At 46.0% G+C, this 143,227-nt stretch overlaps 3 protein-coding genes across 3 annotated transcripts in view; 1 reads left to right on the plus strand and 2 right to left on the minus strand.

Moving 5' to 3' along the window:
- Nucleotides 1-8,110: 8,110 nt before the first annotated feature.
- On the minus strand, nucleotides 8,111-82,408 carry POLRMT (RNA polymerase mitochondrial). The gene is made up of 21 exons (XM_081320773.1): nucleotides 82,313-82,408; nucleotides 79,677-79,769; nucleotides 77,577-78,274; nucleotides 75,553-75,683; nucleotides 69,428-69,611; nucleotides 62,784-62,933; nucleotides 60,736-60,897; nucleotides 59,136-59,306; nucleotides 58,653-58,892; nucleotides 56,677-57,462; nucleotides 54,636-54,758; nucleotides 42,658-42,780; nucleotides 38,930-39,109; nucleotides 37,217-37,303; nucleotides 35,577-35,690; nucleotides 30,377-30,429; nucleotides 28,621-28,719; nucleotides 24,414-24,486; nucleotides 22,511-22,602; nucleotides 18,032-18,126; nucleotides 8,111-8,666 (listed from the first exon to the last, which is right to left on the minus strand). The coding sequence occupies exons 1-21, from the start codon at nucleotides 82,347-82,349 to the stop codon at nucleotides 8,617-8,619; spliced, it is 3,741 nt and encodes a 1,246-aa protein (XP_081176899.1). The 5' UTR covers nucleotides 82,350-82,408; the 3' UTR covers nucleotides 8,111-8,616.
- Nucleotides 82,409-86,669: 4,261 nt separating this feature from the next.
- On the plus strand, nucleotides 86,670-104,160 carry GPX4 (glutathione peroxidase 4). Its single transcript, XM_081319102.1, has 7 exons — nucleotides 86,670-86,800; nucleotides 96,668-96,762; nucleotides 98,489-98,633; nucleotides 99,420-99,571; nucleotides 100,445-100,469; nucleotides 102,058-102,117; nucleotides 103,909-104,160. Exons 1-7 carry the CDS (start codon nucleotides 86,726-86,728, stop codon nucleotides 103,939-103,941), a joined length of 585 nt encoding a protein of 194 aa, XP_081175228.1. The 5' UTR covers nucleotides 86,670-86,725; the 3' UTR covers nucleotides 103,942-104,160.
- A 5,137-nt stretch (nucleotides 104,161-109,297) lies between these two features.
- SBNO2 (strawberry notch homolog 2) overlaps nucleotides 109,298-143,227 on the minus strand; it is a 145,165-nt gene continuing 111,235 nt past the window's right edge. Inside the window, exons 21-32 of the mRNA XM_081320762.1 lie at nucleotides 142,487-142,622; nucleotides 140,181-140,293; nucleotides 138,130-138,201; nucleotides 133,308-133,416; nucleotides 130,717-130,791; nucleotides 128,783-128,926; nucleotides 125,425-125,519; nucleotides 123,369-123,461; nucleotides 121,173-121,304; nucleotides 120,997-121,073; nucleotides 119,203-119,393; nucleotides 109,298-115,143 (exon numbers count right to left, since the gene is read on the minus strand). Of these exons, the coding sequence (XP_081176888.1) occupies nucleotides 114,524-115,143; nucleotides 119,203-119,393; nucleotides 120,997-121,073; nucleotides 121,173-121,304; nucleotides 123,369-123,461; nucleotides 125,425-125,519; nucleotides 128,783-128,926; nucleotides 130,717-130,791; nucleotides 133,308-133,416; nucleotides 138,130-138,201; nucleotides 140,181-140,293; nucleotides 142,487-142,622 (1,857 nt within the window). The 3' untranslated portion in view covers nucleotides 109,298-114,523. The remainder of the gene's footprint in view (nucleotides 115,144-119,202; nucleotides 119,394-120,996; nucleotides 121,074-121,172; nucleotides 121,305-123,368; nucleotides 123,462-125,424; nucleotides 125,520-128,782; nucleotides 128,927-130,716; nucleotides 130,792-133,307; nucleotides 133,417-138,129; nucleotides 138,202-140,180; nucleotides 140,294-142,486; nucleotides 142,623-143,227) is intronic.

Consider the following 143,227-nt stretch of genomic DNA (forward strand, 5'->3'; position numbering starts at 1 on the left):
AGGGAGAGGTTTCCAAGCTGAGCCATGCTGGCTCAGGAATTCTGGGAGTTGAAGTCCACGAGTCATCAAAGAGCCAAGGTTGCCTACCCCTGTCCTATACCATTTCACACAGATGGCTGTCCAATCTCTTCGTAGAAACCTCCAGTTATGGAGCACTCATAACTTCTGAAGGGAAGATATTCCAATAGCTTAAGGCCAACTAACCATGATTACTCATTGAGAGTAAAGGGAGCTCATTTCTTCAGGTAATTGGTTCAATTAACCCAGGGGTCTTCAAACTTGGCCCTTTTATGATTTGTGGACTTCAACTCCCAGAATTCCTCAGCCAGGCACGCTAGCTGAGGAACTCTAAGAGTTGAAGTCCTCAAGTTATAAAAGGGCCAAGTTTGAAGACCCCTGAATTAAGCATTACTCAGGTTTGGACCGGCACATCTATCAGCCACAGCCAACCTAGGGAGAAATTGCCTCTTTCCTCCTTGTTCCAAAATGAAGCTTAAATGGGCAGTCAGTGCCAAAAATAGCAAGTCGGTAAATTGGATTAAGTTCAGAGAGAGCAAATGAACATCAGATCAGATTTAGTGAATATACCATTCTCGTACTCAAAAACCATGGTGGACTTTTTAGGGCTTGGCTAATATCTCCCCAGAAGGAAAAAAATGGTTCTCTTCTCATTTAGACAGCCCCAGGGATGACAAACGAGAATTGTGTTAATGTCATAACCCATAATACTCTGAAAACCCAGCTAAATTTAAAATGCAAATGGGAAGTCATTTTCTGATTTTACAGTAAAAAGAACGAGAGAAAAGCCAGCCTTAAGTCATTAATATATTTTGGGAAAGTGTTATTCCTTATTCTTGTTTCTATTCTTGTTTACATATTTCCCAAAACGTTACCATGTTTACCACACAGAAATTTCCTTTTATCTCCTCTTTAATTTTTGTCGATCAGAAGGTCAGCAGTTTGGCGGGTCGAATCCCGAGGGACGTGTAGCAGGGTGAGCGCCTGTTACTCATCCCAGCTTCTGCCAACCTAGCAGTTCGAAAGCACGTAAGAAAAATGCAAGTAGAAAAATAGGGACCACTGCGGTGGGAAGGTAACAGCGTTCCATGCGCCTTTGGCGTCTAGTCATGCCGGCCACATGACCACGGAGACGTCCTCGGACAAGCGCTGGCTCTTCGGCTTTGAAACGGAGATGAGCACCGGCCCCTAGAGTCGGAAACGACTAGCACGCATGCGCGGGGGAACCTTTACCTTTACCTTTACAGTTGAGGTTATTTCCCAAGATTTGTTATAGGTTTTATATTTACAAAAATGGGAGGCAAAGTTGATCAGTTTTTGGCTTGTTGTATGGTGCAAAGCCAGGGCCTGTGATTTAATTCCCTAAATCATGGTTATGACTGTGAAGGTTTAGCAGGTCGATTGAATCCAGCTGTTGTGGTTTGTAAATGGCTTATATACCTTAGCTGAGATGCAGGAAGGTAACAATTGCAGTTCTTCCACTAACTTGCCTTGCGGTTCTTTCTGGATTTCCAGGGTTGCAACAACAGAAGATGCAAAATGCCACAAGTATACAGGCAGACCTTGATTTACAGCTGCAATTGAGCCCAACGTTTCTGTTGCTAAGCAAGACACTTGCTAAGGAGTCTTGCCCCGTTTTATGACATTTCTTGCCACAGTTGTTAAGTGAATCACTGCAATTGTTAAGTTAGTAACACGGCTGTTAAGCGGATCTGTTTTCCCCATTGACTTTGCTTGTCAAAAGGTAACAAGTTGTCCCACTTTCTGTTTTTTAAGTGAATCACTGCAGTTGTTAAGTGAAACATTCAGTTGTTAAGCCAATCCGGCTTCCCCCATTCACTTCGGAATCTAGCGGGGAATGTTCTAAATGATGATCACATGACCCAGAGACACTGCAACAATCATAAATTGTTGCCAAGCAGTTGAATTTTGATCACATGAGCGTAAGGATGCTGCAACGGTGTGTGAAAAATGAGCAGAAGTGACTTTATTGCCATTGTAACTTTGAATGGTCACTAAACAAATGGTTGTAAGTCAAGGACTGCTTGTATCAGGGGTCTGAGGAATTCTGAGAGTTGAAGTCCACAAGTCATAAAAGGGCCAAGTTTGAAGACCCCTGTCCTATATTATACTTCATTTTTAGCTCCCAGGAAAAATATCTTTAGGTGTTAATAGTCAAATTTAGCTGTTCGGCAAATGTATTTATGACAGTTTCACTGTCTTGGGGTCATGTGCAACTCACTGAACACTGGTCTTGTTTAGCAACAGAAATTTTGGGCCCAGTTGTCGTAAGTTGAAGACTACCTGTATAAGGAGTAAACTTGCAGATCATAGGCTATGCTGGGGCTTTTATTGAGCTGATTGTACATGGAAATAAAAGTTCCCATTCTGGACAGAATCCTATTATGCTCAAAGTGGACAATCTCTTAAGTGGACGATCACTTAAGCATGAGCCAGCAGTGTGCAGCAGCAGCCAAAAATGCTAATACAATCCCGGGTTGCATAAACAGAGGCATAGAATCAAGATCACAGGAAGTATTAGTACTGCTTTATAAAGCCCCAATAAGGTCACACCTGGAATACTGCAGCCAATTTTGGTCACCATATCACAAAAAAGATGTTGAGAGTTTGGAAAAAATTCAACTAAGATGATCCAAGGCCTGGAGACTAAAACATACGAAGAACGGCTGCAGGGCTTGGGTTTGGCCAGTCTAAAGAAAAGAAGAAATAGGGGAGACATGATAGCCATATTCCAATATCTGAGGGGCTGCCACAAAGAAGAAGGGGTCACGTTATTCTCCAGAGCACCAGAGGGAATGTCGAGAAACAATGGTTGGAAACTGAACATGGAGAGAAGGAACCTGGAATTAAGGAAAAACTTCCTAATAGAGAGGACAATTAACCAGTGAAGCAAATCCTGGGTGCTCCATCACTGGAGTTTTTTTTAAAAAAGAGGCTAGACAGTCACTTGTCTGAGATGGTGTTGGTTCTCCTGCTTAAGGCGGGGCTGGACTAGAAGACCTCCAAGGTCCCTTCTAGCTCTATTCCTAAATTCAGGCCTCATCGGATCGGATAGGATAGGACAGGTAGGCAATCTTGGCTCTTTTATGACTCATGGACTTCAGCTCCCAGAATTCCTGAGTCAGCTGTCTCAGGAATTCTGGGAGCTGAAGTCCATGAGTCGTAAAAGAGCCAAGGTTGCCTACCCCTGTAGCATATAAGATTATCTCCCTTCTGATCCTGCATTTTCTGACAGTGAATTCTACCAGTCTATGCTAACAGTTTGATTTCCCCCTGGCTTAATTTCACTTCCAAACAGCCATTGCCAAGCAAGCTCTGATTCCCACAACCTTCTTCTGTGTGAGAAAAGACACATTCAATTGCGAACAGCATATGCAGTGCAGTGGATCTGTTTGGCTTTGCTCGGCACGTCCACTGTCTGCCTTTCCTTGGGCACTGTCTCTCCTGGTGCATGTTTTAGCCAGGCTTCTAGTGGCTAATGAGGCGAATGACAAGGGGAGTAGTGTGGCTGAGGCTGTAACGGTTGTGGCTGTGTGATTGTGAGAAATGGAGAGATTGCTTCTGTCGATGATGCAGAGAAGGGCCAGGATCTGAGGGAGGTGGGAGAGGAGATCGCTGAGGTAAATCTGCAGGCGTTTCATTTAGAAAGCACAAGTGTCAGGGGGGCAGTTAAAAAGGATTGATGGTTTTGGAGTCCCAGGAAGGAAATATAGAGGTCATCTAGTCCAACCCCCCCCCCAGACAGAGCATGATCTTCTTGACCATCTCGGATAGTCCTGCACTTCTCTGTGAATTGTCAGTTGTGATCTTGGACTTATAAAAGGAAATCCTAACCCAGTGTTTCTCAAACTTGACAACTTTTAAGATAGGTGGACCTGAACTCCCAGAATTCCCCAGCCAACCACGCAGGCTAGGGAATTCTGGGAGTTGAAGTCCACATCTCTTAAAACTGCTAAAGTTGAGAAACACTGCTCTGTCCCCTCCTCAGCAAGATAATTTGAGGAACTGTGATGTGATGAGAGATTACTCTTTATAAAGGATGAGATCAGTTCAGGAAAGAATTCAGTACTCAACTATCACTAGCTCTGAAATAAATTCCCCCCCCCCTTTTTAATCCCAGTTCTGTTTCCCCTCCTCTATTTCATTTATGCACCAACAGAACTCTCTTCTGCTTAGACTTATGGATGGTAAGATACTTGAGACAAGTGCCTTTAAAGCAATATATGATTATTCATTAATACTATACAGTGCAAATAAATCTTACACAGCCGCATCAACAGCATGCATTTTTAATCATTCCATTTCCACCTGGTCATTGCTGCTAGAAACTCCTCACGGCATGTAGACAGGATTTGCTATCCTTCCCACACCTATCGTAACAATTCTGTGAGATAGATCAATAGGAGAGATTGATTGCCTGGAATACAGAATAACAGAGTTGGAAGGGACCTTGGAAGTCATCTAGTCCAACCCCCTGCTCAAGCAGGAGACCCTTATCCCATTCCAGACAAGTGGCTGTCCAGTCTCTTCTTAAACTCTTCCAGTGTTAGAGCATTCACAAGTTCTGGAGGCAAGCTGTTCCACTGATTTAATTGTCCTAACTGTCAGGAAATTTCTCCTTATTTCTAGGTTGGTTCTGTCCTTGATAAGTTTCCATCCATTGTTTCTTGTTCTGCCTTCAGGTGCTTTGGAGAATAGCTTGATCCCTTCTCCATCCAATTTATTCTTATAGTAGTTCTTACATTTGCTGATTGCCTTTCAGATTCTCCTTGGGGAGTTAAAAACTCCATCATTTTTTTTAAAAAATTCATAAATGAACTGCAAATACCTGCTCAATTCCCTGTTCCCACCCTATTTTTGGTCATGCTGTAGGAATCTGAGCAACTGGCAGAGATAAAGAGTATAACGGTATTAGGAAGCACAGCTCTATAAGTAATTAAATTGCTTTTAAGCCGTGGGCCCTTGCAGAGAAAGCCAATGTAGAAGCTGCCACTTCTGTAGCAGCAGCTGGTTATATATATATATATATATATATATATATATATATATATATATATATATATATATATATATATATATATATATATATATATATATATATATATATATATATATATATATATATATATATATATATATATATATATATATATATATATATTTAAATTGCATGCAAAAATCTAATTATGGTATGAAAGATACGTTCATTCAGATCATTTCATTTTCCCAAACAAATGGGTGTTTCCTTTAAGCAGATGCATTCTAAATCGAGACCCTACTACCGAATCAAAACATGCAGAGGTAGAGAGAATTTGGGGGCATGGAACAAGAGTAAAATTCCTATCAGCATACATCAAAATGGAACCCAAATGGGTCTTTTCCAAAACCGCTTAATTTTGAAGTCTCTTGAGAGCATGCAGATGCTGCCTCCACATCTATGCACATCCACCCGGAGAGTTTTTGCTTTCTGCCTTAAAAGTATTACAGATAGTTCTCAACCTATAATCATTCAGCGATCTTTCAAAATTACAACGGCACTGAAAAAACTGACTTATAACTGACTTTCACACTTATGACTGTTGGAGCATCCCCAGGATCACATGATCAAAATTCAGATGCTTGGCAACTGGTTGGTACTTATGACGGTTGCGGTGTCACATCATCCTCTTTTGCGACCTTCAATGGGGGAAGCCAGATTCACTGATCTTTGCTTATCTTCTGATGCCAGGTGGAAAACCCTTGGAAAGGAGCCCTCTTGGCTCTCACTTAACAATGGCAGTGATTCACTTAACAACTTGTGTCACGAAAGGTCGCAAAAACGGGGCAAAACTCACAACAACTGTCTTGTTTAGCAGTGAAAATTCCAGACCCAATTGTGGTTGTAGGCTGAGGATTACTTGTACTCTGGTTTGGATTTTGGGATGGTGGAGTCAACATCTGGAGGCCCACAAACCGTTTGTCTGAAATGGTATAGGGTTTTCCTACCTGAGAAGGGGGTTGGACTAGAAGACATCCAAGGTCCCTACAACTCCCTTATTCTGTTATTCTATTATTTAATACAAGGGTCCTCAACCTTGGCAACTTTAAGACTTGTGGACTTCAACTCCCAGAATTCCTCAGCCAGCTTTCTGGGAGTTGAAGTCCACAAGTCTCAAAGTTGCCAAGGTTGAGGACCCCCCCCACCCCCGATCTAATAGATAGGTCAAGTTTTCCAAGCATCCATTTGGTGAGGCACACTTTGTCTCTGTGTGTTGCAAAGAGAAGGTCTCTTTCAGTCTTTCCTTCAAGAAAAAGTTACCACTTGAGTGTGAAAAGCATAAAATATCCCCATTTCTCCCTGCAGGAAAACTGTCCTGTTCTTTGTAGATATTTAAGAGGTGGGCTATTATGAGGATGTTGCATTGCTGTAGCAGCCTCTTTAGAACATAATAATCGTAGGGCTGGAAGGGACCTCAAGAGGTCTTCTAGTCCAACCCCCTTTTCAAGGCAGGAGATTATAACGTTTTGGTTAAATGGTTGCCAGGTCTATTTTTTGAAAACCTCCAGTGACGGAGAACCCATTGCTTTGGGAGGAAGGCTGTTTCTTGATTAATTGATTAATTAACAAATGATTTAATTGTTCTGTCAGGAAATTTTTCCTTAGTTCTAGGTTGCTTCTCTCTTTAATGATCTTCCATCTGTTACTTCCTGCTCTGTTCTCAGGTGCTTTGAAAAATAAGTTAACCTCCTTTTCTCTAGGACAGGGGTAGGCAACCTTGGCTCTTTGATGACTCGTGGACTTCAACTCCCAGAATTCCTGAGCCATCCACGCTGAGGGGAAAGGGAGAGGTTTCCAAGCTGAGCCACGCTGGCTCAGGAATTCTGGGAGTTGAAGTCCACGAGTCATCGAAGAGCCAAGGTTGCCTACCCCTGGTCTAGGTTTAGGCCGCTTTATGACTGGTGGACTTCAACTCCCAGAATTCCTGAGCCAGCCGTGCTGAGGGGAAAGGGAGAGGTTTCCAAGCTGAGCCATGCTGGCTCAGGAATTCTGGGAGTTGAAGTCCACAAGCCATGAAAGGGCCATAGTTCCCCCATGCTGGCTCAGGAATTCTGGGAGTTGAAGTCCACGAGTCACAAAAGAGCCAAGGTTGCCTACCCCTGCTCTAGGACAACCCTTCAATTACTGCAAGACTGCTGTCCTGTCACCCACAGACCTCCAGCTGAGTATGAGTTGGTATTCTGCTGCAGATATAAAAAAAATGTAGACCATCCCCTTGGTCTCATGTTGCTTTTTTAAAAATTTAAATTGGTTTTGTATTTATCTTTTGTAAGCCACCCAGAGTCGCCTTGTGGGTGGCATATATATTTAATAAATAAATACTACAGAATAACAAGAGTTGGAAGGGACCATGGAGGTCTTCTAGCCCAACCCCCTTCTCAAGAAGGAAACCCTATATCGCAAGGGTCTTCAAACCTGGCCCTTTTATGACTTGTGGACTTCGACTCCCAGAATTCCTCAGCCAGGCACACTGGCTGAGGAATTCTGGGAGTTGAAGTCCACAAGTCATAAAAGGGCCACGTTTGAAGACCCGTGCGCTATACCATTCCAGACAAGTGACTGTCTAGTCTCTTCTTAAAAATCTCCAGTGATGGAGCACCCACAACTTCTGGAGAAAAGCCGTTCCACTGATTAAACTGTTCTCGCTGACATGAACTTTTCCCTCAGTTCTAGGTTGCTTCTCTCTTTACTTCTTGTCCTGTTCTTAGCTGCTTTGGAGAACAGATTGACCCCCCTCTTCTTTGTGACCACCCCTCAAGTACTGGAAGACAGTTGCCATGTCAACCCTAATTCTCCTCTTTGATAGGCAGATATACTTATCTCCCTCCACCGATCATGATATGATTTAGCCTCCAGAGCCGTTATATCATCTTCGTTGCTCTTCTCTGAACATTTACTAGAGCCTCCGCGTCTTTTTTTTTTTTGGGTATGGTGGTGACCAACACTTTGCAGCCAAAGACTTTTTCCTAAGTTTACCTCCCCTCGTCGCGAAACCTAGAAGGACGAGTCAAAAAGCTCGGCTTATATTTCAAATACTTACTTTATTTGCAATTGCCAGAGGAAATAGCCGGGATGGAGGGATGTCCCCTCAACAGGAAGAAAGTGCATAAAAATTGAAAAGGGGAGAGGAACGCAATCTTGGATTCGGTAGCCGAGGACCCCCCAAGAGTGAAAACCAATATCAACAATTATTTTCTTCCAGAAGAGACAGGCGGGGCCAAAATGAGTCCTTTCTCCAGACGATCTACGGAGAAACATCCTGTTGGCACACTCATGTGTCCCTGATAAACCTAAAAACCCGGTTTTTGGGGTGACGCGTTTCCAACTCCTCTGTGGGGAAGGAATTCCTTGTCAGGCTGATTCCCTCCAGAAGCACTGAGAGAGGGACCAAATTTAAGGAACCGGGTACATTTTCAATCCCATTCAGAGAGACTGGAAAGAAAAACGGGAAGTTGCTCCTTCTCAATATCCCCCCGGACACCCCGGCCAGGTCTAAGTTCGAATGTAGAGAGGATCAGGAGAAAGATGACCTTGCAGAATCAGTTGAAAAAGTAGACTGATCTCTTCACCTTTTCTAGATTGAAGTCACCTGATGAGGAGAAAAAAGAGAGATTGAGGAAAAAGTGAAGAAGGAATACCGGTTGGGAAAAATGTAAGCCAACAAGAGTCCAATCAATGGGTGTGGGATGGAGCCCTGGTGATGCAGCGGCTAGAATGCAGTACAGGCGGTCCTCGACTTAAGGCAGTTGAGCCCAACATTCCTGTGGTTAATTGAGACATCTGTACGGTGGATTTTTGGCCCCTTTTAATGACCTTTCTTGCCTCAGTTGTTAAGTGAATCACTGCAGTTGATAAATTAGTAACCTGGTTGTTAAGTGAATCCGGCTTCCCCCATGGACTTTGCTTGTCAGCAGGCTGCAAAATGATCTTGGGACACAGCAACGGTCATAAATATGAACCGGCTGCCAAACTTTTGAATTTTGATCACATGATCATGGAAAGGTCGTAACTCTGAAAAACGGTCGTAAGTCACTTTTTTTCCAGTGCCGTTGTAACTTTGAACGGTCACTAAAGAAACTGTTACACGTCGAGGACTACCTGTATTGCAGGCTAACTCTGCCCACTGCCAGGAGTTCGATCCTGACCGGCTCAAGGTTGACTCAGCCTTCCATCCTTCCGAGGTCGGTTAAACGAGGACCCAGATTGTTGAGGGGCAACATGCTGACTCTGTAAACCACTTAGAGAGGGCTCTAAAGTATTGCGAAGCGGTATATAAGTCTAAGTGCTATTGCTATTGGATATATATGAATGAATGAATGAATGAATGAATGAATGAATGAATGAATGAATGAACAAGGGAAGGGAGCTATGGTTATTTACCACCTGGTTTCAAAGTTTTATTTATTTATTTATATTGCCTTTTATTGTTTTTACAAATAACTCAACCTGGCTAACATACTCAATACTCCTTCCTCCTCCTATTTTCTCCACAGCAACCCTGTGAAGTTGAGTTGGGCTGAGAGGGAACGACCAGTCCAAGGTCATCCAGCTGGCATTCATACGTAAGCCGGGACTAGAACTCAGTGTCCTGTTGATTGGCCCAAGGTTTCCCAGTCTGCTTTCGTGGCTAAGCTAGGGCTAAAGAACTCACCTTCCTGGTTTCTAACCTGGTGCTTTAATCACTAGACCGGGGTCCTCAACCTTGGCAACTTTAAGACTTGTGGACTTCAACTCCCAGAATTCCTCAGCCAGCGGGGACAAAAAAAATATATATCAAAGTGACAGATTCTGGCAGTGAGCCACGGATTCTCTCTGCAGGTGGGTACACGTCTGCCAACGGAAATACCACTGGGACCCCACAGGATATGCTTAGGAGTACACAAACGTTGTCTTTCAAACAACAAGGCCCCCATGGCTTGCTTTAATGCCACAGACTGGACTGGGTGAGATGGTATTCGGAACACCCTGAGAAGCAATTTCCCTGCCAAAAGCAGGTTTGCAGAGAATGCAAGCAAGTGATGAGAGCAGCATGGCGTGGCCGGTTGGTCAAACTGGTAAATCATATGGCATCAGGCCCAAACTGAAGGAGTTTGGTGCCCGAGGCTTTGCTGAGATCAACTGCAACACAAGCCAAGGGTTGGATAACGTTTTGGGACACCGTTGCTCCTTCCAAAGGAGAAATATTGGGACAAGAGTTTTATTCTGATTCCGGAGATTCTTACAATAAATATGAAAATGGAGCCAGAATTATTTTTCTTAGATTTGATGGGCAAAGAGCTTGAAATAAAGTTTGGAACTGTTACTATAAATGAGAGCCAGTTGGGCCTACTGGTTAAGGTGATGGCCTAGAAACCAGGAGATCGTGAGTTCTAGTTCCGCCTTAGGCATGAAAACCGGGTGGGTCACTTTGGGCCAATCGCCAGGAGATGGTGAGTTCTAGTCTCACCTTAGGCATGAAAGTTGGCTGGGTGACTTTGGGCCAATCGCCAGGAGATGGTGAGTTCTAGTCCCACCCTTAGCCATGAAAGTTGGCTGGGTGACTTTGGGCTCAAAGGGTTGTTGTAGAGAAATGAGGAAGAGGCAGGTAGAAGGAATATTAGGTATGTTTGGGGCCTTAAGTTATTTGTAAAAATAAGGGTGATATATCTATGTACATACACATATAATAAGAAATGAAATGAAATGTGGGAGGGTGAGCTATGTGGACAAGTATGCTGCTGAGAAAATTTGCAGGCTCCTGTGCTGCTTTCCTCCTCCTTCCTCATTTAAGCCTTTTTCCGCGTCAGCACCGCAGAGTTGCCAATAAAGCTGCAACCTTGACACAGGTGTGGGAGCGGCAGACTGCAGGAGCCACATGTGGTTGGGAAGCGCTGCAGCCACCAGCAAACAGGAGAAAGTCGCCGAGTAAAACAAAGCGGTTTTTCCTTCAGTGGGAGTGAATGGTCGGGGGGGGGGGAATGTACAGAGACGCAAGAAGGAAAAAGAGAGGTATAAAAGCAGGAGGTGGAAGGTTACAAATACTCTGCAGGCCAGCCGGGAACAGAGAAGAGAAAAGCAGAGGAAATGCCAGAGAGAGGAATTAAGGCAGAACAGTGTTGGTCTGAAAGAAAGCATTGTTATGCACTAGCATGACTGCAGAGTGTAGTATTGTGGTAGTAACTGAATTGTAACGGCGTATACTAAGTGTAATTGTTCCACTAATAGCAATTGCAGGTAGCCCTTGGCTTATGACCACAATTGAGCCCAAATTTTCCGTTGTTAAGTGAGACATTGGTTAAGTGAATTTTGCCCCATTTTACAACCTTTCTTGTCCCGGTTGTTAAAGCGAGTCGCTGCAGTTGATAAGTTTGTAACCCGGTAGTTCAAGGAATCCGGCTTCCCCCATGGACTTTGCTCGTCAGACGGCCGCCAAAGGGGATCACATGACCTTGGGACACGGCAGCGGTCATAAATATGAGCCAGGTGCCAAGCATCTGAATTTTGATCCCATGGCCACGGGGGATGCTGGAAAGGTGGTAACTGTGAAAAATGGCCATAAGTCACTTTTTTCAGTGCCGTTGTAACTTTGAACAGTCAGTAAACGAACTGGAATTCTGGGAGTTGAAGTCCACCAGTCATGAAAGGGCCAAGTTTGAAGACCCCTGCCTCAGGGCTATAGAAATAATAGCAATAGGATAAAATGTACTCCTCGACTTACGACCACAACTGAGCCCAAAATTTATGTTGCTAAGCGAGACAGTTGTTAAGTGAGTTTCGCCCCTTTTTATGATTAAACAGTGCCATCTATTGGGACCTCAGAAGCAGCCCTTGTCCTCTGAAGGGGATCCACTCTGTTGCTGTTCGGAAGGGCAAGAAGCCCTGGCTACGATCACCGAGGCCTTGGGTAAGGACAACCGACACCTCCTTTTAACTCGGCTTATTTTGTTTTACCTCTACCCAGTTTTGTCCTGCCCTCTCTATCCATTTTTGCTTCTCCTTTTTTGTTCTCATGTTTTAAACAAGCTGGGCAGCATATCAATGCAAATAATAATCAAATCGCTGCAAACCACCTCTGTCTATTCCAGGTCGATAGGTAGATAAACAGGCCGAAACCAGTCTGAACATCTGGTTGTGCAATCAACCATAATCTGCGCTCCATAACCCTACTTTTCTGTTGCTTAAATCAGGGGTCTCCCGCCTGGGCTACTTTTAAGACTTGTGGACTTCAACTCCCAGAATTCCTCAGCCAGCCACGCTAGAACTGCTAGAACAGGGGTCTTCAAACTTGGCCACTTTTAAGACTTGTGGACTTCAACTCCCAGAATTCCTCAGCCAGCCACGCTAGAACTGCTAGAACAGGGGTCTTCAAACTTGGCCACTTTTAAGACTTGTGGACTTCAACTCCCAGAATTCCTCAGCCAGCCACGCTAGAACTGCTAGAACAGGGGTCTTCCAACTTGGCCACTTTCAGACTTGTGGACTTCAACTCCCAGAATTCCTTAGCCAGCCCAGCCTGGCTGAGGAATTCTGGGAGTTGAAGTCCACAAGTCTGAAAGTGGCCAGGTTGGAAGACCCCTGTGCTAGAACAATGCAATTAATTCAGTCTTAACGCAGTCTTAATGGGCTTGGACCAAGGAATTTAGCAACAGGAGATAAGCCAATGACTCATTGCTCAGTCACCAAGCTCAATCTTGCTGTTGTACAGCGGACAGGAGCATCATTCGAGTCACGCTTAACATTGGGGGGGGGGTTGTAAAAGGGGGGGGTAAGGCATCATGCTTGTGAGCACAGCTGGTTGTGGTGTCTATTTTAGGCTCCAGATACAATTCTTACGCATTTCCCACTGAAAAACAATAACAATATAGCGCCATCAATTTTCACCAATCTGGGCCGCGACAGGACTTCAATCACCTGCTTTTGACACCCCGGCGACAGTCGAAAGGGACTGAGATACTCGCCTGCGCACTGTGCATCTCCTACAACTCCGTCAACTCCCCAAATGAACGTTTGCAAAAGGAAGTAACCAAGGCTCGTCACATTTGCACGAATGGATGTCACCCCTGACATTCCTCAACTTACGACCACAACGGAGCCCAAAAATTCTTTAAGCGGCACATTTGTGAAGTGAATTTGGCCCTTCTCCTTTTACGGCCTTTCTTGCCGTAATTGAATCACTGCAATTGTTAAGTTAGTGTGATGGTTGTTAAGTGAATCTGGGACTGACTTTGCATGTCGGAAGGGCACCAAAGGGGATAGCGTGACCTCTGGGACGCGGCAACTGTCGTAAATATGAGTCAGTTAGCCCCACCCACTTCTGGAAACTAGGGAGGGTTCCTTCTGAGGTGATTCTCACCCTCATTTTCCTTCTGAGGGCTCAACTGCCTCTTATCTCTAGTCCTGTGATCAAAATTTGGGCACTTGGCAACTGGCCCGTCTACTTCCGACCGTTGCATTGTCCCCGCCGGGGCCATGCGATCCCCTTTTCCTACTTTTCCCAGCTGGCCTCTGACCAGAAAGTCAAGGGGGGGGGAAGAGCTAGATTCACTTAGTGACTGCACGATTTCGCTTAACAGCTGCGGCGACAAGAAAGTTTGCAATACGGGGCAAAACTCAATTGCCTTGCTTAGCAAGGGAAATTTTGGGCTCTGTTGTGATGGCAAGTTGAGTACCTGTACAAAAGGGACTAGAACCAGGCTTTGATTAATGGTCTTAATTAGTCTTGATGAATGGAGAGTGTCTACTTTGCAGTCAGTTCTCCAAACAATGAGGCATAGAAGGAGCTCTCGCTCTCAAGGGGAAAAGGCACAGGTAGCGTTTTCTACATTTCCCCCTTTCTCTTCCTTCTCTATTTATTCCTTTCCTTTCCTTTCCTCTTTTCCTTTCCTTTCCTCTCCCTTCCTCTTCTCCATCACTGGAGATTTTCAAGAACAGACTGGACATTCACCTGTCTAAGACAGTATAGGTTCTCCTGCTTGAGCAGGGGGCTGGACTAGAAGACCTCCGAGGTCCCTTCCATCTCTGTTATTCTACCGTTCTTCTATTCTACTCTACTCTACTCTACTCTACTCTACTCTACTCTACTCTACTCTACTCTACTCTATTCCATTCCATTCCTTATTCTATTCTATTCTATTCTATTCTATTCTATTCTATTCTATTCTATTCTATTCTATTCTATTCTATTCTATTCTATTCTATTCTATTCCATTCCCTTTCCCCTCCTTTCCCTCCCCTTTCTCTTCCCTTCCCTTCTTCACCCATTGATAATCATAATCATAAAAGTAAAGTTGGAAGGGACCTTGGAGGTCATCTAGTCCAACCCCCTGCTCAGGCAGGAAACCCTACACCAGTGATGGCGAACCTTTTACAGACCGAGTGCCCAAACTGCAACCCAAAACCCACTTATGTATCATTGGGTGCCGGGTGGGCGTGGCCCATTGGGTGGGCGTGGCTGCAGTGGTAACGGCAGACTGGGTGGGACTAAAAAGTTCAATCCATCAATTCCAACTTTGCGAGATCTTTCCCCCCCCCCGCGAGAAGTTGAAGTTGATTGATTGATTGAACCTTTTTTTGTTTTTTGCACATGACGGCAGAGGCCTAAAGCGAAAAGGTTTTATAAAACCCAGCTGAAGGCCTAGGACTGGGGCAACACCACGCGTGCCCACAGAGAGGGCTCTGCGTGCCACCTGTGCCATAGGTTCGCCACCACGGCCCTATACCATTTCAGAAAAATAGCTGCCCAGTCTCTTCTTAAAAACTTCCAGTGTTGGAGCATTCGTCGCTTCTGGAGGCAGGTTGTTCCACTGATTAATTGTTCTGTCAGGAAGTTTCTCCTTAGTTCTAGGTTGCTTCTCTCCTTGATTAGTTTCCATCCGTTGCTTCTTGTCCTGCTTTCAGGTGCTTTGGAGAATAGCTTGGCTCCCTCTTCTTTGTGGCAGCCCCTGAGATATTGGAAGACTGCTATCCTGTCACCCCTCACCCTTCTCTTCGTTAAACTACACATACCCAATTCCAGCAGCCGTTCCTTATCTGTTTTAGCCTCCAGTCCCCTGATCATCTTTGTTGCTCTTCTCTGCACTCTTTCCAGAGTCTCAACATCTTTTTTACATCGTGGTGACCAAAACTGGATGCAGTATTCCAAGTGTGGCCTTACCAAGGCATTGTAAAGTGGTATTAACACTTCACGTGATCTTGATTCTATTCCTCTGTTAATGCAGCCTAGCACTGTGTTGGCTTTTTTGGCAGCTGCAGCACACGGCTGGCTCCTATTTAAGTGATTGTCCATTAGGACTCCGAGATCCCCCTCCCAGTTGCTACTATTGAGCAAGGTACCCACTACTATACCTGTACATTTGTTTTTTCTTGCCTTACTTTTTTCACCATTGAATTTCATTTTGTTAGATAGCGCCCAGTATTCAAGTCTGTCCAGATCCTCCTGTATCTTAAGCCTGTCTTCTGGAGTGTTGGCTATTCCTGCCAGCTTGGTGTCGTCTGCAAATTTGATGAGTTCCCCATCTATCCTCTCATCCAAATCATTGATGAAGATGTTGAAGAGCACTGGGCCCAGAACAGAGCCCTGGGGCACCCCACTACACACTTCCATCCATGTAGATGCGGTTCCATTGAGGACCACATGCTGAGTACGGCCTGTCAGCCAGGTACGAATCCCTCTGGTGGGATTCTTTTCCAGTCCTCTGGTAGTTCCCCAGTGCTCCAGGATCTTGGACCAATCATTTCCTTTACTTTTTGTTTTTTACATGTTGAAAGAAGCTTTTTTTTGTTATTTTTGACTTTGGTCACAAGCCTTAGTTCATTTTGAGGCTTAGCGCTCCTCACTTCGTCTTTGCTCCTCACTTCGTCTTTGCAGGCACGGGCTATTTGCTGACATTCTGACTTAGTTATGTGCCCTTCTTTCCACTTTTTATACTTGTCCTTTTTATCTTTCAATTTATCAGAGTTCTTTATGCAGCCGTGCTGGTTTCTTAATCATAATCATAATAGTAAAGTTGGAAGGGACCTTGTAGGTCATCTAGTCCAACCCCCTGCTCAGGCAGGAAACCCTATACCATTCCAGACAAATGGCTGTCCAGTCTCTTCTTAAAAACTTCCAGTGTTTTTTTGAGAGCTGTTATTTTTCCTCTTTGTTGGTATTGTGCTAGACTGGGCTTTTATTATCTCACTTTTCAAAATTTCCCAAGCTTCTTGAGTTGTTTTCCTCTTGAGGATTCTCATCCATGGAATCCTTCCCAAGCTCTAAGTTTATTGAAATTAGCTCTCTTAAAGTCCAGTCTAGTTTGACTGTATTCTATTGCTTGTGCTTCCATAATGTTGAATTCCAATATTGCATGATCACTTCCTCCCAAGGTTCCTGTGGCTTCAACACCTTTACTTTCTTTCCTTTTCTCTTTTTATTAGTTTGTGTTAGGTTTTGTGTCCTTTATAAAACTTATTCTTTGCAAAAATTATTGGAGATTAGACGGGTGAACTGAAGTCTGGGGCAGCATGAAATAATTGAGTGTTGCTGGGATCTGACTAATCACACAGCCAGAGGTGAGTCTCTGTTACCAATCAACAGAGCAGAACCACAGAGCGTCAGTGGTAGAAGAGGCAAGCAGATAAGATTAAAAAGTACTGGAGATGGTCAGAAGTGGCGATGCCCCGTCAGCCTGCAGGAGGATTTTTCTCCTAAAAACACCAGTACTTACAATGTGGAATGCCACCGTTCTAAAACTGATTCCAAGGTGGATTCTGATTTGGTTATGCCAGGAGAAGCATCTCTGGATTAACATGGTGGCTGTCCCAGGAACTGACCCTGGATTCCTGCCAACCTTGGTGTGTTGCTGCATGCGATCAGTAGCTTAATTCCTCCAAGTGACCCAGTCAAGAAATTCAAAATTTGAGTGCTTGGCAACCAACGTCTATTTGTGATGGCTGCAGTGTCCCAGGGTCATGTGATTACTAGTTGTGACCTTCCGGGCCAGCTTCCAACAATCAAAGTCAATGGGAAAAGCCAGATCCGCTTAACGACTGCATGACTCATTTAACAACTTTTCAATTGCATGGTTTTAGTGCTTTAATCATTTACCTATTTGTCTTTTTATAATCTGCAGGCCACCCGGAATCGCCTTATAGGGCAGATGGGTGGCACAGAAAGTGAGTAAGGGGATCACTGCCCTAATTTAACTACCGTGGCAAAAAAGGTTGTAAAATTGAGCGCGACTCACTTAACAACAGCAAAGTCAATGGGGGAGGTCAGATTTGCTTAATGGCCACATGTTTCACTTAACAACTGCCTCGCTTCGCAATGGAAATTCTGGTCCCAGTTGTGAGCGTAAGTTGAGGACTACCTGGATCCAATTTGCCATGAATGTTGATCACTGCTGAATAAAGTTTCAAGGTTGGACTGTGGGGTCCTTCCTCTGAGCTTGGTAACATCATTACTCTTAGCACTGATGATGTTACCTGGTTGGGTAACGCAAGGTCTGCAAGGAAACAACCAAGCTCAGGGAGCACCAAGGCCCCACAGTCCTCCTCCTCCTCCAATCCACAAAACCCACTTCCTTCTAGTACTGATGATGTTACCTAGTTGGGTAATGAAACGTCTGAAAGAAAACAAGCTCAGACAGCACTGAGGACCCCTTATTTCGACCCTGAGCTACAAATATTGTTTTCAACTGGTAAAGGTTTTCATCTTTAAAACAATTAAGCAGGGATATCCATCAAGGTTTTGCACGGCCTTCCTTCAGAATCCCCTAGGCCAGGGGTAGGCAACCTTGGCTCCTTCATGACTCGTGGACTTCAACTCCCAGAATTCCTGAGCCAGCATGGCTCAGCTTGGAAACCTCTCCCTTTCCCCTCAGCATGGCTGGCTCAGGAATTCTGGGAGTTGAAGTCCACGAGTCATAAAAGAGCCAAGGTTGCTTACCCCTGGCCTAAATACTCGGTCTCACCAATCAAGGGGCTTTTTATTCTTACCTTTCTTGGGGATATTAGGCAGTAAAGCTTTCAGCTCCTGGATCCTGGCCTGGACAGCTTTCTGGCCCTTGGTCTTTTTATCGCTTTCACACGAACTTTGGGAAGAGAAAGAAATACGTCAACCACAGAGGGTCTCAATGCCAATTTCCCCCAACCTCATGGATGCAATCGGTTCTCACCGAAGCTGAAAACCTGCCGTTTTAGCCCAAGAGGTAAAACTTCATCAAACGAGGCCATTTGACCGCAGGGCAGTGCAACACCCGTTATGGAAGTGGGGTTGCCAAGAACCTGGAGTGCATTCATGTGACCGCAAGGGTGAGGTGAGGGGCCCAGTTGAACTACATAACCATCAGAACTCCGTAACTCCGTTATTACAGGTAAGTTGCAACTTCGAACAGTCATTAAGTGATCGGTCATAAGTCGAAGATGATCTCTAAATGTTTATAAAAACTGCAGAGGACAAGCATCATCTTAAAAAAAAAGTTCCTCTTCTTTTACAGGGAAAAAGACACTTCTATGTCTCCTGCTCTAAAAAAAAGTCCTCAACTTACAGCAGTTCATTTAGTGACTGTTCGAAGTTACAACAGCATTGAAAAAAGTGGCTTATGACCATTTTCACCCTGATAATTTTTTGTAGCATCCCTAGGGTCACATGATCAAAATTCAGATGCTTGGGAACTGATTCATATTTATGACGGTTGCACCGTCCTGGGGTCAAATGACCCCGTTCTGTGACCTTCTGAGAAACAAAGCCAAAGGGGGAAGCCAGATTCACTTAGCAACCCTGTTACCAACTTAATAACTTCAGCGATTCACTTAACAACCGTGGGAAGAAAAGTTGTAAAATGGGGCAAAACTCCCTTAACAAATGTTTCGCTTAACAACAGAAATGTTGGGCTCAAGTCTGGCTGTAAGTTGAGGATTACCTCTACCAAAAACAGTAAGTACCAAACAATTTTTTCCCACAAGGAATAATGTAGTGAGTCACAAGGTAGCAGACATCGACAAGTCCTGGCTTGTGTGTCGAGAACCAAACAAACGGTGAGTAACGGGACAAAATTTTTGCCTCACAATGCATTGAGTACCCGGTTCGATGAGTTTCAAAGCAGTGGCGTGCCAAGGTGCCACTCTATAAGGACTAGTCCAGGCAGTCGCCAGAAGTTGTACATTTTGTACACACTCAGAGATCAAGCCACTACATTTCATTTTTAATGTGTGCCATTGTGCTCACAGTGAAAAAAAATGACAGTAAAGGTTATATCTATCTATCTAAGTTGAAGGCACAAACACACAAAAAAAACCTTATTGCCTCATTGTTTTTATTAAGAAACATAAAATAAATGAGGCATCCACAGAGGGAACTCCTGCTTGGAGAACCCTCTATTGCAGAGGGGGAGAAATAGGACCTCTTTATGACTTGTGAACTTCAACTCCCAGAATTCAGGGAGTTGAATTCTGGGAGTTGAAGTCCACAAGTCATAAAAAGGCCACAGTTCCCCACCTCTGCTGCGTTGGCAGAGGTGATGACGGAATGTAGTAATCTGGATTCCCAGGAAGAAGGGGGTGAATTCTGAGGGGCAACTCAGACTGGATGTTTGCTGCCTGTGGGAGAAAGAGGGTGAAGACAGTGCCTCCGTGATAGATTAGATTAGACAACCTTTATTGTCATTTTTTCTCCTGTGGGCACAAAGGCACACATTAAAAATGAAATTTACTTGCGTCTCTCAAAGCGTACCCATACGTAACACACATTTAAACATACTATATACAACATACGTATAGACCTACCCCCTTAAACATATAAGTAACATATAAATGTTAATCGCTGTCCATCTTGAATATATAATGGAAGGAGGAAGCCTGAGAGTTCACAAGGTTAATGCTGTATGGAATGAAACTATGGCTGAATCTGCGTGTTCTGCTTCGGATACCACGGAGCCCCCTCCTCCCAGAAGGTAACAAGGAAAACAGGTTGTGAAGAGGATGTGTAGCATGTCAGACAATCTTGCGGACCCTGCTTAAGCAGCGCTTACGTGCCACGTCCTGGATGGAAGGGAGGGAACTGCCAATAATCTTTTCTGCCGTCCTCACCACTCTCTGCACCGCCTTCCTGTCTGAAGCAGTGATGCTTCCAAAGCAGACTGTGATGCCGTATGATAGTTATAGATATAATAGTTCTCAGAGTACAGGCAGTTCTCGACTTGTGACCACAACTGGGACCAGAATTTCCCTTGCTAAGCAAGATAAGTGAGTTTTGCCCCTTCTTTCAACCTTTCTTGCCACACTTCTTCAATGAATCTCCGCAGCTGTTAAGTTAGCAACACGGTTGTTAAGTCTGCCCCACTGACTCTGCTTGTCAGAAGGTCGCCAAAGGGGATCGCATGACCCCGGGACGCTGCGACCATTGTAAATATGAGTCGGTTGGCGAGCGTCTGAATTTTTGTTATGTGACCCTGGGGATGCTGTGATGGTCGTAAGTGTGAAAGACGGTCATAAGTCATTTTTTTCAGGGCTGTTGTAACTTTGAATCGTCACTAATGAAGGGCTGTAAGTCAAGAACTACTTGATGTACAGTATATATACTGTATAGTAGAGTTCTCAGTGTCGCAAAATTCTGTCTATAGCTATGGGAATCTAAACAATTCTGCTTGGAAGAATCACCACGTGTCTTTCTTGGGTTTTGTGCCCGACATCAATCTAGCCAAACTGAAGTGCTCAATTTGTTTAGTGACTGCCAAAAGCTATAACGGCACTGAAAAAAGTGACTTAAAACTGGTTCTCGCGCTTAAGACTATCACAGCATCCCCATGGTCAAGTGATCAAATTTTGCGGCTTTGGCAATTGTTCACATATTCAAGACTTTACAGCAGGGGTCTTCAAACTTGGCCCTTTTATGGCTTGTGGACTTCAACTCCCAGAATTCCTCAGCCAGGCACACTGGCTGAGGAATTCTGGGAGTTGAAGTCCACATATCTTAAAAGTTCCTCCAGGTTGAGAAACATTGCTCTACAGTCTACCAGGTCACATGATTGCCACTTGAAACCTTCCCAGCTGGTTTCTGACAAGCAAAGTCAATGGGGGAGGTCAGAGTCACTGAACAGCCACGTGATTCGCTTAACAACAGAAGTGATTCTTTTAACAACAGTGGCAAAAAAGAGGTAAAATTAACACAATTCACTTAACTGCCTTGCTTAGCAATGGAAATTCTGGCCACGATTGCCGTCGTAAGCCAAGGTCTGCCCGTATTCTGAGACCTATTAGGGAGGGGCTGTCTTCACCCTCTTTCTCTCCCACAACATATCATGTCCTCTGAAATGCACCCATCCCTCCTGGGAATTTGGACCCTTACATTCCATCACATCAGTGTAGGAAAAAATAGCAATAGGAATAGCACCTAGTCCTAGACTTATATTCCGCTTCACAGTGCTTTACAGCCCTCTCTAAGCGGTTTACAGAGTCAGCATATTGCCGCCGCCCCCCCCCGCCCCAATAATCTGGGTCCTCATTTTATCGACCTCACAAGGAGGGAAGGCTGAGTCAACCTTGAGCTGGTGAGACTAGAACTGCGGAACTGCTGGCAGTCAGCAAAAGTAGCTTGCAGTACTGATTCTAACCACTGCGCCACCGCTGTCTCATAAAGTCCTTTTTGGGGGGGGGGGTGTTTTCTGAATAGGGAAAAGTCAGAATCCTAGTCAACGTTTCACACGGCCATCTTTTTATTATAAAACTTTTATTCATAAAACATGAAACTCAGTCAACTGAACACTCAAATTGACTGGCACTAATGGTTGACACGTGTTGTTGCCAGCATCCTAGGTATCAACCAGGTATTTTTTATTATTACTATTACTATTACTATTACTACTACTACTACTACTATTATTATTATTATTATTATTATTATTATTATTATTATTATTATTTATTATTATTATTATTATGCCCTAATAAGCAGGCATATACATAGAATGAAGGCTATTGCTAAGCACATTTTTATTTATTTATTTTTTTATTTTTAATTCCATTTATATCCCGCCCTTCTCCGAAAACTCAGGGTGGCTTACAAGCTTACAAGCTTAGCATTGATTTGTGCTTAGAGTGTAAGCCGCCCTGAGTCTTCGGAGAAGGGCGGGATATAAATGGGATTAAAATAAAATAAATAAAAATTATTATTATTATTATTATTATTATTATTATTATTATTATTATTATTATTATTATTATTAGTTGGAAGGGACCTTGGAGGTCATCTAGTCCAACCCCCTGCTCAGGCAGGAAACCCTGTACCATTTCAGACAAATGCCTGTCTAGTCTCTTCTTAACGACTTCCAGTGTTGGAGCATTCACCGCTTCTGGAGGGAGGTTGTTCCACTGGTTAATTGTTCCGTTGATTAATTTTGCTTCAGAGGCTACCTGGAAAGATGCCTTTGATCTCACCTAAAGAGAAAATAAACATCCCAAAGGTCCGGACAAACTTACGTGGTATCAGAACAGTATTTCTGCAACATGAACTTTGAAAGGTCCTCCAAAATGGGTTGGCTGTGTAGGGCTACAAACTGTTCACGGCATATCTAGGATTGAGAAAATAAAACACTTAAGACATTCTGGTCCTTCCTGAAACATGTAGGAAAACCCCACAGAGTACACAGCAGACCTCGATTTACAATCATTTGTTTAGTGACCGTTCGAAGTTACAACAGCACTAAAAAAAAAGTGACTTATGACCGATTTTCACACTTTTGACCGCTGCAGCATCCCCATGGTCATGTGATCAACATTTTACGATGGGCGCAGCGTCCCGGTGGGGTCGCATGATCTCCATCTGCAACCTTCCCAGCCAACTTCCCAGGGAGCCAAGCTATTCTCCAAAGCGCCTGAAGGCAGGAAAAAGAAGCAATGGATGGAAACTAGTCAAGGAGAGAAGCAACCTGGAACTAAGGAGAAACTTCCTGACAGGTAGAACAATTAACCAGTGGAACAACCTGCCTCCAGAAGTGGTGAATGCTCCAACACTGGAAGTTTTCAAGAAGAGACTGGACAGCCATTTGTCTGAAACGGTATAGGAGGGTTTTCTGCCTGAGCTGGGGGTTGGACTAGATGACCTCCAAAGTCCCCTCCAGCTGTTGTTGTTATTGTTTTTGTTGTTTTTATTATTATTAATTTCAACAAGAATGTCTAAGTGGGAAGGCTGATTCACTTAACGACAGTATGAGTCACTTAACTGCAGTGATTCACTTAAAACCATGGCAAAAGTGGTCGTAAACTTGGGCACAACTCACTTAACAACCACCCTGCTTAGCAACCACAATTGTGGTCTCAATTCTGGTTAAGTCAAAGACTGCCTGCAGAAGTGCAAGCCAGCTGCTCCACAGATTGTACACCCCGAATCTTGGCCAAGCTTGAGGAGGCTGATGGGACTCGGGAGTCTCCGATCGGAACAAGAATGGAACATTCTCAAAGGACAGTGAGGATTCCCAAAGCAGACATGGGAATAAAATTGTAACCAATTTTTTTCCCATAAGGAATAATGTAGTGAGTCACAAGGCAGGAGACACCGACTAGTTCTAGCTTGTGCATCGTGAATCAAGCAAACTATGAGTACTGGGAGAAAAAATTTGCATCAAAATGCGTTGAGTACCAAATTCGATGAGTTTCAAAGCAAGGTACAACTGTATAAGGCAGGGGTCTTCAAACATGGCCCTTTTATGACTTGTGGACTTCAACTCCCAGAATTCCTCAGCCAGGCTGGCTGAGGAATTCTGGGAGTTGAAGTCCACAAGTCATAAAAGGGCGAAGTTTGAAGACCCCTGGTATAACGACTAGTCCAGGCAGTCGCCAGAAGCTGAAGGCACACACACACACACACACACACACAAAAAACTATTTGCCTCATTGGTATAAGGTCTCCTGAATTTTGATCACATGACAACAGGTAGGCTGCGATGGTCATAAGTGTGAGGACTGGTCATAAGTCACTTTTTTCAGTGCCACTGTAACTTTGAAGTCACTAAATGAGGGCTGTTAGTCAAGGACTACTTGCAAATGTAATTAACATAAAAAGAATCTGAGGATGAGAGCTACAGTCACGTAGGCCTGTGTTTCCCCACCTTGGCAACTTTAAGACGTGTGGACTTCAAATCCCTGAATTCCCTGGCCTAGCATCTCAAAGTTGCCGAGGTTGAGAAACACTGGCCTAGACCAGGGGGTCTTCAAACTTGGCCCTTTTATGACTTGTGGACTCCCAGAATTCCTCAGCCAGTGTGCCTGGCCGAGGAATTCTGGGAGTTGAAGTCCACAAGTCATAAAAGGGCCAAGTTTGAAGAGCCCTGTCTTACATCAAGGCAGGATACAGGCAGAGGTGTTTGGATGCCATTATTCTGACCTTATTCATTAAGTCAACCGTTGCTGCGTGTGTCCAGAAACAGTCATGCACAGAGACAAATGTTATCCCGGCCCTGAAAAAGAAGAGAAACAGATGAGTTTCACCCTATAAGGCAAAATTATATATTTAGAGAACATTTTTTAAAGGGAGAAATATTTGATGTAAAGTCAGTACTGTATTCAGAAGCAAGGTCAGTGTTTATAAATAATTTGATGTAGTTACCAGTCCGGTACAATGGGATGAGATTTAGAACAATATTGTTTTGACTAATTTCTTTTGGTATGTTTACGTCTTTTCTTGTCCTTTTTCTTTCTTTACATAGGATCAGTGGGATTTATTTTATGTAATGATAAACAGGGGTGACATCAATAGGTCCCTGTTTATGGCGTTGTAGAGATTTACAATTGTTTCTCAAGGTGATGGGATGACTTTAGTTTGATACAGTCTATTAACTAATCAATGAAATAATGGATTCTAAATTGTAGGAGACCTATAAAATGCTTGTTATTTTATTTTCCAGCTAATACAGCAACTATGCTGACTTATAATCATTTAGTGACATTTTGGAGCCTTGGTGGAGCAGTGGGCTAATGCCTCCTTAAGTAACACCAGCTGCCTGCAATTAATGCAGGTTCGCATCCCACCAGGCTCAAGGTTGACTCAGCCTTCCATCCTTCCCAGGTAGGTAAAATGAGGACCCAGATTGTTGGGGGCAATAAGATGACTTTGTAATAATGCCGCTTGGGGGATGTGTGAAAGCCCTAATAAGCAGGCATATACACAGAATGAAGGCTACTGCTAAGCTTGTAAGCCGCCCTGAGTCTTCGGAGAAGGGCGGGATATAAATGGAATAAAAATAAAAATAAAATAAATAAAATTTGAATTTACAACGGCACCGAAAATAGTGACTCACAAGTGGGCCGCACAGTTATGACCGACGCAGCATGCTCAGAGTCACAGGATCAAAGTCTGGGTGCTTGGCAACAGGACTCTATTTATGACGGTCGCACTGTCCCGGAGTCATGTGATCCCCATCTGCGACCTTCGCAGTTGCCTTCTGACAAGCAAAGTCAGTGGAGGAAGCTGGATTCATTTAACGACCACCTGACTCTCTGAACAACAGCAGAGATTTTATTAACTGCCGCGAGAGTCATTTTACAACCAGCTGGTTGATTCTGACCCCAACGTTGGTCGTTAAGCTGTATGCTTTTTTTTCTCATTTTTTTTTTAAAATATGTTATTTATTCTTTCAATGCTTTCAAATAAGCAGAAAAGACAGAGAATTAAGCAGATGAGTTGGCAACTGAATTTCCCTGAACTAGCTACTGCTAGCTGCAGGCTGAGGGCGCAAAGTGGAAGATGATAAATAAGCGTGGAAATCCATGATTGAAATGAATTGCTACTGAACACCACCCCCCCCCCCTGAGGGGCCTTTATCAGCTTGTCTTGCCAAAGGCTGGTCACGGATCTTGCATTCTTTCCTATGTTGATACACAATGGTTATTAAGGCTGCTGTTTTGCTAGTATTGTATAAACTGTATATACAGTTAACAAGTAGGCTGGCTTGGTCGCTCAACAGCGAGACCCTGGTGAAACGGGCACAGGAGCGCCGGCATTTTCTGCCTCGCATGAGAAAAGCACATCTTCCTTCCCCCGTCCTGACCACTTTCTACAGGGAGACCACTTTCTACAGGAGACATCGCAGTCTGGTTTGGAAGCATCCCTGCTTCGGACAGGACGGTGGTGCAGAGAGTGATGAGGACGGCAGAAAAAATCATTGGCAGTTCCCTCCCTCCCATCCAGGACATAGCACAGAAGTGTTGCTTGAGCAGGGTCCGTAAGATTATCTGGGACCCAACACATCCTCTTCATGACCTGTTTATCTTGTTACCTTCTCGGAGGAGGAGGCTCCGTGGTATCCGAAGCAGAACATCCTGATTCAGTCCCAATTTTGTTCCATACCATATTAACCTTGAGAACTCTCAAGCTTCCTCCTTCCGTTATGTATTCAAGATACCCAATGATTAATGCTTATATACATATGTTCTATATAGTATGTTTTAAATGTGTGTTATCTATGTGTATACTTTGAAAGCAAGCAACTAAATTTCATTTTTAATGTGTACCTTTGTGCCCACAGGAAAAAAATGACAATAAAGGTTGGTTATCTCTCTCTCTCTCTCTCTTTCTCTCTCTTCAAAATCCTGCTCTTAACTCTTCTTTTAGAAGGGGGCGGGAAAAATAGGGACTATAAATGTGAAAGAAAATGACGGCTCCTGTTCCAGAAGTGTCAGAACATACAGAAAGTCCTCGCCTTACGACCACAATTGAGCCCCAAATTTATGTTGCTAAGTAAGAAATTTGTTTTTGTCCCATTTTAAGACTTTTCTTGCCACGTCTGTTCAGTGAATCACTGCAGCTGATAAGTTAGTAACCGGGTTGTTAAGTGAAATCTGGCTTCCCCTTTGACTTTGCATGTCAGAAGGTATCCAAAGCTGATCACATGACCCCGGGACACTGCGAACGTCATAAATAAGAACCACAGCTGTCAAGCATCCAAATATAAATCACAGTCACCATGGGGCTGCTGCAATGGTCGTAAGTGTGAAGAATGGTCCGAAGTCAGTGCTCTCGTGAATTTGAATGGTCACTAAATGAACTGTTGTAAGTTGAGGACTACCTGTAACTGGAAGGAAAATTATTATGGCTAAGCCTCAACTTCCCTTGCTGGCTGGGAGGAGAAAGAAGCAAGTCAAGAAGGGAATTTGAACAGTACTAAGATAACAGAGAAGGAAGTGGGCCCAGTCAGTGAGACAATAATAGAATTTGAGTGTACTCAGAGGTCATCTAGTCCAGAGGTCCCCAACCTTTTGGGCACCAGGGACCGGTTGCATGGAGAGAGGTTTTTCCGCAGACCGGAGGGTGTGTGGTTTTGTGTGCTGCCTGCATCCCGCGGATGGGGCTTTGCTTGTTTGTGTGGCCCGGTTGCTGGCGTGCTGCGGCCCAGTACCGGTCCACGGACCGGGGGTTGGGGTCCCCTGTTCTAGTCCATCCCACAACACTCAGTGCAGAATTTACAGGTAGTCCTCGTCTTACAGCCATTCATTTAGTGGCCATTCAAAGTTACCACGGCACTGAAAGAAGCGATGTGTGACTTTTTTAGTTTCCACACTAAATGACCATTACAGCATCCCCGTGGTCATGTGATCAAAACTCACAGGCTGGATATTGACCATGCCTGGGGGTGGGGGGTGGAGATGGGGGTGTATATTGGAACTTTGAATCTGGGCCATCAGTCTCATTTTTGGAGTCTGTGGGGACTTCAAATGGTTGCTAAGAGACCAGTCGTAAGTCAAGGACTACCTGTATACATAAACACAGGTAGTCCTTGACTGGCAATAGTTCATTTAAGTTACAGCGGGACTGAAAAATGTGACTTACGACCGTTTCTCACACTTACGATGTTTGCAGCATCCCCAGGGTCACGTGTTCAAAATTCACACGATCCCCTTTTGCGACCTTCTGACAAGCAAAGTCAGTGACAGTGAGGACAATCAACCAGTGGAACAGCTTGCCACCAGAAATCGTGGGCACTCCATCACTGGAGGTTTTTTAAGAAGAGACTAGACAGTCACTTGTCTGAGACGCTGTAGGTCAGGGGTAGGCAACCTTGGCTCCCTCATGACTCGTGGACTTCAACTCCCAGAATTCCTGAGCCAGCATGGCTCAGCTTGGAAACCTCTGCCTTTCCCCTCAGCATGGCTGACTCAGGAATTCTGGGAGTTGAAGTCCATGAGTCATAAAAGAGCCAAGGTTGCCCACCCCTGGTATGGGATCTCCTGCTCGAGCAGGGGGCTGGACTAGAAGACCTCCAAGGTCCCTTCCAGCTCTATACTATTCAATGGGGAAGCCAATTCACTTAACAACCGGGTTACTAAAACTTAACAACTGCAGCGATTCACTTAACCACGCTGGTAAGAAAGGTCGTAAACTGAGGGCAAAATTCTCTTTTTACAAAGGTCTCACTGAGCAACAGTAATTTTGGGCTCAATTGTGGTCGTACGTAGAGGACTATCCGTAGTGTGCAGGACAATTTTTTTTAAAAAAATGAATGTACCGATCAAACGGGAACACACACACACACACACACACACACACACACACACCCACACACCGTCCCTCAAATTTCCATTCTTGGCCTTCTTACTTTTGGCAGTGCAGAGCTGTTAACATCATGTGGCTGGAATCCAGAGAATGGATGAAGTTGGGTGGGAACGCATTCTTCTGCTTTCGTACATTTGGCTTCCTGTAGGTAAAACAGAGCAGAAAAAGCATTTGAATTCCAGATCCGTCTGATCCACCCTAATCGAGAGCCATCTGTAGCAGCTACCCACATTTCAATCCAACAGTCCCATCAATGTAGCCCAAGGGTCTCCAAACGTGGCCACTTTTAAGACTTGTGGACTTCAACTCCCAGGATTCCATGCCGGCTGGGGAATTCTGGGAATCGAAGCCCACTTGTCTTCACGTGGCTGAGATTGAGAAACGTGCTTTGTCAGGAAGCACCCGAAGAACTAGATGCATGACTGTTTGCCACGGTCGCTGGTTTGAGAGGGATGGTTAGACAAATCCAATCGACCGATAGATCAATCAGTACCACTAGAGAAAATTGATGCAACTCTTCGGATGCTCCATCTGCTAGCCAAGTAGGGACTACATAAGATGAATTGATTTCACATATAAAGCCAAACCTCTAACAGAGGTGGACCGTTAAGAAACAGGGAAATAAATAAAAGTTTTGGATTTGCAAACAAAGCTAATAAACAAACAAAACTTCTTTTTTACGACCCTGTAATCCTTTTATTTAGGGTGGAGTTGGGGTGACTGACTGGAGCTGAGCATTTACTGGCTGGATGCCCTTCCTGACGCCTACGTGGAGTTTGCAGGAGATATTTTATCTTTGCACCCTGATCAACTTCTGCTCACTGCCTGGGATTGAACTCTCAACCTTCCAAGTGGGAGGCGAGCATTTTCATCCCACTAGGGCTAGGCCAGGGGTAGGCAACCTTGACTCTTTTATGGCTCATGGACTTCAACTCCCAGAATTACTGAGCCAGCCATGCTGGCTCAGGAATTCTGGGAGTTGAAGTCCATGAGTCATAAAAGAGCCGAGGTTGCCTACCTCTGGGCTAGGCCATCACATTGCTCTAAATCTAATAAATAAATAAAATATACAAAATAAATAATGATGATGATGATGTTGGAAGGGACCTTGGAGGTCATCTAGCCCAACCCCCTGCTCAGGCAGGAAACCCTATACTTCCTATATTTCCTAGTTCAAAATAAGGGATTGAATAATTTGAAAAAAATAATAATAACAACCTCATTAATCGTTAAGCATATCCAATCAATGGCATTTTCTTTTTAATTGGAGGATGCAAATAACCGTAGAGGCTCCTCCTAGGTCAGGGGCAGGCAACCTTGGCTCTTTTATGACTCGTGGACTTCAACTCCCAGAATTCCTGAGCCAGCCATGCTGAGGGGAAAGGGAGAGGTTTCCAAGCTGAGCCATGCTGGCTCAGGAATTCTGGGAGTTGAAGTCCACGCGTCATAAAAGAGCCAAGGTTGCCTACCCCTCTCCTAGACTGTGCCAACTGGAATTAAGGAGAACTGGACTTTTAACAGTATAACAGAATTGGAAGGGACCTTAGAGGTCTTCTAGTCCAACCCCCTGCTCAGGCAGGAAACTCTATATCGTTTCAGACAAATGGTTGTCCAATCTCTTCTTAGTAATTCCAGTGTTGGAGAACCCACAACTTCCGGGGGCATGCCTTTCCACTGATTAATTGTTCTGTCAGAAAATGCCTCCTTAGTTCTAGGCTGGGTTTCCATCAGTTGCTTCTTGACCTGTTATTCCCACTCTGGACTTTAGAGGAAAGTCTTTACTTCAGAGAGATACTCACTGGTCCAGCTTGTAGTTCGATTTTAAGTGGAGGTTTTGGAACTCACCCTTTACCTGAACAGAAAGAGAGACAGAGAAAAAAAAAGCAATTTTGATTATAAGCATTCCTAAAAGTCGATACAGAGAAGAACACAAGGATCAAGAGTGATTTTCAGAGTATTTATCTGTACTTATCGTGATCTGAGTACAATTCCTGCCAACAATGGGATGCACCCGCATACAGTTAAAAGACTTTGATTTATTACCATAATTGAGCCTAAATTTTGGTCGTGTGATGGTTATTAAGCAGATCACCATGGGAAAGTGCCCACTTTTATGATCTGTTTTGTGGCAGTTAAGCACCGTTACGGGACTGCCATGGTCATTAAGTGAACACCGCAGTTAAGTGAATCTATTGTTTGCTATGGGGTGTTTTTTTGTTGGAAATTAGAAGTAAATGCTGGTTTCTAGGCTGCATTAACAGAGTGATAGAATCAAGGTCACGTGAAGTGTTAGTACCATTTACAATGCCTTGATAAGACCAGACTTGGAATACGGCATCCAGGTTTGGTCACCACGATATTAAAAAAGAAGCTGAGACTCTGGAAAGATTGAAGAGAAGAGCAACAAAGATGATTAGGGGACTGCAGGCTAAAACGTATGAACAACAATTGCAGGAATTGGGTATGTCTAGTTTAATGAAGAGAAGGACAAGGGGGGACATGATAGCAGTGTTCCAATATCTCAGGGGCAGCCACAAAGAAGAGGGAGTCAAGCTATTCTCCAAAGCACCTGCAGTCAGGACAAGAAACAACGGATGGAAACTCATCAAGAAGAGAAGCAACCTGGAACTAAGGAGAAACTTCTTGACAGTGAAAAAAATTAGTGGAGTAAATTGCCTGCAGAAGTTGTGGGTACTCCAACACTGGAGGTTGACAAAAATTTGTCTGAAATGGTATGGGGTTTCCTGAAATGGTATGGGGGTGGACTAGAACAGAGGTCCCCAAACTTTTGGGCATCCTGGACCAGTTCTGTGGCGAAAGCTTTTTCCACGGACCGGAGAGTGCGTGGTTTTGTGTGCTGCCTGCATCCCACGGATGGGGCTTTTGTTTGTTTGTGCGCACCGGTTGCTGGCATGCTGTGGCCCAGTACCGGTCCATGGACTGGGGGTTAGGGACCCCTGGACTAGAAGACCTCAAAGGTCCCTTCCATCTCTGTTATTCTGTTATAAATAGGAAGGTTATGTTGTGATTCAGTGTCAGCCTGTGGGTTCGGCAGCTGAATCGGACAATTCTGAGGAGGAGGAGGAGGAGGAGGAGGAGGAGGAGGAGGAGGAGGAGGAGGAGGAGGGGATTGGAGAGCCTGCAGAGGACAGTTCTGAGGCATCGCAGAGCTCTCAGCCAGGCCCCTCCCGTCTGGTTCCTCCTCAGACCCAGCTGTGTGAGCCTGACAGCTTGGACGAAGACGACCCACAGCTGGCCTTGTTCAAGGATGCCCGAAGCAGGAGGCAGACAAGCAGGAGTAAACAAAGGAAGGCAATGGGGCACCTCGGGAGGAGGCAAAGAGGAGCCACGCCTTGAAACTGTTTAAAAGGGGAATGTGTGGGAGGTGCTGGTTGCTGAAGGCAACCGTTTGAACAGCTTCTGATTTAGTGGTTCGTATTTTGTTTTAGCTCTGTTTTGGATCTGTTTTTGTGTAAATAAATTTGGCGGGCTTACTTCCAGCCTATTGACTTTTGAAAAGGGGTTGTCCCTGACATTTCTGCAGGGCCGGTAGTAGGCTGGAACAGAACAGGTTATCAGGAGGATATAAATCCTTCCATTCCCCAGCAGTCAGTTAGAACTGAAGAAGCTTCCCGGATGAGAAGCAAAATGTTTTCGAAGAACAAAAAAAAATAATCCAAACCAACAAAGTCCAAGTTACCTTTTGGCAAAAGTGGCTTCGGGATGAGCATGCCAACACATTCCAAAATTGGTCTCAAGCGCAAAATAAGTTTGCTTCAGGTCTGAAACAACTGAAGCAAAGCTTCATCGTTTCCAAAGTGTTTGAAACACTCCCATTTTGAGTTAAAAACAAACAACTTCCCAAATGCTAACAACTGACCCATCTTCTTCTCAAAACAACAGTTTCAAACTGGAGGCAGCTTGGCACAAAACAGAGCACCGGGACCCTCCAAAAGGGTCATGTTTTGAAAGCTTTTTGCCCCCCCCCAAAAAACCCTTTCTCCTATATGTCCTGTGCAATGGTGCCTTGACAAGAGGCAAACATCATTCAGCCTTGCTGCTCTCTGAGATGGATTGCTTTCTTGCAGACGTCTCATTACCCAACTAGGTAACATCATCAGTGCTAGAAGGGAGCGGGGTTTGCACTCTCCCCCTCCTCTTTTACACACATGCGCGCACACGGTATTTAAGGATGGGTCAGTACAAAAGTCAATTCCTTTGCAATCTTAAGGACCTGATGTTAAAAAGGGAATGGGAGGAAGAAGGCTGGGGGGGGGGGAAAGAAAAAGCAAACTCGGGTGTCAATTCCTCAAAGTGTTGTTGTGTGGTTGCCGTTCCCTCTGACCCAGCAGGTGGGGCCGGCTGCCCCCTCCTCCTCTGACAGAGGCCAGAGCACAAAGGCCCTCCATTCTTCAGGGCAACTGATATAAACAGAGTATAAATTCCAGCAGGGGATTCTGGGAGCCGAAGTCCTCATGTCTTAAAGGGGCCAAGGCTGAGAAACAAGTAAATTATTTGGGGTGGGGGGGTGGCGTGGGGGGGTGAAGGGAAGGAGGGGGAGGAAGTAAGAGATAACCACAACACATAAATCAACGGCTCTCCGTTTAACCAGCTCTGATTTCTGAAACAAACCCCCGCCCCCCGCTATTTCTTTTTTTAGGAAGAGGGCGAGCGGGTGTGCAGTGTGGAGGGGGTTCGTGTATTTGAAAGGGTGGAGGAGAAAGCAAAAACACAACTAAATAAATAAATAAATCTGGTGGAATATGCAAAAGATATTTAAGAAAAGGATAAAGTTTTGTCCGCAATTGTTTTTACTGGGCATAATTACAGAGGCTACTGTTGTGGACACTAAGTTGATGTTGAATTTAATTACGGCAGCAAGACTTTTAGTAGGGCAATACTGGAAGAAGGAAGAACTGCCGACTATAGAAGAATGGACTCTAAAAGTTTCCAAACTGGCAGAAATGGCAAAGATCTTGGCGTACTTGAAAGACCAGTCGCAACAGAGATATATTGTGGAGTGGAAAAAAATGGATTGATTATATCCAGAATAAATATGGGACTAAAAAGTTTCATCTTGTATTTGAATAAGTATTGATGTGATATTTATATTGCTTGTAGTCATTTTATAAGAGTTAAAGTGCGATAGATTTAATAGTTTATTGTTGTTTGCATAAGGTAGATTATGATTGTTTGTATTTTTATACCCTGTATTTAGCTCTGGGAAGTCGGGGAGGGGGGAGGGGGAAAGGAGGGAGGTGTTGGGGAGGGTTGGGGAGAAGGGAGGGGGTTGGGAGGGGTTTTGTTTTGTTAAAAAAAAATGTATTGTAAAACTTTTCAATAAGAAAGAAAGAAAGAAAGAAAGAAAGAAAGAAAGAAAGAAAGAAAGAAAGAAAGAAAGAAAGAAAGAAAGAAAGAAAGAAAGAAAGAAAGAAAAGCCATGGGCAAGACACAATTTCACTCTTCCTTCCCGAAGCTTCAGCAGCTGTTTGCTAGGGCAAAATCCCCCCTTGGCCCTCCTGTCTGCTGAGTCATCCTCCCCTCCATGGCTGACTCACAGAGAGCTTCCACCACTGCAAAACGCTGAGTCACGCCACCGCTCTCCCTTCCCTTTTTTGGGGGGGGGCGCTCCAAAGTGGGCAGGGAGGGGGTAAGCCCCTCCACACACTCCAGAAAACCCCACTACCCACATTTCGTCTGGCCTCCGCTTTGTGTTTCCTTCCTCTGTTTGAAAGAGGAGGAGGAGGATGGGAGGGAGGGTGGGAGGGAGAAGCAAAAAGGAGGGGGAGAGAAGGAGGAGGAGGAAGAAGAAAAAGAGATGGAGGGAGGAGGAAGAGGAGGAGGGGAAAAACAGAGAAAGAGGAGGAGGTGAGAAGAGGCAGAGAAGGAGGAGGAGGAGGGTGAGAAAGGAGGAGGAAGGAGGGGGAGAGAAGCAAGGTACAGGAGAAGGAGAAGAAGAGGAGGATGGGTGGGTGGGAGGGAGAAGGAAAAGGGAGGGAGGAGGGGGAGGAAGAGGAAGATAAGTGAGATGGAGGAGGAGGAAGGGGGAGGAAGAGGAGGGGAAGAAGAGTGGGATGGAGGAGGAGGAAGAGAAGAAGGGGAGGAAGGGAGAAGGGGAAAAAAAGAAGCAGAGGAAGCAGAAGAGAAGTTAGAGAGGAAGAGGAGTAGAAAAGGAGGGGAGGGGAGGGAGAAGGAAAAGGAGGAAGAAGAGAAGGAGGAGAGAAGGGTAGAGGAGGAGGAGGAGGAGGAGGAGGAGGAGGATGGGAGGGAGGGAGAAGGAAAAGGAGTTACTCCTCTTTCAAGGCAACTTCATTCCTGTTGGATCATTACAGATTTAGCCAAGATGATTTGCACAAACTATAATAATCAAAAAATATGGAAGACTCTAATCCCCAAGTTCTCTTCTGCAGCCCAACTTGGGTGTGTGTGTGTGTGGGGGGGGAGAACAGGAATTTACTGATTTAAACCAAAAGGTACCTCTTTTTTTTTTGGATTTTGTAGGTGGTCCTCGACTTACGTCCGCAATTGGGGTCAGAATTTCCATTACTAAGCAAAGCAAAGTCATGCCGGATTTTATGAGCTTTTTTTTTTTTTGGCCGCGGTTGTCAAATGAATCACTGCAGCCGTTAAGCGAACCCTGCGGGCACGAGCGGATCCGGCTTTTCCCGTGGACTTCGCCTGTCGGAAGCCGCCTGGAAAAGGGGAATCACATCACCCCAGAATGTAGCAACTACTGTAAATACACAGCAGATGCTAAATGCCTGGATTTTGGTAACGTGGCTGTGGGGATGCTGCAACAGTCTTAAGTGGGAGGAGCGGTCGTTAAGTTGTAACTTTGAACGGTCACTAAGTGAATGGTTGTAAGTCCGAGGACCGCCGGTAGTTCGGAGTAACACCCCCCCCCCACACACACACACACAAAGCACACCTCTGGATTCTGACTTAACTTCTATTCTGACCTCGGAGGGACGTATAGAGACATCCTTGAGAGGGTCTTACCAACATGGATTTCTTGCTATGGTAAGGCTGAATGATGGGCAGGCCCAGCGGGGTCACCCACTCCACCGTCTGGCCGGTCTTGGAAATCAGCCAGGCGCTTTCGGTCAGCCAGTTCTGCAAGAAGGAACAAAAGAGACGGTGAAGCAGAGGGTTTGGGGTGGGGTGGGAGAGGGTGGGGGAGGGGAAACAGCTTAGGAAAGGGACCGTATTCGGAATTTCGGGAGAAAATCCAAGATGCCACCAGCTTTGAATTCCCCCACGGGCATCCTGTCGGTTTTGTGAGTTAAGAAGTCCGAGAACTGTACTCCCAAATGTGTAAGTTAATTATAACATATTACGAGCCAGTTTGGTCCAGTACTTAAGGCGCTAGGCTACAAAGTGGGAGACGGTGAATTACAGTCCTGCCTTAAGCATAAAAGCTGGCTGTGTGGACCAATCACCAGGAGATGGTGAGTTCTAGTCCTGCCTTAGGAATGAGAGCAGGCTGGGTGACTTTGGGCCAATTACCAGGAGATGGTGAGTTCTAGTCCTGCCTTAGGAATGAGAGCCAACTTGACTTTGGACCAATCACCATGAGATGGTGAGTTCTAGTCCTGCCTTAGGAATGAGAGCCAGCTTGACTTTGGGCCAATCACCAGGAGATGGTGAGTTCTAGTCTTGCCTTAGGAATGAGAACAGGCTGGGTGACTTTGGGCCAATCACCAGGAGATGGTGAGTTCAAGTCCTGCCTTAGGAATAAGAGCCAGCTTGACTTTGGGCCAATCACCAGGAGATGGTGAGTTCTAGTCCTGTCTTAGGCATGAAAGCCAGCTGGGTGATTTTGGGCGAGTCATTCTCACCCAGCTTAATCTACCTCACAGGCTTGTTGTGGGGGGAAATAGGAGGAGGAAGTATTAGGTATGTCCTTCACCTTGAATTATTTATAAACAATAATAAAGGCAGAATTATAAATCACATAATAATAATAACAACAGCAATAACAACAACAACCCTACCCAATTGCCTATCCCCCACAAAACATAAACTCTGGCTATTCTTATCATCACCTCAGTGCTGGGGCCCCTCAATAAATGCAATCTCTGATCCCTCAAAGATTGTCCTCCTCCTGCTAGCAGCTTCTGCAAAACCGAAGGCTTTCGATTTATTGAACACAGGCAGTCCTCCGCGTTCAACCACAAACTGAGCTCAAAGTTTCCGCTGCTAAGCCAGACTGGTTTTTAAGTGAATTTTGCCCCATTTCATGATCTTTCTTGCCACAGCTGTTAAGTGAATCGCTGCAGCTGTTATGTCAGCGGCATGGTGGTCACTTCGACTTTGTCAGAAGGTCGCAAAAGGCGATCACGTGACCCCGGGACATCGCAACTGTCATAAATATGAATGAAGCGTCCGAATTTTGATCATGTTGACCATGGGGATGCTGCGACAGTCGTGTGAAAAATGGCCATAATTTACTTTTTTTTTGTCCAGTTCTGTTGTAACTTTGAACAATCCCTAAATGAACGGTTGTAAGTTGAGGACTACCTGTGTTAAACTATTAATCGTTTTAACATGGCGCTTGCACCCAGGCCAGAGCATCAGACTAAAAGAGAGGGGGAAAAAGGAACTGGTAAATTCTTCTCAGTTGCACTCATGAGTTTTACCTGAATTTCCCGAGACCCGGAGAACATTTCGGAAAGACTTTGGAAGACTAGCTGGACAAGGTACTTAGAAGCTTGCCAAATATCCTCCTAGAGGCAGGGAAAAAGATTGCATAAGAACTGTAGACAGGCAATACAAAAGGTGTAGCTCTCAGACTTATAGTGCTTCACAGCCCTCCCTAAGCGGTTTATACTCAGTCTATGGACCCCCAACAATCTGGGTCCTCATTTTACCGACCTCGGAAAGACGGAAGGCTGAGTCAAGCTTCAACCAATCAGGATCGAACTTCTGGCAGTGAATAGTGAGTTAGCCTGCAATACTGTATTCTAACCACTATGCCACCACAGCAGTCTCAAAACCTTGGTCTATATCACAGTGATGGTGAACCTTTTAGAGACTGAGTGCCCAAACTGCAACCCAAAACCCACTTATGTATCGTCGGGTGCCGGGTAGGCGTGGCCCATTGGGTGGGCGTGGCTGCAGTGGCTGCAGTGGTAACAGCAGACTGGGTTCAATCCATCAATTCCAACTTTGCGAGATCTTTTTTTCCCGGCGAGAAGTTGAAACTGATTGATTGATTGAACCTTTTTTTTTTTTTGCACACGGCGGCAGAGGCCTAAAGCGAAAAGGTTTTATAAAACCCAGCTGAAGGACTAGGACTGGGGCAACAGCGCATGTGGCCCACAGAGAGGGTTCTGCGTGCCACCTGTGGCACGCGTGCTATTAGTTTCGTCACCACAGGTCTATGTAATCCAGGAGTAAGGAACTATGGCCCCTTTCTGACTTGTGGACTTCAACTCCCAGAATTCCTGAGCCAAACAACATTTCTACATTTCTAAAGTCTTTTGAGAAGACAACAAAAAGAACCAGTTTCCTCCTGTCTTATTTCCCAGTAGCTGTTGCGCAATGGCCAACTGGAACTTGACTCTAGCAGGGGTGGAGAACCAGGGCCCTTTTGTGACTTGTGGACTTCAACTCCCAGAATTTCTGAGCCAACATAACTCAGCATGGAAACCTCTCCCTGTCTCCTCAGCATGGCTGGCTCAGGAATTCTGGGAGTTGAAGTCCACGAGTCATAAAAGGGCCACGTTTGAAGACCCCTGGCTTATTAGGTTTGAGAGGAGGATTTAATGATCCCTTTTCCCTTCTGACACAGAGACATAATCCTAGAAGACCCTGGAAAAACAAAGCCACTCTAGGCACCCCTTCGTTCTTCCTTTAGTTTTTTAACTTTCTCTATGGTTATTATCCAGAGGGGGAGAGGAACCCAACACACCACAATCTCTTCATGGCGGCTGTAATGTGAGGGATTTCTCTAGAAGTCACTGTTATTCAAAAATCTGGATTCTGATTTTGGTTGTATCATTTAGGGCAGGGGTTCCCCAACCCCCCGGTCCGTGGACCTGCACTGGGCCACGGCATGCCAGCAACCGGTCCGCACAAACAAGCAAAGCCCCATCCACGGGATGCAGGCAGTACACAAAACCACACACACACCCCTCTGGTCCGCGGAAAAAACTCCACAGAACCGGTCCCTGGTGTCCAAAAGGTTGGGGACCTCTGATTTAGGGCTAAACCTTCACTTTGAAAACAAATGAATTCTGGGAGTTGAAGTCCATTCATCTTAAAGTTGCCAAGACTGAGAAAGAAGAGAGCAGCGCCCTGTTAATCTTTGTTTTGGGAAGAGAATAAAAAGGAGACAGAAGAATATTCACCTTTGGGAAGTTTTCAATCTCCTTGAGCTGTTTTTCTATCTGGAGGCGCCCCCCGTATTGGGTGACTCCATACACAACCGTCATTACGGTCTGCTTCACCACTTTCCGGGTAACATAGCCATCCAGGGCCTGAGCAATTTTGACTCCATTTGCTGCGTCTTTCTGCCGGGATATCTCCACCTGCATTGGGGAAAGCAATAAGGATGGAAGGGTAGCCAAGGGGAGAGGCTTCTAAGCAGCCTGTGAAGACCAGGGATTTTAATCTTGCATTGGATGAAGTCACGCCACACATGCACTGCGGCTGGTCCCTTGTTAATAATAATAATAATAATAATAATAATAATAATAATAATAATAATAATAATAATAATAATAATAATATAAAGTTGGAAGGGACCTTGGAGGTCATCTAGTCCAACCCCCTACTCAGGCAGGAAACCCTATACCATTTCAGGCAAATGGCTGTCCAGTCTCTTCTTAAAAACCTCCAGTGTTGGAGCATTCACCACCTCTGGAGGCAGGTTGTTCCACTGGTTAATTGTTCTAACTGTCAGAAAATTTCTCCTTAGTTCTAGGTTGCTTCTCTCCTTGACTAGTTTCCATCCGTTGCTTCTTGTCCTGCTTTCAGGTGCTTTGGAGAATAGCTTGACTCCCTCTTCTTTGGGGCAGCCCCTGAGATATTGGAACACTGCTATCATGTCACCCCTCACCCTTCTCTTCATTAAACTACACATACCCAATTCCAGCAACCGTTCCCTATATGTTTTAGCCTCCAGCCCCCTAATCATCTTGGTTGCTCTTCTCTGTACCCTTTCTAGAGTCTCGACATCTTTTTTACATCGTGGTGACCAAAACTGGATGCAGTATTCCAGGTGTGGCCTTACCAAAGCATTGTAAAGTGGTATTAGTACTTCACTTGATCTTGATTCTATCCCTCTGTTAATGCAGCCTAGCACTGTGTTGGCTTTTTTGGCAGCTGCAGCACACTGCTGGCTCATATTGAAGTGATATTTATTTACGGTATTTATTATTGGGACTTATATGCCGCCCTATCTCCCGAAGGACTCAGGGCGGCTAACAACAATAACGTACAATAAATACAGAAGTTAAAATAAAAATTAAAATTAAAGGCCCCTGTAGAATAAATAAAAATTAAAATTAAAATAAATTAAAAATTAGTTAAAAATTAAAAACATAATTAAAATCCCTGTCAGTCCACGTCAGCAGGTGGAAAAGGAGAGTTTTGAGGCCGCGGCGAAAGGACTGGAGATCTGGGGCCATCTGAAGCTCAGAGGGGAGCTGGTTCCATAGGGCTGGCGCTCCCACAGAGAAGGCTCTCCCCTTGGGGGTCACTAGCCGACATTGTCTAGCCGACAATGATATTTAATATTAATATAAACCTTATATTAATATTTATATGTGTTCTCTCTCTCTCTCTCTCTCTCTCTCTCTCTCTCTCTCTCTCACACACACACACACACACACACACACAGTTGAAACTTAACATTAAGAAAACCAAGGTCATGGCATCCGGCCCTCTCAATTCCTGGGAAATAGATGGGGAAGAAATGGAGGTAGTGACAGATTTTATTTTCCTGGGCTCCAAGATCACCGCAGACGGGGACTGCAGCCAAGAAATTAAAAGACGCTTGCTCCTGGGGAGGAAAGCCATGGCAAATCTAGACAGCACACTAAAAAGCAGAGACATCACCCTGTCAACAAAAGTGCGTATAGTAAAGGCCATGGTCTTCCCAGTTGCAATGTATGGCTGTGAAAGTTGGACCATAAGAAAGGCTGAGCACCAAAGAATGGAGGCCTTTGAACTCTGGTGCTAGAGAAGACTCCTGCGAGTCCCTTGGACTGCAAGGCGATCAAACCGGTCAGTCCTAGAGGAGATCAATCCTGACTGCTCTTTAGAAGGCCAGATCCTGAAGTTGAAACTCAAATCCTTTGGCCACCTAATGAGAAGGAAGGACTCACTGGAGAAGAGCCTAAAGCTGGGAAAGATTGAGGGCAAGAGAAGAAGGGGACGACAGAGAATGAGGTGGCTGGATGGAGTCACTGAAGCAGGAGGCCTGAGCCTAAATGGACTCCCGAAGATGGTAGAGGACAGGAAGGCCTGGAGGAACGGTGTCCATGGGGTCACGATGGGTCGGACACGACTTCGCAACTAACAACAATAAAAATTATAAATACACACATCAGTAACTGTATGTTCACTAAATGAACTGTTGTAAGTTGAGTATTACTTGTACTTGTAATATTAATATGTACGTTATATTAATGTGTGTGTATATATATATATATGGTATATATTATTATATATATATATATATATATACACACACACACACACACACACATATATATATATATATATGTATAATATATATTAATATACATACATAATGCGTATCTGTCTGTCTATCTAATCTCTCCCTCTCCCTCCCCTCTCTCTCTGTGTCTCTCTCTCTGTGTATGTATGTATGTATGTATGTGTGTGTATATATATATATATATATGTGTGTGTGTGTGTGTGTGTATGTATATGTATATATATGTCGATGGCCTTCGGTTAGGCCGAAACAGGAAATGAAGATTTGTCCCATGTTTGGGGCCTAGCAAGGTAATCTAAATAGTTAACAAGCATTTAACACATATCTCCCTTGCTTCTCAGCTAACAAAGTGAGATAGAGCTTGTCGCCTAGAGGTTAAAACAACTGCCTAATGTGCAATCAGCCCAGGTTCGAATCTCAGAAGGGTATGGCTGACTGATGAAAACAAATAAGTTTGAAATGCATATCAGTCTCCCTTTAATTCTTTGTTAGCAATCTAAAAAATTTACACACACACACACACATATATATATAATGTATTAATATTACAAGTACTACCTAACTTATAACAGTTCATTTAGCGAACATTCACTTACAATGTCATTGAAAAAGCAACTTAGGACCATTTTTCACATTTACAACCGTTGCAGGATGGAAGGGACTTGGAGGTCTTCTAGTCCACCCCCCTGCTAAAGCATGTGCCAACAATTGGACAACGGATGCAATGTGTGAACCACCTAAAAAGAGTCCCAGTTCTACCACCGGTTTCAACGGTGTGCTATGGACATTTGATTCCAGAAAGCGTCAAAAAACTCAAAGGCCATCGCTGTTGCTAATACATCACAACAGCCTGGCATTCTGGGGACAAACCATTCCTGATCCTGGAGGTTCCATGCAGTTAGTCTTCCTGCAAGATGCCAGCGGATTTACTCCTCTACAATCCACGTGGTCCTTGACTTACGACCACCACTGAGCCCAAAATTTCTGTTAAGTGAGTTTGGCCCCATTTTACGACTTTTCTTCTCACAGTTGTTAAGCGAATCCCTTCAGTGGTTAAGTTCGTAACCCGGTTAAGTGAATCTGGTTAAGTGAATCTGGCTTCCCCCATTGACTTTGCTTGTCAGAAGTTTGCAAAAGGGGAAATCAGAAGACCCCGGGACACTAGCAACCGTCACAAATAGGAACCAGCTGTGGAAGCATCTGAATTTTGATCACCTGACTGTGGGGATGCTGGAAGGGGTCACGAAAGGAACGGCTGTCAGCCGAGGACTGCCTGAACATACCGCTGCGGTTATGCTCTTGAGGAGGTGAATATGAGTGCAGGATGAACGGAGGCGCTTGCGGACGAAGCTGCTTATGCTGGCAGCCGTTCAGACCCAGCCTCGGCCTCACCTGTTTAGCCACAGAGGTGTAGACGTCCTGAGGAACTGTCGACGGGGCGAGATTGACAGAGAAGGCGCCAAGCACGTCGCGCCCGAGCGCAGCGTAGTGCTGAAGCCCATTGCATGAACCGTCCTGGAAAGAGGAAAAAGGCCACCAAGGATAATTAGGCCAGTGCCGGTAATTTGGAAGACTTTTGATAAAGTGGCCTCTTTTTTTTTTTTTTTTAGAAAATTTTATTAAATGTACATTTAAAAACAAGCTTGTAAGCCGCCCTGAGTCTTCGGAGAAGGGCGGGATATAAATGGAATTAAAATAAAATAAAAATAAAATAAAAAACTTCCCTAGCTACAACACTACTATTAGTATTACCTTATGTTACAGAAAGAAATAACAAAAACTTAAAATACATTCTATGACAGGGCAGAGTATAACAAACTGTACATATAACATCTGTAATTTTTTTTAGTAAACTGTCTTTCAGTCGTCAGCGTTATATTTACGTATCTTTCAGTTGTGTCCTGATATAGGTGCTAATAAGAAATCCTTACATTATCAACTAATCCAACAATAGTCATCTCAGCGATCCTCCTTATCTCTAACCCATCGTACAAATTTTGTCAAATTTCATAATACTCTTTTTTAGTCTTATTTTTGATCTCTAGGGTTAACACACCTGTCCATTTCGGCGCAGGATAAAATTTTATCTATTATTTCTTCTTCAGTGGGTGTTTCCTTTCTTTTCCATTTTTGGGCATACACCAATTTTGCTGCGGTTAAAATATGCACTAATAAGTAGAAAGATGCTTTGCTGAGTTTATCATTAATAATCCCTAATAAGAAGGTTTCTGGTTTTAAATCATTTTTTGTAGTAATATTTCTTCCAACCCATTTTTTTTATCCGCTGCCAAAAGTTTTGTGCTTTTGAACATTCCCACCACATGTGATAGTAATTCCCTGGAAGCCTTCTGCATTTCCAGCAGGTTGGTGAGATTTTTTTATCTATTTTTGCTAACCTTGTAGGGGGAAGATGCCATCTATAAAACATCTTGTACAAGTTCTCTTTATAGGAGGTGGCTAGCGTTAACCTCCTATTTCTATCCCATAGTGATTGCCAACTATCTAGGTCAGACATGTCAAACACAAGGCCCGGGGGGCCGGATCCGGCCCGCGAAGTGGTTTCATGCGGCCCGCGAAACCATCCTGGAAAGAGTGAGGGAACGGCCCCCAGAGACCCTCCTTCTGCCAGAGACCCTCAGATCTGTCCCACTCCTGCCCAGGCCCCCATAGGCACCCTTGATGCGAACGATGTAGAGCTGGCCACGCCCACCCAGTAGGCCATTCGCACTCTAGCCACGCCCACCCAGTAGGCCATGCCCACCATGGCCACACCCACCCGGCCCCCTGAGGGCAACTGCAATGCTGATGCGGCCCTCAATGAAATTGAGTTTGACACCCCTGATCTAGGTCAATACTGTAACCAAAATTTTCACTCCAGGTTAACATTGTTTCTTTGACCTGTTCTTCTAACGAATCCTGTTCTAATAAATATTGATATATCTTTTTTACCATTTGGTCTTCTGTTCCTAGAAGAATTTTATCTAATTGTGTTATGCTTTAATTTTATCCCTGGTTCTTTTTTGTCTTTTCTGTATCGTGACTGTATTTGTAATTATGCCCACCATTCCAACTCTGTACCGTCTTCTAATAGTCTTTTTCTTGTTTTCAGGTCTCCATTTTCGTCTGAGAGATCTTTATATGTAATTGCACTTCCTAAATTTATGAATTTGGGGTGCATGAAAATCTCTAATATGGATAGCCAATTGGGGATTTCTATGTACCGTATATACTTGAGTATAAGCCGAATTTTTCAGCCCACTTTTTGGGCTGAAAAACTCCACTTCGGCTTATACTCCAGTCAACAAAAAAAAGAACTGTCCGTTCGTTCGGAACAGGCTGCTGAGAGAAGCTGCCTCGCCTGCTGCGCCCCCAACAACCGCCGCTGCCGCTTTCCCCCCCCATCGCTCACCCGCTGCCCCCGAAAATGCCGCTGCCGCTTTCCCCCCCCATCGCTCACCCGCTGCCCCCGAAAATGCCGCTGCCGCTTTCCCCCCCATCGCTCACCCGCTGCTCCCGAAAATGCCGCTGCCGCTTTCCCCCCCCATCGCTCACCCGTGCTTTCCCCCCCCATCGCTCACCCGTGCTTTCCCCCCCATCGCTCACCCGTGCTTTCTCTCCCCATCGCTCACCCGTGCTTTCTCTCTCCATCGCTCACCCGTGCTTTCCCCCCCCATCGCTCACCCGTGCTTTCTCTCCCCATCGCTCACCCGTGCTTTCTCTCCCCATCGCTCACCCGTGCTTTCCCCCCCATCGCTCACCCGTGCTTTCTCTCTCCATCGCTCACCCGTGCTTTCTCTCTCCATCGCTCACCCGTGCTTTCCCCCCCCATCGCTCACCCGTGCTTTCTCTCCCCATCGCTCACCCGTGCTTTCTCTCTCCATCGCTCACCCGTGCTTTCCCCCCCCATCGCTCACCCGTGCTTTCTCTCCCCATCGCTCACCCGTGCTTTCTCTCCCCATCGCTCACCCGTGCTTTCCCCCCCATCGCTCACCCGTGCTTTCTCTCTCCATCGCTCACCCGTGCTTTCTCTCTCCATCGCTCACCCGTGCTTTCCCCCCCCATCGCTCACCCGTGCTTTCTCTCCCCATCGCTCACCCGTGCTTTCTCTCTCCATCGCTCACCCGTGCTTTCCCCCCCCATCGCTCACCCGTGCTTTCCCCCCCCATCGCTCACCCGTGCTTTCCCCCCCCATCGCTCACCCGTGCTTTCCCCCCCCATCGCTCACCCGTGCTTTCTCTCCCCATCGCTCACCCGTGCTTTCCCCCCCCATCGCTCACCCGTGCTTTCCCCCCCATCGCTCACCCGTGCTTTCCCCCCCCATCGCTCACCCGTGCTTTCCCCCCCCATCGCTCACCCGTGCTTTCTCTCCCCATCGCTCACCCGTGCTTTCCCCCCCATCGCTCACCCGTGCTTTCTCTCCCCATCGCTCACCCGTGCTTTCCCCCCCATCGCTCACCCGTGCTTTCTCTCCCCATCGCTCACCCGTGCTTTCTCTCCCCATCGCTCACCCGTGCTTTCCCCCCCCATCGCTCACCCGTGCTTTCCCCCCCATCGCTCACCCGTGCTTTCTCTCCCCATCGCTCACCCGTGCTTTCCCCCCCCATCGCTCACCCGTGCTTTCTCTCCCCATCGCTCACCCGTGCTTTCCCCCCCATCGCTCACCCGTGCTTTCCCCCCCATCGTTCACCCGTGCTTTCCCCCCCCATCGCTCACCCGTGCTTTCTCTCCCCATCGCTCACCCGTGCTTTCTCTCCCCATCGCTCACCCGTGCTTTCTCTCCCCATCGCTCACCCGTGCTTTCTCTCCCCATCGCTCACCCGTGCTTTCCCCCCCATCGCTCACCCGTGCTTTCTCTCCCCATCGCTCACCCGTGCTTTCCCCCCCATCGCTCACCCGTGCTTTCCCCCCCATCGTTCACCCGTGCTTTCCCCCCCCATCGCTCACCCGTGCTTTCCCCCCCCATCGTTCACCCGTGCTTTCTCTCCCCATCGCTCACCCGTGCTTTCCCCCCCCATCGCTCACCCGTGCTTTCTCTCCCCATCGCTCACCCGTGCTTTCTCTCCCCATCGCTCACCCGTGCTTTCCCCCCCATCGCTCACCCGTGCTTTCTCTCCCCATCGCTCACCCGTGCTTTCCCCCCCCATCGCTCACCCGTGCTTTCCCCCCCCATCGCTCACCCGTGCTTTCTCTCCCCATCGCTCACCCGTGCTTTCCCCCCCCATCGCTCACCCGTGCTTTCTCTCCCCATCGCTCACCCGTGCTTTCCCCCCCATCGCTCACCCGTGCTTTCCCCCCCATCGTTCACCCGTGCTTTCCCCCCCCATCGCTCACCCGTGCTTTCCCCCCCCATCGTTCACCCGTGCTTTCTCTCCCCATCGCTCACCCGTGCTTTCTCTCTCCATCGCTCACCCGTGCTTTCCCCCCCCATCGCTCACCCGTGCTTTCTCTCCCCATCGCTCACCCGTGCTTTCTCTCCCCATCGCTCACCCGTGCTTTCCCCCCCATCGCTCACCCGTGCTTTCTCTCCCCATCGCTCACCCGTGCTTTCCCCCCCCATCGCTCACCCGTGCTTTCCCCCCCCATCGCTCACCCGTGCTTTCCCCCCCCATCGCTCACCCGTGCTTTCTCTCCCCATCGCTCACCCGTGCTTTCCCCCCCATCGCTCACCCGTGCTTTCTCTCCCCATCGCTCACCCGTGCTTTCTCTCCCCATCGCTCACCCGTGCTTTCCCCCCCCATCGCTCACCCGTGCTTTCCCCCCCCATCGCTCACCCGTGCTTTCTCTCCCCATCGCTCACCCGTGCTTTCCCCCCCCATCGCTCACCCGTGCTTTCTCTCCCCATCGCTCACCCGTGCTTTCCCCCCCATCGCTCACCCGTGCTTTCCCCCCCATCGTTCACCCGTGCTTTCCCCCCCCATCGCTCACCCGTGCTTTCTCTCCCCATCGCTCACCCGTGCTTTCCCCCCCCATCGCTCACCCGTGCTTTCTCTCCCCATCGCTCACCCGTGCCACCCCGAAAATGCCGCTGCCGCTCGCCCGCTTGCTCGCTTCCTCGCCCGGGGACCAGCACCAGCCAGCCAGCCCGCCGGCGAGAAGCCCGGCCCGGAGGTGAGGGGAGGGAGCGGAGTCGCTCACCCGTGCTTTCCCCCCCCATCGCTCACCCGTGCTTTCTCTCCCCATCAAAGATCCTTGGAAGTAATGGTTGGAAAAGTTTGCAAGTCTTTGGGAAAGTTCAAGAAGTGAAAGGAATACCCTCCTCTTGAAAGACCAGATAAGGCAGACAGGGAGATGAAGAGTTCAACCGAGTTTCCTCTTTTGTTCAGGCATCTGCACCCGCTGCTTTTAAACTCGCCGGGCGCTGCAACGGCACCCGTTTTCCCCGGCGAGTTTTCCCTACCTGGCCCCTGCAGAATCGCGGCGGCGCCCCCGGAGAAGCCTACCCCGAGGCTGCGGCCGATTTTTCCTTCTCCTAGACTCTGCCGCCCAGAGCGTTGTTTCTCCCCCTCGTGCGTGCGTGGGATGAGGCGAGAAACCAACAGCCTGCGTCCGTCTCTCTTTATGTATATTTCTGTATATATCTTATCTCGGGATCTAGACCTTTCGAAGGAGAAGGGGCGGCTGGAGTTCGTGAGTTGCTGTGGGACCCAAGGGTTGGGGGAAGAGAGATGGGAGGGAAAAGGGGAGAAACCTGCCGCTGGCTAGTTCTTTGTCTGATCGGGGAGCCTGAACAAAAGAGGAAACTCGGTTGAACTCTTCATCTCCCTGTCTGCCTTATCTGGCTTTTTGAAACGCACCACCGGCTGCTCCGTCCAGAAGCCCAGATTCGGGAGGGCTGCTTGGCTTCCACTTGAGCCCATCTATGTCCGCGGGCCCCCCCCCACTACCCCTAGACCTCCGCCGCCGGCGGAGGCTGGATCCGCGCTCCGCAGCGGCAGGGCGCGGATCCAGCCGGCGGCAGAGGCTTGTGGAGCACGGATCCAGCCTCCGCCGGCATGCAGGCAAATCCTGCTAAAGGGCTTTCTCCCCCCCCACACTGGATCCGCGCTCCGCAAGCCTCTGCCGGCGGCAGGGCGCGGATCCAGCAGAAAGAAGCAGGCAGGCAAGGCACGGAGATCCGGAGACCTGCTGATGATTGGGGAGGTTTGGGCACCGCCGGCGGCGGAGGTCTAGGGGTAGTGGGGGGGGGGCCCGCGGACATAGATGGGCTCAAGTGGAAGCCAAGCAGCCCTCCCGAATCTGGGCTTCTGGACGGAGCAGCCGGTGGTGCGTTTCAAAAAGCCAGATAAGGCAGACAGGGAGATGAAGAGTTCAACCGAGTTTCCTCTTTTGTTCAGGCTCCCCGATCAGACAAAGAACTAGCCAGCGGCAGGTTTCTCCCCTTTTCCCTCCCATCTCTCTTCCCCCAACCCTTGGGTCCCACAGCAACTCACGAACTCCAGCCGCCCCTTCTCCTTCGAAAGGTCTAGATCCCGAGATAAGATATATACAGAAATATACATAAAGAGAGACGGACGCAGGCTGTTGGTTTCTCGCCTCATCCCACGCACGCACGAGGGGGAGAAACAACGCTCTGGGCGGCAGAGTCTAGGAGAAGGAAAAATCGGCCGCAGCCTCGGGGTAGGCTTCTCCGGGGGCGCCGCCGCGATTCTGCAGGGGCCAGGTAGGGAAAACTCGCCGGGGAAAACGGGTGCCGTTGCAGCGCCCGGCGAGTTTAAAAGCAGCGGGTGCAGATGCCTGAACAAAAGAGGAAACTCGGTTGAACTCTTCATCTCCCTGTCTGCCTTATCTGGTCTTTCAAGAGGAGGGTATTCCTTTCACTTCTTGAACTTTCCCAAAGACTTGCAAACTTTTCCAACCATTACTTCCAAGGATCTTTGATGGGGAGAGAAAGCACGGGTGAGCGATGGGGGGGGAAAGCACGGGTGAGCGACTCCGCTCCCTCCCCTCACCTCCGGGCCGGGCTTCTCGCCGGCGGGCTGGCTGGCTGGTGCTGGTCCCCGGGCGAGGAAGCGAGCAAGCGGCAGCGGCATTTTCGGGGCGGCACGGGTGAGCGATGGGGAGAGAAAGCACGGGTGAGCGATGGGGGGGGAAAGCACGGGTGAGCGATGGGGAGAGAAAGCACGGGTGAGCGATGGGGGGGGAAAGCACGGGTGAACGATGGGGGGGGAAAGCACGGGTGAGCGATGGGGGGGGGAAAGCACGGGTGAGCGATGGGGAGAGAAAGCACGGGTGAGCGATGGGGGGGGAAAGCACGGGTGAGCGATGGGGAGAGAAAGCACGGGTGAGCGAAAGAAGCAGGCAGGCAAGGCACGGAGATCCGGAGACCTGCTGACGTTTGGGGAGGTTTGGGGAGGTGCGCGCGCACCTCCCCAAATCTCCCCAAACTTCGGCAGGTCTCCGGACGGCGGCGGCTTGGGAGAGGTGCGCGCGATCCTGGAAGCACCGAAGCCTCGGCCGCGCGCAAGTCCTCGGTAAGCTCCGGGCGGTCACTTGCTTCGCGTCTCCTGAGGGAAGGGGGGGCGACTGGAGCGGGCGTGTTTCCTCGCCTGCTGGGCGCCGCGATTTGCCCGGGGAACGCGCGGGCCCCGAATGGCAGCGTGGAACGAGGAAGCGGACAGCCAGGGCTTCCCCGAGAGCCGCGGCCACACAGGGTATTCCTGTGTATTCAGGCTTGCAAAATGGCGGATCGAGCCTCTGCTGGCGGCGGAGGCTTGCAGAACGGCGGATCGGCTTATACTCGAGTCACGAACTTTTTCCAGTTTTTGGGGGTGAAAATGGGGGTCTCGGCTTATACTCGAGTCGGCTTATACTCAAGTATATACGGTAATTAAATTTTTTAATTTTTATCCACACGTCTAATAGTGCCTGTCTAATATGATGATTCTGGAAGTACCGGTGGGCCTTATATTTTCCGTCCCACATTATAGCATGCCACCCAATTTGCATGACGTGGCCTTCTAATGATAGTAGTCTCCTGTTTCTTAAGTGTATCCAATCCTTTATCCATACCGCTATTGCTGCTTGATAATATTTTTCCCAATTCGGGAAGCCGAGCCCTCCTCTTTCCTTTGCATCCTGTAATAATTTTAACTTGATTCTCGGTTTTCTACCTTGCCAGATAAATTTGGATGTAATTCTGTTTAAATTTTCAAAAAAAATCCTTACCTAATTTAATTGGTACACATTGGAATAAAAAGAGTAATTTGGGAAGTATATTCATCTTGATTGTCGCTATTCTCCCCATAAAGGAGAGCTGCAAGTTTTTCCATCTATCTAGGTCTGCTGTAATTTGGTCCATTAACTTGTCATAATTTTCTCTTTTGAGTGAAGTACATCTTGCCGACAGTTGGATCCCCAAGTACCTTACTCTTTTGGACGTCTGGATATTATTTTTTTCTACTAGCTCAGTTTCTTGTAAATTGGACATATTTTTAACTAACATTTTAGTTTTTTCTTTATTAATTTTCAATCCCTCAACATCTCCATAATTTTCCAGCACCTGTAATAATCTTGTTCCAGATTCTAAGGGGTCTTCCAGAATGAAAACTAAATCATCTGCATAAGCCTGTAATTTAAATGTCTCTTTTCTGATTTCTAATCCTTTAATCAGGTTATCTTTTCAGATTACCGTATTCTTGTGAGTGCTTCTAAAGAATGAATAATAAAGGAGATAGTGGACAGCCTTGTCTTGTACCTTTTTGTATTTGAATGCTATTTGTTAATTCTCCGTTTATGATTACTTTTGCCTCTTGTTTGGAATAGATTGCTTTAAACATATTTATGAATTTCCCCCCAAATTCCATCTGTTTGAGTTGAGTCAACATAAAATTCCATTTGACATTATCAAACGCTTTCTGAGCATCAACAAAAATTAATGCCACTTGTTTTTCGCTGTGTAATTCATAATATTCTAAGATGTCTAGTATGATCCTGACATTATGTCTAATTTGTCTTTTAGGCAAGAAGCCGTTTTGGTCAGTATGGATAAATTCAGCTAAATATTTTTTTTAATCTTTCTGCCATTATAGTCGTGAAAATCTTGTAATCCGTGTTCAGTAAAGAAATGGGCCTATAGTTTTTAATGCAGGTCAAATCAGAGTTTTCTTTAGGAATTAGTGAGATGATTGCTTCTTTTCCATGAGTTTGGAATTTTTGCTGTGTTTAGTACCTCATTAAATAAATCCAATAGGGTTGGAACCAAAAGTTCTTGGAGGTTTTTATATATTTCGGACGGTAGTACATCAGGGCCAGGTGTTTTATTACTTTTTTGTTTTTTAATGGCTTCCATAATTTCCTGGACTGTTATATCTTTATTTAGTATATTTTGAAATTCTTCCGAAACCTTCAGTAAGTCTGCTTTCATAAGATAATGTGATATTCTTTCCTCAGTGATCATTTCATCCTCTTTATAAAGATTCTTATAGAATTCATACGTCACCCATTTTTTTCCTTCCTTTTGATGTACTATCTCTCCTGTTTGATTACATAATTTACTAATCCATCTATCATCTTTTTGTTTTTTCAATCTATAGGCCAGCCATCTCCCAGGTTTATTTGCCTGTTCAAATTTTTTTTGTCTAATGCTTTTTATTTTTTGTGCCATGTCTCCCTTTTCTATAATATTCAATTTATGCTTATTTAAATCTAGCTGTTGTTTTAGATCTCTACATTGTGGGGTTTTTTGTAGTTCTAATTCTAATTTTTTGTGTTCTTCCTCTAAACTTTTTCGATATTGCCTTTTCTTTTTATATTCATTGGCCATGTACGCAATTGCAGTTCCTCTCATAACTGCCTTGGCCGTATTGAGTGCTAGTCTCCTCTTTCTTATTTGACTGGAAGAATGTCCGCATTTGTTCCTCCATCTTATGCTTAAATTCTGTTTTGTTTAGAATTGTCTTTTTTAAGAGTCCACCTCCTTGTTGTTGTCTTCTGTTCTTTCCATTTAATTACAATGGGATTATGGTCTGCCCAAGTATTAATGTCTACTATTATATCATCAATATTTGAATTTAATTGTTTTGTTGCCGCCCTGAATAGTATGTAAATTGCTTTTCATTCAAAATTCTCTCCCTCCAACTATCTTGAATATTTAATTCTTCCACCATTTTAAAAAAAAGTACCGGGTAATATTCTCCTGGTTCGTTTCCTTACTTCCTCACTCTTATAATCTAATTCCCTGTCTATAATTGCATTAAAATCGCCAATTATACAAATGTTCTCATATTCCATATCAGCAATAATCTTATGTAGTTTCTTATAAAATTGTCTTTGTTTTTCATTGGGGGCGTAAATTCCTACCAGGGCGACCTTTTTTTTATTCAAGGAAATTTCAATAATCAGTATTCTACCTTCCTCATCTCGATAGACTTGTCTTGCTGGGATTCGTTCTTAAACATATGATAAAGTGGCCTCTTGACTCCCCACCCAAACCCCACCCAAAAGCATCCTGGCTGGACTTGCAAATTATACTGCATATTAGCTTGAATCACACAAGCCGGCAAGCTCTACTGTGGCCCCTAAGTGTCTGCAAATAATGGTTTACGGTTATTAATAATGAGTATTATGGTAATCATTATAATTAAGTAAAATTACCCATAATAATGTATAATTAGCATTATTTATATATTAAGCTTGTATGCCACCCGTAACTGATGTCATCAATCAGTGTGGCCGCCTTTGACATGGTGCCTTTGATCACCTCCTTTAGTGACAGAGTTCCTGGTCCCAAAGACAGTCAGTAAGCGAGGACATATCTGTATTGCGCCATTCAAACTTGTATTAATTGCAATCTACTGTGTCTCATTGCCCACCAGTCTAGGCAACGTTGGGGGGCGGGGGGACACATCACCCTAGTGCACAAAAGAGGGATTTATATACGCCTGTTTCAAGAGACTGTCACAAAATGTCAAGCACAAAGAAATTTGGGTAATAGGACCAATTTGTGTTATTTTGATCCTTTTTCTGGAATAGGTGCTGTTGACTTGAGTTGTGTGACCTAGATTAGATTAGATAACCTTTATTACTATTTTCCCCCTGTGGGTACAATGGCACACATTAAAAAAATGAAATTTAGTTGCTTCCTCTCACAGTGTACACATACATAATACACATTTGAAACATACTATATACAACATATCTATAGACCTACACCCTTACATATAAGTAACATCTAAATATTAATCACTGTACATCTTGAAAACATAACAGAAGGAGGAATGGATGCTTCCCTGGGATTCCCATCCCTGATTCCCTGATTTAGGAGGCAGAAGCCACATGTTGCCCAAAGGCCATGTAATCTATACAGCTAGTCCTCGACTTACAGCCACAATTGAGCCCAAAGTTTCTGTTGTTAAGCGAGACATTTAAGTGAATTTTGCCCCGTTTTATGACCTTTCTTGCCTCCGTTGTTAAGTGAATCCCTGCAGTTGATAACTTAGTAAGCTGGTTGTTGAGGGAATCTGACTTCCCCATGGACCTTGCTTGTCACTAGGTCGCAAGAGGGGATCCCAGGATCTTGGGACACAGCAATGGTCATAAATACGAAGCAGTTTGCCAAGCGTCTGAATTTTGATCACATGATCGTGGGGATGCTGGAAAGGTGTGAAAAACGGCCGTAAGCCCCTTTTTTCCAGTGCCGCTGTAACTTTGAACAGTCACTAAATGAACAGCTGTAAGTCAAGGACTTCCTGTATTCTGATGCAAGAAAAGCAAAACGGGAGGAGAAAGATGCAAAAGCAAAGTGTTTATAGGTAGTCCTTGACTTACGACCTGTCACTTAGCGACTTTGAAGTTACGACAGGCCTCCCCAAGATTACTTACAACCCAGATTCAAAGTTCTGATAGCCAAGCAACTGCCCCCCCCCCATGGTCGCGTGATTGCATGTTGGCCGCAATTTACATTTTGGGGGGCACAAACCGCTGTTTACTTCTATTTCCCAGCAAAAAACAGCTTTTTGTGGATATCGGATTCACTTAATGACAGTGGTGTTCACTTTTGGACTGCAACGTTTGTTGAACGACCGGCGCACAAAAGGTAATAAACTCAAGCGTGATCACAGGGTGACCCGCTTAACAACCGGCATGACTTCCCGGCCCATCTACTGTCGTACGTCAAGGACTACTTGTACTTTAATGACATCTCCTGTAGCCCAAGCCATCAGGAATCTGGGATTAAATAATTAATATTTTAATAACTAAATAAAGACCGCCCAGGGTCAACCCCTTGCAGGCGAGACGGGTGGCAAACAAACTTAATAAATAAAAAGAGAAATCGGGGTGCTGCCTCAAAGCCTCACGAGGTTCACACATCCTCCCTCTCCCTGCCGATATAAAACAAAGCGGAAAGGACCTCCAAGCACATAAGGCTCTACCTGATGAACAGGAAAATGGGAGACGTATTGAGCAGGATTGGGGGACCGCACAGCCTTTGCGATCTCCATGGAGCACGCCAAAACTTGCCACGGTTCATCGGTGTCCATCCACCACCTCTTGCCCTGTACCGGAGGAAAGAAAACCAGATTTAAAATAGGACTCCAGGGAAGAATCAAGCACGTACTAGCCACTAGCCTGCCTCCAGATGTTGTGGATCCTCCAACACTGGAAGTTTTTAAGAGGAGACTGGACAGCCATTTCTCTTGAGATGGTTTAGGCGCAGGGCTAGGCAACCTTGGCCCTTTTATGACTCGTGGACTTCAACTCCCAGAATTCCTGAGCCAGCATGGCTCAGCTTGGAAACCTCTCCCTTTCCCCTCAGCATGGCTGGCTCAGGAATTCTCGGAGTTGAAGTCCACGAGTCATAAAAGAGCCAAGGTGGCCTACCCCTGGTATAGGGTTTCCTGACTGAGCAGGGGGTTGGACTAGATGACCTCCAAGGTCCCTTCCAACTTTATTATTATTATTATTATTATTATTATTATTATTATTATTATTCATTATTGATCATTATTATTATTTACTATTGATCATCACACAGTCAGCCAGATGTTCAGACTGGATTTGGCATTTTTGTCTACCTATTGAGTCCTTACCAAGGACCTATTATTATTATTGTTATTATTGTTGTTGTTATTGTTATTAAAAAGCTGGAAAATGGCAATGGAAAAGCAACAGGGCATCACGTTATCCCCTCCGCTACCACCATCCATCATCAGCTGATAGATTCCAGAATGGCCGATGGGCAGTTTACACTTTAAAAAGAAAAAAAAAGAAAAGAATAATAAATTCATACGCGTCTGAATGAACTACAGGTAATCCTCGACTTTACCACTACAACCGAGTCCAAAATTTCTGTTGCTAAGCAAAGCAGGTGTTAAGTGAGTTACGCCCCATTTTATGACCTTTCCTTTTTTTGGGCCATAGTTGTTAAGGGAATCACTGCAGGTTAAGTGACTAAAGTGGTCGTTAAGCGAATCTGCCTTCCCCCGTTGACTTTGTTTGTCCGGAAGCCGGCTGAGAGGGTTACAGATGGTGATCACATGAACTCAGGACAGGGCAACCGTCATAAATACAGGGCGGCTGCCAAGTGCCTAAATTTTAATCACGGACCATGAGGAGCCTGCAACGGTCGTTAAGTGTGAAAAATGGTCCTAAGTTACTTTTTCAGTGCCGTCGTAATTTCAAAGCGTCACTAAAAGAATAGTTGCAAGCTGAGGACTACCTGCATCAGGATTTCTCAACCTTGGCAACCGGAAGGTGTGTGGACTTCCAACTCCCAGAATTCCTCAGGCAGTGTGTGAAGGCCACATCTCTTAAATCATGCTCGCTGGGGAATTCTGGGAATCGAAGTCCACACAGCTTCAAGCTGTGAAGTTTGAGAAACATTGCTCTATAACAGGGGTCTTCAAACTTCGCAACTTTAAGACCTGTGGACTTCAACTCCCAGAATTATAGGGTTTCCTGCCTGAGCAGGGGATTGGACTAGATGACCTCCAAGGTCCCTTCTTTTAACTTTTGTATTTTTGTATTTTTTATATATCTGCCCTGTTCACCGCCCTGAGTCCTTCGGGAGAAGGGCGGTATATAAATAAAATAATAATAATAATAATAATTATTATTATTATTGTTGTTGTTGTTATTATTATTATAATTCCTCAGCCAGAAGAGAAGAGAAAAGAAGAGGAGAGGAGAGGAGAAGGAAGGAAGGAAGGAAGGAAGGAAGGAAGGAAGGAAGGAAGGAAGGAAGGATCAAACGAAGGACCCACAAACTACCTCCAAAAACAAACAAAATGTTACAATCCCAGTTGTGCTTACACAGCCTTACCACTGCCATCTTTCCCCCTTCGCTACTGACCTTCCTCTCTACACATGCTCACTAAGGGCCGCCAGCCACCCCCAAGCCGCCCACCCTGTAACCCACAAAGGGCCCAAGAAGGCCGATGCTTTCCCAAAACTTGGCGCCTCCACTGGATGTACCGTGAGCGGATTGTCTGCCGAATCCAGGATGTCCGGCATGATCCGATTGGCGTAGGCCAACCTCTCCCTCAGAGTGTTCTTCTTCTTCAGCCCAGTCAGGTTGACCAGATGGATCTTCAGCCAATCCAGACCGTGTTGTCCAAGGGGCTTCCCCTCTGCAAAGAGGAGAATCCCCCGCGTGAAGTCACCCCCCAGGTGGTTGAAGTGAGGAGGACAAGGGTAGGTCCTCCCACGGAAATCCAGGTTGTGAGGGAACCAGAAAACCTCGTCTTTCAGGTGCTTGGCGATGGAGAGCTTGTAGAGCATGTCCATCCGCAGGCTGTAGGTCTCCCTGGCCTTCTTACGGCACTGGGCCATCTTCCATCTCAGAGCCATCTTGGACATTGGCGCACTCTCGGCCAGCTGCTTGGCGAGTTCTTTGGCCTCCCAAGATGGCGGCGGAGGGATGTCCAGTTTCTCATCGCCTTTGTCGTTGAAGATGGAGATGACCACGTCCAATACGGGCTGATTGACTTTCCAAGGGCAGTTGCCCAGAAAGTTCAGCGCATCCAGGACCAAGCAGAGGTGGTCGTGAGGGCACTCCTCTAAAAGAAGCTCGTGCTGGAGCACCCCGTCTTGGCATCGCATCAGCTTGACCGGAGAGAGAGTGTAGGCCCCAAACTGGGAAGAGACCCAGGGCACGGGGGGACATTGCATGGGGAGGATAAAAGAGTCAAAGGTGAGGGTCGTCTCCACAGCCTCCTGGAGAAGCCGGATCAGGATAGAGTGAGGTTTAATGAAACCGATCTGCAAAAGGAAAAAGAGAGGGGATTTTTAAAATACAAAAAAAAAAACAAAACACCCCAAAACCCAAAACCAGCTATCATCCTTAATACGACAGCTCATCCTTGATTTACAACCATTTGTAGGCCAGTGACCGAATTTGGATCACGTGACCCCACAGAGATGCTGCAACGGTGCTTAAGTGAGAAAACTTTTTTCCCCACTGCCCTTGTCACTGTGAACGGGTCACTGAACAAGTGGTTGTGAGTCAAGGACCACCTGTAAAAAGCACGTGGCCGTTTTGGGCTACCCTAGGCCCCGTTTACAAAGGCAAGACAGGCCACTGTTGGCAAATTCACCAGCTTTACAGAAATCATCCATTACAGCAGAGTTCCCCAAACTTTCTGGGTGGGCGGGCTGGAAAGGGAGGGGCAGGCGCCAAGACACGCACATGCGCGCACGTGAATGGGGCCGCGAGCGTGCATGCCAGCAATGGGGGCCGCGACCGCACATGCTGCAAATGGGGCTGCAAGTGCCTGCGCGACACTCGCGGCGACACTAACGCCAGCGCAGGGGCATGAGTGTGCGTATACATGGGCGCACACTGGCCAGTCAGACACACAGCCACGGCCCACAGGTTGGGGACCCCTGCTTTACTGAGTTGGAGGGGAACTTGGAGGTCTTCTAGTCCAGGAGTCCCCAACCCCCTGTCCGTGGACCAGTACCGGGCCGCGGCATGCCAGCAACCGGGCCGCACAAACAAGCAAAGCCCCATCCGTGACATGCAGGCAGCACACAAAACCACGCACTCTCTGGTCTGCGAAAAAAAAACCCCTTCTCCACGGAATGGGTCCCTGGTGCCCAAAAGGTTGGGGACCTCTGTTCTATACCATTTCAGACAAATGATTCTCCACTCTCTTTTTGAAAGCCTCCAGTGATGGATCACCCGCAACTTCTCAGGGGAAGCCGTTCCACTGGCTAATTTTTCTGTCTGTCAGGAAAATTCCTCCTTAGTTCCAGGTTGCTTTTCTCCTTGATCCGTTTCCACCCGTCGCTTCTTGCCCTGCCTTCAGGCGCTTTGGAGAACAGGCTGACCCCCATCTTCTTTGGGGCAGCCCCCTTAAGGTGTTGGAAGATGGGCTATCGTGTCACGCCCCCAGTCCTTTTTTTTTTCCCCACCCGACTAGACGAGGGTCACTCAGGATTTTGCTCACCTGCTTAGTTCCGCGGAAAGAATAGACGTGATACAGAACAGGAATGACAGTCTCCTCGGGCAACGAAGGCAGCAGGCTGTGGTCCAGCTTGAGAGTTTGGACCATCAGTTCTATCAGCTGAAAACCCAGCTGAACCAACAGGCTTGGGGGCCAGACGACTTGCTTGGATATCAAGGAAGGGCTACAGCCCGCCTCTGCTCTCAGCTTCTCCCAATATTCCCGTGGCAAAAAATTATTCACCTGCGGAGGCAAGGAATGGGGTGAAGTTGACCTTCCCGAGGCCGAAAGCAATGGCCCCTTAAGACCAGGGGTCTTCCAACTTGGCCCTTTTATGACTCGTGGACTTCAACTCCCAGAATCCCTCAGCCAGCCTGCCTGTCTGGAGGGATTCTGGGAGTTGAAGTCCACGAGTCATAAGAGAGACAAGGCTTGCCTGCCCCCTGGTCTAGTTAAAGGTCACCTAAGGTGATTGAAGTTAGATACCTGATTATCTCTGGCCAAAAGCTGGACATAGCGATCGTAGGTCTTCTCAAAATTCTCCTCCGAAATGGTACAGCTTTTTCTAAGAATAGTGTATTTATTGTATATTCTAGTACCCAGATCCTTCGCTAAGATGGTGACGCATTCCCCAAGGGCTGGCAGGCTGAAAACCGTCTGAAAAGAAAACAAAGACCGTTTAACTGAAGAGACTCAAGATACGACCCGTAGCAATTTTAGTTTTTTATTTATTTATTTATTTAAATCCCATTTATATCCCGCCCTTCTCCGAAGACTCAGGGCGGCTTACAATCTAAGAAGCACAAATCAAATGTGCTTTAGCAACAGCCTTCGTTCTATGTATATGCCTGCTTATTAGGGCTTTCGGGGGCCCCCCCAAGCGGCATTATTACAAAGTCAGCTTATTGCCCCCCAACAATCTGGGTCCTCATTTTACCTACCTGGGAAGGATGGAAGGCTGAGTCAACCTTGAGCCTGGTGGGACTCGAACCTGCACTAATTGCAGGCAGCTGGTGTTACTTAAGGAGGCATTAGCCCACTGCTCCACCAAGGCTCTTAAAATAATAATAATAATAATAATAATAATAATAATAATAATAATAATAATAATAATAATAATAATAATAATAATAATAGTTAGAGGCATCATTCTATTTTTGTTTCAGTTTTACTTTATCATTTAGTGTTTTTATTATTTAGCTATGGCAATAGCACTTAAGACTTATATACCGCTTCATAACGCTTTACAGCCCTCTCTAAAGCAGTTTACAGAGTTGGCATATTGTCCCCAGCAATCTGGGTCCTCATTTTACAGACCTCGGAAGGATAGAAAGCTCAGCCACCCTTGAGCCGGTCAGGATCGAACTGCCGGTAGTGGCCAGAGTTAGCCAGCAATACTGCATTCTTACTACTGTGCCACCAGGACTCACTCATTCACTCACTCACTCACTCACTCATTCATTCATTTTCCATAGCCACCCAACTCAACCAAAGCAATTAAAGCATATTTAAAACAAACATTAAAACATTAAAAAAACAATAAATTACTGTATGACTTATTACTCAAATGCAGGCTTACCTTAAATTAACTGAAATTCCTATTTATAGTAAGGATAGAAACCAAAAGGGTCGTTTGTGTGTGTGTGGGGGGGAGTCAGCATTACCTCCAGAGGGAGCTTGGCCCAGTGGTCCAGCATTCCTCCAGAGAAACAGCCTGACCGCCTCTCTTTGCAAATGGGTAGAAGTCACGAAGGGGCAACTAATACAACTTATGCAAGACCGCTCCCCGCAACACTCAGAAGCAGCAAGTCACTGTATAGATAAACAAACAGCAAGCCCCACTCGCTCCTAGCACTGATGATGTTACCTAGTTGGGTCATGAGACGTCTGCAAGGAAACCACCAAGCTCAGAGAGCATCAAGGACATACAGTCCTCCTCCTCCTCCTCCTCCTCTCCACAAACCCCACATTCCCTTCTAGCACTGATGATGTTGCCTAGTTGGGTCATGAAACGTCTGCAAGGAAACCAGAGAGCACCGAGGACCTCACCGTTCAACCCCGAGTTACAAATATTCCCTTCATTTACCTGCATCATAAGATCTACGTATTCCTGTTTGGTCAGCACGCAAAGGAAGGGGTACAGGTCTAGTTTGGAAGTGCGCCAAATGTTCTCTTGCTTCTTGAGCTTCGTCAGGTTCTGAAGCAAAGCTGCTTCCCAGTGAGAACGGATCTTGCTCGAAATTTCCCTCTGTGGAAAGGCACGGAACAGATTGTTAACTGTTCAGGTAGTCTTTGATTTAAGGGCTACAACTGGGACCGAATTTTTGCTTCCTAAGGGATGCGGTCGTTTAAGTGAGTCCTCCTGTGACTGCACTTGATGCTTCCCACGATCATTAAGGGAATCACTGCAGTACAGCTCGTCCTTGATTTGCAACGGTTCCTTTAGCGACCGCTCAAAGCGACGACGGCACCGAAGAAAGTGACTTATCAGCATTTTTCACACTTACGGACTTTGTAGCCTCCCTGTGGTCACGCGATCAAAATTCGGACGGTTGCCAATTGGTTCATACTTATGAGCGTTGCCGTGTCCCGGGGTCACGTGATCCCCTTTTGCAGCCTTTTGACAGGCAAAGTCCATGAAGAAGCCGGTTCCACTTAGCAAACCGGGTTACTTATTTCTGAACTGCAGTAATTCACCTAACAACGGTGGCAAGTTAAGGTCGTAAAATGGGACAAAACTCACTTAATTTTAACAACAGTGGCAAGAAAAAAAAAGATGGGGGGGGGGTAAATCACTTAACAACTGTCTTGCTTAGCAATGGAAATTTTGAGCTCCATTGTGGTCGTAGGTCAAGGACTCCCTGTCTTAAATTTGGGCAAAATAATAATTAAAAAAAAAAGTCTTGTGAGTCACATTGTGCACTACGCCACAACGTGCTTTTGCATGGCTCTGCAAACCCAGCCAGTTTTCATTTCATTTCATTTATTATATTTGTATACCGCCCTTCTCCCGAAGAACTCAGGGCGGCGAACAGGGCACATAAAAAATACAGAATACAAAAATTAAAAAAGAATTAAATAAGAGCCCGAGCTAAAAACAGTAGAATAATATAAAAATCCCCAATAAAAACCCCAGCACATCCCCCATCAGGCCAGGCCGGCTTGCTCAAATAGGTAGGTCTTCAGACCGCGTCGGAAGGAGCGAAGGTCAGGTGCCATCCGGAGCTCAACCGGCAGCTGATTCCATAAAGCCGGGGCCCCCACAGAGAAGGCCCTCCCCCTGGGGGCCACCAGCCGACATTCTCTGACCAGAGGCACCCTGAGGAGGCCCTCTCTGTGGGAACGCACAGGGCGGAGGGAAGTTGACGCCGGCAGCAGGTGATCCCGGAGGTACTCCGGACCCATGCCATGTAGGGCCTTGAAAACCATTACCAAAACCTTGAACCTCACCCGGAAGACAACTGGTAGCCAATGCAGCTCGCGGAGCAAAGGTGTAACATGGGAGTACCGGGAAACTCCCAAGACAACTCTCGCGGCTGCATTCTGTACCAGCTGGAGCCTCCGAGTGGTCTTCAAGGGAAGCCCCATGTAAGTTAAGTTCTAGTTCAGTGATGACCAACCTTTTAGAGACCGAGTGCCCAAATCACAACCCAAAACCCACTTATTGATCGCAAAGTGCCAGGGCTGCATAACCATTGTGGTGCCCTTGGGGGGGGGGTGGCCAACTGGGTGGGCAGGGCTGCGGTTGTCACGGCAGACTGGGTGGGTGTGGCTGGGATGGGCATGGTCACCTCAATGTTGCTCATGGGGGGGGGACGCCTGTGGGGGCCAGGCAGGGTTGGGGGAGATCCAGGGGGTCTCTGGCAGGTGGGGCGATGGGCAGGAGGACCAGCATAGATGGAGAAGAGGCACGCAATGCCCATAGTGAACCACTGATTTGCTTAACGGCTGCCACAAAAGAAGGCTGAAAAATGTTGGGTGGGTCACACGACCGAACCATTTTACAACAGTCAGTAGTTACGACCATGATAGGCAAGTTCCATTCCGGTCGTAACTCGAGGACTTCCTATTTTTCATCCCTTCCTTTCCCATTCCGGCCAGAAACGCAACTCTCTCCTCAAGAGTTAATTTTACCACTTTGACAGTTGTAGCTGTGATAGGTCTGGTGGCTTCCACCGAATCAACCGTGACCCTGTCGGAAGTCTCCAACTTGTATTGTTTTCGGAATCGCTGCTTCAGTTCTTCTACGGTGAAATTGAGCTTGGCGTAAGAAACAGAATTATTCTGAGGGGAAAGAGGGGGGAAAAAAAATCCGTGATGATGTCTCAGGGATACCGGTAGTCCTTGACTTATGACCAATTGCTTAGCAAGTGTTTGAAGTTCCGACAGACCTACCTGGGGGAGACAGATTGTCCTCGACTTACAACCATTCGTTTGGTGACCATTTGAAGTTACAACGCCACTGTGACTTAGGACCATTTTTCACGCTGATGACCGCTGTAGCATCCCCATGGTCATGTGATCAAAATTCGGATGCTTGGCAACTGACTCATATTTATGTCGGTTGCAGTGTTCCGGGGTCTGGCAGCAAAATCAATGGGCAAGCCAGATTCACTTTACAACCGTGTTATTAACTTACCAATTGCACCGTGGCAAGAAATGTCATAAAACGGGGCAAAACTCACTTAACAACTGTCTCGCTTAGCAACAGCTATTTTGGGCTGAAGTGCGGTTGTAAGTTGTACTTATGACGCAGATTCCAAATTCCAAAGCTGCCCCTCCCCAGAGTCATGTGATCACACTTTGGGCACTTGGCAACTGAGCTGCATGTATTCAACTCCCAGAATTCCCTAGCCAGCATGGCTGGTTCAGGAATTCTGGGAGTTGAAGTCCACAGGTTGCCATAGTTGCCCACCCCTGGCTAGGATATCTGAAACGAGTTTCACTGAAGCGTGAGGAAGAGTTGACGGTCATTTGGTGGAGACGGTCAGATGGCTGTGCATGGGTGCAAAAGAGGAAAAACTCAGAATCAAAGGCAAAAAATTAATAATAATGCCTCAGCTGAAGGCAGGCAAATCGTGCTGGTTTATTTATTTTTTTAAAAAAGAAGACACCCTCAAGTCAAGCTTAATTCCTGGCTATTACCCCACACTGCAACGGCAACAGGCAGAGCAGGAGATTTTAAACCTAACCTATGATGGGTCTCCAACCCAAGGACATAAATGGGACAGGATGGTATGGTATAGCATAGTATGGCACAGGATAGGACAGGACAGAATATATCAAATGGAGTGGAGTGGAATGGAATAGAATAGAATCATTATTTAGAATAGAATAGAATGGAATGGAATGGAATAGAATCTTTATTGTGAATAGAATAGAATAGAATAGAATAGAATAGAATAGAATAGAATAGAATAGAATGGAATGATATAATATAACATAATATAATATACCGTATATACTTGAGTATAAGCCGAATTTTTCAGCCCACTTTTTGGGCTGAAAAAATCCACTTCGGCTTATACTCCAGTCAACAAAAAAAAAAAGAACTTACCGAGGACTTGCGCGCGGCCGAGCTACTTTGCCTGACGCTGCTGGGGTCGCCCGGGCGCCTCTGCTCGCCCTCAGCAGCACCTGGCCCGGAATCACATGCGAAACAAGCCCGGCAGAGGAGCCGGAGCGGCGAGCAGAGGCGCCCGGCCCAGATCCTGCAAGGCCCGGCCGAGACACGCCCCCAGCAGCGGAGCTGCTCCGGCTCCTCTGCCGGGCTTGTTTTGCATGTGAGCTACTTTGCCTGACGCTGAGAAGACCCGCTTGGGCACTCGGGTTGGTGTCAGTCTCCGCAGGCCCTTCTCATTTCCAGGAACGTCAAGCGCGCTTGGCTCCCCACCCCCACGGCAGGGCAGGGCAGGGCAGAGACTTGCTCGCCCTTCTGACGGCCCTGAAGAGAAACAAAGGGCTTGCAAACTCCCCGCGAGAAGCTGGGCGAAGCGCGCGGCTGGGCGAGTGTGTGCCTGCGCGCGTATTTACGAAAGAAACGCTCCGAGAGTTCTTCTTTCTCCGCCCCCTTGGGGGGAACTCTAGCGACTGCTGTAGCCGCGCTTCTCTTCTCGGCTCCGAAAATAGGGATTTCTACTCTCTCTCTCTCCCCTCCCCACCCCGCATTCTCCTGCCTCTTCGATTGCGACAATAAAAGGGCGAAGGGTGCGCTGGTTTCTTCCTCCTTCCTCCCCCCCTCCCCTCCCCTCCCCGATTGTCAGGTGAGGCAGCTGGAGGTCTGGCCGGGAGATTGTAGCCGTTTTGAAACGCCGCGTCTTGAAACGCCCGATCAGCTGATTTTCGGGTGGAAGAGCCGCGGCTTGAATCTGTTTGCATCTGCCTGAATTAGACCGAAACGGCCTGAATTTGACCAGAGTTGCTTTGTAATGGCTGGAGGAACTGCAGAGGAGGTCTTGCCGGGAGATTGTGGCCGTTTTGAAACGCCGCGGCTTGAAACACCCGATCAGCTGATTTTCGGGGCGGAAAGAGCCACGGCTTGAATCTGCTTGTATTTGTTTGAACTTAACCAGAAACGGCTCGTAATGGCTGGAGGAACTGCGGAGGGAGTGAATGCTCCAGCCTGGAATATTTGGAAAGGCTGGGGGAACCGGATGAACTGCAGCTTAAGCGACTGTTGCCGGAGGAGCCATGGCTTGAAACGCCCCAGTTTTGGGGCAGCGTTTGCTTGTTCCGGGTAGAAAAAACGCTGTCGACCCCGGCATCTTTTGCGGGGAGGGGTGAGGTGGGGTGGGGTGGGGTGGAGGAAGCAGTTTGCGAAGCAGCCGAAATGGGGGTGTCAAGCCCTACGGGGACCAGGGGAGCACTTCCAACAATGCCCGCGCAGCACCGAAGGCCCATTGGCGCCCGCACCCCCCAACTGTTCGGCGGGCGAACGCCAGACCCACTGCCGCACTTACAGCTGATCGGCGGCCGGAGGAGATTGCGAGCGGCTGCGGAGGTTCCGCGCCGGCACAAACAGCTAATCGGCGGCTGAAGGAGACTGCGAGCGGCTGCAGAGGTTCCGCGGCCGCATCAACAGCTGATCGGCGGCCAGAGGAGATTGTGGACGGGCGCAGAGGGTCCGCGTCAGCACAGACAGCTGATCGGCGGCTGAAGGAGACTGCGAGCGGCTGCGGAGGTTCCTGGCGGTTGTAGCGGCATGCAAGGTCTGCGAAGCAGCCACCCACACTCTCCAAGCCGCCATCGGACCCTTGAGGCCCGTGCGACCGGCGGCGGCTGTTTCTAGCTGCCGCTCAGTTGATCGCGCTGCGTGACCACCGGTAGACGTCCCCGGCTGCCCCTTAGCTGTTTGTGCCGGCGCGGAACCTCCGCAGCCGCTCGCAGTCTCCTTCAGCCGCCGATCAGCTGTCTGTGCTGACGCGGACCCTCTGCGCCCGTCCACAATCTCCTCCGGCCGCCGATCAGCTGTTGATCCGGCCGCGGAACCTCTGCAGCCGCTCGCAGTCTCCTTCAGCCGCCGATCAGCTGTCTGTGCTGACGCGGACCCTCTGCGCCCGTCCACAATCTCCTCCGGCCGCCGATCAGCTGTTGATGCGGCCGCGGAACCTCTGCAGCCGCTCGCAGTCTCCTTCAGCCGCCGATTAGCTGTTTGTGCCGGCGCGGAACCTCCGCAGCCGCTTGCAATCTCCTCCGGCCGCCAATCAGCTGTAAGTGCGGCAGCGGGTCTGGCGTTCTCCCGCCGAACAGTTGGGGGGTGCGGGCGCCAATGGGCCTTCGGTGCTGCGCGGGCATTGTTGGAAGTGCTCCCCTGGTCCCCGTAGGGCTTGACACCCCCATTTCGGCTGCTTCGCAAACTGCTTCCTCCACCCCACCCCACCCCACCTCACCCCTCCCCGCAAAAGATGCCGGGGTCGACAGCGTTTTTTCTACCCGGAACAAGCAAACACGCAGGCAACCCTGCACTATTCAGCTCAGTGAAGTCACGCTTGAAACGGCTTGAAACGCCCGATCAGCTGATTTTCGGGGCGGAAAGCGTGCGGTGCTGTTGTGTTTTTTTTTCCTCCCCCCGAAAGTGAACGGCAGCTTTCCGTACTAGTGTATTTGTACTGCCGCGAGTGACAACTGACAAAGCTTGCCGGTGTGATCTTGATTTTGGAACTGATGAAGTCTGTTAACTAATTGATTGGCACTCCGGTTGCTCATCGCCGTGAAACTAGACCTTGTTTTTGGGTTTTTTTTTGTACTTTGGGCTGATCAAATGGAATAAATGGAATAAATAAAAACACTGGCATGTCAAGACACCAGCACAAAGACCAAGGTACAAGCAGCTCTCCTTCAGTCATTATTGAAACATTTGATCAGCCCAACTTCTTCTTCTTATTATTATTATTATTAAATCTGTTTTTTAACCAAGCGTGACTTCACTGAGCTGAATAGTGCAGGGTTGCCTGCGTGTTTGCTTGTTCCGGGTAGAAAAAACGCTGTCGACCCCGGCATCTTTTGCGGGGAGGGGTGAGGTGGGGTGGGGTGGGGTGGAGGAAGCAGTTTGCGAAGCAGCCGAAATGGGGGTATATAGAGGATGGGAGGTTCCCACCGAGAGAGCCAGCAGAGTTGTTGTCAAAGCGCGTCACACGCCTTTCCAACCACCAGAGAAGGGAGGAATAAGAAAGAAACACACACACACACACACCCACACACCAGGAAATCGAGGAAGCTTGCGTAAGATCTGAAGGAGACACGATCGTGGGAAAGGCACCGAGCGTGCCGTGGAAAAAAAAGAAAGGGTGGACTTGGGCTCGGCTGGTTTCGCAACGGGAAATGGGAAATCCCCGCAAAAGATGCCGGGGTCGACAGCGTTTTTTCTACCCGGAACAAGCAAACGCTGCCCCAAAACTGGGGCGTTTCAAGCCATGGCTCCTCCGGCAACAGTCGCTTAAGCTGCAGTTCATCCGGTTCCCCCAGCCTTTCCAAATATTCCAGGCTGGAGCATTCACTCCCTCCGCAGTTCCTCCAGCCATTACGAGCCGTTTCTGGTTAAGTTCAAACAAATACAAGCAGATTCAAGCCGTGGCTCTTTCCGCCCCGAAAATCAGCTGATCGGGCGTTTCAAGCCGCGGCGTTTCAAAATGGCCACAATCTCCCGGCAAGACCTCCTCTGCAGTTCCTCCAGCCATTACAAAGCAACTCTGGTCAAATTCAGGCCGTTTCGGTCTAATTCAGGCAGATGCAAACAGATTCAAGCCACGGCTCTTCCACCCGAAAATCAGCTGATCGGGCGTTTCAAGACGCGGCGTTTCAAAACTGCTACAATCTCCCGGCCAGACCTCCAGCTGCCTCACCTGACAATCGGGGAGGGGAGGGGAGGGGGGGAGGAAGGAGGAAGAAACCAGCGCACCCTTCGCCCTTTTATTGTCGCAATCGAAGAGGCAGGAGAATGCGGGGTGGGGAGGGGAGAGAGAGAGAGAGAGAGAGTAGAAATCCCTATTTTCGGAGCTGAGAAGAGAAGCGCGGCTACAGCAGTCGCTAGAGTTCCCCCCAAGGGGGCGGAGAAAGAAGAACTCTCGGAGCGTTTCTTTCGTAAATACGCGCGCAGGCACACACTCGCCCAGCCGCGCGCTTCGCCCAGCTTCTCGCGGGGAGTTTGCAAGCCCTTCATTTCTCTTCAGGGCCGTCAGAAGGGCGAGCAAGTCTCTGCCCTGCCCTGCCCTGCCGTGGGGGTGGGGAGCCAAGCGCGCTTGACGTTCCTGGAAATGAGAAGGGCCTGCGGAGACTGACACCAACCCGAGTGCCCAAGCGGGTCTTCTCAGCGTCAGGCAAAGTAGCTCACATGCAAAACAAGCCCGGCAGAGGAGCCGGAGCAGCTCCGCTGCTGGGGGCGTGTCTCGGCCGGGCCTTGCAGGATCTGGGCCGGGCGCCTCTGCTCGCCGCTCCGGCTCCTCTGCCGGGCTTGTTTCGCGTGCGAGCTACTTTGCCGGCCGCTGCTGAGGGAAGATCTCTGGAGAGGAGCATAAGGTGAGCTGCTGCATTTCCCAGCCTCGGCTTATACTCGAGTCACTAACTTTTCCCATTTTTTGGGGGTAAAATTAGGGGGTCTCGGCTTATATTCGAGTCGGCTTATACTCAAGTATATACGGTAATAGAATAGAATAGAATAGAATAGAATAGAATAGAATAGAATAGAATAGATTGGAACGATAGAATAGAATAGAATAAATTGAAATGAAAGAATAGAATAGAATAGAATAGAATAGAATAGAATAGAATAGAATAGAATAGAATAGAATAGAATAGAATAGATTGGAATTATAGAATAGAATAGAATAGAATAAATTGGAATGATAGAATAGAATAAATTGAAATGAAAGAATAGAATAGAATAAATTGAAATGAAAGAATAGAATAGAATAGAATAGAATAGAATAGAATAGAATAGAATAGAATAGAATAGAATAGAATAGAATAAATTGGAATGATAGAATAGAATAGAATAGAATAGAATAGAATAAATTGAAATGAAAGAATAGAATAGAATAGAATAGAATAGAATAGAATAGAATAGAATAAATTGGCCAAGCATGATTGGACACACAAGGAATTTGTCTCCAGTGCATAAGCTCTGAGTGTACGTACAAACAACAGTGATGTCATAGATCACAAATCATAATTACAATCATAAATCATACAACAAGAGTGATTGTAGCAGAGTGATGGCATGGGGGGAAAAACACTACCTATAAAATAAAACCCCTCAGAGGTAGCCAAGAGTGCAATTTTACCTTCTTGTAGAATTTTTCCAGGAGCGGCACGGTAGAGGTTGGAGGGGAAAAGAATTGTGGCTGGAAGTCTGGCTTGACCGTCTGGATGGCCCTGAGGACCATCATGACCTCGTTGTCTTCGTAGGTGGAATCCTTGAAGAAGTTTTGCAAGGAGAAACCCTCACTTTCCAGCTGTTCGATGCACCTGTTGGAGAGAGCGACAGCTTGAGCTTCCGGACAGCATGTGTAGCTCTTGCCTTCCAACCATCCGTTTACCACAGCGTTACTAACTTAACAGCTGCAAGTATTCACTGGGCAACTGTGGCAAGAAAGGTCGTAAAACGGGACACAACGTGCTTAACAACTGTCTCGCTTAGCAACATTAATTTTGGGGTCAATTGTGGTCGCAAGTCAAGGACAACTGATACAGGAGTCTAAGGCAGGCATGTCCAAAGTCCGGCCCGCGGGCCATTTGCGGCCCAGGGGGCGGTTTAATACGGCCCTCTAACAGCCCTCCCTGCTCTGTGTAAATGTGGCCCTCCCACGGCCCTCCCTTCTGATTGAGGGCGGCAAGCAGAAGACTGTCTGCCATAGGAGGGAGGGCGGTGAGAGGGCTGCATCGGAAGCCCGATCCTGACATCACCGCCCTCTGTCGCTCACAGGGCTTTTTTTCTCAAAGAACGCTTTCTCATAGAATGCTCAAAAAGGTTCCGGCACCTTTTTTTTTACACACACACACGCACACGCTTTTGCACAAGCTATGCTACTCCCTCCAAACTCGTGCGTCCTACTTTCCTCGCTCATCTTCCAAAACTCCAAACTAGGACACGCGAGTTTGGAGTTGGAGAAGGCGAGCAAGAAAAGTAGGACATGTGAGTTTGGGAAGGCGGGCATCCGATGGTGACTGCCGGTTCGGCACTGTCAGCAAGAGTTTGCACGGGAGCAGGCCGGTGAGGAGCACATGGCAAGGCTACCGCTCCCTCTGCTATCGGCCAGCCCTTAGCAGGCACTGAGCAGAGAGCAAACGTGCAGCATGACAAACCCCCACAGCCTCGACAAGGTGCTGAAGATGTCTCTGCAGAGGAAGACCAAAGTTCATTCGGCAGCTGGTGTGTGTGTGCACGCGCGCACGTGCGTTCTGTGTTTCACAGCCTACTTCCCTCGCTTGCCTTCTCCGAACTCCAAACTTGGAAGACGAGCGTAGGACACGCGAGTTTGGAGTTGGAGAAGGCAAGCAAGGGAAGTAGGATGCGCGAGTTTGGAGTTTGGGAAGGTGAGGAGATTTGGAATTTCTCTCAAGCTACTTTAGCTGTTGGAATTGCTCACAAGATTGGAAGCTCTCTCTCTCTCTCTCTCTCTCTCTCTCTCTCTCTCTCTCTCTCTCTCTCTCTGTGTGTGTGTGTGTGTGTGTGTGTGCACGTGCACGCATTCTGTGTTTCACAGCCATTTTATGGGCTGGGATGTGGGGAGCTGGACAGGGGTAGGTAGGGCCCTGACCTAGCAGAATTTGTGAAGTGGTGGAAGTGTGTGAGCTGTTACCAGAGAGTCTGACCTTAATAATTCATTTGCATTTAATTGTAATTGTTCAAAGAATGTTCGGAAAAATGTTCGGCCCTCCAGCATGTTCACTTCATCCAATCTGGCCCTCTCTGAAAAAAGTTTGGACACCCCTGGTCTAAGGGCACGGATACAGGTATTCCTCAAAAGTTATGACCGCAATTGGGATCAGAACTTTCATTGCGAAGGTGGTTGTTAAGTGAGTGGCGCCCTGTTTTATGACGGTTTTGCCGTGGTTGGTAAGCAGATCACCGCAGATGTCAAGAGAATCATGCAGTTGTTAAGTGAATCTGACTTCCCCTGTGAATGTTGCTTGTCAGAAGGCGGATGGGAAGTTTGCAAATAGTGATCACATGACAACAGGTATGCTGCAATGGTCATAAGTGTGAGGACTGGTCATAAGTCACTTTTTTCAGTGCCACTGTAACTTTGAAGTCACTAAATGAGGGCTGTTAGTCGAGGACTACTTGCAAATGTAATTAACATAAAAAGAATCTGAGGATGAGAGCTACAGTCATGTAGGCCTGTGTTTCCCAACCTTGGCAACTTTAAGACGTGTGGACTTCAAATCCCTGAATTCCCTGGCCTAGCATGGCTGGCTGGGGAATTCTGGGAGTTGAAGTCCACACATCTCAAAGTTGCCAAGGTTGAGAAACACTGGCCTAGACCAGGGGGTCTTCAAACGTGGCCCTTTTATGACTTGTGGACTTCAACTCCCAGAATCCCTCAGCCAGCGTGCCTGGCTGAGGGATTCTGGGAGTTGAAGTCCACAAGACATAAAAGGGCCACGTTTGAAGACCCCCTGGTCTAAGGAAACTCTTCAGCATAACTCGCTAATAGCATCTCCGATCAGCCTCAGCAGATGGAATCTGGAGTGAGATCAAGATGGATGGATGGATTCACTGGCAGAAAGATTGTCGTAAAGGTCAACAACATCCTGCAGGCAACCATTTTCAATGTGATATTCTATGGTACCACTCTATGGTAGCAAGGTGAAGTCTGAAGAAGCAGGACAGAAATAACGTTGACAATTTGGAACAATGATACTGTGGAGTATAACAGAATAACAAGAGTTGGAATGGACTTTGGAGGTCTTCTAGGGCCAACCCAGTGCCCAAGCAGGAGACTTTAACCTTTCTAGACAAATGATACCACTCTAGTGGAAGAAAGTGAAGAGGAACTAAAGAGCCTCTTGTTGCAGGTGAAGGAGAGTGCAAAACTTGGGTTGAAACTTACCATTAAGAAAACCAAGATCATGGCATCTGGCCCTCTCAATTCCTGGCAAATAGATGGGGAAGAAATGGAGGTAGTGACAGATTTTATTTTCCTGGGCTCCAAGATCACCGCAGACGGGGACTGTAGTCAAGAAATTAAAAGACGCTTGCTCCTGGGGAGGAAAGCCATGGCAAATCTAGACAGCACACTAAAAAGCAGAGACATCACCCTGTCAACAAAAGTGTGAATAGTCAAGGCTATGGTCTTCCCAGTTGCAATGTATGGCAGTGAAAGTTGGACCATAAGAAAGGCTGAGCGCCAAAGAATTGAGGCCTTTGAACTATGGTGCTGGAGAAGACTCCTGCGATTCCCTTGGACTGCAAGGCGATCAAACCGGTCAGTCCTAGAGGAGATCAACCCTGACTGCTCTTTAGAAGGCCAGATCCTGAAGCTAAAACTCAAATCCTTTGGCCACCTAATGAGAAGGAAGGACTCACTGGAGAAGAGCCTAATGCTGGGAAAGATTGAGGGCAATAGAAGAAGGGGACGACAGAGAATGAGGTGGCTGGATGGAGTCACTGAAACAGTAGGCGTGAGCTTAAAGGGACTCCAGAAGATGGTAGAGGACAGAAAGGCCTGAAGGAACGTTGTCCATGGGGTCGCGATGGGTCGGACACGACTTCGCAGCTAACAACAAGACAAATGGCTGTCCAATCTCTTCTCAAAAGCCTCCAGTGATGGGAGCACCCACAACCTCTGAAGGCAAGGAGATTCTTGAGAATCCCACAGACTGCCAAGGAAGCAACCCAGTGGATCACAGAACATATCAATCCAAACTTCTCATCCCATCAACCAGGCTCAAATTATCCTACTTTGAACACATCACAAGCCCATAGAGCTGGGAAAGAAAGAAGGAAGAAGATGAAAAGGACGAACAGGAACAAGAGGGATGGAACTGATTTACAGTGGCGACGGGTTGCACCATCGGAAGGCCAGGTTGGGAACAGATCATCCTGGAGAAGATCGATTTATGGGGTCGCTAAAAGCCAATACCGCTTGAGGGTGCACAATCTATCAATCAAGCTGCGCCAGGCATGCTTCGCCAGCTGCCAGTCAGCCATCCACGGCAGGGGGAGTGGGAGTTGTGGGATGCTTTTGGGGGTGGGGTGGGGGGTGGCGTTACCCTAAAGGGACTCGAAACTACTTGTTCCAAGGTCACACCACGGAATGCAGCACCATCCAGCCTGCCAAGCCGGGGACTGTTACCAAAACTGTTTGAATGTAATTGGACAGTTGGAGATAACCAGGGAAGGGAAGATGGGAAGAAGGGAAAAGTTAACCAGATGCTTTGGGCGTGAAAACTCAGATCCGGCTTTGCTACACTGCAATCACTTGGCTCTAGTAAAGTGTACTCTTGTTAACAGTGGGTTCAGGAGGCTCTTTTCTAACTTACCAAGCTGGGATGGCTCAATCGATCAATCACTCAATCAAAGTTTGTGGTGAGTGGTTGAGATTTCCACCCCAAGGAAGCATTTGAGAGGTTTTGGCCTCTCCACTTGCCACAGCTTCCTTGATGTAGTTTAAAATATCATTCATTCCCCTCCTCCCACGGTCTATGATTGATTATGTGCTATCAAGTGGTTTCCACTCCTAGCAACCACATAAATACTCTCCTTGACGTTCTACGATTATCCTAAGATTAATGGATAAAAGGTTGACCGGAGGACAGTAGCATTTTATTTATGGACTGCTCCAAGTGATTTATCTCGCAGGAGGTTTGCGACTATAATTTTATCTAGACGTTTTTTTATCAAGGCTGATCTTTTGTTAACAGGATTCAACGCTGAGTAATTTTTCGGCGGCATTTCAACTAGGGAAGGGCATTTTCTCTTTTGAGAATTGCTCCCAGGGCATTCTCAGTGGTTCTCCGTCAGCACTGCAGCTTGTCAGGAGCTAATCTGATGCTTGCATGGTCTGGAGGCACCTCTCGCAATTCCCCAGGGAGTCAATCAATCAGTCAATCAGAAAGGAGTTGGAAGGGACCTTGGAGGTCTTCTAGTCCAACCCTTTGCTCAAGCAGAAGACCCTATACCCTTTCAGACAAGTCTCTTCTTAAAGACATCCAGTGATGAAGCACCCACAACTTCTGGAGGCAAGCTGTTCCACTGATTAATTGTCCTCACTGTTAGGAAGTTTCTTCTTAATTCCAGGTTGCTTCTCTCCTTGATTAGTTTCCATCCATTGTTTCTTGTCTTGCCTTCTGGTGCTTTGGAAAATGACCTCCTTCTTTGTGGCAGCCCCTCAAATACTGCTATCAAGTCACTCCTGGTCCTCCTCTTTTGCAGGCTAGCCATACGCAAATCCTGCAACCGTTCTTCCTATGTTGCAGTCTCCAGGCCTTTAGTCATCTTAGTTGCTCTTCTCAGCACTTTTCCCTAAAGTCTCAACAATTGGTTTTTTTTTGTGATGTGGTGACCAAAACTGGAGACAGGATTCCAGGTGTGGCCTTACTATGATTTTATAAAGCGATACTAATACTTTACATGACTTTGATTCTATGCCTCTGTTTATGCAACCAAGGACTGTATTAGCCTTTCTGGCTGCTGCCGCACACGGCTAGGCTCACAACCATTTGTTTAGTTACGACATCACTGAAAAAAGTGACTCACGGCCAGTCCTTGCAATTATAACTGTTGCAACAGCCCCAGGGGTCATGGTGACGCAATCAAAATGTTTACACGCTTACAACTGTCTGTCTGTCTGTCTGTATATATGTATGTAGGGACGCAGTGGCTCAGTGGGTTAGGACGCTGAGCTTGTCGATCAGAAGGTCGGCAGTTTGGTGGGTCGAATCCCGAGTGCTGTGTAGCAGAATGAGCGCCTGTTACTCGTCCCAGCTTCTGCCAACCTAGCAGTTCGAAAGCACGTAAAAAAAATGCAAGTAGAAAAATAGGGACCGCTACGGTGGGAAGGTAGAAGCGTTCCGTGCGCCTTTGGCGTCTAGTCATGCCGGCCACATGACCACGGAGATGTCCTCGGACAAGCGCTGGCTCTTCAGCTTTGAAACGGAGATGAGCACCGGCCCCTAGAGTCGGAAACGACTAGCACGCATGTGCGGGGGAACCTTTACCTTATATATGTACATATATATGTGTGTGTGCCTGGGCGTGTGCGTGTGTTTGTGTATGTTCCCTCCCCAGCCCCAGTTCAAACAGGAAAAGCATCCCAAGACGATCCTATGCCCAAGAGATAATGTTTCTCAACTACGGCAGCTTGTAGATGTGTGGACCATGCTGGCTAAGGGGATACTGGGAATTAGAAGTCCACCCTTTAAAATTTGCAAGGTGGGGAAACGCTGTTTAAGAGCTCCTTACCTTGAAATGATAAGGGGTTCCGCTTTGATTCGACCCATGCAATTGAGCACAGCCATGTAACAATCCTGATTCGGCTTGAGGTCATTTTCTTCCAGCATAGAAAACAGCCAGCCAATTTTCATCAGCGCACCCTAAGCAGAGAAGGAAAAAGGAATGAAATGCAACCACGGACTCGATCCGGGTAATCTTATCTTACCACCACCACCCACTGTCCCCAGCCCCTAAAAATAAACATAACACGGTCTAAAATATAAAATGGAGTTCTGCCACCTTGAAAAAAAATTTGAGAATATTCACTGACCGCATTTATATAACACACTAAGCTGTATTGGGGGTTAATCCATGTTGTGTAGACCCAGAAATGTTAGATTATATTCAGAATAAATATGGGACTAAAAAGTTCCATTTAGCTTATGAGTAGATTTTAGAGGGATATTGTTATCTTAGTGTTAGTACTTTGTATGTATCTATGTTAAAGGGGAGTTAAAGCACATTATGAATTTGGTTAATTGTATATTATGGATAATTCTTATTTAGAATATGATTGGTGGAGCAGTGGGCTAATGCCTCGTTAAGTAACACCAGCTGCCTGCAATTAGTGCAGGTTCGCATCCCACCAGGCTCAAGGTTGACTCAGCCTTCCATCCTTCCGAGGTAGGTAAAATGAGGACCCAGATTGTTGGGGGCAATAAGCTGACTTTGTAATAATGCCGCTCGGGGGGGCGCTAATAAGCCCTAATAAGCAGGCATATACATAGAATGAAGGCTACTGCTAAGCTTGTAAGCCGCCCTGAGTCTTCGGAGAAGGGCGGGATATAAATGGAATTAAAATAAAATTAAAATAAATAAAATTATTATAACTATAATCCTGTATTTAGCTCTGGGAAGTGGGGGGGGAAGTGGGGTGGTTTGGGCTGGGGGGATTTGGGGATATATTGTAAAATCTTGTTTCTGTAAAACTTTAATTAAAAAAAAGAGAACAATTAGTCAGTGGAACAACCTGCCTCCAGAAGCTATGAATGCTCCAACACTGGAAGTTTTTAAGAAGAGACTGGACAGCCATTTGTCTGAAATGGTATAGGGCCATGGTGGCGAACCTATGGCACGGGTGCCACAGGTGGCATGCAGAGCCCTCTCTGTGGGCACGCACGCCGTCGCCCCAGTCCCAGACCTTCAGCTGGGTTTTATAAAACCTTTTTGCTTTACCTCTCCACCATCATGTGCAAAAAAAAAAAGGTTCACTCAATCAATTTCAACTTCGTGGGGGGAAAAAAAATCTCTCAAAGTTGGAATTGATTGATTGAACTTTTTAGTCCCACCCAGTCTGCCGTTACCAACCGCAGCCACGCCCACCCAATGGGCCACGCCCACCCGGCACCCGACGATACATAAGTGGGTTTTGGGTTGCAGTTTGGGCACTCGGTTTAAAAAAAGGTTTGCCATCACTGGTATAGGGTTTCCTGCCTCAGCAGGGGAACCTGGTTTGCTTAACAGCTGCAACAACCATGGCAAAAAGGGTCGTAAAATCAGGGGCGACTCGCTTAACAAACACCCAGCTGAGCAACAGAAATTCTGATTTTAAAGAGAGAGAGAGAGAGAGAGAGAAAGAGATAAACTGCCATTCTTTGCTTGCTATGCTTCACTAGTCTGCCATAAGTCATGGGGGGAAGAAAAGATGGGGTAACCAACAGTAATCTTCTGCCGTCCCGAGACATCCCAAGGTCCTGGGAATGAAATGCAATGCCTGTCCATCTGCCCAACCATTGCAGGGACAATTCCAAAGCATCTTCTTCCAACCTGACTGGACAACGGGGGAGACAACGGGGGAGTGAAACAGAAAAGGGACACTCAACTAGGGAATATTTGCCCGCAAACTCTTCGATCTGGCTTTGCTCGCCGTAACTTCCGTGGCTCTTAGCAAAAAACAACCTTTTCGCTACAAACGGGAGCCCAGGGCGTGTTACTTTCCCAACGGGCCCGAGTCAGCTCAAGCCTGTTGTCTGAAAGGGAGCCCAAAGAAATACCTGCTTGGCATAATGACACATGAGGAGACTGAACATCTGCGTGGTCAGAAACTTCTTCAGCCCCGGGGTATTGTGGAAATATAACAAACACTGCAGAGCTTTCCTCTTCTGGCCCTGGAACAGAGAAGTGTCCATGTAGGCTAAAATGGTCATCCGGATATCATCCTGGAAGACTTTCATTTCTGGAAGCGGCCTTCCGTTGAGCATCAGGACAGGCTCGGCTGAGGCCTTGACAGCAGCAGCAGCAGCAGGAGAAGAAGGAGGAGGAGGAGAAGAAATGGGAGGCAAATTTCTGTCCCGGACCAGGATCCCATTCAAGGCAATGTTGCTGTCCGACTGTGCCTTGGAGCCATTCGCTACAGCTTTCCTGACGGACGCCGGGGAGCACTTGACGGCTTGTTCCACCAGAGTTTTCGAAGAGAGGATGGCTTCCAAGGTCCTGGTGTTCAGGTCCCAACGCTTCGTTTTCTTGGCTTGTTTTTCAATCTTAACTTTGGCCTTCCAAGAGCTCCCTTTGACGGCGAGCCGAGCTTCCTCCGTCGGGACCGGCTTGCCCTGAGCTGTTTGGGGTGCAGGGGTCTTCTGCCCCTGGGCACTCGGAAAGTAACCGAATTTCTTGATCTGACATAGCTGGAGGTTGGGCTTCAGGGTCTCCGATTCGTTGTCTGCCCGGAGTTGCTTCACTCTGGCTTCCAACACTGGAGGGGGGGAGGGAGGGAGGGAAACAGAACAAAATATATGATCCATGACAGTTTAAGCTGAGCCAAAACAAGGATATAAAGTCAGTTTTTTTTCAGGGCTGTTGTATCTTCAAATGGCTACTAAAAAACTAAAGGACCTGATGGTTACAGGTAATCCTCGACTGAGGACTATCTGTTTCATGACTGTTCAAAATTACAATAGTACTGGAAAAAGCAAATTGTGACTGATCCTGAGGCACTTTTGACCATCAGAGCATCCCACAGTTACGTGATGATAATTTGGGTGCTTGGCAACCAATATGTATTTACAATGTTTGCAGCAACACGAGATTGCCATTTGAGACCTTCTGGTTGGGGGGGGGTTGTTTCCAACAAATAAAGTCGATGTAGCAAGCCAAATTCAGAGTGTGCTGCAGCTGCCAAAAAAGCCAACACAGTGCTAGGCTGCATTGACAGAGGGAGAGAATCAAGATCACGTGAAGTGTAAATACCACTTTACAACGCCTTGGGAAGGCCACACTTGGAATACGGCATCCAGTTTTGGTCACCACGATGTAAAAAAGATGTTGATATTCCAGAAAGAGTGCAGAGAAGAGCAACAAAGATGATCAGGGGACTGGAGGCTAAAACATATAAGGAACGGTTGCTGGAATTGGGTATGTCTAGTGTAATGAAGAGAAGGACTAGGGGTGACATGATAGCAGCTTCCAATATCTCAGGGGCTGCTCCAAAGAAGAGGGAGTCAAGCTATTCTCCAAAGCCCCTGAAGGCAGGACAAGAAGCAATGGATTAAAACTAACTAAAGAGAGAAGCGACCTAGAACTAAGGAGAAACTTCCTGAGAGTGAGAATAATTAACCAGTGGAACTACCTGCCTCCAGAAGTGGTGAATGCCCCAACACTGGAAGTTTTTAAGGAGAGACTGGACAGCCATTTGTCTGAAATGGTATAGGGTTTCCTGCCTGAGCAGAGGGTTGGACTAGATGACCTCCAAGGTCCCTTCCAACCTCATTATCATTATTATTATTACATATAGAGGCAGTCCTCAACGTCCAACATTTCATTTAGGGAAAAGTCAAGGGGGAAGCCAGATTCATTTAATAGCCCTGTGATTTAGCTTCACCACTGCAGTGATTTGCTTAACAACCGTGGCAAGAAAGGTCGTACAACGGGGCAAAAACTCAACCACCATCTCATTTATCGACAGAAACTTTGGGCTCGGTTGTGGCCGTAAGCTGAGGACTACCTCCATTCCTTTCGGCTGCTCAATAGTTACTCGCACTGCCAGCGCACCAATCACTGCAGCCGACGCATCAAAGACACAAGACATCCAGTTCCGAATACGAACCGCGTGTAATTATCTGCAGACGTTTTATTTTTATTCTTTTTTATTGCCTTACCCTCTAACAGCTCCACCTGCTCATGTAACCATAGTTTCCTGGTTTCTTCTTTTACCCTGGTCGAGTAACATCTCATCCCAACGCGGAGGCTCCCTAAAAATGAGAGAAGGCCGATTGTCATGGGAATCGGTTACAAAGAGAACAAGCCAACATCTCTTCTTCCCTCTTGGACTTCCCAGGCAATGGAGTCTAGGAGCAAGGCAAGCAGTTACTAAAGAAGAGCAGGCATCCTCCAGTTGTAAAACACCCTCCACAACATAGTTCTACTGGTGCGATGGACTTTCTGTCGCCGAGATTGTCTGTTTTATTTTCCGAAGCGTTTGAGAAAACCGTTCCAGCGTTTCAAAAATCCAAAGGGTTGTTACTTCCTTTACTGGGATTGGATTTCCTTTCTTCCTTCTTCTGTACTCCTCCTCTCCTCCCTTCTTCTCCTTTCGCCCCTTCCTCTCTCTCCTTCTTTCCTTCCTCTCTAGTCACTTCTCCCTTCCTCTCTACTTCTTTTTTTCCTTTCCTTCCTTCCTTCTTCTCTCTTCCCATCCTTCCTCTCTCCCATATAATTTCAGAAGATGCACTATTGATAAGGCGGACAAAGAAAAGATGCTGTGTGTGTGTGTGTGTGTGTGTGTGTGTGTATATATATATATATATATATATATATATATATATATATATATATATATATATAATCGCTGCTCCATATTTCTACTTATCCATTATGTTAGTTTCTGGGTGGGTTTTTATATCATCGTTTGCAACCTTTTCTTCACCACGGGTCCCCTTTTAAATATCTTTTGTGGCCACAGACCATGGCCACGGACCACCAAGACTTAACTTAAAAGATTTAAAACATAACATTCCTTCAAGCCTTTCCGGATCTGTGATGACAGTGTGACGCCCCACCGCCCCCCAGGGAACCACAGGTTGAGAAGCACTGGTTTACATAACAATTCTACCGGTATTTTGGATTTTGTAAGGCCTTTACTATATATCACCCTGAGAACCTCTTTTTCTGGATGTTTCAGATGTGCAATCAACCCATTTATTCCATCGGCCTGTTTCAGGTTGGCAGGGGGGAAGCATATAAGCCTGACAAAGCAAGCAGTGGAAAAGGAGCGCGTGGCCTCTTCTGACTTGCAAAGAAAGCATTTCAGATCTGGCAAAATTTGATTTATCAGGCTCAAGACTGCTTAATTCGGTTGGGGATGGCGCTCCAGAACCTGAAGAGGTTCTTTTTCATAGGTAAGACAGAAAATCCAAGGACGAGCAGTTTAATCCATTACATCAATCTTTCCCCAACCTTCAGAAGGATGGGGGAATCAGTTTCTCCCTATTTCAGGAAAGTAAAACATCTTCTTAATGGCCATATTCACACCTGCCTTTCTCAATTGCAATAAAACATCTCGTCCAATATGCAACCCCAATCCTAAGAGAAATCCAAACCGAGTTTAGGATACTCTATAAACAGGGGTCTTCAAACTTGGCCCTTTTATGACTTGTGGACTTCAACTCCCAGAATTCCTCAGCCAGCATGCCTGGCTGAGGAATTCTCCACAAGTCATAAAAGGGCCAAGTTTGAAGACCCCTGCACTATAAACGTACCTGTTACAGCTTTTACAGACCAGGTGGTATCTAAAACAATAACACCAATTCAAAAAATTTTAAAAAACAGTTCATCTATTTATTTCTTTTTATTAAATGTATAACCTAGTACTAATGTTAAGTGGTGGGAGGGAGATACAGGGCCCTGCACTTTTCTTCATTAGGGAGGGGAATGGATTTCATTGGGGGAATTGTGGGAAACAACAGGTAGTTCTCGACTTACATTCATTTGGTGAGTGTTTGAAGTTACAACAGCATTGGAAAAAGTGGCTTATGACCGTTTTTCACACTTATGACCATTGCAGCATCCCCATGATCACATGATCAAAATTCGGACCCTTGGCAACTGGCATGGATTTATGACGGCTGCAGTGTCCCGGGGTCACGTGATCCCCTTTTCCCACCTTCTGACAAACAAAGCCAATGTGGAAGCCAGATTCACTTAACAACCGTGTTACCAACTTAACACAGCTACCCTAATTCAGTTATCCACTATGGCAAGAAAGGTCGCACAATGGGTCCTAAACTCACTTTAACAACGGTGTGGCTTAGCAAGGGAAATTTTAGTCTCAACTGTGGTTGAGGACAACCTGCCAGAAGGAACGTCAAATAACAGGCAAGATCTCCCTTGAGCCTTGACTCCTGAACTCCTCAGGGACATCGTGTGTGGGCAGGTTTCTTAGCGTCAGCACAGAAGTGGCTGAATCCCGAGGCATCTAATTCAACTTCCTCCTCCAGGCAGCCTCCATGGATCTCTTGGTGGTCTCCCGTCCAAGCACCAACCCGGGCCAACCCGATCGACGAAAGGCTGTCAACCAAGGCCAGGGAAGGCATCTACAGTTCAAGGTGTGCATATTTGTGTCCCTATTAACCACCACCACCCCAAAAAAGAGGGGAAGGGTGGCGAGTTCAAATCCACCCGCCCCCAGTAGGGCAAAGCGCCCTTCCCCAAAGATCCGGGTCGAGGTGAAAGGTTCCCTTGAGGAATCCCCCATTCACTACTCAACCCCCCCCCGCCCCACAGGCCCCACACCGACCTGTGCCCCACAGCAGCGTCCCTTGCAGCTTCAGCATCGGTTCACCCCGCTGCCCTCTGCATCTTACCGCCTGGCCGAGAAAGCACACATGCTTAGTCATCTATTGCGCACGCGCGGCGCTCTGCGCCTGCCTGGAGGACCCGGTCTCTGTGGTCCTCCCGCCATCCAATGGGCAGCCCGCTCGGTTGGCCGCGAGGGGATTGGGAACGACCAATCTTTGGAAGGCGTTGTGGGCACCTAGAGATAAGAAAAAGGAAGAGAGGGCCGTTGCTGGTAGCCTCAGCGATCCATCGCGGGGTTCGTCTGCAGCATTTTTTCCCCTCCCTTTCGTGTCGTTTTGTAAGCCGCTCAGTGCCTTTTACGGGGTCTTATGAATCCTGTGCAGTTTAAGAAATCATTAAAAAAACATAATGAGTCAATTAAATAGCATTAGAGGGTGGGATTTTGTAAAAGTTTTTATTTTACTTTTACAGGGTTTGCCAAGTGTAAGCAAATTGGTAGCCTACAGGTATTACACCTGTTAAATTTATACAGCTGCCCATCTCGCTGCTGTGACTCTGAACAGCTATTTATTTATTTATTAAATTTATATGCTGCTTGCCCATCTTGCTATCAAGTGCTCTAGGCCGCTTTCCAGACAAAAAAGAGAACGTAAATCATCAATATGTTAAAATGATAAATGTTAACATTAAAATATAAAATTGAAAGGAATAAAAGTATGATTCAGAAATTTCTAATGAGTCTAAAGGTTGAAGCAGAAGCCAACTGAAGATCAGAAATAATATTTTATCTAAGTATTGACAGGTACAAATGTGAAAAGCAGAAGTTACAAATTGTAAGAGGAAATATCGAAACAACTATAGGAGACGGACTGTGGTAACAGAAAATTAGATGGTGAAAGATAGGATACGGACAAAGGGGCTTCCTGGAACATGGGAAGGACAGAGGTTTTAGGCGGTCCGGAAAGTTTATCAGATGATATGGGAAGGGGCGTTGAGTGCCACAGGGGAGGGGGGAATCTGCGTCGGGGATAGGATATAAAAATGTGTCAAACAGCTCTGTAAGGTGTGGCTGAACTGTGTGTGTTTCAGTCCACCAAGCCTTTGCAAACGCTTCTTTTGAAATAAAACTTTGTTGCTGGAATTCCAAGTGAGTTTGTTTTGCTTTGGATCTTGAGCCACCTTCCAAACAAAAGCAATACAAAGTCAACCACAAAAATTAGAAAGAAATAACTAAAACTGGAGACTAAAAAGCAGATTGGGCTCTTCCGATCATTTCTTCGTAAAGTTTAACCACTGCCCTTTAAAATAGTTTATTTATTTGTATCCCACCTGTAGGAAGTCAACATTCCCCCCACCACCACCACCAAAGGAGGATTTCCTAGGATCAATTCATTCACTTTTCTCCACTACCAGGAAAACAAGTCTGGCACTGCCTCCAACAGTTAAGTTTTATGAATGAGATACTTTTGTATCTATTGAGAAAACTGGAACATTCTGTTGTATCCATTTACAGAAAGCCAGACAGCTCCATTCACAAACAAAATGCCCTCAGGTACAGCCCCCACACAAAGCTGATGGGATTATAAAAGTAGAAAAACAAAGACTCCTAAAATCTACATTCTCCGCCCAGCTCCAAGGACAGGGCATGACCTCCCAGCCACAATGGGAACCAGGCAACAATAATTAGAATACTAAAAGGGCACACTCAAGCAACTGTACATTTCGCAATAAACAGGCATCTCAAACACAAAGCCTCAAAGAATGTATGAAAACTGACCTACTCTCAACTCCCATTTTGTCAGCCATCCCAGAAACATACTGTTGTCACAAGTTTCTGGCTACCAGAGACCTTCTTTCCTGTAGCCTCCATTTTATTTTCAGCGTCTTTCAGCTGGCTTGGAACCAGACCTGATTTTTCTTCCCACACACCTTTATTACTTTTTATGAGTAATTCAAGGGGAGGGGGGCGAACATATCCAACACACTTTCCTCCTCATTTTCCTTACTACAACAACCCTGTGAGGTGACTTGGCTGAGAGAAAAGAATTGGCCCAAAGTCACCAAGCAGGCTTTCACGCCTAAGGCGACACTTGAAATCAACCTCTCTGATTTTCCAACCTGGTGCCTTAACTAAACCAAACTGGCTGCTATCCTGATTATCTTCCCAATCCTATGTATTAGCACTATGGAAGAAAAGGCAGAGAATCTTGTATCTTTTTCCTCCTCTTTGGATGTGGACTTTAGTTCTACATTCAATTTTATTTCTGCATTTCCATTTCTGTTCATTTTTTGTGGAATGCTGTTTCTGTCTAATATGTTCTTTAATATGCTCATTAACTGGGCTTTTAACCTTTTTAGTTTAAAATATCCTTGGCCAATTCACCACTTGTAGAAGAGACATTAGGATAGTATTGCCTGTGATCTTACTTTAGCTATGGGGATGCAGTGGTTAGCCTGCAGTATTGTAGGTTAACTCTTCCCAGCAGTTCAATCCTCACCGGCTCAAGGTTGATTGAACCTTCCATTTTTCAGAGGTTGGTAAAATGAGGACCCAGATTGTTGGGGACAAGATGCTGACTCTGCAAACTGCTTAGAGAGGGCTGTGAAGCACCGTGAAGCAGTATATAAGTCTAAGTGCTATTGCTATTGCATTCTAATAAGACTGCTAATTGAGTGACTTTGGATGATCTTGGTAATTAACAAGTATGATTAACATAATTAACAAGTACATTTAATTAAGAGTGTTGAAAGAAAAATCTTCATTACGGTCCAGTCCAAGCCAGGAATAATCAACATGGAGACTGTTTTAGATAGAAGGTTGTAGTTTATTGAAGAGGAGAGCCAGACAGAAAAATGGCTCTGGAAAAAAAAAGTGACCACATGTAGTAGGGAGTGGGTTTTTATACCTTCTGGGGCTCTTGAGGTTGTTTCCTGTTCCTGTTTGAGGCTTTGTATTTCCTGTGTCATGTACTTTGACCTGAGTCTGAGTGTGCGCCTTTGGCATTGGTGGATTAATCCTATTATGTCCTGTTTTAGAATTTGGGTGGGGGTATGTAGATTTTAAGGATCTTTGTCTTCCTAATTTCTTCAGTTTCTAGCTGGAAGGCTCCAACCCTTCTGAAAGGATTATTGAATTTGCATTTCTAAAAGCTGGCCTCTGCCTAGGCCAGAGGTCTTCAAACTGGGCCCTTTTATGACTTGTGGACTTCAATTCCCATAATTCCTCAGCCAGCATGCCTGGCTGAGAAATTCTGGGAGTTGAAGTCCACAAGTCATAAAAAGGCCAAGTTTGAAGACCTCTGGCCTAGTGGCTGGGGCTGATGAGTGTTGGATTTTTTTTGATGTGAGGGATTGTTGATTCTAGGGATATTTATCTTTCTAATCCCAGCTTCCTGGCTCCAATCTTTCTGACAAGATTATCACATCTGCATTTCTGCAGACCTTTTTTCAGTTTGGGGCAGAGACTTGGAGTGGGGTGGGTTGGTTTCTGCCTTTTAGATTTTTTGAGGAAATATAATATTCTACCTCTTAATATTTCCCAAAATATTTCTTTCTCTGGATTCTTCCCACCATAGCATAGAAACCTAAATCACCGTCAGAGAATAGACTGAACTCTTGGGAAGATACTACACACACACCTTGATTCCAGGTATCCCAAAGATGCTTTTTTTTTCCACAAGGCAGTTTCAGGTGTTCATTTGCAGTCACATGTAAACATTTTTGACCAGCAGACAGGGTGCACTTATAATTTTCACTTATCACCGCACTTATCTTATAAGCCTCAAATCCTCAACCCAATCTCTCTAGCATTTGCCCTACCTCTCTGTTCATTGCCTCCAAGCATTACATTCTTGCCATTTTTTGCTGCTTTAGCAAATGCCAATCTTCCACCTTCTTGCCTGAACTACCTTATGGGATAATTTTTAAATATATAATATATTACATTTGGAATGAAAAAAATGTGCTGGGTCGTGGGGAGAGAGAGAGAGAGAGAGAGAGAGAGAGAGAGAATTCCAGTGCTTTGCTGCCATCTAGTGGATGTGCGCATTTTGGCAGCCACCAGATAGTTTAACAATCTAAAGTACGTGCTCGTGCTGCCTAACGGCTGGACCAAAGAAATTAGGATGCGGTTCTTTCGGATTAGCTCGCTGAGCTGCCAATCACGGTAGGTCTCAGCCAATTGACGACCGCGTTCGAGGAGGCGAGCGAGGAGGCGGCACCAGCCCCCTGTTGCGGCACGCAACCCCGCCCGCCGACGGCCTTCCATTGGTCAAACGGTTAGAGAGGCGTTCTTGGCCGGTGGCATTGGGCGGGGCCAACGAAGGGGAGCCATCTTGTGATTGGCCGCGGTGGGGAGGCCGAGGGGTGTGAAAGGCAGATTAAAGGAGGAGCTGCCAGACCTGCCGCTGAGATGAGTTTGCGGCATTTCGCTTCCAAGACGCTTCTTTGTGGGTTCCTAGTAGGGCGCGGCCTCACAAGAGTGATGGTAAGTTGCGAATGGGAGTGGGTCTCCCGGAGAGTACGCTCTAGTCATTGGCGGTGTTCTCTATGGTCGGACCATAGAGCGGTCGCCCTGAAGGGCTACGTTGGGTCTCCTTGGAGGACCCAAATAATCTTTTTGGGGAGCCCCTGGAGGACTTGCCCTCTAATCCCTTGAAGTCGACGCTTTTACAACTTCTCTTCCAACGAATATAATTTTCCCAAAACCTTCGGCTAGCTAGGACGAGGCTTGAGATCAGTAAAATGTCATATGGATGTTTCCCTGGGGAACCATGAATTTTCATTGATTTTTGTTATCATAGTGTGGCTTTGGGGGTTGTGTTTATTGTTTTGGGGGTGCCTGGGGTAGTTACGTAAGGGTGGTTATCTTAAGTTTTGTAATGTAAATAAGATACGATGTAATGTAGCAGAGGTCTTCCTTGCAGGTGAATTGGACCACAATTCCCAAGAGCTCTTTGAAAACCATGCTTTTTCCCCCATAATTTATTTATTTATTTATTTATTTATTTGATTTGTATACCGCCCTTCTCCCTAAGGACTCAGGGCGGTGAACAGTGACATAAATAATAATACTTCAGGTGGGCAAGGACATACAGGTAGTCCTCAATTTATGACCGCAACTGAGCCCCAAATTTCTGTTATTAAGTGAGACATTTGCTAAATGGGTTTTGCCCCATTTTACGACCTTTCTTGCCCCAGTTGTTAAAGTGAATCATTGCAGTTGATAAGTTATTAACACGGTTGTTAAGTGAATCTGCCTTCCCCCATTGATTTTGCTTGCCAAAAGGTGATCACATGACCTTGGTCATAAGTATGAACCATTTGCCAAGCAGCTGAATTTTGATCACATGATCACGGGGCTGCTACAAAGGTGGTAAGTATGAAAAATAGTCACGTCACTTTTTTTAGTATCCTCCTCGCTTTGAATGGTCACTAAATGAACTGTTGTAAGTCGAGGAATACCTGTATTTGGGCTTCAGGGTTACTGCTTTTCTAGAGCTGCTTGCCTGCCCCAACTGCAATAAAGTAATGTTTTTTGGGCATAAATTTCATTATAGTATGGAAGCATGAAACAGAGCGCTACCCCTTCCAGAACGGTGGTTGTAATTTTAAATGGATGTCTTTAGATACCTTTCAGAGATAAAATCATAGTCTTAATTGTTTATATTAAAAGAGTGCTCTGGGCTTATTGGAGCTCCTTAGAGAACAGTTCTTACGGTAGCTGAAAAAAACAGCTGCAGCTGAGAGCCCTTGGGGTAGATTAAGGTAAATTACAGGTGTGCAAATGCATTTAAACGTCTACTCTAAACAGTTTGGGCAGGCAGGTTGGTTTTTAAATTTTAGTTAGGGACAAGGGCCCAAAAGATGGGATCTACTGAGCCTTGGCTCAAAGGCCAGTGTCTCAACAGAATGTCTTTCATGGGTTACATTATCAGCTGTGCAAACCATAGGAGCAATTCTAGGAGAGTCCCCGAGAGTGGGTGGCCATATAAATTCTCTGAAATAAAAAATAAAGACTACAGAAACTTCTTGGATGAGAAGCAAAATGTTTTTCAAGGGGAAAAAAAACCCGCCTGCCTTTTGGGTCAGCTATGACAATGTTTGAGAATCTCCACCGATGATTAAAACAGACTTACAAAGAACTATTATGTCAATCCTCCTTGCTTTGCCCCTAGGGCTAGTTAGATAAATCAGGATTTCACAGCTCTTCCAAAGCCTGCCAGGATCCTACAGACTGAGGTGGAGATATTATTCCATAGGACTGGAGTGGCTACTGTTTAAAGAGCCTGTCTACTCCACATTTTTGTCCCTTTGTATTATAGCCACCGTTTGAAAAACTTTGTGCCTTCTACTTCCACAGCCTGATTCTGTAAACCAACTCTAGTTGGCTGTTTCTTTACTATAATGAATTTTACACCCCAAAATTAGTGCTTCTGAATGTGGAAGCTCAGTCTGAGCTAGTACCCTATCATGCCTATAAAGTAAGCCATGGCTAAGAGTTGATAAGAATCTTGTTTTGAAATTTCTTTGAGCTGCTGAAGCTTCCTGGTGGAAGCAGTTCAATGTCACTTTAAGTAGTCAAAAGCAGCTTCACTTAAGGCTGCCTTTTGTGAAAACTTCCATGCAGTGGAAAATATCTGCAACTCAGGGTTGAACTGTGGAGTCCTTGGTGCTCTCTGAGCTTGGTGGTTTGTTTGCAGATGTTTCATTACCCAACTCGGTAACATCACAAGGGCTAGCAGTGAGTGCAATTTGCTCTCAATTTGTATTCTAGTGGCTTGCTCTGTCGGTATTTACTAGTTACCCTAGTTACTAGTTAACATCATTAATGCACAAGAGTGTGCGTGCGCTCCCTGTTTGCATACAATAGTTTGCCCACCTTGGAGGGAGGTGGGTTTCTCCTTGATCATTCCTTGGTTGGGGAACGCCAAGTCAAATTGCATTTCTACACCATTTAAAAGAGATTCTAAAAAGCCCTGAAGAGAACAAAAAGGCTAGAGAACAAACACCCAGATAAGCAGAGTTTAACAACAAACAAACAATCAAGTAGAAAACAATAGCTTAATCAGTCAAGCTCAGCAGGGTTAAGCCTCTTAACCCAGTTAAGCTGTTGCTTTGTTCCACATTGAATAAATGTTAGAACTACACAAAAGCAGCTCTTTGAGCCGCAGTGATGTCCTCCTCCTATCTGGTGGAATGGGAAAGATTGTGGTTCTGCCCAGAAGATGCCATGTAGGCTGAACCCTGAAGAGTTGCGGCCTCAGTACATTGGTGGGGGTGGGGAGGGCCAGTTGTAGAAGGGAAGGGCCAGCAATGTTCTTGCCAAGATTAAAGCAAGACCTTTTCAAGAATTATTTCTAGCCTTCCCTTTAATGTTAACATGAAGCTCCGAGTTAATTTGTAAACATTAAATGTAATTGGGATTTGAGGTTTATGCTCAGGTGTAATGTTATTTTTTTTTTCCATATTCTAACCTTCCTCCCAGCTGGGTAAGATCCCAGCGTCACCAAATATAACCTATTAAGAGCTATTTGGCCATTATGGCTAATAGCTGCAATAATGCATTTAAAAAAAAAACAACTTTGCTTCCTCTTCCTATTACGGCTTGTAGTAGCGAGTACAGGTAGTCCTCAGCTTACGACCACAATCGACACGCAAATTTCCCTTGTTAAGTGAGACATTTGTCAAGGGACGTTTGCCCCATTTTGCCACCTTCCTTGCCACAGTTTTTAAGCGAGTCACTGCAGTTGGTTCAATTAGCAACACGGTGGTTAAGTGAATCTGGCTTCCCCATTGATTTTGCTTGTGAGAAGATTGCAAAAGGGGATCGCGTGACCCCCGGGGGCACGGCAACGGTCATAAGTATGAGCCAGTTGCCAAGCATATAAACTTTGATCACGTGACAATGGGGATGCTGCAAAGGTGGTAAGTGTGAAAAATCGTCATAAGTTGCTTTTTCCCCAGTGCTGTTGTAACTTTGGTCACTAAATGAAGTGTTGTAAATTGAGGACTGCCTGCATTGTTAAGTACAGTGACTGGCCTTCTGCTTCTCTTGGTCCTCTGATGGTTTTTCTAGTTAAGATCATAAAAAGCTCTTCTGAGCTGTTCTTACTGTTAAAGCTGCCAAGCACTTCTGAATCTGTTCCCACCAAAAACAGAAATTCTAGCAAAACTGCTTTCTTTCGAACTCCGGGAAAAATAAAACAACTTCTGGATGAGAAATATATGGGTATACCCATTTTTTTCTTCTTTTTTTTCCTTTTCTCCTCTGTCGGGTGCAGTCTGTTTGTTTCTGGGTGAAGGCAAAGGCTGGTTTTGACGAAAGGTTGAATGTGTGAAAGGAATCCCCATCTTCTCCGTTGCTCTTTTGCCTGCAATGCAGAAACGCAGTTCAAAAAATAAAAATAAAAATGCAGAGTCATCCTTTGCTTTCACCTGGTTTTTCTCTCCAGGCCAGTGGGAAGAGCTGAGCAAATTGCCGGCGCCAGGACTTCTGTCTTGGATCCTGGTTTATCGTGGATTGATAAATTTGGGCTATTAAAGAAATAATCAAAATTCTCTGGGCCAAAGTCTCCCTTCTGGCGCAATCTGTTATCTGTGCCCTTTGTGTCTCTTAATTGCATCATAATTGGTGAAACGGATTCTTGCTGTTGCGTGGAGGGCGGTGTATATCACTCGGCTCGTGTGGTTGTGATGAGAGAGCAGACATAAATTTGCGGAAACTCGTGGGAAGGGAATAACTTGCATTTCTGCTTCCTGTATTTTTGAGTCTTAGGATTAGATAATGGGGCCAAAGTTAAGGAATCCTGAGTAGGAGGCATGTTTTTAAAAGCATCAGAAATTCCCTTATTTCCAGTCAAATGTTTTGTGAGCTTTGCACCATTGCTTTCTGGTCTAAGCCCACCACAGCCCAGGAAAAAAAAAACAGTCCTCGAATTGGGACCACAATTGGGTCCAAAATTTCTGTTGCTAAGTGAAACATTTGTCAAGTGAATTTTGCCCCATTTTACGACCTTTCTTGCCACAGTTGGTAAGTGAACCACGGCAGTTGTTAAGTTAGTAACACGGTTGTTAAGCGAATCTGGCTTCTCCATTGACTTCGCTTGTCAGAAGGTTACAAAAGAGGATCATGTGATCCCGGGACACTGTGACCCTCATAAATATGAACCAGTTGCCAAGAATCTGAATTTTGATCACATGACCAGGCGGGGGGGGGGTGTGCTGCAATGGATGTAAATGTGAAAAACGGTCATAAGTCACGTAACTTTAGACGGTCCCTAAATGAACTGTTGTAAGTCAAGGACTGCCAGTATAAAACCCCAGATTCAAAATGGATGCTTAGTTTAGCAGCCAATCATGGCTAAGACACGTTTCCTTATCAATACGGTTTTCACCAGAATCCCAACGTGCTCCGCCAAGGGAAGAAGGCCAGTCTGGTGCCGTTCAGATGTTTTGACCTGCATTTCCCATAATCCCTTGCGTTTCCCATAATCCCTTGCCATTGATCCTGCTGGTTGGAACAGATGGGAGCTGAGCTTCAAAAGACTTGGAAGGTGGTGCCTTCCTTCCCCACTGCTCAGCCATAATATGGCTTGTTTCTTTTAGAGTATGAACCTGGTTGTATTTTGTAAACCTAGGCCAAGGGTAGGCAACCCTGGCTCTTTTATGACTCGTGGCCTTCAACTCCCAGAATTCCTGAGCCAGCATGTCTCAGCTTGGAAACCTCTACCTTTCCCCTCAGCGTGGCTGGCTCAGGAATTCTGGGAGTTGAAGTCCACGAGTCATCAAAGAGCCAAGGTTGCCTACCCCTGACCCTAGGCTTTATGGGTGTGGAAATTTAGCATAGTGTAGTTGTCTTAACCAGCTTGTCGCTAATTGCACGTATGTCCCAGAACACAGTTTATAAACTTCAGTCGAAGTTCCGGAGCAGAGGCGTCAAACTGCCAGTCCGTGGGCCACTTGTATCACACAGAGGCTGTGCCCGCCCCAGCTCCAGCAGTGTGAAAAATGTCACGACACAGCGAGATTCACACCTGTATCCTGGAGCCTTCTCCAAAACCTGTTAACCTGATAATGTTACCTAGTTGGGACCAGAATTTCTGTGGCTAAGCAGTGCAATTATTGAGTTTCCATGGAGATTGTCTATGGTCCAGGTCCCAAAGGTGCTATTCTCTCTCCCCCCCCTCCCCCCCCCCCCCCGCAACTGGATTTTCTTGTTTTTCTTTGAAGACGTTTCTGCTTCTCATCCAAGAAGTTTTCAAGTGGGTTTTTACAACCTCTTTGTGCCACGACTGTTAAGCAAATCTGGCTTCCCCCATGGACCTTGCTTGTCAGAAGCCATTTTGCAACCTTTCTTGCCGCAGTCGTTAAGTGAATCACTGCCCTTGTTAAGTTAGTAACACGGTTGTTCAGTGAATCCAGCTCCTCCATGGACTTTGCTTGTCAGAAGGTCGCAGAAGGGGATCACATGACCCCGGGACACTGCCAACCCTCACAAATATTAGCTGGTTGCCAAGTGTCTGAATTGGGATCATGTGACCGGGAGGATGGTGCAGTGGTCACAAGTGTGAGGACTGGTTGCGAGTCACTTCTTTCAGTGCTGTTGTAACTTTGAGCAGTCACTAATTGGTTGTAAGTCAAGGACTTATCTTTCCAAATTAACTTATATTATTGAAAAACTTGGGAAGCCTATGCCTTGTCCTAATGTTTGTTAGATGGAGCGACCATTATTCCCACCTGATTTGGAAATAGCCTGAAATCCACTGATTTTGGTGAGCTTGGTGAGAGGTTAATAAAATAATTACTAATCAGCTTATGATTTAGTTGCAGCACTGGTAGCCTTTGACTTACAACCAATTGCTTAGTGACCGTTTAAAGTTACAACACCACTGGAAAAGTGACTTCTGACCGTTTTTCACACTTGCGGCCGTTCTAGCAGCCTTGTGGTCACATGATCAAAATTCAGATGCTGGGCAACCAACTCACATTTATGACGGTCGCCGTGTCCCAGGGTTATGTCTTCCCCTTTTGCCACCTTCTGACAAGCAAAGTCAATGGGGAAGCCAGATTCACGTAAGAACCAGGTTACCAACTTACCAACAGCAGTGATTCGCTTAAGAGCTTTGGCAAGAAAGGTCGTAAAATGGGGCAAACTTCACTCTTAGCAAGAGAAATTTTGGGCTCAGTTTGGTCATAAGTCGATAACTACCTGTGCTTTCTGGAGAACCAGGGACGGGCTCCTTCCGAAACGCTTCCTATACCTTATTCAATTTTTTTTCCCCAGATACACAGGCTATAAAGAGAATGAAATTAAAAAAAAAATACATGTAAAATAAGGCCAAATGAATAATTTATTGGATAATGTTACCTTGGCGAAAGCGGGATCTGAAAATCCTTAACCCTGAGAGCCAGGTCTACGATTGTGTGGGGCCAGCAAATCCCACTTTGACAACTCTGCAAAGCCCTGTTGCGTTTGTCAAAAATAGCTATGCTGCTGCCTACCGTGTTTTTTGCGGTTAAAAAAAAATAAATAGGCAAACATTTCAGGGCCAGCTCTGAAGGGAAGGGAAGGAAGTGAAGAAGAGGCGAGAGACACGAGGAAGGAAGGAGAGGTAGACGAAGGAATCAAGGAAGGGATGAAGGAGAGGTCAGAAGAATAAGGAAGCAAAAGAAAAAAAAAAGAGGTTGTTTGGAAAGGAAGGAGAGATAGCAAGTAGAGAAAGGGAAGGAGGGAAGAACACAGGAAGGACCCACAAATTTAAATTTAAATTTAAACTGCCTCCAAAAAAAACGAGAAGGAAAAAAAAAGTCACAATCCCAATTGTGCTTACATAGCCTCACCACTGCCCTGTTACTTTCTTGACAGCTGCAGTGATTCCCTTCACAGCTGTGTGACAAGAAAGGTGGTGAAATGGGGCAAAACTCATTTCACGGCTGTTTTGCTTAGCAATGGAAATTTTTACTCCATTGTGGACGTAAGTCGAGGGCTACCTGTATTTATTAAAGTTACTAATGATATATCTCCCTCACTGTCACCTATATCACTTCCCCATCTCCCACCCACCACCCACCCCCTCAGCCCAGTAGCTGCTCAGGTCTTTGAGAAAATGACCTGTAGGCCAGCCAAGCCTACGGCTTTTAATAAAATTTGCTGAGGAATGAAAGCTCTCCTTAATGACATGACTCAGTCTTAATCTCTGGAACAGGATACATCCTAATTATTTATAAAAGCTGGTGCTGTGGCTGGCACGCCTTGTAATGGTGCCAAATGGTCAGCTTGAAGACAGGAAGGGTTTTGATGGCCTCACCAGCAAAATTGGCTCCAATCCGCAGCAGCCCATCCAGTGATAACATGTTTTTTAATGGCTGTTTTTCTCAAATCGTGGCGACTTGTAATACGACTGGATTTCCAACTCCCAGAAATTGAAGTTGGAAGTCCAGTCATTTTAAAGTTGCCAAGATTGAGAAACATTATATTGCAGGCTTAATGTCGCCCGCGAAGCCAGCGATGGTATGCATTCTTCTTAAAAATGTTTACTTACAAATTTTGAACGGGAGCCAGTCCGGGCAAAGAGACAGATGAAAAATAATTGCATAACTTAATTGGATTCTATCAGGATACATATTGGAACAGGACGATTTTATCAACTTTTGCTAGTTGGGTCTGTGTGTGTGTGTGTGTGTGTGTGTGTGTGTGTGTGTGTGTGTGTGTGTACGTATACACTCGGGAAGGGACACAGAAGAAGACATTGCCCTCGACGTATGGCCCCAACTGAGCCCAAAATTTCCGTTGCTAAGCAAGACAGTTATTAAAGGAGATTTGGCCCCATTTTACAAGCTTTCTTGTCACAGTTGTTAAGTGAATCAACGAAGTGTTACGAACGCGGTTGTTAAGTGAATCTGGCTTCCCCATTGACTTCGCTTGTCAGAAGGTTGCAAAAGGGGATCACGTGGCCTCCAGGACACTCCAGCCGTCATAAATACGAGTCAGTTGTCAAACATCCCAGTTTTGATCGCATGACCGTGGGGATGCTGCAACGGTCATAAGTGAAAAACGGTCATAATTCAAGGACTACCTTTACAGCTGATCTCACCAGTCTGAGCATTCTCTCCGTTTTGTTACAGGGTTGGATTTAAGATTTAAAGGCTTAGCCTGGCTCACTGCAATTTGTTATTCTCCGTATTGTACTTTGGGGTATTTTTCCATCCCTTTTGCGGGATTTCCCTTTAAAGAAGCAATGCTTCTCTTGTTCTTTGAAATAAAACTTGTGTTTCCTGTCCTCTGTTGAGTGGGGTAATGAAATCACCTCATAACGAAACCAGCAACAATCCACTTTCATGAGTTTCTCATGTGAAATAAATTGTCTTTGTGAATCTACTATACAAAAGGCCCTGTACAAGCAATACTCGTCAAGCTTGGCGAGTTTAAAGTATGTGGATTTCAACTCCCAGAATTCCTCACCCAGCTGCTTGAGTAAAAGACTGCTTAGAGCAACAATGCCACCTGGGTGGCGCACTGAATCGGAGTCTGTATTTGGTGCTAAATCATGGTTTGGTTCAAAAGTGGTTTGTTTGGGGCTTGAATATAAAAACATGGACCCAGCCTTGTGTGGTTGGCGATTTAACAGGCTGCCCTGCTAATGGTTTGTAACTGCAAATCCCAGAATTCTCTAGCTAGCCCAGGGGTAGGCAACCTTGGCCCTTTGATGACTCGACTTCAACTCCCAGAATTCCTGAGCCAGCGTGGCTCAGCTTGGAAACCTCTCCCTTTCCCCTCAGCGTGGCTGGCTCAGGAATTCTGGGAGTTGAAGTCCACGAGTCATAAAAGAGCCAAGGTTCCCCACCCCTGACCTGCTAGCATGTTGGCTAGGAATTCTGGGAGCTGCAGTCTCAACGTAGCCAGAGTTGGAGACGGCTATTTAAAATACTACGGACCCATTGACTAGCGGCCCAGAGGCCCTCACTTGGCTGCCATTTGTTGCAGAGTGTGGTGGAATACAGGCCATCCTCAAGTTACGACCACAGTTGAGCCCAAAATTTCTCTCTTGCTAGCTGAGACAGTTGTTAAGTGAGTTTTGCTCCATTTTATGACCTTTCCACAGTTGTTAAGTGAATCGCTGCAGTTGTTAAGTTAGTCACGTGGCTGTTCAGTGAATCTGGCTTCCCCGTGGCTTGTCAGAAGACAGCAAAAGGGGATCGCGTGACCCCCCCGGGACCCTGCAGCCGTCACAAATACGAGTCAGTTGCCAAGTATCTCGTTCTTGGTTCTTTGGGCCTGACAAGAAGGGATATGCTGTCAACTCACCTTTCTCTGATTTTTCCCCCCTCCCACGTATTTCTCCCCCTCCCCCAGTGTGCTACGAATTCTGATTGGAAGTCGGCCAGGTCAATTTATGACTTCCACGCCTTGGATATTGATGGCAACGATGTCTCGCTGGAGAAATACAGGCAAGTTGTTCCAATCTGGGTTTTGTTGGCTCTGCCGTCTTGGTTTGGCTTTATTTTGATGTTATTCGTTCTTTTTTTTAAAAAAAAAATTTGTAATCAGGCAGTGGGTACAGCAGGGGTTCTTCAAACCTGGCCCTTTTATAACTTGTGGACTTCAACTCCCAAAATTCCTCAGCCAAGCAAGTTTGAAGACCCCTTGGGGTACAGCAAGGATGTCCAACAACGGCCCCTTTAAGACCTGTGGACTTCAACTCCCAGGATTCCCCAGCCAGGGAATTCTGGGAGTTGAAGTCCACAGGTCTTAAAGGGGCCGTTGTTGGACACTCCTGGTGTACCAGTAGTCCTTGTCTTACGACCATACCTTTCTGGGGGTACTTAACAACCTGGTTCCAATGCCCACTCCCCCGCAGTCATGTGATTATTGAATGTCAGACGCTTGGCAACTGACCCACACTTAAGGCCATTTGCAGCGCCCGGCAGCCACGCATTTTACAGTGGTTTTGTCAAAACCAGCATTTTACTTCTGGTTTCGGCAAAATCTCCATTGGTTTGCTTAATGACTGCCACGGAAAAGGTTGCAAAGTCAAGTGGGTGGTGTGGGTGATTCTTTTTATAACCATCATGAGTTGGAAACGGTGGGCAGGCTTCCTTACGGTACTGGGTTGAAAACTGCTTGTACCTAATATATGATGAGGAGGAGGAGTATGGACCTCCGTGGAGGATTGCCCAACCATAGCCATTTCTTGCCAGATTGAGTCCTGAATGGCATTTGATTGCAAGCCAGCATTGTTCGTTAGCTTGGTTTTTTTCCCCCCAACTGTGTTTGGAAGAATAGGTAGCCAGTCCCAGCTCCTAAATAGCCCATCTTTTCTTAAGAACACAGTTGCCAATCAAATCTCTTGTGTGTGCTTTTAAAAAAAAAGTACTAGTGTGTTTGACACATTTATTATTTTATACTTTTTGTTTTTGCTGTCTGCTGTCCCAAGTCACGTTCTTGTGAGATGGGCAATTGTAGAAATTAGATAGAGAGACAGAGAGATAGATGATAAATAGATAGTAGGTAGGTAGGTAGATAGATAGAGAAGAGAGAGAGAGAGAGAGAGAGAGAGAGAGAGAGAGAGAGAGATGATAGAAATAGATAGATAGAGATGATAGATAGATATGATAGCAATAGATAGACAGACAGACAGACAGAGGTAAGGAGAGCAGAAGGAGAGTAGAAATGCAACTAGTGGAGAAATTATGAACGATTTTGGGAAGGAAGGTTTAGATTCCAGTCAGCATGTCTGGAATTTTGGGTGGCCCAGTTCAGGTAGTCCTTAACTTACAACAGCTCATTTAGTGACAGTTCCAAGTTACGATGGCGCTGAAAAAGTGGCTTATGACTGTTTTTCACACTTAACGACCATTGCAGCATCCCCAGGGTCACGTGATCAAAATTCAGATGCTTGGCAGCCGACTCACATTTATGACGGTCGCTGTGTCCTGGGGCCACACAATCCCATTTTTGTGGCCTTCTGATAAGCAAAGTCAACGGGGGAAGCCAGATTCACTTAACAAGCATGTCACTGACTTAACTGCAGGGATCCCCTGCAAGAAAAGACCATAAAATGGGGGCGAGGTTCACTTAACAACTGTCTCGCTTAACAACGGAGATTTTGGTTGTAAGTTGAGGACTACCTGTGACCGTCTCTCTTGCTCCCTGTTCCCTCTCTTGTGTCTCCAGGGGCATGGTCTGCATCATCACCAACGTGGCGACACAATGAGGCAAGACTGACGTAAACTACACTCAGTTTGTCGAACTGTATCGTAGATACGCTGAGCAAGGTTTACGCATTCTAGCCTTCCCCTGCAACCAGTTTGGCAAGCAGGTAGGAAACGGGAGAGGGGGGGGGCTGTCAAAGAGTGTGTGTGTGTGTGTGTGTGTTAATGTCACAATGAAATGTCTACCTCCTTCTCTTAATTCTAAGGAGAGCCAGCACAACGTAGTGGGGAAAGTAATGGACTAAGAATGAGGATGCTCGGGTGTTTTGTCTCCTTCAGCCATGGAAGCTGATTGGCTGAATTTGAGCCAATCCCTCCCAGCCCAAGAGCCAATCAGTTGTAGTACCAAAGGAGCTGGACAAGGAGCGGGGTGGGGTGGGGGACCCAGGTTCTAGTCCTCCTCAGCCGTGGAAGCTCATTGGCTGAATTTGGGCCAGTCCTCCTCTCTCAGCCAAAGAGCCAATCGGGAGTAGGGGGGAAGAGCTGGATGAGGAGTGGGCAGACCCAGATTCTTCCCCCCCCACCCCCAGCCACAGGATCTCATTGGTTGACTTTGGGCCAGTCCCTCCCTCTCAATCCAACAGCCAATCAGGAGTAATGGGGAAGGGGCTGGACTAGGGATGGGGAGACCCAAATTCTAGTCCCCAGAGAGGAGAACAAGCCAGTGTGACATAATGGGGAAGGTGCTGGGTTAAGAGTGGAAGGATAGCCGAGAATCTCTGATAACCCTCAAACCTTCATTACATCATGCATGGATAGGTTCATGTAAACACTGAGCAAATGCAACGCAAAAACATCTGGATCTCCAACTAAACAGACTGAATGCTAAGAACTGCTCAAGATTGGTTTAACCATCTAAAAAACCATCTGTCTCCTTTTGTTTGCTTTAATAGGAGCCCGGTACCGAGCAAGAAATTAAAGCATTTGCTGAAACATATGGGGTGAAATTCGACATGTTTAGCAAGATTGAAGTCAATGGGGATGGTGCTCATCCTCTCTGGAAGTGGCTAAAAAGCCAGCCCAAAGGCAGAGGCACTCTGGGAAAGTGAGTTGTTTGCTGCCCCCCCCAATTCTGAACAATCTCTGAACTGGGCGTGGCTAATACACCATGTGCATTTGTTGATTTATTTTTTATTAAAGTAAAACGTCTAAGCTAGTGTTTTTCAAACCTGGCAACTTTAATGTGTGTGGACTTCAACTCCCAGAATTCCCCAGCCAGAATTCCCTGTCTGGCCGGCCAGAGAATTCTGGGAGTTGAAGTCCACATGCCAAGTTTGAAAAACACTGTTGTAATCTATTTGTAGGTTTAATAATGGTATGAGACCAACTTCCAAAATTGCTCCTCTTCTCTCCCTTTCTGAAGTATGGTATTTTTATTGTTGTTAATGTTCAATTCAGAGTTTGGGACTGGTAAAAAAAAAGTGTTCAAGTTCTAACCAAGGACCTCCTAAAAGCTGTTAAAGTAGCATCTGAGTATATAGGCAGTTCCTCACCCTCTTCCTCTTCCCCCCTTCTTCGCTTGTTAAGAAGTCTGTGTTGGCTGGAATTATGGGGTTCAACACCAGCACTTCTGCTGACTGTACTTTTGCAATAGCGTTTTGCTGTGTCAAATTCCAGATCTGCTTTTAAAAAGCTAAGCTTGCAAGTCCTGACGGTGGCCAGTGTGAAGAAAATAGTTCCTGTCTCTGGGAAGAAAAATCGGATACAAATAAGTGGGGCATTGTCTTTCTTTGATCTTGACCCCATTTTCAAACTGGCCCTGTTAACTGGAGGGAGATACCAGCGACTATTCATCTTGGTTTTAGCGTGGTTTAGTAAGAAGGTTTTGAGTGAAACCATGGAGGTAAAAGACCCAAACAAATTAAAACCTTTTAGAGCTAAACGATGTTCTTTTTTCTCTCTCTCTCTTTCTCCCTAGTGCTATAAAGTGGAATTTTAGCAAGGTGAGTACCTTCAACTCTTTTTTGGGATGTGTAATTTTCATTAAAACTTTGAAACAAAAAATGGGGCAAAACTCACACCCTGCTTAGCAATGGAAACTGTGGGCTCAATTGTTGTAAGTCGAGGATTACCTGTAGGCAGGGCTTTTTTTTCTCATAGAACGCTCAGAACGGAGTTCCGGCACCTTTTTTGGATGGAACCTTGTAGGGTAGGCAAGGCACGGGTTGTATGACGTGTGAGTTCCGGCACCTTTTTCTTATACAAAAAAAGCACTGCCTGTAGGGCATTGACTTTTTGTTCAGAAGCGTAGTGCAAGGCAATGTGAATTCTCCCCCCCCCCCCCAAAGCACCAGCTAGTGTGATCAGGGTGAGCTGAGGAGGGTCTGGCGCAAAAAAAAATCCCTGGGAGCTGAACTAAAACTGGGTCTCCACCTTTCACCACCCCCACCCCAGTGCAAATTGAGTATACTTTCTTTTCTAAGCTGGAGAAAGAAAAGAAAAAAAAGGGAGTCCCTGCGGATTTTGCTCCGCGAATCGACTTTAGGGGTGGTGGTGCTCATCTCCATTTCGAGGTCATTGAGTCCGTGCTGCCCGAAGACATTTCCGTGGTCACATGGCCAGCAGCATGACGTCACGGAGCGCTGTTACCTTCCCACTGAAGTGGTAGCTATTCATCTACTCACACTTTCATGCTTTCAAACTGCTAGGTTGGCAGGAGCTGAGGCGAGGACGGGAACTCACCCCCGTCGCGTGACACTGGCGTCTCCAACCTGGGCTGCCGACAAGCCCAGCGTCTTAACCACTGTGTCACCCTTCCTAAGCTGGACAGCCAAATAAAGTGTGTTCTCTCTCTCTCTCTCTCTCTCTCTCTCTCTCTCTCTCTCTCTCTCTCTCTCTCTCTCTCTCTCTCTCTCTCTCTCTCCCTCTCCCTCTCCCTCTCCCTCTCCCTCTCTCTTTCTCTCACCCTCTCCCTCCCTCTCTCTCTCTCTCTCCCTCTCTCTCTCTCTCTCTCTCTCTCTTTCTTTCTCACACACACATACGCACATGGGTTAGATCTGCCTTTTCTCCAGTACTTCACGCTATTCAGCCTTCAAGAAAAACCCCTCCACTGAGTTTATTTTCTACTCATAATGCTCAACCCGATTGCAACCCGATTCTGAAGTTCTGACGACAACCCCCCCCCCCCCCAAAAAAATGGTCATGCAATCACATTTTGGACATTCGACAATGCTGTTTGCGGTTTTGGTCCGGTCTTGTGATCTTGATTTATGTTTTTGCTAAAAACTGCCTTTTGCTTCCATTTTCTGGCAAAAAAAAATGCTCTATGGCGAACTCTGGGTTTGCTTTATGACCGCCACATTCGCTTGATGACCCTCAGTGCCAAGCTCAATTAGGGTCGTAAGTCGAGGACTACCTGTACATACAATCCTGGGAAGCCTGAAGCACTTTTACAGCGCAGTGGTGGGCATCAGCCCAGCCCCCAAAGTTTAGACAGCGGTTCTTGCAGTGTTTGCAAATCCAGGCTGTCTTCCTGCCCCAGTTAAATTTGGGCCTTCTTATGGGTCACCAGTTCTCCTTTTCTCCTTGCAGTTCCTGATCAACAGAGAAGGACAGGTGGTCAAGAGGTTCAGTCCCATGGATGACCCATTTGTAAGTTGTGTGTAGTATTAAGCTTGGTCACGCAGTCAGCCACTTGCTTAAGTTAGATACAGTATTTGGCTTTTTAGGCCACCCATATAATCTGTCCCAAGGATCTGGGACATTGTCCGGTTGCAAAGCTGGACCAGCACAGCCTGAATATCTGGCCACAACGCTGAGCTAAGGTGGTTCGAACACAATCCCAAACCCAGCCAGGGTGGGCTGAAAACCATGGTTTATAGCAACCTTTTCCCACCTAGACGTTGGAGAATCCGACCAGTTGTAGTCCCAACCCAGATGGATGGCACTCATTTTTTTTTTTGGGGGGGGGGGAAACCACTTGAGCTATGCCAACAAAGCTAATGGTCCTTCATTCAATAGTGTAAAGCACTATTTAGCCTGAATGTGAAGCACACACACACTCCCTCCCCAAGTGTGATTGTGAGAAGGCGGTTTCTGATCCAATGGCTGCTAACATGAGGCCAGTGATGATAAGCACCAAAATTTATGTGTGTGTATTTATTTTATTAAGAGGATCTGATAGATAAGAATGTAAAAAGAATGTATGTTAATACTTATATATTTGTTGATATGTACGGGGGAGAGTTGGGAAAAAGAAAAAGGAAAAACTTAAAAAGGAAAAAAAGACACCTTTAAGGCAGTGGGGGTCTTCAAACTTGGCCCCTTTGATGACTTGTGGACTTCAACTCCCAGAATTCCTCAGCCAGGCACGCATGCCTGGCTGAGGAATTCTGGGAGTTGAAGTCCACAAGTCATCAAAGGGCCAGGTTTGAAGGCCCCTGCTTTAGGGCTTGGCACGTCAAAAATTCAGAAAACGCCTAATTTAACTGCTGGCATCTCACCGCCTCCCCTTCAACACAAAACAACAATTCTCCCTCCTCCCTAACCCATCTAGGCCCCCCTGAACAGCGGCACGCATTGTCAGTGCCAAGGCTGGGCTTGAAGGACCGTCCTAGGCCCCAATTTCAGCCCTATAGCAATAGCACTCACATACCGCTTTGTGGTACTTTATAGCCCCCTCAAAGCGGTTTACACATCCCTACTGATGCCACCCAGGAAGGCCAGCTGGCACCATTCCTCAAGGAGCATGGGCCTTATGGAGGCAGCTGCTCCCCGCGGCCCAGCGCTCCCCAGGATGTCCCGTGCCCCGCTTACCTTCGTGGGCTGTTCTGTTTTTATTGAGGGCCTCCTGCAGCCTTATCCGAGGCCGCTCCAGGTTGCGCGAGGCCTTTATTCTGGAAGCCGCTTCAGAGAACACCCTTGTGTGAAAACTGCAAAAGCACACACCCACCCCTTGGGCAATTTGTGTAGCCTCCAGACGTGGCCTGAGAGCACGGCCGTCTCTCCTGACTTCCACCGCTCTGAAGATCCCGGGCGAGTGGGCCGTGCTTTCGAGAATAGTGGTGGTGTGCTGGGGTGTCACCCGAAATGTTGCAGCGTGTCATCTGTGAGACATAGTCTCAGCGCTTTTTTTCCCCAAAAGGCAGCTGGACTATGTTGTTTTTTTTTTCCCCTGGAGGAAGAAACGACGTTTTGCTTCTCCTTCAAGAAGCTTCCTCAAGAACTGATGAAGCTTCTTGGATGCGAAGCGAAATGTTTTCTCCTCCCTCGGAGGGGAAAAAAAAAAACAAAACATAGGGCGGCGGCCCTTTGAAAAAGCCCCTTTGAGACAACACTGACCTGGATGACTGAGAATGTCCGTAGGTTTGCCATCACCGTATTGGGGTGTAATTCTGGCCTTATCCCCCTAAACCCTCTTTTCTCTCTTCTCATCCTCTGCAGACGATGGAAAAGGACCTGCTCCGTTACCTGTAAGCCAGGCTTGCCTCTTGCCCTGGCTGTGCTCGGCCGGCGTTCCTCTGGTTTGCCTGTGAATTTTGCCTGGATGATGGTCTGCCTTCAAGCCAAGCCTATTTGGTGAGGCGGGTCTGAGAGATTTGGCACAAGTTCACACGGAAGGCTAAGCTGGAATGTCTGTTGTTTGCACCCCAGGCCACCCCATCCATCTTGTACCAATAAAGATGTATATTTCCCAGCCGATTAAGCCTCTTGATATTTGTGTGTAAGGGCTCTGTCAGGGTTGGATTTGGGGGGGACGGGGGAGGGAGCCATTTTGGAAGTGCAAAGCTACCTCAAATCTGCAGGCGAGGCGGTTAGACCTGTGCCATCGGGACGGGAAGTGGAAGTTAGCCTCATTTGTTAGCCTTGTTGGGGCAACCTCAGGGTCTTCAAACGTTATTTGTATTTTCTTTATTTGCATCCCACTTTTATTATTTTTACAAATTACTCAAGGTGGCAAACATCTCCTCCTGTTTTCTCCCACAACAACAACAACAATTGTGAGATGCATTGGGCTGAGAAATTGGCCCAAAGTCACCCAGCTGGCTTCCATTGCCTAAGGTAGGACTGGAACTCACCATCTCCTGGTGATTGGCCCAAAGCCATGCAGCTGGGTTTCATGCCTAAGGCGGGGCTAGAATTTATTGTATCCTGGTGATTGGTCCTAAATCTCCCAGCTTTCATACCTAAGGTGGGACTAGAACTCATTGTCTCCTGATGATTGGCTCAAAGTCACCTAGAATAGAATAGAACTGGAAGGGACCTTGGAGGTCTTCTAGTCCAGCCCCGTGCTCAAGCAGGAGAACCTATATACCATTTCAGACAAGTGACTGTCTAGTGTTTTCTTAAAAATCTCCAGTGATGGAGCGCCCACGATTTCTGGAGGCAGGTTGTTCCACTGATTAATTGTTCTGACTGTCAGGAAGTTTCTCCTTAATTCCAGGTTGCTTCTCTCTTTGTTCAGTTTCCAACCACTGTTTCTTGTCCTGCATTCTGGTGTTTTGGGGAATAATTTGAACCCCTCCTCTTTTGTGGCAGCCCCTCAAATACTGCTATCATGTCACCCCTATTTCTTCTTTTCTTTAGACTAGCCAAGCCAAGTCGTGGAGCGTTCTTTGTATGTTTTAGTCTCCGGGCCTTTGATCATTTTAGCTGCTCTTCTCTGAACTTTTTCCGAAGTCCCCACATCTTTTTTGTAGTACGGTGACTAAAATTGGTTGCAGTGTTCCAGGTGTGGTCTTATTAGGGTTTTATAAAGCGGTACTAATACTTCACGTGATCTTGATTCTGTGCCTCTTGTTTATACAATCCAGGATTGTATTAGCTTGTTTGGCTTTTTTGGCTAGCTAACTAGCTTTAGTGCCTAAGGCAGGACTGGAACTCACCATCTCCCAGTTTCTAGCTTGGTGAGTCTTAAACACTAGACCAAAGTTGGGTCTCTATTTCTGTTTATTGAATCTGTACTTTTAGCACTGCTGGGAGTTGGAACTTGGCAGCAATCACAATGTCATAGTTCAGCTCCAGCTAATTTGTGTTGGCTTGTGGTGCCCCCTGATTTGGCATTACGCAACATGCCAGCGCAAGAGCAAACAAGCAATACGATGCCAACACCGGATGAGAACTTAATTCAGATCTGTCTCCTGCCCTTTGACTCTGGTGAGGGCTCAAGGGGAGGAAAGCTTTAAAGTAAACCATTGAAGTTTAAAAGTGCCTTAAGAGTAAACAAATCAAAATTTTAATGGAAGATTTGCAGAAAAGGAGTGAAATAAGTAGGAACTAAGTCCCCAGGTATGGATTTCCTACCTCGAAAGCAAAGCTGGAGTAAGTTTTCTTTCCTCCAGCTAGAACCGTGGTGGAGAACGATGGCCCTTTTATGACTTGTGGACTTGGACTTCAACTCTGGGAGTCTACCTCTGCGAAGATCTGACCTGGAAAGTTAATACAACCCAGGTGGCCAGAAAGGCCCAACAGAGGCTTCACTTTCTCAAGGTCTTGCAGAAGAACAGGGTAGAACAACGGCTAATGACCTTCTTTTACCGGTCTACTATAGAGAGTGTCCTCTCGCACAGTATTGTGGTTTGGTATGCTGGTCTGACAGCCGCGGATAGGAAGGCATTACAGAGGGTGGTAAGTACAGCACAAGACATTGTGGGCTGTCCCCTGCCCCCACTGGATGACCTCGCCAGGGCCCGCTGCCTTGGAAGAGTGAGGAAAATTCTCAGGGATGAGTCACACCCTGGACGGTATCTCTCTACTCTCCTACCATCAGGTAGGAGATATAGGAGTATAGCCAGCCGTACCAACAGGCTGAAGAACAGCTTTTATCCATGGGCTGTCAGGCTCTTGAACGGGATATAGTTTTATAAACTTTATGCATGATTGACTTGCGAGGCCGGTGTGTTGTGCAATTAGCTCACATGGTGTAATAAGATGGAGGATTTGTGTCACTGTAAGCTGGGGGCACGAAGGGAGGCTCAGCCAATCTCAATGTATACATGGTTGTACTTTGACAATAAAGGTTCATTCTTTCATTCATCCCAGAATTCCTGAGCCAGCCACGCTGAGGGAAAAGGGAAAGGTTTGCAAGCTGAGCCATGCTGGCTCAGGAATTCTGGGAGGTAAAATCCACAAGTCATAAAAGGGCCACAGTTCCCAACCAGAGCTAGAAAGTCTCGTGTCTTTGCTCATGGGGCCTTTTCATAAAGGCGTCTTCTGCAGAGCCAGCAGCATGATGGACTTTGGATTGTGGCTGAACTCAATCCATCAATCCAATCTTGGATCTGAATCAAGAATCTAAGGGCTGGGCTTTGCTAAGTAGAACTGCAGGCAATTTTCCATTTTTATTTATTTATTTATTTAGAGTTGTTTAGGGCAGGGGTAGGCAACCTCGGCTCTTTTACGACTCATGGACTTCAACTCCCAGAATTCCTGAGTCAGCTGACTCAGGAATTCTGGGAGTTGAAGTCCATGAGTCGTAAAAGAGCCAAGGTTGCCTACCCCTGGTTTAGGGCATTCCCCTCCTAGTCCCTCTGTTGTTTTTTTCCAGTTGAGGAAGTAACAGGTAGTCCTCGACTTACGACCACAATTGAGCCTAAAATTTCTGTTGCTAAGTGAGACATTTGTTTGGCCCCAGGTTACGACCTCTCTTGCTGCAGCTGTTAAGCCAATCACTGCAGTTGTGAACTTAGCTGCAAGGTAGTTTAAGTGACTCCGGCTTCCCCCACTGATTTTGCTTGTCAAAAGATCGTTAAAAAGGAATTGTATGACACCCCCAGGACGCTGCAACCGTCATCACTACGATTAAGTTGCCAAGCGTCCAAACTTTGATCACATGACCACGGGGAGGCTGCAACTAGTCGTGTGAAAAACAGCCAGGGCTATTGTAACTTTGAACAGTCGCTGAATGAATGGTTGTTAAGGCGAGGACTATCTGTAGAACATAGAAACTGTGATCTGAAGTCTTAATGATAAAGTTGGAAGATACCTTGGAGGTCATTGTCCAACCCCCTGCTCAGGCAGGAAACCCTATATTTCAGCCAAATGGCTGTCCAATCTCTTCTTAAAAACTTCCAGTGTTAGAGCATTCACCACTTCTGGAGGCAGGCAGTTCCACTGGTTAATTGTTCTATCTATCAGGAAGTTTCTCCTTAATTCCAGGTTGCTTCTCTCCTTGATGAGTTTCCATCCATTGCTTCTTGTCCTGCCTTCAGGGGCTTTGGAGAATGCTTCACTCCCTCTTCTTTGGAGCAGCCCCTGAGATATTGGAAGGCTACTATCATGTCCCCCCTCGTCCTTCTCTTCATTAAACTAGACATACCCAATTCCAGCAACCGTTCCTTATATGTTTTAGCCTCCAGTCCCCTGACCATCTTTGTTGCTTTTCTCTGTACTCTTTCTAGAATATCAACATCTTTTTTACATCGTGGTGACCAAAACTGGATGCTGTATTCCAAGTGTGGCCTTCCCAAGGCGTTGTAAAGTGGTATTAACACTTCACATGACCTTGATTCTATCTATTCTGTCTTTGGAGGGTTGGGATCAATATATAAGCTGAAGATGAATTAAAGAAGCTTCTTGGAGGAGAAGCAGAACATCTTCAAACAAAACCAGGAAAGTACAGTTGCCTCTTGAAAAAGCACCTTTGGGACAACCATGATTTGGATGACTCAGAATCTTCATAGGCAGATCAATGTATCAGCAGCTCCACAGAATCAGTTGCAGGGGTCTCTTAATATTAAGTGGCTTCCGGAGATGGGTGACACATAAATACGATAAATGAAATATATGAGCCACTCAGCGGCACATATTGTCAACTATTCACCACCTCTTGCTGTTTCGTAGATGCTCAAGGATAATCTGCTAGATTAACTCAAGAGGCTGCCTAATGTTTTGTCTCCCCGCCCGCAGCTGGAACGGTGCTTCTCAAGGTTAATAAGGCTAGGACGTGTGGACTTCCAGAAACCTCCAGCCGGTATTGCCCAGGTTGTGAAACACTGCACTACAGGTAGTCCTCGACTTACGACCGCAGCGGAGCCTTCCCACGATGACCGTAAATAGGATGGTTGTAGTGGTCGTTAACGTGAACGCCATGGTTAAGCGGTGTCACTAAAAAAAATGGAAAGTCGATGCCAGTTTTCGGCAAAACTGTCCTAAAACAAATAGCTGTAAGTCGAGGACTACCTCTGCCGCTAAAACAACAAAAAAAAAAGGAATCAACTGAGAAACACTTTAAGCATACTGTTTTTGTGTGCAAGGAAGGTATCCCATATCTGGATGTGGGCCTGCCGAAAACTGCGTATCGTAGAATATAGGACTGTAGGGCTGGAGACGTCTTCCAGTCCAACCCCCCCCCCCCGCCCAATACAGGAGACCTCGCACCAAACTAGTCAAATAGGTGTCCAGCGTATTTTTGAAAACTTCCAGGGATGGAGCCCCCAGAAGGCAAGTTATCCCCTTGCTTAATTGTCCTCGCTGTCAGAAAATTTCTCCTTAATTTTATGTTGGATCTCTCTTTAACAGCTTCCACCCCTTCTTTCTCTTTTCTTTCTTCCTTCTTTCTCGCCTTCCTCCTCTTCCTCTCCTTTCTTCCCCCTCCTCATTCCTCTTCCAATCCCTTTTTCTTCCTCCTCCTTCCCTTCTATTCTCCTTCCTTCCTTCCCTCCCTCCCTCATTCTTTCTTGCCTTCCTCCTCTTCCTCTCCTCTCTCCTCCATCCCTCCTTCCTCTTCCAATCCTTTTCTCCTCCCTACTATTCTTCCCTCCTTCCTTCACCCCACCCTCCTTCCACGCCACGCCACACACGTGCATACACAAATTTTTCATTTCTTCCTTCATTCAACTGAAATGCCAATATTTTAATCCTTCTGATACAAGTACAAAATCCTGAAATCATTAGTCAAAAGGCACATTGTTCAACGGGGGAAAAAAGGAAAGAATCCTTCCCCACTCTTTACATATATACATTTTTTTTTCAATTCATTATAAATATGCATAGGAAAAACAAAACTAGGAGTCATTGAAGTCGGTTAAAAAGTGCCACGGGAGAGGAAGAAAAGGTGGTGGGTTTTTTTTGCCATTTACAAAATACAATCAATAGAACAAACAACATAATAATTTAGTCAAAAAAAGTAGCTATGACATCATTTTTCTTCCTGACAAAAATGGAGAAAAGGCCCTTCTAGGAAAGGGGGTTGGATGTCCTCAGGGGGGCCCTCCTCAGCTTTATTAGCCACTTTCCCGAGAAAGCAGAAGAAAAATTGCGTATTTTTCTTCTTAACTGAACGTAAAAGAGCATTCTGAAGATTGCCAAGAAAGCATTATCTGTGGTGGGATAGCAAGAGGATGGGAGGCACTCAAACACCTTTAAATTTTTCCTGAGTCGTAAGGCTTTTTTAAAAAAAGTTCCCTTCCTGCCCGCAGGCCAGCAGACCCCTTCCAATCGAACTAACTAGGTTTATTATGGCTATTACACTTTTAAAACTAACTGGGGGATGCTTAGGTCAGAGGATTCAAATCAGGAGAGGCCCTCTGCTCTCAGCGTTTTTGCATAGTTTTCTGATTTTTCCACCCACCGCTCTGCTCCTCCCTATTATTTTCAAGTGAAAATAAGTCATAAGGACTAAAAAGCTAAGCAAGGAAAGATCTAAACCAGCGTTTCTCAAGCTGCTTAGCATCATTTATTTAAGAAGGGTGGACTTTGACTCCCAGAATTCCCCAGCCAGTACGGCTGGGGAATTCTGGGAGTTGGTCCACATGACTTAAAAAGTTACCGAGTCTTTGAGAAAACACTGATTTTAAACAGTGATTTAAACACTTGTGGGTTGGGGCAAGATGAGCGGGGGAAAAAAATATTCCTAATTTTGATCCTTGGCTATTTAGAATGAGTATCCCTCACACAGTCGTACCGGCAACGTGTGATACGGTGGAGAAAAGCAGCACAAAAGCGTCCAGCTTCGTGGGACGAAAACTCCAGATTTTTTTACTCTTCTACTCATCTAATAACTGCCATACTAGATAGTTTCAAAGGTTTAACAAGTTTTTCAGAAGATACAAAATGGCAAGAATCACCCAAGAAAATGAAGCTTTCTTTCTAATACAAGGAATTCCTTTTGTTTTGAAGATAAAAGAGTTGAAATTTCTCTGGACATAATGGCTGGGCCAAGGACCAGCTGATTAAATGCATGTTAGAGCCCTCCTACCCAGTGATACAGGTAAGTCCTTGACTTACGACTATTTGCTTAGTGACCTTCACATGACCGGATGTGATTTGCATTTCTGACCATCTGCAGTGTTCCGTGATCGTTTTATGCCGTTACAACATTCCCTTCTGGTTTTCAGCAAAACTAGGTCCACAGTGAATCACTGGATCAATTTATGACTGCTACTGGCCGCTTTTAGGACTGCTGCGTTCACTTAACGACCAATGGGGGGGGAGAAAGAGGTGGTAAAATCTGGTCAGTCGTGTGACCATTTTAGGACTGTCACGATTTACAGCCCTGATGGGCAAGCTCCATTATGGTCGTAAGTCGAAGACTTACCTGCTAGTGAAATGTACGATTAGTTTGCCCCGCCCAACTGAAAACCATGTCATTTTGGGGGCAGATTTATGCCAATCTTGGGAAAAAACAAGGAAAATCTGGAACCCTTTTCGGGACGATAGCCAATCGGTTAGGAAATTTGTACGACCCTTTAATGCCGAGGATGGTTAGAGAATTTGATTTGGCAGCAGTAGCGGCAGCGAATGTGAGTCAAATAAAGGGAAATATTTGCAGCAGAACAGACAAACGAGTCCTTAAGATTTTAGGGCTAGATTTTGCTAGACATGTTGAGAAGCGTCTCGCATTCCTACCCGGTGTGCTTTTCTTTCCCTGTGGTAGTCCCAAGTCTGGAAAGGGCACCAAGGTGGAGAAGGACATCCCGGAGTAGGGGTGGGCAACTACGGCAACTTTACGCCCTGTGGACTTCAACTCCCAGAATTCCTGAGCCTGCATGGCTGGCTCAGGAATTCTGGAAGCTGAAGACCACATAGGGCATTAAAAAGCTGCCGTAATTGTCTACTCCGGGGCCCAGGGCATCAGCAGCTGCCGCAAGAGGAAAGACACGCAAAGGACCTGGCACGCGGGCAATTTGGTTTCGTGCCCGAAACCCAGAGGAATTTCAACTCGGAGTATGTGCAATACAAAAAATTAAAACCTTTTGTACAGGACATAAGGAATTTCTTTGGAGCTAGCAACTTCTGCAATGCTACACCCTGAACTTTGAAATTGGGGGTGGGTGGGTGGGTGGGTGGGATGGGGTGGAGAGAAGGAAGGTGGCTTAACCATAAAGCTAACCAGGTCACCCTAGACCGGTCCCGCCTTTGCCTTCCTGCCTTCATAAGGTGAGGCTGGAAGCCAGGAGATTCAGCCTGCCCTCTTGAGCAACTCGGCAAAGGGGAAGAGTGGGGAAAAAAAACCCAGAAAGGCTGAAAGCAAAGAGATTAAGAATCAAAGTACCTTCAGCTGCCACTGATCAAAAGCAAAGAAACACAAGACGGTGCCTTAAAAAAAAAAAGAAGAAAAAAAAAAGCTCCAAGAGCAAATGGAGAGGAGTGGAAACTCAGCCCAGTTTCCTGAAACTTACCAGGGAAAGGAGAAGAGTAGAATTGTAGTCCTCGACTTACAACCATAATTGAGCCCAAAATTTCCATTGCTAAGCAAGAGAATGGTTGGGTGAGTTTTGCTCCTTTTTTAAACCATCTTTCTTGCCCCGGTTGTTAAATGAATCACTGTGGTTGTTAAGTGAGTCACACGGTTGCTAAGCGAATCTGGTGGTCCGCACTGACTTTGCTGGTCAGAAGGTCGCAAAAGGGGATCGCGGAATTCCGAGACACTGAAACAGTCATAAATAGAGCCAGTTGCCAATCGGCTGCAATCTGATCGCACGAGCACAGGGATGCTGCAGTGGGGAGAAGTGCGGGAAAAACGGCCCTAAGACTTCAAATGATCACTAAACGAACGGTTGTTAAGTCGAGGACTACCCGTGCAACTAGAAGGAAAATGGAAATACTGTTATTTGAGCTGAATTTCAGAGTGCTTCGCAACCTCCTTTTTTTCTGGCTGAGGATCGCCAGTTCCAAATTGGGCTTATTAAAACCGCAGCTGGACCTTCCTTCGCTTTAAGCCAGGGGTAGGCAACCTTGGCTCTTTTATGACTCGTGGACTTCAACTCCCAGAATTCCTGAGCCAGCCATGCTGAGGGGGACAGGGAGAGGTTTCCAAGCTGAGCCATATTGGCTCGGGAATTCTGGGAGTTGAAGTCCACCAGTCACGAAGGGGCCAAAGTTTCCTCCATGCTGGCTCGGGAATTCTGAGAGTTGAAGTCCACGAGTCATAAAAGAGCCAAGGTTGCCTACCCCTGGCTTAAGGGCTCAGCGTTAAGCTCTGTGATTCTGCCATCCTTACCACCTTTGCTTTTAATAAAAACCAAAGGCATTTTTAAAAAGGGCTACACAAAATGCACAAAGCACGCTCTCTCGAGCCCGGCCCTCGAAACCCAAAACGTTAGGACTGCAGGAAGAGGTGCCTGGGAAAGCGAGAGGAGAAAGGCCACCGTGTCTTCAGCTCCAGATTTGGTTTTTAAAAAACTTCACCTCCCACAATAAATATATGGCGCATTAAAAACTGGCTTTTCCCCCCTTTTGAGAATCACCAGCTTTCAAGGTCCACCAGTCCGCAGACCGGTAAAGTAGTCCTTGACTTACGACCACAATCGGGACCGGAACGCCCATCACTAAGCAAAAGAGGTCATTAAGCGATTCGTCCCTGATTTTACAACCCTTTTTTCGCTGGTGTCGCTAAGCGAATCCAGCTTCCCCCCACTGACCGTGCTTGTTGGAAGTCAGCCGCTAAGGTTACAACGTAGATAACGTGCCGGTGGCCCAGCGCCCGAATTGCAAACACGTGACCGAAGGGACCCTGCGACGGTCGTTGAGTGCGAGGATGGCTCGTTTTTTTTTTTTTTAGCACCCTCGTAACTTCAAAGCATCGCTAAACGAATGGTCGTAAGTCGAGAATGACCTGCGGCTGAGAATCTACAGGTAACGCGATTGTGCAAAATTCTCCATTTGTGCAAAAAATAAAACCAGGGATTTTGAGAAAGTCCCCCCCCCCTTTGGACTGTCACTTGAATTGGACCTTCTTTTGACAAACCCGGAAGAATGAACATACGTGTATCTATGTCTGTGTACATATATACATATACAGGTAGTCCTCGACTTCTGAGCATGACTGAGCCCAAAATTTATGTGGCTAAATGAGACCTCTTTAAGTGAATTTTGCCCCAGTTTTCAACCTGTCTTGCTTTGGTTGTTAAGTGAATCACTGCAGTTGGTAAGTTAGTCCCCCGGTTGTTAAGTGAATCGGGCTTCCCCATTGGCCTTGCTTGTCAGAAGGTCGCAAAAGAGGATCGCCTGACCCCGGGGGGACTGTGACCGTCGTAAATATGAGTCAGTTGCCAAGCGTCTGGATTCTGATCACGTGACCGTGGGGGATGCTGCCATGGTCGTTAAGTTTGAAAAAGTCACTTGCTTCAGGGCCGTGGTAACTTCGAACGGCCACTAAGTCGAGGACTACCTGTATTCCCACATTCATTCTACGATTCTCATTTTCCAGACTCAGTAGTTTTTTTGGTTGGGTAGCCCAGAAAGACAAGCTTGGTGCTGAGAAGCGGCAGGCGGATAAAGAAGCCGGCAAGCGGCCATTTTGTGTGTGTTTTTTTTTTTAAAGTGCCCGATTCCCCACTGGTATTTCGGCATTATTGCCCTCCCTCTTCCACTTATCCTCTCCCACACAAGCCCACTTTGCACCTCTCTCTCTCTCTCTCTGTACAGGCATATCAAAAAAAATTAGTACAGGCTTGACTGTATATTATATATAAATAAACTTTTGTTTCTGTTAAGCCGAGTTCCACGCCGCCCACCCCTTTGGAAGTGGTCCGTTCCAACCCAGGATTAAAAACACCCCCCCTTCCCAGCCCAGTGTAAAAAACAAAACAAAACACCAGCCCCTCTTCCCCCCAACTCAGCTGGCGTCGTAGAGGTTGGAGAGGGGTCCGCTGAACTGGATGACGCTCTGGCGCTCCTGCTCGCTGTTCTCGCCCCCCAAACCGAGGGGGCTCAGCATCATCTCCTCCAAGAGTTCGCGGAAGTTCAGGCTGGCCGGGGAGAAACTGTCCGCCAGGGGGAGTGGCAGGGCTGGAGTCGGGGGCAAAGGTTCGTGCTGGGAGGGGGAGCCGCTGCTGAGCGCCAGGCTGCCCACCAGCGCGGCCGTGTCGTAGGGCGCGTGAAAGCCGAACGGGGAGGGGGCGGCGGGGAGCGATGGGAGCAGCGCAGGAGGAGGCGGAAGAGGAGGAGGAGGAGGAGGAGGAGGAGATGGGTCTTTCCAGAAGTTGGGAAGACCTTCCCCCGGTGGGCTGTTGGTCAGATCCCAGACCTCCTCCTGCGGCAAGGAAGAGCGCTGGGCAGGGATAAACCCTCCAGGCTGGCTGAGGTCCAGCGGTGGGACGAGCTGTGGGTAGGGCTGGCTGGGCATCACGGGGGCCAACAGGGCCTGCATCTGCTTCTGCTTCTGCTTGACGTTCTCGTCCATCTGCTTCAACTCCTTCAGCACCTGGTGGACGCAATTCTCCGGGATCTTGATCCCTGTGGAAGGGATTAAAAAAAACAAAAACCGTTAGCGAGTCAACTTTCGGAAGGAGGCGAGACTCTCAAACCTCGCTCGCCCTCCTCCGGAGGCCCCAGCCCGAGGACGTAACTGTGGCTTAGGATTCCTGTGACTGTGATACGAGGCTGAGACGGCCCGTATCTGGGGGACAGAGAAAGGAAGGGAAGCAAGGGGGTCAGCGAGGAATGAGGGGAGAATGTGGGAAAATGCCAAGTACGGGCAGGTCCTCGACATACAACCATTTGTTTGGTGCCCGTTCGACGTTGCAAGGGCACCGACAAAAATGACTGACGATATTGATTCAATATTTAGGATTTAGATTCAGAAGGGAAATGAAAATGAGCTACGAGAATATAGCTTTGAATTATAATACGGAAGTTGGATTGAGACAATAAAGGATACTTTATTAGTAAGTGATGAGATACAACTAGGATGAGAAATAGAATATATTTGGGAAATAAAATAAGAATGCATTTAACTAAGCAATATGTCTGTTTTAGATATGACAACTATTATGTAATGAAATAGGGGAAATTTGGGTTACCTGAAAGCTAAATGTTATGGATCTTAAGGGCTAAATTGGAGCACTGTAATTGAAATTAGGTAAAATTTAAAAACAGGACATGATATTTGTAAGTGAAAATATATTGATAAATGTCTTAACTGATCGTCTCATAATTAGAACTGTATTAACTTGATTGTGATATAGTAATTAAGGGAAATGAGAGGGAATTTTTGATGATGTAACCTGAGATACGTGCAAAAGATTTTTTTATTGGACTATTGATTACCCAATCACCATGTTGCTTCCTAAATATTTGGATGTAAAATTGGAAAATAAAACTTGTGGTTTTTTTTTAAAATGACTTACGACCATTTTTCACACGACCCTTGCAACATCCCCGTGGTCACGAGTCAGACATTTGGCAACTGACTCATATTTACGACGGTTGCAGTGTCTCAGGGTCATGTGATCGCCTTTTGCGACCGGTCAAGTCAAGGGAGAAGCCAGATTCACTTTTACAACCTCTACTAACTGAAGAACTGCAATGGTTCGCTTGACAAATGTGGCCAACAAAAAAAGTCGTACAATGGGGCAAAACTCACCTAGCAACCGTCTCGTTTAACAACTGAAATTCTGGGCTCAACCGTGGTTCTATATCGAGGACTAGCTGTACAGAAATGAGCTTGTGGAGAGGAGGAGATAAAAAGACACCTGTCCAAGGAGAAGTGGGTGTGGAGTCGGAATAGTGTGCACAAAAGCTCAGGTTTAGCACTGAGGATGTTAAGCTGAGTCTTTTTTTCCCCACAGCACTCCAGTAACATTGAGGGTGTAGCTTTCTAACCCAGGGCTTTTCAACCAGTGGTACAGGTACCACCTGTGGTACATTGGCACCTGGCCGGTGGTACGCGACCATCCTAGAAAAGTGGTAGCGGGGGAAGGTAATGAGCTGAACCGGTGGCAGCACCGCGCAAGCCTGAGCGAGAGACGGCTGGAGCTGCAGGGCTGTCAGGGCTGAGCGGAAGCGCCAGGATCAGCGCCAGGATCCAGCTGGAGCTCAGCACTGATCCCGGCGCTTCTGCTGAGCCCAGAAGAAGCGCCAACCAGCTGGAGTGTTGCAGCATCTCCAGGTTCTTGTGATTTAAATTCAGATGCTTGGCAACTGATTCATATTTATGACGGTCACAATGTCCCAGGGTCATGGGAAGTGACCAAAACCTGCTGCAACCACCCAGCAGAGGGGGGGGGAATAAAAACCAAACACCCACCCCACCCCACCCCACCCCCGCTGCCAATCCTCAACAGAAATGCTCACAACAATGAAAACCTCGGACAGGAGGAAGAGCGCCGCCGGGCGGGCAGGCAGGTGTCTTGCTCAGCTGTGGCTTGGGGGGCACTTTTTTCAGTGCCATTGTAACTTCGAACAGTCACTAAGCGAACTGTTGTAAGTTGAGGACTACCTGTACTTCATCACTTTTTTCATTTTGGGGGGGGTCATCAAGTTTTTGACACCTTGCTAGGCGACTGGTGGTACTCGGATGTTGCCATATCCTAAAAGTGGCACAATGGCTGAAAAAGTTGAAAAGCTCTGCTCTAACTCAACTGCATTGTAGGAGTGCCTGTAATTTGAATTCCAGGACTCTCAAGTCTTGGCTCCACCCAGATTTCTGATGGACTTCCAGGGAACACCGGTGAACTGAAGTCCTCTCTGTGAAAGATTAGACAACCAGTGAATAGACTGGTTCCTGATTAAGGAGAGGACAGGAGATCGTTCACAGGTGCTCCGGATGGCTGCTCCTCACAAGGAAACCACAAAAAGTTATTAAATTTATCTATCGCAAGACCATGACAAGACCCTCGCTTGACACACCCACACTGGAAGCCCTTATAAACAGAAGAACACTGACACTGACATCTCCTAAACTCCGCTGAAGATGTGACCTAGCCTGGTAACAAAACGTTCGGAAACCAACCCACAAGCTGGGAGAACGAACCTTCGCCCTCATCCTACACCTGAGCTACAGATATTCGCCACTATGGCAAACCTACGTGGGCGTACAACGCTTAAAAAGCGCCCGAAGGGAGGACAAGAAGCAACGGATGGAAACTATTATTATTAAACTTGCCCTCCACTAGGAGACTTCCTCCATGAATGCCTCCGCAAACAAACACATCACAAGACCCTCACTCGACACACCCACACCTGAAGCCCTCACAAACAGAAGAACACTGACATCCAGCTGAAGGTTGTTACCTATCCTAGGAATGAAACGTTCAAGAAATCAACCCACAAGCTCGGAGAACAAACCTTCACTCTCAATTCATCTATATTTGTTGTAATGAAGGTTGGGGAAGTCACTTCTTTGTATATTGACTTCCTTCATCTTCATCTTGTTCCTTTTCTTGCACCTTTTATTTTTTCTGTATTATTCTTCCTTCTTTCAGTATAGCTCGTGTTCGTTTCTATTACCGGTAATCCCTGACTTACCACTGCAGCTGAGCCCGAAGTTTTTGTTGCTAAGTGAAACATTTGTTAAGTGACTTCTGCCCCATTTTACGACATTTCTTGCCACAGCTGTTAAGTGAATCGCTGTGGCCGTTAAGTTAGTCACCTGCTTGTCGAGAGAATCTGGCTTCCCCATTGACTCTGCTCGTCAGAAGGTCACCAAAAGGGATCACACGACCCCGGGGCACGGCAACCGTCATAAATATGAGTTATTTGCCAAGCGTCTGAATTTTGATCATGTGAGCACAGGGAGAATGCAGCCGTGGTCGCTAAGCATAAAAACCAGTCGTAAGTCACTTTTTTTCAGCGCCGTTGTAATTTCCGACTGTCACTAAATCAGGGGTCCTCAACCTTGGCAACTTTAAAGACTTGTGGACTTCAACTCCCAGAATTCCTCAGCCAGCCCCACAAGTCTTAAAAGTTGCCATGTTTGGAGACCCCTGCACTAAATGCGCTGTTGTACATGGAAGACAACAGTCAAAATCCTTAATAAAAATTATACTCCACCACCCACCCCCTCTTCAAATAGTACTACTTGAGTGTTCCTCTTGGGTAACTGCGGAATTTTGGAAACTGTCACATTTACAGTTTACATTTTTTTAAGGCACATTTACACATTTACATTTTTTAAGGCAGAGATTCTTTGAATACCTTGAAACGCTCTGGCCCAGCTGAGTGGCTGGCTATGAGTTGACCTCATGGGGTTTGGGGGGGGGGGTTATTTTTGGTTTTTCTTTTCTTTTTTGCTATTTATTTATTTATTTTATTTTATTTATTTTATTACATTTATATACCGCCCTTTCCCAAAGGACTCAGGGCGGTTTACAGGGTGATTAAAAAACAAAGATACTAAAGTTAAAAACAAATTTAAAAAAAAATTATATTCGTCCCTGCATAAATAAAACCCCAGTTAAAATTAAGATTAATTTATTTATGGCTGCTCTCTTTCCCATCCCTTTCTCTGCCTCCCCACCGCCCGCCACCCGGGTTTCGCTGGCCTTAGGAGAACAGCTTGAGTTTGCCACTCACCAACTTGCTTCTTCTTCTCTTTGGTCTTGAGGCGGACAATCTGCAGATAGCTGGTATTGGTGATATTAGCCATGATGCCAGCGATTTTGGTCCAGACCCGCAAGAGGCCCCCGCAGAGCATGTAATAGTGGCGTAATCGTGTTCCTTGGAAACATTCCTTTCCCTCCTGGACAAGCTTGCAGTTCCTGTTCCTGCGGGCATTTGTTAAAAAAGGGAGGGTTGGGGAGGGGGAGGGGGAAAAAATGAAGAAGGGGAGCACGAGAAAGAAAACACACTGTCAGGCGTGAAAGACCAGGTCCACACCCGAAGGTTAAATTAAACCGATTTGTTGCTCTAGCCTTTGCACAAGAATCTTCTCAACTCACACTTGACCCCTCCTCAGAGTTAGATAAGAGTCAACAGCACTCAAGGAGTTCATTTGTGACTGCGCAGGGATTCTAGGCCGCTTCCTCTTTTTACCCTGCCTCCCTCACCATGCTGCTAGGCTGCACAGGTGGCCGAATCAAGGCATCACTTTCTTCCATGCGGCCCAGCAAGGAAGGCCTTCTCGCCTGCCCTTCCTTCACCTCTTAAGCTCTGCAGATCTTCGCAAGGTAAGTGAGCGGTGGTGAGGGGCAGAGGAGGCCGAAGTGGCTGAGGGAACCCCAAGGGGTGGGAAGTGGAGTGTGGGTTATCCCAGGGGATGGATGGAGGCCTTGGGAAGCCCAAGTTACACATCCCGGAGGTACCCCATGCACCCTTAACAATCCAGGCACTGGGGAAAGAAGGGATGAAGGGGGGGTCATTAATGACGCATTTATCCCAACTTCCCACAGTAACGGGCAGGCTCCGTTACTGTCGTAATGTGAGGATTTCCTGTATATGCCAGTTTCCAAGCGGCCTGTTTTGGTCACGGGACCGCAGAGACACTGACGGTCCGAGTCACTTTTTTCAGCACCATTGTTACTTTTGAACGGTCATTAAGTAAAGGCTCAGAAGTTGGGGAATATCTGTAAAAAAATATGACTCTATCAACACCCCCATCAGAAGGGCATCCACCCCGGGTAACAATCTAGCAACATGCACTTATGCGCGTCTTCTTCATTGGCGCTCTCAGAAGCCAGAAGTGTTCTGTTCCAGCCTATGACCGGCCCTGTTGGTGTGTCAGGGACAACCCCTTTCTCCTTTTAACAATCAATAGGCTGGGGGGAAAAACCAACCCAAATTTATTTACAGTTCCAAATAATAAAGTCTTTCAAACAAAAAAGCAGCAGAATATTTTCTTCAACCAAAAATACATGATTCAAAACATCCAACAAGAGTCAAAACAAGAGTCAAACAGATTAGCAAGAACAGGCCAGGATTCTCTTTGAATGTCTCCGAACAGTTGCCTTCAGCAACCAGCACCGCCCACACCTTCCCCTTTTATGATCTGTCCCAAGGCGTGGCTTCTCAATGCCTTCTCCTCCTTTCACTGAGTTGCCTCATAGATTTTCTCTGCTCTGCTCTGCTGGATTGCCTTCTGCTTCTAGCATCTCTGAACAGATTCAGCTGTGACTCCTCTGAGTCCAACACCTCCTCCTCACACAGCTGAGCCTCATGAGGAACACGACTGGAGGGGCCAGGCTGAGAGTCCTGCAGTGCATCAGAGCCTCCCTCCGACACCAAAGGCTCTCCAAACCCCTCCTCCTCCTCCTCCTCAGATTCCTCAGACTCAGCTGCTGGGAGCAAAGGCTGACACTGAATCACAACAAGAAGTGCCTCTGTTTTTTCTCAATGCTTCTGTGTCTGGAGCAGCACCTGAAGGTGACTTACCGCCCAGCGTGGTTGCAGTTTTTCAGGGAGAAATCGTAGCTGCTCTCCCAGTGGGGCTGAGCCTCTGCTGGCGACACCTGCGCGAAAGACCAGCAAGAAGGATCCATCAAGGAAAGGCAGAGGAGAAAAGTTGGATCTGCAGTCGCAACCCCCCATGGCTACAGGCTGGGCCTTACCGGCTGGTACTTCTTAAAAAGGCTGTCCATGGCCTCCAGCTGGCTCTGCTTCCCAATGTTCGGCTTGTAGAGGGTGAAGTATTTCCCACGCGTCTGTTCCGCTAAGAGGCAAATGTATTTCCTGCCTCGGACCTGCAGGGAGCACGGGGCCCATAGTTAGTTTAGCGGGTGGGGGAGAGAGAGCGGAAGTCCACAAAACAAGGTACTGCAGATTAGGGACCTGGAGTCAGAGCCGGGCGAATGAGCTCAACACCTGGACAACGAGGTCCTTAAAAAGCTGGCATTGATCGGGTAACAGGTAACCGAGAGCAATTCTGAAGCGGAATCACCACACAATCCGAAGTAACCTGAACAGCGAGTTTGTGGTGGACTCTCCAGCTAGAGTGGAGGGAGGTGTTAAGAGGGGGGTCAAGCTTAGAATCCTTGCACTGCAGAAAATGGCCTGGGCTTGGCCTTCCCCACAATCCCTGGTGTCTCATCTGACCGTTCCCAAGGGACAGGATTGTCTGGAGAGATTCTTCTAACATAGGTGACTAATAATAAAACTTCTGACTGTGTTCTGTCCCAGCCTACGTATGCCCTTCTTACTTCACAAGGCAACCCGTTTTTTAACAGTAGACTGGAAAAATAAACAGACTATCATCTCTTGACACAGACGTTCTTTGCAAACAGTTGCCTCCAGCAACCAGCCCTGCCCACACATTCCCTTCTGGTTACGCAGCCCCCAAGGCTTCTCACTGCTTTCCCCTTCTCCCCTGGAGTTGCCCCATTGCCTCCCTCTGATTTACTCATGTGACCTGTCTACCTTTACCTGCGTCTCTGAGGTCTTCCAGCTATGCTGCCTCTGAGTCTGACTCATCCTCCCAGCACAGCTGGCTTTCAGCTTGACCACGAGTGGCAGGGCCAAGTTCTTCCTCATTTTGTAAGTCTTGTAACTCATCAAAGCCTTCCTCCGACACTGATGGCTCCCCAGGACCCTCCTCCTCCTCCTCACATTCCCCAGGATCACAGGCTGCCACAGAATCACACAGGCTGAGACTATTCACCGGTGGTTCTGGCTGCTTGCCCCTGACAGAGTACAGCTCTTGGCGATGGGCAGGGAAGGTCAAGGAACAGAGTTTGTTGGGTGTTTAATGACACGACCAGTGCGAGGGAGAAAGGAAAGCCCACTCTCTCACACACAATGATGGTGTTACCTAGGCTGGTCATGAAACATCTGCAGGAAAACAACCAAGGTCAAATAACACCAAGGACCCAACAGCTCAGTCCCGAGCTCTATATATTCTCTGCTGTTGGAACAACTTTTTGTTTATCTTATTTATTTGTATCCCACTTTTATTATTTTTACAAATAACTCAAGGCAACGAACACATTCAACAAACTTTTCCTCCTCCTATTTTCCTCACAAGGCTGTGAGGTGGGTTGCACTGAGAAAGAGAGACTGGCCCAACGTCAGCCAATGAGCTTTCATGCCTAAGGTGGGAGTAGAAATCAAGTCTCCTGGTGATTGGCCCGTCACCCAGTGAGCTTTCATGCCTAAGGTGGGACTAGAACTCAGTCTCCTGGTGATTGGCCCAATGTCACCCAGTAAGCTTTCATGCCTAAGGCGGGACTTGGAACTCATGATTTCCCACTTTCTGGTCTGGGTGGGACTAGACCACTAGACCAAACTGGATCTAAGAAAGTTTTAAACAACCTTTGCTGCCTTTTTGATGTCTGTTACAGTCTTGTTTTGTGATATATTTGTTTTGTAATATGTCCCCTCCATCTGCTGAGGAAGAGGCAACCTCCTTCTACTCCAAATGTTTGGGCCATCGATTTCAGCCAGGTAGAACCAAGGATTCTGGAAACTGTACTTCAAAGCATGTGATGGACACCATGTATAATCTGTTTCTGCCTTAGTTCCCTCACAAGAGAACGTGGACTGGGAGTAAGCAGTTGTGAGCTGCTGCTGATACAAACCGAACTGCTGGCGGCTGAATGAATGAATGAATGAATTCGAATTGAACTGAACTGAATATTTGCCAGAATAATCTCCTCCACCTCCTCAAAGCCCTTTAGCAGAATAACTAAAAAGGGTGATTTTCACTTCTGATGAAGATGCTTACCAACCTCTCCCCTTGTGGAAAAACTTTTATCACCCCAAAACTTCCATCGGATCCCCTCCCCCACTCCATTCCCACCAATTTTTCTTACCGTGTGGGACAGGTAGAAACCATCGTTAGGGCCCGTCAGGTGAAGTGACTTCTCGTAGACCTCCTCCCATTTCAACCCTCTGTCCACGCTAATCTAAAGGTGGGACAGAAATAAGCAAAGAAGCTCAATGTCTGTGGAGATTCTCAGTCATCCAAGTCAAAGATATCCCAAAGGTGCTTTTTTTTCAGGAGGCAACTGGACTTTCTTGTTTTTCCCTTGAAGACGTTTCGCTTCTCATCCAAGAAGCTTCTTCGGCTCCGACTGGATGGTGGGGGAGGGGTTTACATTCCTTATACACATGAGGAATATAAATCCTTCCATTGCCTCCTGGAAAAAGCAACTTTGGGAGGAGCAAAGAAGCTGTTTGAGTACAGGTAGTCTTTGATGACTCATGACCATTAGCTTAGCAAAATTACGAGAAAAATGACTGAGAAAAAATGACTTATGACTGGTCATCACACTTACAACCGCGGCGGTGCCCCGTCCCCCGCCCACCCCGGTCATATGATAAAAATTCGGGCGCTTGGCAACCAGCCTGTAATTATGATAGTTGCAGCGTCCCAGGGTCAAGTGATTGCCAAGAAAGTTTAGAACAGTTATGAGAGATCTATGAAGTTCAAAATATTTTGCCACTGAAAATACGTAAGATTTGTATGTAGAATAGTGTTTCTCAACCTGAGCAACTCTTAAGATTTGTGGACTTCAACTCCCAGAATTCTGGGAGTTGAAGTCCACACGTCTGAAGAGTCGCTGTCAACATCCAGCTCGAGAATCAAAGTAAAACTCTAGCAATAATTCCGTTTCTGGGAAATCTTACATTTTATTGAATACACTGTGTGGTTATGTCGAAGCAAAACTTAACTCTGAGGTTCCCACACCAATTCATAGACTTAAACCGTAGTTTTCCCAGCCAAAACCACAAGGTCTTTCTACAGGGGGGTCTTTCTACGTCAAGAGCATCCTGTCATACGGCATCACAGTCTGGTTTGGAAGCATCACTGCTTCAGACAGGAAGGCGGTGCAGAGTGGTGAGGACAGCAGAAAAGGTCATTGGCAGTTCCCTCCCTCCCATCCAGGACATAACACAGAAGCGTTGTTTGAACAGGGTCCGTAAGATTATCTGGGACACGACACATCCTCTTCACAACCTGTTTTCCTTGTAACCTTCCGGGAGGAGGCTTCGTGGTATCCGTAGCAGAACATCCAGATTCAACCATAGTTTCATTCCATACAGCATTAACCTTGTGAACTCTCAGGCTTCCTCCTTCCGTTATATATTCAAGATGGGCAGTGTTTAATATTTTATTGTAGAAAAATAGGGACCACTACGGTGGGCAGGTAACAGCGTTCCGTGCCTTTGGCGTCTAGTCATGCCGGCCACATGACCACGGAGACATCCTCGGACAAGCGCTGGCTCTTCAGCTTTGAAACGGAGATGAGCACTGGCCCCTAGAGTTGGAAACGACTAGCACGCATGTGCGGGGGAACCTTTACCTTTACCTTTATATGTAGGGGTGTGGGTCTATACATATGTTGTATGTAGTATGTCTTAGGTGTGTGTCATGTATGTTTCACTTTGAGAGCGGGCAACTAAATTTCATTTTTGATGTGTGCCGTTGTGCCCACCGTAAAAAATGACAATAAAGATTATCCTATCTTATCTAATCCATATCAACAAGTCCACTTCGTTTTGGGAACCATCTGCTTCAAAGCCACACCTGTTCTGGTGCCCTTGACAAGGCTTCAGGCCCCCCCCAGTCTGCAGCCAAATCAAAAAAGCTTCATTTCTCCATCTACCCACTTCAAAGTTAACAGCCCCCTTCCTGCTATCTAAAGGCAAGTTGAAACGCAGAGACACGTAGCTGACAAAGTAGTTTCATCCTTGGCAGTCGCTAAGGTTGAGAAACACACTGATGGAGAAGACTGGAGATCCAATGCATCTCTGGGCAAAGCTAGGAAAATTCCAGTCCGAGGCTTATAAGAAGCAGCAAGTCAGAAGAAGCAGAGGCGGACCACCACCAAAGAGAGGTTTATGAATCCTCTTGCAAGGTCTTACCTTGTAAAAGACCACCTGGCCATCTTGTGGGTGGCCTGGTGTTAGGAAAATCTCTTTGCTCTCCTCGTAGATTTCATCAATGCCGGGAGCCAAGTCTGAGGAAAGGGGAAGGCAGTGAGAATGAGTAGAGGTGATAACCTCAGGTTGGACGGAGCCCAGAAAAAAACATGCAGATGGAAATCAAATTTTTCTCTCCTCTTCCCCTGACATGCCCACATTGTGATCATTGTTGCATCTCTCCCTTCGTCTCCCAGCCTTGTAGTTGTGTAATGTTGGTGGGGCCACAAAATTTTAAAAAATGGAGGATCCGCCCCTTACAAAGTTGCTGACTGGCGTAAACATCACAGAAAGGCCAAGGTTGAGTTATAACAATTACTAGGTGCTGGCCAAGGAATCAGGAGACTGTGAGCTTTAGTCCCTGCCTTAGGCATGAAAGCCAGCTGGGTGACTTTGAGCCAATCACCAGGAGACTGTGAGTTCTAGTTCCGCCTTGGGCATGAAAGCCAGCTGGGTGACTTTGAGCCAATCACCAGTAGAGTGGGAGTTCTAGTTCCGCCTTGGGCATGAAAGTCAGCTGGGTGACTTTGAGCCAATCACCACTAGAGTGGGAGTTCTAGTTCTGCCTTGGGCTTGAAAGCCAGATGATGACTTTGAGCCAATCACCAGGAGACTGTGAGTTCTAGTTCTGCCTTAGGCATGAAAGCCAGGTGGATGACTTTGAGCCAATCACCAGTAGAGTGGGAGTTCTAGTTCTGCCTTGGGCATGAAAGCCAGCTGGGTGACTCTGGGCCAATTGCTCTCTCTCAGCCCAACCTACCTCGCAGGGTTGTTGTTGCGGGGAAAATAGGAGGAGGAGAGAGAATCAGGCATGTCCACCACCTTGAGTTACTTATAAAAGTAATAAAGAGAGGATAGAAATCTAATAATAATTCCCTGACCATCCCAGTGTCCTGAATTATTGGGAACCCTCTATGGGTTTTTAGGAATGTTACCTGAGGAACTGTTTCACCCCAACAGGATTGGCCCACCTTACTCGCTCTGGCAGAAAGGCAGATCCCGCCAGTAAAAGAATTGCAGCTGGCAGGGTCCAGGACAGGGGTAGGCAACCTTGGCTCTTTTATGACTCGTGGACTTCAACTCCCAGAATTCCTGAGCCAGCCACGCTGAGGGGAAAGGGAGAGGTTTCCAAGCTGAGCCATGGTGGCTCAGGAATTCTGGGAGTTGAAGTCCACGAGTCATAAAAGAGCCCAGGTTGCCTACCCCTGGTCCAGGAGAAGATCCTTCTCTGTTGCGGTTCCCATTCTCTTGGAACATTGTGACACTCGAGGTGAGTTCTGCCCCCTCTCTTGGTCTTCTGAGAGGGCTTAAAAACCTGGCCGACAACAGGTTTGGTGCCCCAATGAGGCCATCCCATTTTGCAGGTGGCTAGTAGATTAGAACATGAGAAGATCCCACCTCCACTCGGTCTATGCGTTGATTCTTTTGATCCATTTCAATATTCCATAGGAGAAGAGCAGGCAGAGCTATTGTGTCCCCCCCCCACCCCCAAATAAGACCGGGTCAAAGTATCATTTAGCATTTGAATAGTTATTAGTTATTGTAATTAGAGGCTATATTATTTTTCTTTTCCATGGTTAAGGAGAGTTAAAGTGCGATAGGGTTTAAAGAGTAATTATAGTAATTAGAATATTTTAGAGTAACATTGTATGATGTAATACCCTGTATTTGGCTCTGGAAAGTCGGGGGGGTGTGTTGGGATGGGAGGGATGGGGAGAGGGGTGGGGTAGATGGGGTATATGTTTCAAAAATGTATTTTAAAACTTTTCAATAAAAAAAGACCGGGTCTTAGATTAATTTTTGCTCCAAAAGACGCAGGAGGGCTTATTTTCCAGTTAGCACTTATATTTGGGGAAATACGGTACTAAACGCGTCCGTCTGGCTGACCATCTTAACTGGGGCTTATTTTGGGGATGGGGCTTATATTACGAGCGTCCTGAAAAATCATGCTGTTAGGGCTTATTTTCCGTTTGGGTCTTATTTTTTTGGGGGGGGGGAAACGCGGTAGAAGGCGGAGTTAAGAGCTCCCAGTTAGATCCTGGGAGAAGACCAATCTGATTGGGATGGGGCTTCTTTTGGCCTGATCCAGCGGGACTCCGCCAATTGTTATGCATTCTAGGACAGTGTTTCTCAATCTCTTGGCAACCTGAAGCTGTGTGGACTTCAAGCCCCAGCACTGCCCAGCCAGCTTTGCACATTTTCAAGCTGCCAAGGTGGAAAAACACTGCTTTGGAAAGTCATGGGCTACTCCCAGATTGAACGAAGGCCCAAGAAGAGTACTTTAAGTCTCTTCTTCCCGTTTCCGAATACTTTCTTGGATATGGAAAATTGACACGGTGGCTCAGTGGGTTAGGACGCTGAGCTTGTCGATCAGAAGGTTGCTGCAGTTTGGCGGGTCGAATCCCAAGTGCCGCGTAGCAGAGTGAGCGCCTGTTACGCGTCCCAGCTTCTGCCAACCTAGCGGTTCGAAAGCACGTAAAAATGCAAGTAGAAAAGCAGGGACCACTACGGTGGGAAGGTAACAGCGTTCCGTGCGCCTTTGGCGTCTAGTCATGCCGGCCACATGACCACGGAGATGTCCTCGGACAAGCGCTGGCTCTTTGGCTTTGAAACGATGAGCACCGGCCCCTAGAGTCGGAAACAACTAGCACGCACGTGCGGGGGAACCTTTACCTTTACCTTTACTTGGAAAAATCAACTGCACGATGGTAAGGAAGGAAAACCGTGGACTCTCGGGAGCGTGTCATTCATTACATAAATCTCTCTAGCAAGGAATACAAGCCTGTGGATGCTGCCAACTCGATGCCAAAGGTGCTTTTTTTCAGGAGGCAACTGGCCTTTCCTGTTTTTTTCTTTGAAGATGTTTCTCTTCTCATCCAAGAAGCTTCTTCAGCTCTGACTGGATGGTGAGAAGTGGAAGGATTTATACTCCTTGCAGACAGCTGGTCATTTGCATCCTTTAAGAGGCTCATCTGTGTCCTCAGGGTCACCGGGGTGGTGCAAATGGGTGTGGAGCCTCCTGGGGTACAGGATGGTCCCGAGGACACAGATAAACCTCCAAGCGGCCTCAACGACCCTCTAAAAGAAGACAAATGAGCAGCTGTCTGCAAGGAGTATAAATCCTTCCCACCATCCAGTCAGAGCTGAAGAAGCTTCTGGGATGAGAAGCGAAACGTCTTCAAAGAGAAAAAACAAGTTGCCTCCTGGAAAAAAAAAAGCACCTTTGGGATAACTGCGACGACCTGGATGAACTGAGAATCTCCATGGGCATTTGCCAACTCGGCGTGGGCCTGCCGCTTACCCAGAATCCCCATGTCGTATTTGCCATCTTTCTTATCCCTCTCTATCAGGTAGTCAAAAGTGTCATTGAAGTACTGGAAGAGCAGATTCTGTCTGTCAACCTCCAGGCCCAGGATGCGATTTAGGAACTTGGTGATGGAACAATCTGCAAGGAAAAAGTAAACAGAGAAAAGGACATCATGCCTTTAGTTTACCATATTTTCTGGCGTACAAGACGACTTTTTAACCCATGAAAATCTTCTCAAAAGTCAGGGGTTGTCTTATACGCCGGGTGCTGAAACTTTAGGGACAGGGCTGGCTGGAAAAGCTGGAGTGGATCTCCCATTTGGTCTGCGCAGGGAAAGCGGGACCAATTGGAGAAGAAGGCGCAGGGAAAGCGGGACCAATTGGAGAAGAAGCTGCAGTCTGTGATTTTTTACAGGCTGGGGTCTGGGCGTCTTTCCTTCTAAAGTTGAAGTGTAGCTGCAGTCTATCCCAACTTGAAAGGCAGGTGGGGAATGCAGCAGCCAGAGCAGCTGCTTAGCTCTAAGGACTCATTTGACTCAGGAACTGGGCGGGCTGGCTGGAAAACCTGGAGCGGATCTCCTATTTGGTCTGTGCAGGGAAAGCTTTAGAGTGAATTAGGAAAAGTTTAATCCACTTGCACTGTTTTATGTTTACATGTTTGATGACAAACAGCCTTATGTTTAGAAGTGACAGTTTTCCTACTAAGTACCTGCATGTCATAAGCATTTGAATTAAAATTACCATATTAAAATCAAATCTGATGTTTTTTAATTTTTATTTGGTGTGCGTTGGAAGAGGGGTAGTATTATACGGCGAGTATAGCCCAAACCCTATAATTTAACAGGAAATGTAGGGGGTTGTCTTATACGCCCAGTCGTCTTATACGCCGGAAAATACGGTATCTTGGACACCAGTCTCCTGAGTTGCAAAGATTTATCCAAGGACCCGGGTTGTGTAAATCTCAAGCCTAAGATGTTTGTCCTTATTTCTTGGCATACCCTCTTGTGTTATGTGCGTATTAGCGTAGTAGACTATCTTCAGCGCAAAATAAATTACAGGCGGTCCTCGACTTATGACCACAACTGAGCTCAAAATTTCCACTGCTGAACGAGACAGTCGTTAAGTGAATTTTTGTCTCGTTTTTCTTGTGACCTTCCTTGCCGCAGTTGCTAAGGGAATCACGGCAGTTGTTAAGTTTAGCAACATGGTTGTTAAGCGAGCCTGGCTTTTCCCATTGACTTTGCTTGTCAGAAGGTCACAAAAGGGGATCACGTGACCCCGGGATACTGCAACCGTCATAAACGCAAGCCAGTTGACAAGCATTTGAATTTTGGTCATGTGACCACGGAGAGTGCTGCAACGGTCGTCAAGTGTGAAAAATGGCCATAAGTCACTTTTATTTTCTGTGCTGTGCCGTTGTAACTTTGAACGGTCACTGAACGGAGTTGAGGACGACCTGTATCAGCTGCTTAAACTAGGAATGAAGAAGGCAAAAGCCCCAGACCAAAGGTTCACTTTCCAAATTTGTGATCAATACTGCAGTTGTGTTTGCAAATCTTCTCAATCAAAGTCCTGTCCAGGTTTTCTTTCAAAACTCACGAGAACCGAAGGGTCAGGAAAAAATTTTTTTTTTCTAGTTATAAGAAAGAGTGTTGAATGTTTTCACGAAGAACTGGAGACGATTTATAATCAAACCGAAGTTCATGATGAGGTTCCCCTGACTCAGGGGTAGGCAACCTCGGCTCTTTTGTGACTCGGGGACTTCAACTCCCAGAATTCCTGAGCCAGCAAGTTGAAGTCCGCGAGTCATAAAAGAGCTGAGGTTGCCTGTCCCTGTGACTCGTACGGCAGGCCGTGATAAGCAGAGATGACAACCGCTGTGTGGAACAAGAGACAGGCCAGTGAACGGAGACAAAGGGTGTGGCTTACCTTTCTCCATGCTCATGAAGCCGTAGCGCATCTCCTTGCAAGAGATTCCCACGGAGAGGAGGGATTGCTTCATTTCTGAAAATCCAGAACTCATTTTAACAGATGGAAAGCAGCTAAGCGATAAGACTTATTTTTTTTTATTGAAAAGTTTTAACATACAGTTTATCTTTAACAATCCCCCCTCCCCCTCCCCTCTCCCTCCCTCCCTACCCCTCCCCCCTCCCCCCCCCACTTCCCAGAGCTAAATACAAGGTATAGAAAAGAAAAACAATCATAAACAAACATATGCTAACAACCATAAACTCCAAAATCCATCACTCTCTAGCTTATACAGGATAATACAAATCTTAATAATATTAAATATATATAGAAAAGAAAAAAGAAAGGAAAAAAAAGGAAATAAAGAAAGAGAAAGCGAAGGAAGACTTATTCAAATGCTACATGAAACTTCTTAACCCTGTATTTGTTCTGGATATACTCAACCCATTTTCGCCATTCCATAATATAACGTTCTTGCGAGTGATCTTTCAAATAAGCCGAGATCTTTGCCATCTCTGCCAGGTCGGAAACCTTTAAAGTCCATTCTTCTATAGTCGGCAGTTCCTCTTTCTTCAAGCGATAAGACTTATTAAATCGGCTTCCACGTGGATTAAGTATGACGCAGTGTTTAAGAACGGCCTCAAAACCCAAGCGAGGGCTTTTCAACAGAGCCTCAATCAATTGAAGAATTCTGCAGGAAGCGGAACCCATTGGTTTGGGAACATATTCTTGATTAACCCTCGGAGTTTCTAATTAACCATTTAACCCCTGGAGTCCTGAATTGTGTCTAGTCCCCAACGTTCACCTACTTGTACATAAAGAAAGAGGGTGACATGGGAAGATATTTTTGTTTGCTAATGGTTACAATAAACTTTTTTTTTTTTTGGCAATCGGAGCTTTTGGCAGTAGGACCATCTTTCTTTACCAAGAGAAGCAAAATGTTTTATTTGGCTGGATATATTCTAGCAGGTGGTGGCCTCCAATTGCAAAATCTTCAGGTTTGGTATAGGATACAGGATACAGAATAACAGAGTTGGAAGGGACCTTGGAGGTCTTCCTGCTCAAGCTGGAGACTCTGCCATTTCAGACAAGGGGCTGTCCAGGCTCTTCTTAAAGCCTCCAGTGTTGGAGCCCCCACAACTGCTGGAGGGAAGCTGTGCCACTGGTTGATTGTTCTCATTATCCAGAAATTTTCTTTCTTTCTTTCTTTTCTCTTTCTTTCTTTCTTTCTTTCTTTCTTTCTTTCTTTCTTTCTTTCTTTTTCTTTCTTTCTCTTTCTTTTTTCTTTTTCTTTCTTTCTTTCTTCCTTCCTTCCTTCCTTTCTTTTCCTTCCTTCCTTCCTTCCCTCCCTCCCTCATAACAGAACAACAGGGCTGGAAGGGACCTTGGAGGTCCTCTAGTCCAGCCCTCTGCTCAAGCAGGAGACTCTCTGCCATTTCAGACAAATGGAGCACAAGGGGCTGTCCAGGCTCTTCTTAAAGCCTCCAGTGTTGGAGCCCCCACAACTTCTGGAGGGAAGCTGTGCCACTGGTTGATTGTTCTCGCTATCCGGAAATTTTCTTTCTTTCTTTTTCTTTCTTTCTTTCTTTCTTTCTTTCTTTCTTTCTTTCTTTCTTTCTTTCTTTCTTTCTTTCTTTCTTTCTTTCTTTCTTTCTTTCTTTTTTTTCCTTTCTTTCTTTCTTTTTCTCTTTCTTTCTTTCTTTCTCTTTCTTTTCTTTCTTTCTTCCTTCCTTCCTTTCTTTTCCTTCCTTCCTTCCCTCCCTCCCTCCCTCATAACAGAACAACAGGGCTGGAAGGGACCTTGGAGGTCCTCTAGTCCAGCCCTCTGCTCAAGCAGGAGACCCTCTGCCATTTCAGACAAATGGAGCACCCACAACTTCTGGAGGGAAGCTGTGCCACTGGTTGATTGTTCTCGCTATCCGGAAATTTTCTTTCTTCTTTCTTTCTTTCTTTCTTTCTTTCTTTCTTTCTTTCTTTCTTTCTTTCTTTCTTTCTTTCTTTCTTTCTTTCTTTCTTTCTTTTTCTTTCTTTTTTTCTTTCTTTCTTTTTTTTTCTTTCTTTCTTTCTTTCTTTCTTTCTTTCTTTCTTTCTTTCTTTCTTTCTTTCTTTCTTTCTCTCTCTCTCTCTCTCTCTCTCTCCCTTCCTTCCTTCCTTCCTTCCTTCCCTTCCTCCCTCCCTCCCTCCCTCCCTAACAGAATAACAGGGCTGGAAGGGACCATTTCAGACAAATGGCTGTCCAGTCTTTTCTTGGAAACCTCCAGTGTTGGAGCACCCACAACTTCTGGAGGGAAGCCGTTCCACTGATAAATGGTTCTAACTGCCAGGAAATTTCTCCTTAATTCCAAGCTGGATCTCTCTTGGATAGGTTTCCATTGCAATGACTTCTGAACGCCTTCTCCAGGGTTAAATTTCGATTGGATGGTGGCAATCTTGCTGGATTTCAAACTGGGGACCACCCAGAGGCTTTGTGTAGCCCACATCCTTCACCGTATCAGAAGACCAGCCCTGTCCTTTAATTTGTTAACATTATATTCCACCCCGTCCTTGCTTACCACGGAAAAAAGCAGCATCTCCTTCTTGATAACCCGTTGGCACAGGGACCTTGTTCTCGGTCTGCTGGAAAATGGTGCGCAGGACTTTATCGAGTGCTTTGATTCCATACTGGGAAGAGGGAGACAAAGGCATCAAAAAATCAGGCTCTGCCCAGCTAAGAGCATCCTGACTCGATGCAACTCGCTCTAAGGAAATCAAGCACTTCCCCTGCTCAGCCTCCCCACGTTGCAGGGAGTCCTTGGTGCCCTCTGAGCTTGGCTGTTGGCTTGCAGACGTTTCATCACCCCACTAGGGAACATCATCAGTGTAACGGAATGTGGGGTTTACCACCTACTTATAAATACGATTCATCCTCGAGTTACGACCATAATGGGAGTCCAAAATTTCTACTGCTACGCGAGACAGTTCTTAAGCGGGTTTTAACCTGTTTTACAACCTTTCTTGCCACGGGTGTTAAGTGAATCAGAAGGTTGCAAAAAGTGATCACGTGACCCCGGGACATTGCGACCGTCATAAATATCAGCCAGTTGCCAAGTGTCTGAATTTGGATCACGCGACGGTGAGGAGGCTGCAGTGGTCATGAGCATGAGGACTGGTTGTGCTGTTGCAATTCTGAATGGTCACTCATTGATTGAGCTGCTGTAAGTCAAGGACTGTCTCTAGCGGCTTGCTCTGCCAATTTTGGTGGAGATGTGCAAGCTCCTCGACTTACGACCATTTGTTTAGCGACTGTACAGCGGCACTGAAAAAAAGTGATTAACTTACAACTGCTCCTTGCAATTATAATCACTGCAGCATCCATACAGTCACTTAATCAAAATTTGGGTGCTCACATGTCGACTTCCGATTTGCCACAGCGGCCACCGCGGATGTTGGAAGGCGAGCTCCAGCTTCCACGTTCGACTTTGCACCGCTGGGGGACCCTGGAAAGGGTTGAAAGTCAAACTATAGGGGTGACAAGCAAGGAGGGGACCCCAACTTGATCGCGGGAGGGTGGTAGCCCTTCCGCTTGATCCAGGACACGCCTCCAAGCCGGCAGACGAAAGACCGGCCATAGAAATATGGTCTGTCACTAGGCTGCAGACAGCCAAAGTCAAACTTACCACCAGGCACCTATAAAGCAGCGCGGATGAGACTGGGTGAGATCTGAATCTCTCTTCAATCCTATTTTTTCTACCTGTATAAGCTGCCCAAAGTATCTCTCCCCCCTGTGGAGAGAGGAAAGGCAAATTCTATCCCACCCTCTAAAAACAGTGGCAACTGACTACCCAGGGGAGTTTAAAACGCTGAAAGAATAAACTGATTCTAAGTGGATTTCTATTTTTCTAAAATTTGAGGACTAAAAGATGTCATATTCTTATTGAAGATTTGGGTTTTTACCTACAAAAAAGAAGTAAAATTGGAAAAAAGATTATAAAAATTTTGGACTTAAAAAAATCTTAAATGGTATAAGCGACATCTTGTGGCTAAACATGATATTACAACTTGTTATTGCCTAAAAGAGACTTGGCTTGAAGCCCAGACTATAGATAAGACTTTTGCAACCTTGGCAGATATCAGCTGTGAGAAGCCCAGCTGTGTTCTATACTCAGTGGCAAAATTATTTTCATTGTTTGGTTGCAAAGCTTTTAATTTAACACACCACTAAGAGAACATGGATGAAGATCAGGAACAGATTCTCTTTATGTTGAAAGCAATTTATGAAACCATTCTTACAGCTTCTGATGAAATAAGAAGCTACAGAAAAGAACAAGATGTCAGCCTAAATATACGAACCCGAACTTGGATTACAACTAAAGAATCAACTACACAGAATATAATAGAAGAAGTGGAACAATCAAATACTAAGATAGAAGATTCAACTGATCAACAAACACAGTTAACAGAAAACCCAGAAAAGGGACCGACAACCCTGAAAATGGAAGACTTTCTATATAAACCAGAAGAAACCTGATGATCAAGAAGAACAGACCAAAGGGAAGACAAACATTGGATAACTATGTCGAGATGGAAAAATAGAGAGATGATTTGTTAGCCCTTCCAAAAAAATGGTGACTGGATGGGCTCTTTTATCTCAAACAATATATATAATAACAGAGTGAGATCTATTTGATGACTTAAAAGCACGGATATGGAAGGCGAGTTGGCAAACAAAGAAAGCTAGAATAAGGCTGAAGAAAATTGGGGTTTTGACTTATTAGTGAGGATTAAAATAGAATATACTTAAATAGACATAAAACTTAAATTTGAATATTGATTTGTTTATAAAGGTTGAATGTAAAACTAATTAAGATATACATAAGCTAAAAATCTATTGATAAATGTAATAAACATGTTTTTACTTAGCTGATATAATAAGAACTGTACTAGCTTAAAAATGAGATAGTAGGCATTAAGAGGAAAAGAGAGGAAGTATTTGATGAGCTTGTTGATCAGAAGATTGGCAGTTTGGCGGGTCGAATCCCAAGTGCCGCGTAGCAGAGTGAGCGCCTGTTACTCGTCCCAGCTTCTGCCAACCTAGCAGTTCGAAAGCACGTAAAAATGCAAGTAGAAAAATAGGGACCACTACGGTGGGAAGGTAACAGTGTTCCGTGCGCCTTTGGCGTCTAGTCATGCTGGCCACATGACCACGGAGATGTCCTCGGACAAACGCTGGCTCTTCGGCTTTGAAACGGAGATGAGCACCGGCTCCTAGAGTCAGAAACGACTAGCACGCATGTGTGGGGGAACCTTTACCTTTACCTTACTAATAGGTTACTAATTTGGAAATTAATAGAAAATAAGAATGTTAATACTGTATTATTAATTAGATGATGTAAGATGGTGAGAAACAGAATATATTCAAATAGATAAGACATGTATCCTGAATATTAGACTTCGTGATGAATTGTGATAAAGGGAACTTTGGTTACTTAAAACTTGGAAATTATAAATATTAAATGTTAAATTTAAATATTAAGGGGAAACTAAAAATTGGGAAAAAATAATTAGGACATTGATTGTCTATAAAGACTGAATGTTAAAATAACCAGGATATGTATAAGCAAAAAAATATTGATAAATGTAAGCATGTTATTTTTATTTAATTGATATAATAAGAATTGTATTAGTTTAAACATGAGACAGTAAATACTAAGGGGAAAAGAGAGGAAATAGGGCTTGAGTTTGAGTAGTTTGAGACTTGTACTAAAGATACTTGTATGTCATTGAATTATCGATTAACTCAGCCGCCACGTTGCTTTTTAAATACCTAAATGTAAAATTAGAAAATCAATAAAACATTACAAAAAATAAATTGGTGTGCTTGGCAAAAAGAATGCATTTATGACAGTGGCAGCTTCCTGGGGTCATATAATGGCCATTTCTGAATTTCCCAGCCAGCTTCCGACAAATAAAATCAAAGAGGGAACGCCGGTTTCACTTAATGACCGCATGAATCACTTAACAACTGATTTAACTTAATGCAACTTGGTCATAATTTGGAAGACTACCTGCATATATAAACAGGGAGCAAAGCCCCACACTCCCTTCTAGCACTGACAACATTACAGGTGGTCCTCAACTTACAACAATACATTTAGTGACCGTACAAATTTTTGTCAGTGAAAAAAGTGACATAGCAGTTTTCACCCTTATGACTGTTGCAGCCTTCCCATGGTCACAGGATCAAAATTCGGATGCTTGGCAACGGACTCATATTTAGGAAGGTTGATCTGTCCTGGGTTCACGTGATCACCTTCTGACAAGCAAAATCAACTGGGGAAGCCAGTTCATTCAACAACCAGGTTACTAACTTCCCAACTACAGTGATGCACTTTACAACTGTGGCAAGAAAGGTTGCAAAATGGGGCAAAATTCACTTATCAAATGTTTTGCTTAGCAACAGAGATGTTGGTCTCAATTGAGGTCAAGCTGAGGACCACCTGTACTTTGTTGGGCAATGAAATGTCTGCAAGCCAACAGCCAAGCTCAGAGAACACCAAAGATCGCACATTTTAAGTTTAATAATAATAACAATTATTATTATTATTATTATTATTATTATTATTATTATTATTATTATTATTATTATTATTATTATTATTATTAATTTATTTATTTATTTATTTATTTTATTGGATTTATATACCGCCCTTTCCCGAAGGACTCAGGGCGGTTTACAGGGTATTTAAAACAAAGATCGTTACAAAAGTTAAAAACAATTAAAAAAGATTAAATCAATCCCTGAAAAAAAATAAAACCCCCAATTAAAATTAAAATTCTCAGCCTGGGCCAGAGAGCTTGAAGAGCCAGGTCTTCAGGTCCCGGCGAAATGAACGGGATAATAATAATAATAATAATAATAATAATAATAATAATAAATTATTATTATTATTATTATTATTATTATTATTATTATTATTATTATTATTATTATTTGAAAGGGACCTTGGAGGTCATCTAGTCCAACTCCTCGCTCAGGCAGGAAACCCTATACCATTTCAGACAAATGGCTGTGCAGTCTCTTCTTAAAAACTTCCAGTGTTGGAGCATTCATAGCTTCTGGAGGCAGGTTGTTCCACTGCTTAATTGTTCTGTTAAATTGTTAAACTCCTGTCCTCATTTAACCCGAAGAAAAAAACGGCACTAGTTGTTATTTTCTACCTTGCGCATCTGCTTGAAATGCTATCCTTGAGGATAAACAAAACCCCACGCACCAGATGCCATGAAAAAAATAAAGGCAAAATAATACGAATCCATAGCATCTTTTCTAGCTAACAAATCTTATTGAAAGGCAGAATTTTTTGATGGGTGGGTGGGTGGTTGCAGACTTAACCCCACCTTATTCTCAAAGTTGTATTTGCTGAGGTCCCGGGATTCAGTCGCTCTTCGGTCACCGTGAGTTAAGGCACCCTACGGAAAGGAAAAGGTCACACATGAAACTGGAGACAACAGCAGTCTGTCTTTTGCAGTGGCTTATTCTACATTTTGCTTAACACAATTAAGAACCCAGCCTGACCTCTACTCTTGAGGTGCCTGGAGTAATTTTCTATCGGCAAAGCCCTGGCCAATAAAATTATTTGAGGGCTAATCTCATTTCTACCCGGTTGGTTTTTTTTTTTATATAGTTAAGGGGTTAACGTTCTAATTGTTTCATGTTGTGGGGCTTTATGAAGTCGTAAGCCGTCCGCGGCATATAAATTTAATAAATAAAATAGTCATTGTGGTTCACTGACTAGAAATTATAATCAAATTTATTTATTTATTTATTTATTTATTTATTTATTTAATTCAATTTATGTACCGCCCTTTTCCCGAAGGACTCAGGGCGGTTTACAGGGCAAATTAAAAAATACAATATACAGATTAAAATACAATTAAATTAATAGCCCCAACACTTTAAAATTAAATTTAAAACCTTAAAAACCCCTCAGTCCAGGCTAGCCAACTCAAATAACCAGGTTTTTAGGTCCCAGCGAAATGAACAAAGGCCCGGGGCGATCTGGAGTTCCACCAGCAGCTGATTCTATAGGGCAGGTGCACCCATCGAGAATGCCCTCCCCTGGGAATCACCCGCCGGCACTCCTTGACCGGCAGGACCCTGAGGAGGCCTTCCCTGTGAGAGTTATATGTTCGAAGAGAGTATTTCTTACAAGGTCAGGAGCTGGTGGCGGATCAAAAAAAAAAAGGGGGGGGGCGTTTTGCATCTCTCACATCCTGCTCCTGAGCTGGACAGGAGGCCAGTAACCTCATGTGCTTTCGATGTTTCAGACTACAACTCCCACAATTCCTTGCTGTGGTATTTGGAGTTGGTGCAACCAAAAACCCAAAATGTTCTGAAGCAGTTTGGGAGAGTTTCTCCTCGCCATTTTCATTTCCATTGCCCATCATCTTGGGTTTTTAAGTCTTTTAATCTAATTTTAATTGGGTTTTTTGGATGCACTTTTAAAGTTTCTGTTTACATGGAAAGCCACCCAGAATCGCTGCATGAGTGAGATTGGGGGGGGGCAATAGAAATTTAATAAATAAATACATTTCCCAGATTAAAAACTTTTACAAGCCCCTGTAAAGTGGAATGGAACAACTTGCCATGGACAATTCACCATGGGATAGATCAGACATGTCCAACACAAGGCCCGGGGGCCAGATCCGACCCGCAAAGTGGTTTCATGTGGCCCGCGAAGCCATCCTGGAAACAGTGAGGGAACGGCCCCCACTGCCTTGGCCCTGGCCCAGAGACCCTCCTTCTGCCAGGGACCCCCAGATCTGTCCCACTCCTGCAAAGGCCCTCATAGGCACCCTTGATGCCAATGATGCAGAGCTGGCCACGCCCACCCAGTAGGCCATACGCACTCTAGCCACGCCCACCCAGTAGGCCACGCCCACCCTGGCCATACCCACCCGGCCCCCTGAGGGCAACCCCAATGCTGATGCGGCCCTCAATAAAATTGAGTTTGACACCCCTGGGATAGATCAACGTGATGAATGTTATCTGCCACTGTTTCTTCAACCTTATTTCCACTGACAAAAATGGAAATTATGTCCAAGGATCAGTGGCGGGTAAAACATTTATCACATTGAGTTGTCCTGCGTGGAATTGTCCGCGGTGGCGAGTTGGCGTCCTAGAATTGAGGGGTAGGCAACCTTGGCCCTTTGATGACTCGTGGACTTCAACTCCCAGAATTCCTGAGCCAGCTTGGAAACCCCTCCCTTTCCCCTCAGCATGGCTGGCTCAGGAATTCTGGGAGTTGAAGTCCACGAGTCACAAAAGAGCCAAGGTTGCCTACTGTAAAGGAAGCTCAAAATTATTCTCTCCGAAAGGGAAGCAAGAAGGAAATTGAAAAGAGTGACTTTTCTTAAGGATTTTTTTGGGGGCAGGGAAAGCAACTTACAAGGCTCTCCAGGCGTTTCGCCACGATAGATGCGAACCGCCGCTCGCCAGCCAGTTCAGAGATGAGAAAAATGTACTCTGGAGCAGAAACCTGGTTGGAACGGTGGGTGCGGCCTAGAAGGAAAAGGCAGACGGTGAACGGACCCTCCCACAGCACAATCCAGCTGTCCCCAGAACTGTTTCTGTTCGGCATAATAGGAGGAAAAGACGAGAAAGATTGTACGTATTTCATTGTGCGTGCATTAACGGCAGCAAGAATTGTATTTGCCCAATATTGGAAAAATGAAAACTTACCAACGGAAGAAGAACGAATTAAGAAAATTTTAGATTGGGCAGAAATGGGACAGATTGACATTAAAGATAAAAGAGAAAGAAAACTCAGCGTACTTTTAGAACGTGGGACAATTTTTACCAATGGCTAGAAAAGCGAGTTAGAGAGAAAGGAACATGATACGTACTGTGTAATACTGAATATATACTAGTATGAAAAAGACTACTGAGCAATTAACTAATATAATATAGAAATTGACTCTTACTTATTGTTTTTAAATACATGAACCCAGACAATATGCTGTTTGCTAAATATTAAGAATGTTATTTTTTAAAAACAACAACCAACCCTAATCCTAACTTTAACCCTAACCCTACAAAAATTAATTCTATCTATCTATCTATCTATCTATCTATCTATCTGTCTGTCTGTCTGTCTGTCTGTCTGTCTGTCTGACTCTCTCTCTCTCTCTCTCTCTCTCTCTCTCTCTCTCTCTCTCTCTCTCTTGTATAAAAAGAAAAATGGAACTCTTCGTGGTGACATCAATCAGATACGTCTAATTTTCATTTAGTGACATTATCTTTCCAGGTGGTCCTCGAGTTGTAACCATTCATCATTTAAGGATTGTTTGAAGTTATAACGGCACTGAAAAAATTGATCTTCTAGTGGTCCTCGCACTTAAGACTGCCACAGCATCCCTGCTGTCATGCGATCAAAATTTGTACGTGTATTTTACGACGGTTGCAGCATCCCAGGGTCATGTGATCACCATTTGTGGCTTTCCCAGCTGTCTTCCAATAAGCAAAGTCAATGGAGGAAGCCCGATTCACTTAATGACCTCAGGATTCACTTATCAACTGCAGTGATTTGCTTAACAACCATGTCCAAAAAGGTTGTAAAAGTTACTCCACAACCGCCTTGCTTCACAATGGAGATCCTAGTCCCCGCTGTGGTCGTAAGTCGAGGGCTGTCGGCATATCCTCGACTTACAACGGTTCATTTAGTGACTGTTCGAAGTTACCATGGCAAGAAAGGTCATAAAATGGGGCAAAACTCACTTGAGAACTATCTCACTTAGCAACGGAAATTTCGGACTCAGTTGTGGTCGTAAGGCGAGGACCACCTGCATTCCTCCATTTACAGCAAACTTTACGAGTTCAGGGCTAGATTAACTTGCAGCTTTTAACCAAAGCGAACTTAAAATCCCACATTTTACACGGAGAAGCCTCTGCCGCTTTATAGGAGCCTTGTGCCTCTGGATTACTTCATTATTACTTTAGCAATTTCCAGAGGCAAGAATAGAGAGCGTTGGTGAATGAGGAAAAGTGCACACCGTGCATTAAACAAAAGATGGAGGAAGGAATTCCAAAGCCAACACAAAGGTTTCTAATTAGTCCAATGTTTTTTTAGAAAAATATGTTCCTTTTTCAATGAAATCGAATGGAAACAGAAATCAACAATGGTTGATTAATCTCTGCATCACACACACCGGTTTTTGACAGGAACTAACAAAATAGAAACTCCTTTTTTTCTCGAAACCCAACTCCATTTTTAAGAAGCTAGATGTGGCACCCAATATTTTATTCTATATTTCCGTTCCATAACCCTTCCCTTCATAACAGAATAAGAGAGCTGGAAGGGACCTTGAAGGTCTTCTAGTCCAGCCCCTTGCTCAAGCAGGAGACACTATACCATTTCAGACAAATGGCTGTCCATTCTCTTCTTAAAAACTTCCAATGTTGGAGCATTCACAGCTTCTGGAGGCAGGTGGTTCCACTGGTTAATTGTTCCACTTCTGTCAGGAAGTTTCTCCTTAGTTCTAGGTTGCTTCTCTCCTTGGTTAGTTCCCATCCGTTGCTTCTTGTCCTGCCTTCGGGCGCTTTGGAGAATAGCTTGACCGCCTCTTCTTTGTGGCAACCCCTCAAATACTGGAATACTGCTATCATGTCACCCCCTAGACCTTCTTTTCATTAAGCTAGATTTCCTACTTCTGGACATTCCTACAGGAGACACCAAAGCTGGCTCGGTTGTCTTACCAAACTGCTGTATTGCTCGGTCAGCACTCCAGGGTAATTCCAGAGTCATATGGACCCGACGTTTCTGATTCTTTACCCGTCTGTCCGCCTGGAGAGAAATCCCTGAGCTTGAGGCTTCCGAGATTATTGCAACGAGCTGAGAGATAGATAGATAGATAGATAGATAGATAGAGAGAGAGAGAGAGAGAGAGAGAGAGAGAGAGAGAGATGGAGAGAGAGATGGAGAGAAAGAGAGAACAGAGTCAATTTTGTCAGCTGGATTTTTGGCACATGGTACCTTGTTTCCCCAAAAGTAAAGCCTACCCTGAAAATAAACCCTAAGTTGATTTTTTTGTGTGGGGGGGCTAATATAAGCCCTACCCCAAAAATAAGCAAGCCCTCGTTTTGAGGCGAGGCGCACGCCTAAAAATCAAGCTAGGGTTGGAGGGGTGGAGTTTACCATTGTAGCCAGGCCTCCCGTGAATCGACATTTGCCTCACCAGCCCACTTCTTCTGCGACGTCCCCCTGGGCCTGCGTTTCGCAGTCAGAGGTCTTTCTGGAAGGCCTCTGCAGTCGAGAACTGAGCTATGGATTCAATCCGTAACTTGGTTCTCGGCTGCAGAGGCCTTCCGGAAAGGCCTTTGACTGCGAAATGCAAGCCAGAGCTCCATTCTCAGGTACAGAATGAAGCTGCTCCTTCATCCGCAGAAGAATTGATCCGGCTGAGCAGGGGTGTCTGTGCCGCTGCCCTGAGGTGAATG

Source organism: Vipera berus (genome assembly GCF_964194415.1).
Source record: "Vipera berus genome assembly, chromosome: 1".
NCBI lineage: Eukaryota > Metazoa > Chordata > Lepidosauria > Squamata > Viperidae > Vipera > Vipera berus.

Bases quoted from the DNA above. Each gene is read 5' to 3' on its own strand.
- POLRMT (XM_081320773.1), bottom strand. From the start codon at position 82,349: ATGCTGAAGCTGCAAGGGACGCTGCTGTGGGGCACAG. The intron at 59,307-60,735 runs GTAAATGAAGGG...TTTTCTTTTCAG, and splicing joins ACGTAGATCTTATGATGCAG to ACGGTTTTCAGCCTGCCAGC. The intron at 30,430-35,576 runs GTAAGACCCTCT...CTTTCTGTTCAG, and splicing joins ATAGCAAGAAATCCATGTTG to GTAAAGGGTGAGTTCCAAAA.